The 121,896-nt window shown below is 37.4% G+C and overlaps 7 protein-coding genes across 10 annotated transcripts; 1 reads left to right on the forward strand and 6 right to left on the reverse strand.

Moving 5' to 3' along the window:
- Nucleotides 1-8,442: 8,442 nt before the first annotated feature.
- sost (sclerostin) lies at nucleotides 8,443-12,942 on the reverse strand. The gene is made up of 2 exons (XM_084134878.1): nucleotides 12,622-12,942; nucleotides 8,443-10,370 (listed from the first exon to the last, which is right to left on the reverse strand). The coding sequence occupies exons 1-2, from the start codon at nucleotides 12,860-12,862 to the stop codon at nucleotides 9,976-9,978; spliced, it is 636 nt and encodes a 211-aa protein (XP_083991004.1). The 5' UTR covers nucleotides 12,863-12,942; the 3' UTR covers nucleotides 8,443-9,975.
- An 8,379-nt stretch (nucleotides 12,943-21,321) lies between these two features.
- On the reverse strand, nucleotides 21,322-36,626 carry dusp3a (dual specificity phosphatase 3a). The gene is made up of 3 exons (XM_084134967.1): nucleotides 36,036-36,626; nucleotides 30,308-30,534; nucleotides 21,322-25,287 (listed from the first exon to the last, which is right to left on the reverse strand). The coding sequence occupies exons 1-3, from the start codon at nucleotides 36,200-36,202 to the stop codon at nucleotides 25,079-25,081; spliced, it is 603 nt and encodes a 200-aa protein (XP_083991093.1). The 5' UTR covers nucleotides 36,203-36,626; the 3' UTR covers nucleotides 21,322-25,078.
- A 22,560-nt stretch (nucleotides 36,627-59,186) lies between these two features.
- Nucleotides 59,187-61,580, reverse strand: arl4d (ADP-ribosylation factor-like 4D). The gene is made up of 2 exons (XM_084134369.1): nucleotides 61,382-61,580; nucleotides 59,187-60,665 (listed from the first exon to the last, which is right to left on the reverse strand). The coding sequence occupies exon 2, from the start codon at nucleotides 60,535-60,537 to the stop codon at nucleotides 59,935-59,937; it is 603 nt and encodes a 200-aa protein (XP_083990495.1). The 5' UTR covers nucleotides 60,538-60,665; nucleotides 61,382-61,580; the 3' UTR covers nucleotides 59,187-59,934.
- Nucleotides 61,581-62,995: 1,415 nt separating this feature from the next.
- On the reverse strand, nucleotides 62,996-67,762 carry tmem106a (transmembrane protein 106A). Its single transcript, XM_084134368.1, has 8 exons — nucleotides 67,582-67,762; nucleotides 66,450-66,621; nucleotides 66,310-66,373; nucleotides 66,051-66,204; nucleotides 65,808-65,948; nucleotides 65,642-65,685; nucleotides 65,418-65,471; nucleotides 62,996-64,000 (listed from the first exon to the last, which is right to left on the reverse strand). The coding sequence occupies exons 2-8, from the start codon at nucleotides 66,571-66,573 to the stop codon at nucleotides 63,886-63,888; spliced, it is 696 nt and encodes a 231-aa protein (XP_083990494.1). The 5' UTR covers nucleotides 66,574-66,621; nucleotides 67,582-67,762; the 3' UTR covers nucleotides 62,996-63,885.
- Nucleotides 67,763-68,628: 866 nt separating this feature from the next.
- nbr1a (NBR1 autophagy cargo receptor a) lies at nucleotides 68,629-82,069 on the reverse strand. 4 transcript variants are annotated; one of them, XM_084134504.1, is made up of 21 exons: nucleotides 81,831-82,050; nucleotides 81,378-81,440; nucleotides 81,193-81,211; nucleotides 81,062-81,084; nucleotides 79,777-79,959; nucleotides 76,832-76,909; nucleotides 76,489-76,703; nucleotides 75,694-75,813; nucleotides 75,318-75,569; nucleotides 74,910-75,069; nucleotides 74,571-74,819; nucleotides 74,342-74,464; nucleotides 74,181-74,256; nucleotides 73,953-74,039; nucleotides 73,033-73,209; nucleotides 72,816-72,941; nucleotides 72,195-72,660; nucleotides 71,990-72,072; nucleotides 71,155-71,221; nucleotides 70,601-70,703; nucleotides 68,629-69,505 (listed from the first exon to the last, which is right to left on the reverse strand). In XM_084134504.1, the coding sequence occupies exons 1-21, from the start codon at nucleotides 81,930-81,932 to the stop codon at nucleotides 69,326-69,328; spliced, it is 2,952 nt and encodes a 983-aa protein (XP_083990630.1). In that variant the 5' UTR covers nucleotides 81,933-82,050; the 3' UTR covers nucleotides 68,629-69,325. The 4 variants fall into 4 exon arrangements, with proteins under 4 accessions (XP_083990630.1, XP_083990629.1, XP_083990632.1 ...); XM_084134503.1 differs by having other exon boundaries at nucleotides 73,953-74,063; XM_084134506.1 differs by lacking the exon at nucleotides 81,193-81,211 and having other exon boundaries at nucleotides 81,363-81,440; nucleotides 81,831-82,069.
- Nucleotides 82,070-82,496: 427 nt separating this feature from the next.
- Nucleotides 82,497-85,943, forward strand: psme3 (proteasome activator subunit 3). The gene is made up of 11 exons (XM_084134672.1): nucleotides 82,497-82,655; nucleotides 83,262-83,294; nucleotides 83,379-83,441; nucleotides 83,544-83,648; nucleotides 83,994-84,039; nucleotides 84,123-84,241; nucleotides 84,321-84,389; nucleotides 84,618-84,685; nucleotides 84,769-84,823; nucleotides 84,915-85,001; nucleotides 85,144-85,943. The coding sequence occupies exons 1-11, from the start codon at nucleotides 82,614-82,616 to the stop codon at nucleotides 85,222-85,224; spliced, it is 768 nt and encodes a 255-aa protein (XP_083990798.1). The 5' UTR covers nucleotides 82,497-82,613; the 3' UTR covers nucleotides 85,225-85,943.
- A 159-nt stretch (nucleotides 85,944-86,102) lies between these two features.
- Nucleotides 86,103-117,103, reverse strand: skap1 (src kinase associated phosphoprotein 1). Its single transcript, XM_084134671.1, has 13 exons — nucleotides 116,822-117,103; nucleotides 115,983-116,088; nucleotides 115,281-115,306; nucleotides 114,949-115,065; nucleotides 101,573-101,653; nucleotides 101,408-101,491; nucleotides 101,187-101,311; nucleotides 100,999-101,062; nucleotides 99,607-99,855; nucleotides 97,057-97,101; nucleotides 96,858-96,964; nucleotides 88,231-88,324; nucleotides 86,103-87,747 (listed from the first exon to the last, which is right to left on the reverse strand). The coding sequence occupies exons 1-12, from the start codon at nucleotides 116,859-116,861 to the stop codon at nucleotides 88,232-88,234; spliced, it is 1,137 nt and encodes a 378-aa protein (XP_083990797.1). The 5' UTR covers nucleotides 116,862-117,103; the 3' UTR covers nucleotides 86,103-87,747; nucleotide 88,231.
- Nucleotides 117,104-121,896: the final 4,793 nt, after the last annotated feature.

The following is a 121,896-nucleotide window of genomic DNA, read 5'->3' on the forward strand; positions in this document are numbered from 1 at the left end:
CAGCTAGAAAAGTATTATTGTGCAATTATAATAATCTCTCTCCCTCCTTCTCCATCTGTCTCCATCTCTTACACGCTCTCTGTCAGAAATCTCAGATGGTCTTAGATTGATAATGTGCTTTGCATATGTTTGAAGAAAAAATATTGAAAACACATAGTTAGGATGCATGTGAGGAGGACATGATGATTTCCATCACATTTATTTTCCATCTGGCTTGATGCTTTGACAATTTTTCTTAAAGAAATATGTGGCTTATGTCTGTTTTATTAACTGGGGAAAAAAAAAAAAGTTTAGTTACCCTTAAGTTTAGTTTAGTGAAGAAAAATAGCAAATTCAACCAAATTCATAAAAATAATAGTACGTTTTCTGTCCAAGTCTTTCCGAATGACCATGGCTGATTGAGTGGAAAACCAACATACCAACTTGCATGTTTTTCCTACATGATTCTCTTCTAAACGTTTTTGTTTTTTATTGATGGATATGCATCTGCTAAAATCATCCCCTTGCAGGTCTCCTCCTTCTGAGATTAAAATGGGATATTTGCCCATCTTCATTCCATCTTCAAATACAAGCTCAATCGAGAGGAAAAACGAAAGTAAATTCAGAACTCAGGGGTCTTCCACATCTTTGAGATTCTTAATATCAGACAGAATCAAACTCTGGAGAGTCAAACTTTGGCCAAGTCAATGCATATTACATATTCATCAACGTTTTCTCTGCTGAATTATATATTCTCTATATTCTTACAGGGATTTGGATTTGGGTTTTTAAATCAAAGTTTACCTCTGTTTGGTATTTCAAGTGAGGGAGTTTGCATGGACATTCCCAGAGGCTGTATGTCATCTGATAAGGCTAGAAAGCTGAATTGATCACTGCATTCAAATCCCTGTAAGCTTCAGAGATCCAAAAGATAGCTGCTAACCCCCTCTTGGGCTATGCAGCAGGCCACACGGATAGGAAACAATTTTCACCGCATTTTTACTGATTGCTTTTTTTTCCCTTCTTCCTTTTTTAAAGGATTCAAAAGAGACTGATTAATCAGAGCACTCAAAATACCAAAAATCAAAACAGTTCCCATCTGTAACACAATCACATGTAACTCACACAATGACATGTTTTTCAAGAAACAGAAGACAAGGGTGTCAGGCACTTTGAAAAACCCTCGGATTGCGAGCTACGGACGGGGCCTACGCCAAAGAACTGTATAACTCAATATTTGCTTGCTGGTCTGTTAATAAATGTATGCTTTGCTACTGTTACGAAACGGCTCCGAGACTCGAAGGTGAAGATCCAAATGCAGTTTATTTACAGAGTAGTCGTACAGGCAGGGTCATCAACAGAGAACAGATCAAATGAGGAAACACAGAGAATATCCAAATAACAGGCAGAGGTCAGGGCAGGCAGCAATAATCAGAGTCCAATAAACAATCCGAGTCAGGCCAGGCAGAGAAACGATCAGGAAACGGTGAAACAGTCCAAGGTCAGCAAAACAAGAATCAAACACGGGCAAATAACGCTCAGAAATGTAGTAACAGTAAAACAAGACTTCGCAGTGAGGGTGAGAATGTGTGAGACATAAATAGTCCATAGAATGAGGATCAGGTGTGACTGTAATCAGGAACAGTGCAGGTGAATAATGCAGTGCAGGTGTATGAAGTAATCAGTCCAGGTAGATGCAGGATGGGAAATGTAGTCTGTGAGGAAGTGATCCTAGTCTATTGTGGAGCGCCCTCTGGTGGCTCTCGAGGGCACTCCAGCTGGTTATCGTTACAGCTACGTTATTTTGCCCGAGACTTTCTGGTAGAACTACAATAACCATCATGTTCACACAACGCCTCTGCACCTTACTCCCGATTTCTCTCAACATGGGGACAGGAGAGCTGCCAGTCAATAAATGGGAAAGCAAAGGAACTTGTGTTACTTATTTGAAGTAAAAGTAATGTGTTACTTTACTCATTACTTGAAAAAGTAATCTGATTACATAACTCTACTTGTTATGCCTGTGCCCTCATCAATTGTATTTGTGTGCTATATTAAAAATCATGTAGATGTAGATTTTGTTTTACCGGTCCCTAATCCCAGAAGCAGATGTTCAATATTTAACTATAAAAAGCGATTATAAAATATGAATTGTTAAATAAAGCATTTCAAAATGTATTGTGTACAAATTATTCATCTTTTTTTTTCTTTTTCTTTTTTTACATTATATGGCTTCATCATCGTTGTGGTGTCATTTACAACAAACTATTTTTTAGTCAATTATTATTATCTAATATTTTTTCAAATATTAGTGTACTAGTTTACCAGATAACAGTGAAGAAGATGCTTTAGAATATGATGAAACCCAAAGTAAATGTTATTTGTGGGCAGTATATTTTTATTGTATCGTTTCCAGTCAAGATTTGTCCAATTTTGCAGGAAGTGGTGTTTAGTGTTTAGGATACATAAAGTCCTATAGCTATGTGTTTAGCTGAAATTAGCATGTTTATCTACTGTTGGACAAATTAAATAAATAGTGAGAGGATGAAAAGTGTTTTAAGAGTGTTATAAGTCCAGAGGAAAAAAAACGAATTACAAAGGTGTTTAGCATAGTGAAAAAATTTTGCACACATTATTGAAAGAATTTAATACATTTATTGACCAGAATGTGCACCAAGAGAAGTAAATATCTGCTCTTTTAGTAAGAATAAATTGAATCATCTTGGCAACGATGAGGTGATATCTTAAAAGTAGTTCCCAGGTTTCTGCATTTCTTCTTAAGCTGTTTTGGGGATGTTGAAGTTGTGGCATTTTTACAGAGACACAGTGAAACCACCATTAGAGCTGTCAGCCCCTGTGTTGAGTGGTGAGGTAATGCTACAGAGACATATGAAAGCTCATGGCAAAAAAAGTAACGTTGTGTGCAAATCGAAACCGTTCTGTCATGATCAGAACCTGCTGTGGTGCACATCTGGGTGATGAGAGGTGGGCTTGGCCTGCATGGGTTTTCAATGGTTGGTACCATATTTTATATCCAACAGTGTGATTGCTCTTTGTCAGCAAATGGATAGACATTATACAGGCAATCATTTCCCCTACATTTTTCAAATCTAATGCATGCTTGGATGCAGGCAGCGTTTTTTTTTCTCAGCCGTTTTGATTTGAAGGCCCCCTACGGTCCAACACAATAGCGAATGCCCCCCCTTCCGTAGGTTAGATAAATAGTTCTGGTGTTTCTTCTGTAATGTTTGTTTTTTATTAACAGAAAATTGCTCTGTCATATTTTCCTGTCTTAGGCAGAAAGAATAAGACTGATTTCATTTGTTGTTGCTCAAGACATGCCGTTCCAGAATATGTCATACAAAGTTCCATACATAATGAAGACTATATGAGACTTTCCATAAACATCAGACTGTGCTTATGTTAACTGCCTAAGCTGTAGAATTATTATATGTAATCAGTTCAACTTTCTGTATATTGGTAGCCATGACATCATATGTTGATGTCATACGTGCGTATGGTGGCCTTTACCTGGCCTTTCTCCTTCCTCTCTAATGCAAGAGTGTTCAGCGCAGTACACTCACGCCATTTGGCATGTGTTTATTGGCAGAGCTGGGTTATGTTCAAGGTGTCTGTTTGACTTGGATGGATTGTAATCTTTTAAACAAACAAACTGCAATCCAGAGCCAAGGCTCGACACCCAGCTGGCAAGGCCTGTGGTTAGCACTGATATGAATGTTACCTCGCTTCCCACACAAACACATTGCGCAGAGTCTGTTTGCCTCAGCTTGGTGTGTTTCTACAAGAAACTTCCACTTTTTTTGCCACATTGGTGACAATTGAGGCACAAAATGTCAACCAGTGCATATTTGTTTTGAGTTAGGATTTGAAATGTTTATTAACTATCCAGTTTCTTTTCCCGCTGCATATCTTTGGCCTACATCGGATGCTGCCACTTGGTTGGGACGGTCAAGGCTCATCGAACGCTGCTGACCCGTGATGTTACCATCCACCCCTGGACACATCCGTTCTTCCCCCTTCACTCGAATTTCCCACTGAGCCATCCTTCATGGATCATTGATAGGTGGCCCTTTTCCACTCTTAGACCCAGGATCCGTTCTTTGAATCCAGTGAGCAGTGGACACTTAAAAGCCTTCTATTGGGAGGGGGGTGATGGAGGACATGCTGAGTGGCTCCAGTCTCTCTTTTCTGCCCTGACCCTGGCCTTTCCCTCAGACGACCCTCACCACCACCAGATCCCGTTCTCTTTCCTCTATAACACTTCCCATGTTCCCAGGTCTATGCCAAGTGCTGCTCTGCTTTGGATTTGTTTGAAGCTGTTAGTTCGAATGACCTGATAAAGGAGGGGCTGAACATCCATATCCAAATGTGTCCGTCATAACCCACATGTGTTTGACTTTGGAAATTAGTTTCTTGTCTGGAGTGCCTTGAATCAAGGGTTTAGGGGGACTGACTTTGCTTTGAGTTAAAGTAATCCCTAGTAATGCATCCAATAGCATGGATTGCATCCATGTCCTTTTATTTTGATATGCTTTATATTATGGCATTGTTTCCTGTCTTTTGTTTCCTTTTGCCATTTGTTTTATTGTTTCCAGGTGTGTTTTGTTAATTAATCTCATTATTGTGACTTATTAGGTCATGTTCTTGAGCATTTAACTTACCGTTTGTTTTATCTTTGTTTGGACTTTTCCTATACAGATGCACTACTGAAAGTGCATCAATTTTACATTAGTATAAAAAGAAATTGTATTTTTTATAGCGTTCAAAAGTTTGGGGTTAGTACGTGTTTTTATTTTATTTTTTATTTAGCAAGGATGCATTAAATTGAGCAAAAGTGGAAAAAAAATGTTGACTAAATTATGTTCTTTTAAACTTTCTATTCATCAAATAATCCTGAAGAATAAAAAAATGTATCAGGGTTTACACAAAAAAAGCAGCACAAACATTTTCAACATTAATGAGAAATGTTTATTGAGCACCAATTCAGCATATTAGAATTATTTCTGAAGGATCATGTGACACTGAAGACTGATGCTGAAAATTCAGCTTTGCCATCACAGGAATAAATTACATTTTTAAATATATTAAAACAGAAAGTTATTTTAATATTTCACAGTACTGTTTTTACTGTATTTTGATCAAATAAATACAGCCTTAGTGAGCATAATCTTAACTCAACTTTTGAACGGTAGTTTAATCTTAAATATTTCATTTTCATATCCAGTAATCTGAAATAGTTCATATTAATTATACATCATAACATTTCTTTTTGAGCATTTTGAAAAATGTAAAACACTTCACTTCTTTACTGTTTATTTTCAGATCTAAATTAGATTTTGAATCCCAGGTTTTCAATGTGGCCTCAAACTTTTGGGACACACTGTATGTTGTTGTTCCTTGTTTCTTGAATTTGGGCAAACTCTGTCCTGACAAACTCTGCTTCTTTTATATAATATTTTGCTCAGTAAATATACCCGCCCTAGGAAAAACTTGGACATTGATGATGACAGTTATTATGCAAGTCTAAAAGGAAACATAATATTCAAACAATTATTTGTGAGACTCTGGCCTTTACTTTTTTCTCTCTTTTTTTTTTTTTCTATTGAGCCAAAACTTACAACATAATCCCAGCTAACAGAGCAATCATCACAGAAAGATGATGTATTGCGGCTTTTGGCATAAAATGTAAATCAGCTGATCAGATGGAGGATTTTTTGGACTTATTTGGAAGAAGATTACTTCATTAATGACTAATGTAGCCAATCTATCTACTCATACTTTGTCAGCATGACAGAAGTGCTTGATTTAGGTACTCAAGCACTTCTTGAATTTCATGGGATAGAACACAGCAGCTCCATAACATTTCATTTGCAAAAGCAGTGTTTTTAATTTTGCATGCATGCAGTCTGACCAGGAAGAAGTGACATTCTGAAGCAGTTCAGTGAGATTTACTTAATCACCATCATGTGTTGCTAGTCCGCCATGTACCACTGAAGAGGTCCACCTGTGTGCTTTGAGACACTAGAAGGTAGACGTCATCTTAGGTTAAGCAATGACTTATTCAACAATGTATGTCTTTGATACATTATAGTCAAGTGGATAACAGGGTTAAATGACACTTAGAGTTTATAGCCTCCTCATTTTCCTAACCCTCATACTGTGCCCGCCTGATCCTTGGATCACATTCAACACAAATTGAAAACTCATTTAAAAACTTCTTGAACTCTGTTTTTTCTTCTTCTTCTGTAGTCCCAAAGTGCATTGTGATTTAAAATATATACTGTATATATATCTGCTAAATGTGCCCCTTTTCGATCACATATTTTCATATAAAAATAAATTTTATATAAAATCATATATTTTCATATACCATCAAAATATGAGAAAAATATTTTATATTTTTTTAATATGTTAAATATGAGGGATGAACTAAACACCAAACTTGGTGAAAGTAATTATCTGACAAAATGATTTGTGGAAAAAATCAAACTACAGCTACAGGTTTTATTTTACTATGGCAAAAAAAAAAAAAAAGCAAACAATGTCTACAACATAATCAGTTGCTAATATTTCATTGGTTCTCTCTTGCATGTGTTCATAATTTCTTTGTATTCGAGCCTGGCCAAAAATTATGTCTGTACTATTTAGCATGTTTCATTGTGTTGTCACACATAAAACAATGTTGACTTCAAGCACAACTACGCAATTTGCTTACAAATTTGTAATAATATTTGACATAAAAGGGCGAAGATGTCAATTTTCATAGGCCGGACATCACTTTTGGCCACTACTGTATATAAAACTTGGACATTGATGATTTATAGTTTGGGCGTCTAAAAGGAAACTAAAGATTGAAACAATTATTTGTGAGAATTTGACGTTTACTTTTTTTACTAAGCCAAAACTTACAACACAATCCCAGCTAACAGAGCAAACATCACAGAAAGATGATGTATTTTGGCTTTTGGCCAAAAAAAACATTTCTATAACATAAAATGTAAATCAGGTGATCAGATGGGGGATTATTTTTTTTTTTTTTTTTTTTGGCCTATATTTGGAAGATCATTGCCTTCATTAATGACTGATGTAGCCAATCTATCGACTTGTGCTTTGTCAGCATGAGTTTATTTAGGTACTTTGCAAACTCAAGCACTTCTTGAATTTCATGGGATAGTACACAACAGCTCCGTAACACTTCATTTGCAAAAGCAGTATATGTAACTATAGTATATATTAATATATTTTTAATTTTAGTTTTTTAAGATATCAAATAATGGCATAAACAGACAAGAAATATATATATATATATTTTTTTTAAATGCTTTCTTGAAATTGTCCCATAGCTAATGTTCTAATATCAAAACCGACAGGTTAAAATTGACCCATGGACAAAAGAAGGGTTTAGAATCAATGTTAAAACAACTTGTATTAGCATGCAGAAGTGTATGCGAGATATTGTCTGCTCTGGCTGACTGGTTTCTGGAGGAGTTAAGTGTCTGAGCAGTGCTGTGGCGTCTGAGATACTGTGGAGCAGGCACAAAAGTGTTAAACACACACTGAGGAGTGAGTCCCAGCTGACCTCTCTCACACACTCCTGCTTTCCCTGTGGCTGTGGAGGTCCGTGCCAGGTCCCTGCTGAGTAACGACTGCAAACAGGGGCCGTAACTAAGGTCAGATGCTTTGTCAGCATCAATTTATGTAGGAACTACTCATGTGACACATTCAAGCACTTGTTCTTGATTTTTTTGGAAATGCTTCGGCCTGCCAGCTACTTTTGAGCAAAAGCATGGCATGTCAAGCGGCCATGAATTTGGGACGATTGTATTTGAACTGCGGGAAAATATGTTCCCAATAGATGTGAACTAAATGAAAATCATTTTGTGATGTGTCCTCAGAGTTTGCTCATATACATCTTTTAGTCATTCTGTAAGATACATAAACGCTGTAAACATTCATAAAAATGAATATTTGTTGGTTTACAGCACAGAGACTCTATGTCGTTTTGTGTACTGAGCAGCCTGGACCCAGTTAGACTAATATAGAGAATTTCATCATGAGAGAGCATGCAGACAAGATTAGAAGGACTAAAACAAGTCGGCCAATACACATTTTCTTGTCAATCTATGGCTCAGACTGTGCAAGCTTAAACAAACAAATAGATGAATGGAGGCCTGTGGGTTGAGTTCACCATACCGGACAAAAAGAGCTGTTTCTGTTGTGACTGTATACCGTTCCTGTCTGACGAGGAGATTCTTTCCTTTTCTCGCCTTTTGTAACGTGTCTTAGACATTCCAAAGTGCTACAAAGCCTCTACTTCCTAATTGCGGAATATTGTTTACAGAGGGTTCATTGAGGGTTGGGTTTAGCGTGCGGGCACGGCCCAACAGGAGAAAGGATCTGTCAAAGCAGTCTGACAAGAATGATAACAAACACACTTCTTTTCACATATATACGTTGCTTAACTTTATTCATGTACTCTTTTTCGGTATGAAATTCACTATAATTACATATAGTACAATACTGGCTATTATTTTCTACAAAAAAGATTGCATAAATAATTTAAATGATGAAATTGAAAAAATAAATATGCAGTTCATTCTTTGTAACAGTCTTTTGGTCAAAGAGAGAGAGTGGATCCATTCATCGAGGAGGATAACGCTCAATGAGACCACACGTACAGTATATACAAGTTGCTATTCGTGGCAAGTCTGCTTACATTATAAAAATCCCTTCCAGTTGCTATTTTAAATACACAATTGAAAAATAAGCAAATATTATCAGCACTGAACAAAAAAAAAGAGCTGGGGATGTCATGAGCAGAAAATGTTGAACAATTGGCTTAATCTCTTTATCCTGTGTAAAATCAACATCCAGCCCACAATCTCAGAGTTTGGTTCACTTATTTGTCTCTTCTTTTTCCGGTCATACGAGGAGACGGGAAGGATGACACCTTTGTTGAAGACTTCAGTAATGGTAATGTAGGTAACCTGCTAGCAATTGCAGATAGCTGAATATCTCCAAATGGTTTCCATTGAAGGAGGGTGCAGAAAGGTTTTTTGCCCGCGAGGAATTTTTGCAGATTCTTGCGCACATGTGGGCCTCTTTTTCGGGTGTTCTAACAAACAGGAACTGACCATGTCTAGAGGAAATGGCTTTTTATGACTCAAATCCTAAACACAGGAATGGAACTATTTGGTAATTAGGACAAGTCACAGGAATATCGTTTGCGGTTCTTGACCTCCGGGGACTTGGACCGTGGAGGGCTGACACAACTTTTCGAACTCTCCATAACGCGGCTCTAACTGCCAGTTCCGATCAGTTTCTTGTGGAAATGTGAAGTTGCAGAAACTCACATGGTGCCTGGCTCGGCTCCCCAGCCCGTCAAGAGCACTCATGGGCTGGTAAAACTGACCAAGGTTAAGAATTCTGGGCCTCAGCGATCTGTCAGCAGCGGCGTGTCCTTTTGGGCCCGACACGGCTGGACGGTCAAATCATATGCTGCTCCGAGTCCCAAAAGAGGAGGACAAATCTGGTGCACAAACATTCACATGAGAGCTTGGTGGATTGGTTGAACGCTCAGTGTGTTTGCACCCTTGTTAGCTTACCCTTTCAATGAACTTCAAACTTGAAATGAACTGCTTGGGTAAGAATATGTGGAGTTATTCCTCCTCCCTCAAAAATATCATGAACTATCACATTCCCTGAACTAATCTCACATAATTGTATACGTCTTTTCACTCAAGCATCCATTAGTCCACTGGCATTCTATGATCAAACTGGGACTATTTAGGCTCATTCAAACAGTGAGACATCTGAAATACATTGGAAACTTCTTGGCGTGCCAATAAGTTTGTTAAATGCTAATGTGTGTATTCCTTCCCTTGGATTGGAGTTTCTGAAATATGTGTGCGCATGTATAAAGGTGAATTTGTATGTGTGCAAGAGAGAGTTTCTGTATCAGTTCAACTTTCCCCCTCAGTACGAATTGCTGTTGACTGAGGGCACTTTGCTACGGTGCTTCTTATTGCGCCGTGGCTTCTTAGAGGGCAACTCCTTGACATCCGATTGGTTGTGATGGCGAGTGAAGCGTTTGCACTTGCAAGACGTGACTACTCGGATTTTGTACGTCCGGTTTGGTCCGTTCGGACACTGGAGTTGTATCCGCTGAGTGCGGGAGTGAGCTGGGATGCAGCGATAATCGGAGGTGCTGCTTCTCCACCATTTCCCCCTGAGAATTGAGTTTGGCATGAGATGAGCTGGAAGGCATTGACCAGAACACACCAGTTCCTTCACAGGTTTGACACTGCGGCAGGATCCATCAGTAACGTAGCGGGTAGAACGCAGCTCCCTGCAGCTTAGTTCAGAGGCTCCTGGAAAAGAGAGCAGAACCAGAACAGATTAGTTAAATGTTTACAAAATGGTTTAGGGATGCATCTTAAATAAAACACAGCTACCAACGCTGGTATTTATTATAGCCTGTGCGACACACAGGGTTTTGGATTGTTCACAACTAGGATAAACAAATCAGATTTTATTTTTCATGTTTTGTTATATAAAGTAAATTTCCTAAAGTTGACTTTGTTGTGTTTTGACGAGTTTCCCAGAAAAATTTGCTTTGTGTCCATCTCGAGAGGAAACGCACGATCACATTTTTATATCGGCTCAATATGTTTTTGTTTTTGTATTTAATCTGGTTTGGATTTGGCCTCTAATTTTTAGTATGTGCTCTTGGTTGAGGCTGGAATTGATGAGAAACCCAATCAATTAGAAACCCACAGACACTAAGCAACATACGTTTACCAGATTGTTCTGATAAGTACAGAAAGGACCGAATACTTGTAAACTTCTGTCTGGGTAAGAGCTAACATTTTCACAGTAATCTTTGAATTTAATGTAATCTCCTCAAACAACATCGACAATGTCTTCATTTATGTTTCGCATTTTATGTGTCAGTTAAAAAGACGAAGCTGAGAGTGAAAAGATCTATTTCCTTCTTCAGCTCCCCTCCTGGAGAAGAACAAAGGATTTATGTGTGTGATGAGTTCAGGTTCTGCCTCCCCTGATTCTCAGAAAATCTGATCTGATGTTTTATGAGGAGCTGGAGGAGAGCCAGAGGAAGATGAACATATCTCAACATGACCCCACACTGACCACCAGAGAAAATACACACGTCACCTCTTCAAGATCAGCACATGAGAGTGTGATTTCTCTCTCCAGCCCATCCCACCCCCTGACTGGCAAGTGTAACATACATGCTTGGCTTGAAAACCGTTTCCTTCTGCTGAAATTCAACATCATTTTAGGACTGTTCACTGACATATCTAGTTATTTGGAATTATCTTGCATCTTCAGTTCACTTAACAAACTGCTCAATCTTTAATTATTTTTATAGCCTATTATTGTGATAATTTCATTAATCTGTGTAATCTGGAGGATTGCTTATTATTATTTTTGGAAGTAATCTGTGTATTTATTTAGCAATAAATTTAGACATTTTACTCAAACACAATGCTTTACTTTAGTCCAAAGTCTTGATTTGTGTTCTGGAAACAAGTTCTAAGGGTGAGTCCTCTTTAAAAGAACCAAACTAACTAAACCGATTGTGAAAACACCCATCTTTTTCTTTTTTCCTGCTAATTCTTGCATCCACATACACAAACACACATTGTACATTGTTAGAACTACTGTTGGTTTGAATTCACAGTAGTTTTACTTTTCACAGGTGGGAGTCATTCTCATGGCAATGCCCTGAAGAAATGACCCCTTAGAAAAACTTCTCACATTTTCAACTACCCTGAAACCATACTGTTGCAATTAGATGGTTATGGAAAGGCAGACCTTGTCTAATTATGTAAAATTGGGGATACAGCAACAACAAAAAAAGGGTTATTGAAGTTAGTGTATCACTTGGGCTGGTGAAAAGGTGGAGCGGCATGCATTCTTTCTGAATTTGAGCTTTTATTTAAAAGCGGCACATCTTAGAGCCAGGATATCCAGTTTTGTGGAAGTTTATAATGATTCTATTTGTAGCCTGTATACATTACACTATAAAATACAGGGTGAATTTTTAAAGTCATTAGTTTAACAAATTACTGGAGCAAATATCATTATAGATAGGCTTGTTTACTTAGTAACCTTTTCAGTTGCTGATGTCTAATCCGTTTTAGATAACAAAACCGTGTAGGTCTCAAGATCTATCTAGTGAAAATCTAATTATAATATTTGAGACTAATTTATTAATTTATTTAACTTGCAAACACTCGCCATCAGCAGCATATTCCTGTTAAAATGTTCAGATATATTTTACAATCTGTACTTGTCTAAAATATCTAATCACTAATGTGTTTTAGTGCTTGCTTAATTAAATAGCTTCAAATTCATTAAAGTCAAAATAACTAAGTAACATAATTTTATATCAGCATTAGGTTACATGGGGGGTTTATTAACTTTAAAGAAAACATTTTTTTTTTTTTTTAATTGTCTATTTGATTACGAAAGAGCTCAGAAAAAAAATCCATGTTAAGAATTGGAACATCCATACAGTATTGTGTTTATGTTGGTATTGATGTATTTTAATAGAGCTCAATACTGTTAATTAAAGATCTGTTTCTTGTTACTTACCATAAATGCGTGAGTTGGCTGATGATCTCCTTCCTCCGTTCTTAGCCCGGTTCATTGTGTTATTGTCAGAAAGTTGTATCTGCTCCTCGGGTTTATTCGTGTCCTCCGTGTATTCTGGTATAATTTCTGTAGCATCATTTTTTAAAGCCCTCCATCCGTGCGCAGCTGTGAAACATCCCTGTAGCAGCACCAGCAGCAACAGCCGCGCGCCGCAGTGCACGAGCGCTAGAGACACCTGCATACTGAAATAACGACACGTTCAGCGGGCAAACTCTGACCGGTTTTCTTCTCTTCGTGAGAGGCTTTCCTTTTTAAAGTACCACAGGTTTCGGTGGGGGGGAAAAAACAGATAATTTAGCGCTTACACGAAGTGGGAGGGATTTAGGCAAAGTAGCTCATTCAGAAACTGATAGGGAGGAAGGGGCACCCGCAGAAGTGTAAGGTCAACCTGAGAGGAAAGTCATATTTTTTTTTTGTTCTTTCTTTTTTCTTATCCAGAAATTAGACAGCGTGTTACTGCTCTATTTCATGTGTCGTGTGCTGTTGTCTTCACTTTGAAAGATCACAAAAAAATATAGGCCCTGCTACAATCAGAATTTTGGACAGACCTTTTTATTCTTTAAAATTTAGGCCTATTTGTGCTATTATATTATTTATAGCCTTCAATTATAGTTTTAGTATTATTATTATTATTGTTTTGTGTGCAAACTATACAATGGCCTGAACGAGTAATATACACTTTTCTTTAGAGGAATTTTCTGCTTTCAGCAGACACAGTCGGTTGATATAGGCTATTTCTCACACGTAACACGAATTATAATATAGCCTAGCATAGCCTACATGTTGTGACATTTAAACAGAATACTAAAGTTTTTTTGCGATACATTTATGATAATAAATTGGGGCTAGAGATGCAATAAAGTATCGCCGATCGCAATGGAAAACGTGTATTGTGTTTGTTATTTGGCGACCGGTGAATTGTATGTGCTATGATGACTACGTTTAATAATAACTGGAACTTTTGAAAACCTTACAGGCTATAGGCAAGGGCCACTTTTACTAACCCATCCCCCTCTTCCTTTGACTCTATTTTTGTGTGAATATTTTAGGGACACATGCATTATCAGTCTGGCAGTAGCCTATAAATTAAAGACTACTATGAATGAGCAGTTGGACACGCACAAGATACAGATGCTTTATGTCACATAACTGTCACATCAACGTTAAATGCATCGCTTTGTACAAACACTGCCCTCTTGAGGGAACCCAAACAAGCAAAAACCTTGAAAGGATATTATTTCTCTTTTATTGCATACATAGGAAAACATCCTGCTTCTCCTGTCTGTTGCATTATTTCTGCATGAAATTCTTAAGCTAAGCAAATGTCAGTGTGCATGAGACTGGTTGAGCAATAACTTCTAATGCTACACTGATACATTGTGTCCAGCCAGTCTTTTAAGCTTAGAAACCACTTTGGCAGGATAGATGGAATTCTTCTGCGATCTATTGTGACTCTTCTTCTTTTTGGCCTGTCATCATGAAGAAAAAGAAAGATCACAGTGTCCACCACAGGCCCAGTCTGATTGTAGCCTATACTCTTTCCCTGTCATTCGCTAGCTGTTTTTATACCTCTTTGGGTTTGTGCACAGAAAACACAGTCTCCATGCTTTATCAAGATAGCAGCTTGAGCATAAATAACACTTAGATGTGTTCCAGATTTACAAGGGCTGCCAGCAAAAGATATTTGTATAAAGAAGGAAAAAAGGGCAACACTATGTCAAAGCCACATAAACAAAGCATTTTACTCATCTGGACTGACAAGGCTAGACTCTCAATGCATGAAATGCAAACATACCAACTTGCAGCTGAGCATTAAAAGTTTTCAGATAATGGAACAGGGTCAAAGTTGAGCAGAAACGTTAATCTTGCGAAAACAAAAAGTGCTCTCGGGCCCTGCTAATACGTTTTTACCACCAGATTTATGGTTAAATCTTGTATAATAATAATTAATATTATTATTATTTGTTTTTAACAACATAAATATTGCTTCAGATTTTTATAATGGTGGCTCAAGTGTCACTTACATTTATTTACAAGATCTTACATGGGTCATAATAAAGTGTGAAAATTTTCTTTTGTATATGATAATCAGGGCAATTTTTCACACAAACTAGAGTCCAGCAAAAAGCTTAGGAGATACTCTGAGGGATGTAGTCATAACATTTCACAAAGTCTGATAAGAGGATACACATTAGCGTGTATGAATATACACTGAAAAAAATTTGGAGTAGGATTTACTTGAAAAAAGCTAGGCAACTTTTTTCACTCAGAAAATGCTAGTAAATTTACAAAGATTTGCCAAGTAAAAACCTAAACATATTCATCAGTAGCTTTAATTAGAAATCTTTAAGTTAAATTTACTTGGAATATGGAATTAAGTAAACTTTTACTTAACCTAGTTAAGTGAAAGTAACATAAGTCATTTTAACTTGGCTAGTAAAAGGTTGATTAATATCGATTTAGTTGAAATTTCCTTTGCATTACATTTCACTCAAACAATAATATTGAATTATACCAGTAATTTATAGTATGTGCTTTACTTAGATTATCTAAGTAATTTATACTACAGCATGTCAGATGTTAAGCATCATGTGAATGCAAAGACCTCAATACTTGGTAGATAATACACAATGACGGTAACATTTGATGGATCGTTTTTGTGTTTGAATGTGTCATTTTGAGCAGAAAATTTACTCGAAATGTCACAAAATGGCAAGTTACTAATCCTGACAACAAAAGCAATGATGAAACAGTGTAAATACAGCTGGAAACCAGTGAAAAATTAACCTCATTAATTATTCAAGGTCTAGTGCATGATGGGAACCCCAGTATCAGAAAAGCTGAGTAATTTTTACTTAATTTTATTGAGTTGATATTTACGCTTTCATTTCTACTCGCTTGAATTAAGTACTGATATGGAATTTACTTCGTTTTTTTAATTCTTGCCTGAACTAACTTTTTCATGTAAATTACATTGTTTTTTTTCAGTAGTATTTACTTCACCAAAAAATCATTTTTTACAGTGTAATATGTGGTAAATGGAGTCGTTTGCACAAAAACATTAGTGATTTCTACTTTCAAATGCGCAGATTACACCATTTCCAGCTGTCCTGGGAACTGATGTCTCATTTAGAAATACAGCCCTGACAAATAGTATTATAAATGAAGCATCTGCGCAATGTTACCGAAGAAAAACATTTATGGATCATATTTTATCCGTACAAGTACCGCTCCCCTGCAGCTTATGAACCTAGAATATTACAGTAATACCTCACATCTCAATCTGCCAAGTCATTTACATTTGTCATTAGTAGCACATTTGTCATGCTGGATATAATAGTCTGAAAATTTCACAGAAATAGAAGCACATTAGATAAGCCATGACTAGCTGAATCATACTAAAAGCACTTCCAAGACTAAATCATGTTTTAAAAGAGTTCATTTGAGTTTAAGAGCAGCGGAAACCTCAGCTGTGGTTTTACTGAGAGTCTCGGCAAACCTTGCTTACCGCTGGGTCCATGTGTTAACCACTCTTTAACCACTCTATGTACAACAGAGCTGCCACAAGTGCAACTGTAAACAATGATCACCTAGCCAATATTTATCCACTGATTCTTACAGGATATGCACACAGACTGGTAGTGTAGTTGCAGCTATAGCATGGTGAGAAAAATAACAAAATGCCAAGCCATTAAACTCATTCTGACGAGGTTATGAACAAATAGAGTTGTGGGAGAAATATATCGGCGGTGATTGTTATGAGAGAATATTATTGAGAAATATAGTGCGTCATTGTTCTCTGGTTCACTTTGTTACAATCCAGATTGCTAGTTTTCCAAAATTATTTATTTATTTAATCAAATCAGATCCAAGGTTACTGGAAGTGAGATTGTACAGAACAATGTCAGAACAACGTCATTTCAATTGTCTTGAAATTATCAAGCAAGTTGGCATTGTCATTTACACACTGTTACCGTGATTTTGCCAAGTAAGAAGAAAGTAAGATATTTTGTTGATCCTTGACCAACATTCCTGTCTCAAAATTCAGTCTTAACCATATCCCTAAACCTAACCCTACCTATGACTTATCCCTAAAATCAGAGGGAAATGATAGTTGAATAACAAAGCACCTAACCCTGGTTGAAAGTCTAAACTTGACATTAACTGTAAACTTATCCATCAAATCTGATTGGTTGATTGGAATGTTGTTCCAGGAAAATGTTGCACTTGGTGAAATCATGTTCACCTTGTGGGTCATTATGATGTTCAATCTTAATGTAATGAATAATTTTAGTGTGTATTAATACCTCAGCATTGTACTTGTTATGGAAAGGTCACTTGATTTCACCAGATGTAACATATTTTGTATGTTGTAATCTTTGACGGAAAACTCAAAATATGTGGATCAGTAACTATGTGGATTTTGCAACAGTTTGTAAGAGCCGAATGCCATTTTCATGAGACATGAATCATTCTTTCAGTGGCTGTTCATTTTTATGAGTGGAAGTGTCTCTGAATTTATTTGGAAACTGAAAGCGACTGTTGAAATCTAAAGCAGATTTTTAATTGCAGAAACACACAGTGATGATGTGCTCTTCTGATGGGGCGCCACCATTTCCCAGAATGCTCTGTAAAGGTGCGTTAATTAGCCATGAACGTATAAAAAGGCTCAGATGTTGAGCATGCAGGAATTTATTTGGGTTCTAAGAGAGGGAGGGGGAAAAGGAAGTTATTTCAAGAGCATGTTTCAAAAAGCTCCACAAGTTTACTTTTTTATGGGATCAATAAAACCAGATAACAAGCATGTGAAAATAATCTAGCTCTCTGGTATCTAATCCAATAAAGACTAATTAAAAACAGGACTAATAAACAGGGTCATGACACTGGCTGTCATGTGAAGATAGCTGATGATGGAGTAGCAGGAAAGATATTCCCACTGGCCACCCACACTGAAGAGACTGTGCTGAGAAAATAAACCTGCTTTGGGAAGGGACAGGTTTCAGACACCTCACAGTGTGGACTTTCCTTCCGTCTGTTTTTGTCAATGCTGTCGATTTGTCACGGACTGCCAAATACAACAGATGTGTACGTAAATCCTACTTTGTGCTGATGTATTCTTCGTTTGGGTTTCCTTTAAGTCAGAGGTCACTCTAAAAGGTCATTTTTACTGTCGCCATGCCAAGTAGCATGCCAATACAGCAAACAATTGTAGTGGTTCCCTGTTGCGTTTTTCATTTCCCAAACATCTTATGAATATTTTTGGTTGAAATAACTTTTTGAACTTCTGCCGCCCACATTGAGACTTCAATGTCTTCCAAATCTAGCTAATGGATTAATACTTGACCTTGCAAATAGGGTTCAAATGTGGAGCCTGTTCTTCATTAACTCATGTTTCTCTGTTGTGTCTTAGCTCTGTCTTTATTTATGCATAAATAACAGAGCTGAAGATCCCTTTTCATGTGGTTTTTGTGTGTTTGGCTAATCAGAGATGATTTCGGTTGATCTCCTAAAATAATGAAGTTGTGCTTTAGATGTGTCTAATTTGTTGTTCTACATGACTAGGAACAAGTGCCGTGTGTATATTTCACGCCTAAAATCAAACAATGGCTTTGGAAAAATAACAGCGCATCCAGCTTTCCTTCCCATTTGCTTCCAAATCAAACACTCCCGGCAGTATCTCACCAGCAATCTGACTTAGGAGCCACGCAGCCATATTCTGCTGTTTTTTACATGACAGTTCTTTAATAAATATCAGACGCACTTGGCAAGGCCCCGCAGGAACGCCACAACAGCAGAGTGCAGGAAGATGAAACGAGCAACACCACTGCGGGCACAAGTGCTTGGAAGAGGATCTGAAGCCCATCCATTCCAAGAATGTTCTCTCCCATATTTCCCAATAATTAGCGCTGCTCCACAGATGTTCCTTTTTTTTTCTCCAGTTTTCATTATGGGAGCATGCGGTGAAATGGAACAAAAAAGTTGAAAAGTGGAAACATCATATGATTTTCATTTAAGCCAGTCATTAAGGAAGACGACAAAGCAATAGGGGGATATCATTCACAAGAAGTGCCATTAATAATGAGATTTTTAAAAGATTAGTTCTTAGATTAGTTGTTACTTAAACTATGTTCTTCTGCCAAATTATCTATCTGGAATTCGGTCAAGCCCAACTGGTTACACAATCTGTCAGGCAATGTTTATAATAATATAAAACACAATTATACTTGTCTTGAAATAACAATTTCCCTTTCTTTCTTATTAATTTAACAAATTTACACAGACATATCATCCATGACCTAAAAGAATTAGTTAACCCAAAAATTCTAATTCTGTCAACTTTTATTCCTCATCATCTCAATTCTTGTATTTGTGTTTTGGAAATTATTAAGTTTATGTAAAGTAATTAAATTGAATTTAAATGTAAAAAAAATATTATATTTTATATATATATATATATATATATATATATATATATATATATATATAAGTGCTGCTTGAAAGATTGTGAACCCCATACAGAATCATATTCACAGGGATCATACAAAATGTTTTTTTTTTTTTTTGTACTGTCCTGAATAAGATATTTTACATAAAAGATAGTCCACAAGACAAAAAAAGCTGCATTTATAAAAATGACCCTGTTCAAAAGTTTATGTACCCTTAATTCTTAATACTATGTGTCATTATATGGATGATCCATGACTGTTTTCTTCTTCTTTTTTTTTCTTCTTTTTTTTTGATGGTTGTTATTGAGTCCCTTGTTTGTCCTGAGTAGTTAAACTGCCCTATGTTCTTCAGAAAAATCCTCCAGGTCCCGGAAATTCTTTTGCATATTTGAATATTCCAGCAGTGACTTTATGATTTTGAGATCCATATTTTCACACTGAGCAGCTTTTTTCACAACTTTAAAAAAAAGGTTCAAACATTCAACAATGCTCCAGAAGGAAACACGATGCATTAAGAGCACATTTTTCTTATGTTGTTTCAAAATATCTTTTCTTCATTTAGTACTGCCCATTGGAAGCAACAGAAGAGTTATTAAGTACAATTTACCTTGATCTTCAAATTCAAAAAGTTTTCACCCCCCAGCTCTTAATATATCGTCCGTGTCTGTTTTAGCTGCTGTGTTTGCCCTGACGTCTGAAGTGCTTTGTTTCTCCTTCGGGTCTGGCTCTGTGGTCCTGCATGGTTTGTGAGTGTGACAGTACAGGGTGGAGACCCTGGACAGAAGTCTCTAAGGACCCCACAGCTGGGCTCGGGTAATTGCAGTCTGCACAGGGTCATGGATAGAGATCGGCCCTAGTGTCAGACCAATTGATTTGAGCGTTTTCAATGATCCTTGCGGATACATGAAGTCTGAAGCTGGTCATCCCCAGCGCCAGGTGTGCTGAACAAATGCTAAAGGACCTCAAAGACCATTCGCTTCAAATCACAGGGAAATTGTCCTCTGTGATTCTGTGACAAAGTGTTATATGAGTATGTGGATATGAGTATGTTCTGTGTGTGTCAAAAGAAAGTATTTTTTTAGTGTGCGGGTCATGGTGCAAGGCGCACAGGGCCCCAGAGGAAGACAGATTTATGGAAGCATTTGTCTCCATCTGTTGGAGACAGACTATAAACTCTTACCATAAAGCATCTCTCAGATATGTGCATAAATAACGTACATACTGTACTTCCATAAATATTCACACATCCTGACCCAAAACCTTAACCCTGCTCTCATATTTTATAATGATCTCTTCAACAACATAAAACATGATGATATATGCATTAAATCTGGCTGTGAATATGAAGTCCTTCATTTGCTCAGTCTTTGTAGATTTGCTGAGGCGACTCAAATGTTGCATTAAAGTCTGTACGCAGCTGAATGTTACCCTACTTATCTCTGTTACCTAACAGGAGTAATTAGGGGCTGTTGTAAGTGCTTTTTCATGTGCCTCATTCTGTTGTAATCAAAGACCGCAGAGGCCCACAGACATGGACTGCTTGCAACACATAAGGAGAACTAATAGTGTATTGTCATGCAAACTACTCCTGCACATGAGAAATGAGTCTCTCTCATGCTTCTAGGAGGAAATGCAAAAATAATTTATGATTGCATTGAGCAATATGAGTAATACGAGACAATGAAATGTAATATTAAGTGTTTTTTTCTGGCTTTGGACTTTGGAGAGACAATACAAGAAATAAAGAAGGGTGAAAAAAATGTGATACATTTTGATATTACACTCTTTCACTGTCATATATCATATTTATATATTTATGTGTGTACACTTGTGGTTGATAAGATTTTTAAAAAATATTTTAACTTTTAAAGCTGTATTTTCCGCAGCCATTACTTCTACATATCATTTTAATATGCTGATTCTTTGATGAACAGAAAGCTCAAAAGAACAGCATTCATGTGAAATAGGAATCTTTTGTAGTGTAACCTTTGTAATATATATATTTATTTATTTATTACTGGCTTCAAACTATTGAAAAGTAGTGTATGTGATGTGTACAAATGGTTCATCATCCCAAAGTGTCATCCACAAAAATAGACAACTTAATATTTTTATATTAATTTGTAATTGTATGGGTTTAACAATGCATACTCACAGGTAGGAATTGCTATCTTAATAAATCAAAGACAAAAAATTGCACATTTTAATTTTAGACATTTATTTTGACATCATAAAACAAAAGAACATTTTTAAGAAAAATAACTGTGATTTAATCAAGTGCACTTCAACAAAGTGTCTATAGACACGTCTGTACACCTTGCTTTGTGAAGTGAAGACATGAATCAAAAAAATATATATAATCCATCTTCAGGATAAGGCTTTAAGGTGGGATGTTTAGACAGCCTGTGTCATGTGAATGCATTCAATTGACCTCCATTTCAAGCATCCTGTAAATCCTTTCCCGATTGAGTCAGATTAAAAACAAAACCAGAATTCTGTCATTTAGCCACTTCAAGCAACTCCCCAACTCAAAATGTTAAACATAATTTGAGAGTGTGAACATTTGTGCCAAACTCTTCTGCCAAATTTGCAGCTGCTGAGGTTTCCATGTCCTTTACAACAAACAAGTGGTCAATCATTTACAATATCACATTACAGCAACAACACAAAGCATACAGGAGTAAAAGACGGCACATGGACGATATAGAGTTACGTTTAGTCAGCGGCGTGCACACATGAATGCAACTATGTGCTTGTACGCGTGGACAAAACAAATTTCGACGCAAAAATACAGACAATACTTCGCACCGATGCCTACAAATGCACGTGCATCAAAAATGCATCACTTATGCATGTCGACGTGTTAATCTACTTAGACAGTTTGTGTTCAGTCTTAGGTAGTGTTCCTTCAGTGTTATAGAAATAAAATGTAAAAAATATATGACATAAAAAACAATCACATACTTAGAATGGGACATAAATACAAAATGACCAAGCAGCATTGTGATTCATTGTTATATACTATTGACATCATCAAGCCATATAGTGGTAAAACCATTTTCATTTAATCTTCCCTGTATAATTACACTGTTTACAATTTCTATACACTGTGTAACATACAATCGGATACATATGAGTAAAAGGCAATACATAGCAGGACAGTTTGTGCAAACCACACGGGTTATCAACAGCAGATGGCAGTGTTTCTCCTTCCACAGATCCATTTCAGAAAAGGGAGTGTTCTTCATCTGAAGCATTGAAGCCAACAGCGCCAGCAAACATATTTACGCTGAAATTTCCAAATATGCTTATTCAAAATGCGTCATTGTTGTTCTTTGAGGTTAAAAGTTGCTGCTAAAAACTCAGGCAGATTTTGTTTGCCATTGGCACAGACCATCCTCATTGGTTCACGTTTTTTTATGACGGCACACAGGGTTCCATAGCTACAGTTGGTTAGGTTGTATAAAGCCTAGGTCTCCAGATTATAATAAAGGAATGTTTATAGTTTGAATGCTTTCATACATATAGGTATTTGTCCATTTTAAATATTCTTAGACAAAAACCCAAGGATAAAATGACTATGGGTTAGATAAGTAGCTACAATAGTATGAATGCTGTGAGGTAGCCTGCAACAATGTTAGCTGTGAAAACAGACTTTAATCCTCTAGTCTAATGCAACAAAAATGTTTTTGTTTTTTTTGTTTTTTTTAAAGAAAATAATATAGCAAAACGCAACACTCTCCATCACAGTGAAAAGAAAAACAGGATAATATGGAAGCTTTTAGCAAACAATAATGTGAAGCAAAAAGTGTGTCTTATGGGTAAATGTGCAATGGCATTCATGGTGTTTTAAAGTGAAGTGAATGTTGACAACAATATATTAGATATTTCTATTGTTAATAGATACTGGTCATACACAAATATTATGGACAGGTCATATACATTCATATATGTCAACATCTAAATATGTATATACAAGTATAGGCTATATATCTGGAATATAGAAATATAAAAAAGAGGCATAAGTAGTGCTTTGTGTTATAATCTAGCCTACGATTTGTACTATTATTTCCCCTCAGTAATAAATATGCAGAGGCCCAGGGGCTATTAATACTGTTTTAGATTGATCAAATTTGACAAACGAAATTAGATTAATTCAAAACGCTACATGTTCGAAACTGGCGCATGCACTTATTCCAAATGAAGTGATGGTGGTTCACTTCAAAGGGGTCATATCATGAGAAATCTCATTTGGGGGGGGGGGGGGGGGGGGGGGGGGGGGGGGTTAACTTTAAGGAATCTAAACTTCCTCCCCAGTCCAAAAACACCCTTTACTAAAGCCAAGCCACAAAAATGTCTCATTCTGAAATGTTTAACATTTAAGATGCCAATACTTTAACATTTACACATCAACAAGGCTCAACCAGTCCCAGAAAAGCTATATGGACAAAGTATGATAGATCCTGTTATTTCTAAACGATAGAATAATCATAATAATGAAAAGAGAAATGTTCTGTGTTGTTGTTGCCTGCCTGTATTTCAGTCTGATCTGAAAACGGCACATTTCAATGTGGACCATTGAGTGAACCTGCTGCAAAGATGCTGTCGGTAACTCATCAATCTAACTAGTTTCATATGCAAAGAGGAAGTCTTAAAGGCACAGCAGAAAAAAACGGCCTGTTTAATTGGATTAACGTTATAAGTGTACCTCTGGGAAAATGATTAAATGATATAAATATGTATGATATGACCCCTTTAAAACCTGAAACAAGCCAGCAATGCAGCAAACCGAGTCAATTCCAGTGCTAAAGCGATGCTGTTTAAAAGACAAAGCTGGGCCCGAAGTAAACCTATCTAATTCAACAGCTACCTTTAAATATCTACGCTCCACATGCTTTGCACTCCTTCCTCTGATCTCTGAACTAGCAGTATAAAGGCGCACAAAGCCTCTGGGGTAACAAACCTTGTGTAAGGGCACATCATTAGGCAGTTGGCATGGCAGAGGCTCTCCACCTATCGGACGTGTCTCTCTGGTCAAGGCTGACTGTGATCTTGTGGTGGACAAAATGTGGCATGAGACTTGGCAGTGAGAGACAGTGATTCCAGAGTAAAGAGATCTAATGGGGCTGATTCATTATCACTGCTGCATAGAACCGGGTTGAACCTGTTTGTAGCGTCTGTTGATGCCGAGCTACAACATACGGTTGGCTTGTTGATTGTATGCTACCATTTGCGGAATGTTAATTTATCTCATGTTAAAAGAGTGAATGTGTTGTGTGCTGGTACACAACAGTTTTGTCCTCCTGTTTAGTCCTGATTTAAAATGCTGGAAAGCCATCAAAAATCTGGCCACAGTTCTGTAAATGAGTTAAAAGGTGTATTTCCGTGCTTTTTTATACCTAAATATCATATTCCTCCACGTACAAATAGGAATGGGTTAAACAATCGCAGTATTTCTGGCAAATAGGAGCCCATAGGATGATTGTGCTCTACTTTACAGATGATGTTTGGGCTAATCTGCTCCAAAAGTTGAATTTGTGAGATATACAAATAGTTGGCAATTGGAATGCTTTAGGTGTACCTGGTGAAACACAGACACTGATTATCATGGGAAATATGCAAAAGCAAAACAGTTGTGATGACATATAAAATGCTACCCTTGCTCCTTCTACAGCCTTAATTATTCAGTAAATTTCCCTTTACCAGCCAGCTGGAAGCAGGAGTAATTATTCAGGATACTGACAACACCTCAGGTGACCGTGTATGTGAGAGTGTGTGTGTGTGTGTGTGTGTGTGTGTGTGTTTGAATACACTTTGTATACCTCCATGCATATGCTCTGGATGTATGAATACATTCTGTTAATATACTTGGAAAGGAAATATTGTGCACACTAGTTTTTGACTGTGTGTGCCTGCATTTGTGAGTATATGTGGGGGTAGAGCACATTCTATCATTTGGTCTTCAACTTGCCCTCCTTCGCCAGCTTTTCGTTGAGTTGGCATAACTGGCACAGGAATCCATCATTCGGGCCGATCTCTCTCTTGTGTCTTACTGTAGCTGTGGCAACTCGTACATCCATATTGTGACGGAGCATGAGGTAAGCGATGACGATGGTGGGCGAACGGCTGTAGCCCTCCCGGCAGTGAACATACACCTTTCCTAGAAGAGAAATAATTTAAAAAACGATTTAAAAAGGCAGTGTTTGGAGCGCTACCCAAGATCTCATCCTTTGAGGATACAAATGTGGCCTCTACCGCAACATCTGTTTTATATACTACATTGCGAACCTTCTCAAGTCAAGTCAACCTTCAGACCAATTCCCATCCAAACATGCAAACACACAGGAACACATCCATTATTGACCTGCCCACTCTCCTGGAGGAATTCACCTTGCCAGCCATAGCTGTGCTTATTTGGCAGATACAGCAGAGGATCTGAAACCTGATGCCTCCTCCACCAGCAGCCCCACTTACTTATGCTCTCCCGTGAGTCTTTGTGCTGTTTATGTGTCAAGGAGATAGTCTTCATTGATTTCTAAATCTCTGCTCCCTGTAGATCAATGTAGAGCTACATATTTTCAAAATCGACTAGCCAGTTGGTAAATTTAAACTAAACATTAAGGATGTCCTGTTTACAGTAACTGTGCATAAGACACTTTCTTGGGTTGGTTGCACCAGCTGGTACAAATCTTCTTGCTCGGATGGACAGTATAAATAACATTTAATACCGACAGTATAAAATAATATTTAATGTCTTTAAGTCCATTCACAGCCAGCGATATTTCTCTAAATAAGTTGTGAAGTGTTTTTATTTTTTTCTTATTAACTGCTTTAAAATACATGCTGTTAACCAAACCACTGTCAAAGTGTAAGAATGAAGACAATATTATCTAACATAACCACAGTGAATAAGTATAAGGCAAATCAAGTTGTATGCGCATGCCTTAAAAGCATAAATCTGTATTCAGATTTCAGAATGAGCACTTTGACATTTGCAGAATATGTAGCTCACTCACAGTTGTAATAATCAGGGAAAATTCACGACATTTAATAAATAATCATTAATATGCTAAGGGAATTTGCATTGTAAAAATGTAGAGGTAGACTTACAGATATAAAAACGCTTGTTTGGTAATGTTTACTCGTTGAAATCAGATGTCATGAGAAATTCAGTTCTTTATCATTAGTAGTATATTTAAGATTGTAACCATGGCCTCTATACTTTTAATAGTAATGTTATTATAATATTGCGTTATTCCATTTAAGAAGTAACTAATTACTTTTTATGGAAAGTAATATGTTATGATACTTTTGCATTGGTTTTTCTCACCTGGGCTAGGCATGCTTGTTTGTTTTTTAATATTTTATTTTATGTTTTATTTGTATAGGGACAGATACAATAAACATAGATAAAAGTGTGACAACAGCAATCCAATGCGTGTATCATAGTGCTTGTACAATAGCTAAAGCTAATTTGCAACACTTGTCTCTAGAATAACGAAAAAAGTTATATTTTTGGCAAATGTAAAGGCACCATAAGTGAAATGAATTGGCCTCAGTCAGAAGGAAATACAAATTCATGCCTAAACAGTAGAGGGCGCAGCTCAAACCTTTCAGCTGTAGATTACCATTCTGGATTGCAGAAGAATAGGACACAGGAGAAGAAAGTACAACACTCTTAGGCCCTTTCCCAAATGGCACATTTCATATGCACTTTCGGTCTTGTGGACTTACAATGGCTGCCGCGTGTGCGTGTCCGTCAAGTCCGTGAGACCGCAGGGTGTCCCATTTGTCATTTTAGGTTTCAGAAGGGTGCTCGCGAACGCCCCCTTTGCGCCCTCGATGCACACTTTTGCCGAGCCCGAACTGTAGCGAGCTCCGCAGCAGACTTCTTCCCGACAGTCAAAGCGGCGTTACGTCACGAACGTGCGGACTCGTAGTAAGACCGCAAGTGTTTAGGGTGCCATTTGGGACAGAGCCTTACTTCAGCAAAAAAAAAAAAGTGATGTTTATCCAAAGTCATTTTTGCATAATATTGCCACATATGATTGAATTGGATCGTCAAAGGACAGCAGCAAAGACATTGGTTAATAAAGTTAGATTAAATACATAAAGTATATTTGTGTTAATAAGCATTTAATTATTGCAGGTTTGCATAATATTCTGAGTTTGCATTTCACTGTTTTTATTTCATTTAAAGAATACTGAATCTGTTTTTGTGCAAGTATCATATTTGCACAGTGCACACAACGCCTCTGCACCTCACCCCCGATTTCTCTCAACATGGGACGAGGAGAGCTGTCAATTAATAAATGGAAAACAAAGTGACTTGCTTAACTTATTTGAAAAAGTAACTCAAATTTTTCGTTCTAAATTTAAAAGTAATGCATTACTTTACTAGTTACTTGAAAAAAGTAACTGATTACGTAACTCACGTTACCCCCAATACTGACCATAGCAACGTGAATGGCTTCTCATCAATTTAACTAAAACATTTAACTATTTTAGTTTGACACACTATTCTACTGTCATTCTCATAAAATGCATTTTTGCATTTCATTCTGCTGCTTTGACGGACTATTGCGCTCACGTCTTTTCCTGCATCTCGCATAACACGGTTTTCTAAAAACACAGCCCCCAAGTTAAAAAAAGTTAAACTTTTAACAAACGTATTTCTAAAACTTGCATTTGTTACTCATTCCACTGCCCTGCATGTCACATTTTTAAACGCAAAAAAAAAAAACATCTAAACAATATTCTGAACTTTGGCCTCTCAATTCTAATCACTGAAACATAAAATTGCAAGTCTACTGCTCAAGATAATTAATAATTTTAGGCTCACCGTAGTGAATATGGGTAAGGCAAAAATAAATTTTTTTTTTTTTTTTTTTTTTAAGTACTAATGTAATGGAATCCTGCTAAATAAAATCCTCCGCGGTGCACCTTTAAAGCACCTACACTTAAAACAAGAATGGATCTAAGACTAGTCGACAAATCGGCCATCGTGACCCAACCCAATGCAGAGCATATTTTTAAAACAGATTCAGTGTGACTCAGAGGCAGCGGGAGCACTCAGACCTTTATCCCTCCCACAGCTCATTGTGATTCAGCCTGCAAATTCACCAGATGACATCAAGCCCACTGTAAGTATGGCTGTCGCAAATGTCACAGCTGAGCTCAGCCGGGCTGCGAAATGGCAGCATATATTCTAGAGGTTTTGTTTCAGCTTAAGCTCTCAGTGAAAAGATTAGTGTCCTCCCTCAACCCAGGCTTGGCGTCTGATTTACCGCTTACTGGGCTCCTGCTGCCAAGATGACTTGCAATTAAGATGCTTTATAATTGCTCCTCTGTGTTAGAGATGGCATAAAATCCATGCCATAAAAGATGGGTTTAAATGCACCAATTAAAATGACTGGTGTGAGATATCTACGGATAAAATTTGTGTATAGGGACTACCAGATCCACTTTGGGATACATTATCCATGGATATATATAACATTTCAATAAATTGAAATACTGTATTCTTTCCTTTCATTTTTTACATCCTGACAAAGCATTAAAAAAAGACAGTGATACATACAAGAATGCTGGCATAAGGGAAAAGCGTTGGTGTAAAAATAAGTAACTTGCCTTGTTAGAGAAAGGTCAAGTTATAAATGCCACAGCATAGTCATGCATGAAATTTTACTCCGCAAAGACATCGCTGGCTTAGTACTTCATGAATTATCAAGAATCTGTGTTATTTTAAAGGGATAGCTCGCCCAAAAATGAAAATTCTGTCATTAATTACTCACCCTCATGTCGTTCCGAACTAGGGCTGCACGATATTGAAGAAAAATGCGATATGCGATAACTCATTAAATAATGATGTTCGATATGCGATACAATAATGCTTAAAGTGTGTAAAATAAACAAATTATCTTTAAAATATATTTAAAATTATATGATCTACATATTTGTTTCACATTCTTTTTGTGACAAGAAAACATACCTACAACTTCTGAAAGTGAACAGCAGTGTTTTACTGTAGCATAAGAAGTGTTATTTTAACATCAGTGTAAACCACAGGGTTTAGGGTTTCAGGTTATCCTACATTAGGTTTATTTAACAACAGAAACTGAACAATCAAATGTAAAAATAAAACACTGCTTAGTTTTCACTGTATGAATTAAATATATACTGATTCTTATTAAAGCTACAAAAGTTATTCAGCCAAGAGCGGTGAGTGAATTTCTCTTTGTCTTTTGTTCATGACCCCAGTTATTGTAAGCCGTTGCGATATGCATATCGCGATATATACATTTGCGATATTTCGATAATTTCGATATATTGTGCAGCCCTATTCCGAACCCGTAAGACTTTCATTCATCTTTAGAACAAATGAAGATCTTTTTAATGAAATCTGAGAGATTTCTGTCCCTCCCTAGACAGCTACACAACTACCACTTTGACGCTTTAAAAAGTTCATAAAGAAATCGTAAAACTAATCGAATGAATTGAGGGGTTCAGTCCAAATTTTATGAAGAGACAATCGCTTTATAAAATAAACATTGAATTTAGGCTTTTATTCACATAAACGTTCATCAACTCACACATCAGTTGTGGGAAACGGAAGCTCAAGTATGTTCTCTTGACGAGCGAGAACCAATGAGGTTCATTCTTGTGTTTCACAGCATGTCTGTTTCGCAGAGGTTTGTTCTTGCGCGTCAAGCCGGTTCGGTTGAGCTGCTGTTTATGTTCGCTGATCAATGTTTATATGTTAATAAAAGCCTAAATTAAATATGTTAATCATATAAAGCGATTAAGTCACTTCAGAAAATTTAGACTAAACCACTCAATTCATATGGATTAGTTTTTACAATCTCTGTATGAACTTTTTGAAGCATCATAGTAGTTGCGTACCTGCCAATAGAGGGACAGAAAGCTCTCAGATTTCATTAAAAAGATCTCCATTTGTGTTCCGAAGATGAACGAAAGTCTTGCGGGTTTGGAACAACATGAGGGCGAGCAATTAATGACAGAATTTTCATTTTTGGTTGAACTAACCCTTTAAATTGACTGAACAAGATGTCTGTAATATCTTGGGATAGTCTTATTGGTGAATTGGAAATGCTTTCTTTATAATGAATTTATATAGGTCTAAAGAAGACAAAAAAAGAGAAGAGGGATGAGCAACCAACCTTTTCCATGTGCCATAGCCTTATCAATGAAGTCTGCCGCTTCCTCAAAGAAGGCACTGATGTTGAACTGCTCAGTGTCATTGGCCTGTATGCCGTGGTATGTGATCCCAGTTCCTGTGTAGAACTCTGCATTGGTGTTCACATGCATAAAAGAGTTTCCCTCTGCGACATTCAGTATGTGTGTCACACCCGCCCGCTGCAGACGCATCACATTCTGGGCCACAAACCTGGGGAGCAAAAGCAGAGCACGTGTGAGACTCACCTGGAACACACAAACCAATTTAGTAATGGTTTGTGGTAGTGTTGTAGTTGAGACCAGCTCTTTTGAGTCAAGACCAAGACCAGAAGTGAGTTGAGACCGAGTCAATGAAACCAAGAACATGAAATATGACCACATTGTTCATTTTCAATTAAGCCCTGTTCACACTGTCAGCAACCTACAGCAACAAATAGGTGTGGCCGTGTTCAGTAACACAACAAAGTTCATGAAGTTTATAAAAAGTAAGAACACGAAACAACAATCTTAAAGGTGCTCTAAGCGATGTCACACGTTTTTTAGGCCAAAACATTTTTTGTCACATACAGCAAACATCTCCTCACTATCCACTAGCTGCCAGTGCCCTGGACACACTGTAAAAAAACGCGGTCTCTGTAGACAGCCCAGGCTCCACAAACAAGAAATACAAACTGGCCCAGCCTGGACCACGAAACATAACAAACAGTGTTCTAGCCAATAACCGACAAGAATGATTTGGGGCTGGGGGTTGAGGGGTTAGTGCACGTGCACATGAAGGGGGGTGTGGGGAGTGGAGGAGAGAGAAGCATGAAGAGGGAAGTTAGCTAGAGGAGAGATGTCGTAGACAACGACTAACGTTAGAATTATATTCTCTTGAATTTTGATATGGCCGACACACGACCAAAGAGACGACGTTCCGATGAACAAATAGCAAAGAAGAGGGAAAAGGAGAAAGAACGTGCGAAGTCCCGAATTTACATCGGAAAAGCCTCCGACTCATTCATGACTGTTTCAGGAAGCACGGAAGGGAGGGGGAGGGGACGGGATGAGGAGGAGGGAGGGTCGAGCAAGCCTCCGTTTTGTTTGACAATACTTCAAAGGTCAACAAGAAGTGACGTCACCCAACATCGCTTAGAGCACCTTTAACGGTAGTGATGTTCATAAACATTACTAGGTCAACCAGGACTAGGAGAGCCAACTAATGACCAACAAGTCCAGCGACAGAGTGGCGAACGAGGCTCGAAAGTTGGCCATCACAGCAACATTAGTGACAGCACCCTTTGGTGATGTATTAATTGAGTTCAGAGATATGACAATGTTTTTTTTATAATTTTTTTTTTTTTTTTTTTTATGATGCAAATGAGCCATGCTCACAATTCAACATCCACCATTAGGAGTGAAGACACTGTTCATACAATTTGTCTCTGCCCAGTGACAAGTTATACAAATTCTTGGAAAACCATGTCATAGAAATTGTTGCCATTCATTTCTGGCAGCAAGAAAACTTTGTCTTTGACAAAAATAAAATAAAATAAAGACCCATTCCTGTTTATTATAAGATACATGCTCAATTTATGTCGCCTGCCTCCTTAAATGCTCAAGCTCTTTAAAGCAGGATGGATTCTGATTCATTATCAGCTAATAAAAATCATTTTGAATGTGATTCCAATTGTTGTGGTGTAAACTCTGCTATTATTTTAAATTGATAAAGATTTTTAAAACTATATCATTATAGTTATAGTCCTTTGTGTGAACAGGCCTTAAAGGGATAGTTCACCCAAAAATGAAAATTCTGTCATCATTTACTCACCCTCAAGTTGTTCCAAACCTGTATGAGTTTCTTTGTTCTGCTGAACACAAAGGAAGATATTTGGAAGAATGTTTGTAACCAAACAGATCTTGGTCCCCATTGACTACCATAGTATATTTTTTTCCTACTATGGAAGTCAATGGGGACCGAGATCTGTTTGATTAAAACATTCTTCCAAATATCTTCCTTTGTGAAGATACAGAACAAAGAAACTCATACAGGTTTGGAACAACTTGAGGGTGAGTAAATTATGACAGAATTTTCATTTTTGGGTGAACTATCCCTTTAACATCTTATCTTTACCAGCACTATCTCAATTGTAAGATCGCTGCCAGTGTAAACAGAGCATTATTCGCAAACATATTTCTAAAGGTAGGCCTAGATTAAAATTTAATGACATTTCTCGTGTTCTTTCCTTTCACTGCTGAATCATTAATTATTGATAAACTGCTACGTAACCCCTTATGTTATGTACATGTTTACGCATTAGCGATAAACAATGGCAATCTGCACGTTCTCAGTTTGTAGTTCCGACAAACCAAAGACCCTGCCAACCCCACCCCAAAGCCTCAACTACGGAACGGCCTGCTGTGTCTAGTTTGAGATTGATTGGAGTGAATTGTGGAGCCGCTTTTAGTTGGCAGAGATGTCGGCCGATGTCAGAGGGGCCCTGGAGACAGCAGTGTTCTAAACCAGAACAGACACACCAAGGAGATCTTGGCTGCCGCCCAGAGGCATACAAAGAGCCATAGGCGTCCAGCGTAGTGCCCAAAAATAGGACTTTAAGTCTACAGAGAGAGACAACGAGAGATGAGAAGAGAGCGGAGCAGAATGCTCTGCGATGTAGTTGCATTGTCTATTTTGCTTTAGCACCTGGAACTCTTTCATCTTTGTCTGCTAAAAATCCAGCCTCTTTATGTCTCTCTCGTCCACTCCTCAGCGCCATCCCTCCTTACAATGCAGAAGATGAATGACTGCACATATGGGTAATGGAGAATATATATAGTGTATATTACCTAATACAAGTAAAATACTTACCTAAAATTATATATGACACTGTATTTACACAGTATAAAATATATTTAAAAAAAGAAACCTAAATAAAGATAAAATTTGCAGCCCTTTTGGTTTATAAGTGGAGGATGTAGCGGCCCATCAGTCTCTGTTTCTGCCAGCAGCGGAGGCTCTTCAGTGGTGATGAAGTGATGGACTCTGTTGCGCCGCCCAACGCCCATAATTCAAACTCTCCCCTAACCAGTGAGTCTGTCTATATGGAGCCTTTGCAGATTGTGGTCATATTTCTCCCTGTGTTTGTATGTGTGTGTGTGTGTGTGTGTGTGTGTGTGTGTGTGTGTGTGTGTGTGTGTGTGTGTGTGTGTGTGTGTGTGTGTGTGTGTGTGTGTGTGTGTGTGTATGTGCGTGTGCATGAGAGAGAAAGAGAGAAAAACAGAGAGAGAAAGTGTTTGCTTTGCATCTTGTTCACCTGTCTGTCCTGCACTCTGTTCACTGCAGTCCCTTCACATGCATTATTAATGTAAGTCTTACAAAGAGTGGTGTGCAATGAAAAAAGTGGCCCATTGCCCCATACTGCACCTTTACATATGGTAAAAGGTTCAAATTGCTCTGAAGGTTACTTTTAACATGAACTGATAAAAAAAAAAATGTTAGTAGTGACAATGATGCACAAATGCTGAAAACATTATCAATAAGCAGCACAAGCAAACTTTTAGGATTTATATATAGCCTAATCATAATGACTTTATATTACAAAAGACAGTATCATTTAGGTCATATCCTACAGTCATAACACTAACTGAATAATAACCCCAAAGATTTGGCACACTCTTATATCTGCACTCAGTTGCACTCTTAGCTGCACTCAATCTGAACAAACAACAACAGTGCAGTACATGCTGTACGCAATGTGGACATTCAATCTTATCTAGATGGGTAATTATAGATGGGATCATCAAATTTCAAACATTATCGTTTTGTAATAATAGTCCTAATATACAACATTGTAAATCACTGTGCAATTTAATACGAGTGTAAATATACTTTTTGTGCATACCGTGCATATTGTGTAAAAAAAAAAAAAAGACAGCAGGATTTGTTGTGCATGGTGTACTTGTCTATAAAGTGTATTCTTTTAATTGCAGCATATGTGTGTTTTGTTTATATTGTAGACTATATCTATGTATGCGTATGTATGTATGTATGTATGTATGTATGTATGTATGTATCTATCTATCTATCTATCTATCTATCTATCTATCTATCTATCTATCTATCTATCTGTCATATACTCATATTAGAATTGAATATAAATAAATCTGGAAGCTACAGACAGGGCGGATACAGACATTAGCAGCTCAGTGAGAATGTTTTTTGTCAATATCTACAAATGACCATATGTAAATTCCTGTTGCTCGTAGGAGCACAGACTAAGCCAGGCACATCAGACTGTTGTTTTATGCTCAAATTGATTTGTTGTTACAAAGAGATAATGTGCTTGTTCTATAGTTATCCAGACAATGATGTTTATGGGAGCTTATTTATTAAACAAATAAGTGATACTGAGGAAATCACTCATAAAACATAAGAGTCTATGTCCAAGATGTGTGTTGTTTACAGTCTTGCAATGGCAATTAATGCATAAAACAATACTCCGACCATTCAAAATATCAGTTGCCATTACTAGCTCAGTTTCATTATAGAAATTATAGGAATTATACTCAATAATAAAACCTTTTTATTATTATTATTTGAAATCTGCTCAGAATATTTGAAAACCTAAGAGCATTCTGGAGGCAATACAAGGGGAGATAACACCAATCTGCCAATTAGGCACAATCATTCGCAAATGCTAATAATCACAAAATGGTCAAATGCTGGACAATTTTTTTCAATTTTTCAATTGTATTTTTTTTATTTTTTTTAGCAACGTTAGTCTCACGACCTTCATACAAATATTCAAACTCAATCCCCTTTAAAATAATCACGACCAATCAATGTAAAGATCCATTTGTAACCAATTAAGCTCAATTACTGAATGCATAACACCATATCATCATAAACAGGTACAAACATAATTGTGAATAATATCAAAGTTAAACTTTTTTTTTCCGCATGTCATGTGATCACTTTTTTTTTTTTTTAATTGCCAATTTTGATTTCATGGTAACTTTAACACCTGAAAATAAGTTAACTAACTCAATCACTACCTTTTGGGTTATCTTAAAACCAAAAATAGTGGAGACAGTGGACGTGTCACGGATTTTGAGTCCAAAATCCCAATTATACAAATTTTCATAAAAGTTTATTTTCTTTAGCACGTCGTGATTCAAAGTCATCTTTCGAGATCGATGCAGTTGAATCGGCAGGAAATTGAATCTGTGAGTCGAGAAAACGAATGACTTATTAAACCCCTCGTTTTCTCTTTGTGTGACAGAGGAAATATGCACTTAATATGCGTTAGTAATAATTTAATACAAAGAAACACGTGACTGATGTAAGACTGAAGCGATTTTGTAACCAGTGATCTCAGAGATAGCAAGATGTTACCGATAGAGGACAGTCGTGGAGAAAAGCAGCTTCCCTTGCAGACTGACTCAAACTGACTAGCTATGTAAACGTTATCAAAAATCTCCTGGCTTCGTGATTGTTCTCATAGGTGGAGAGGTGACACACTCCCATTCACTGGTTTGTTGTTTCGCACCTAGACAGTGTAAAAGATTCGGCTAGTACTGTCTGAGAGGTTTTATTTATTGATCCAGCTACAGATCAATTGCCAGTGCCACCTCACGAATCAACACATTTGACCAAGAGCTGAAAGCAGATACCTGTCAGTGTTTCCCTGCTATCAGAAGCAGACGAGTCTGCATGAGATCGTTTGAACTTACGCATTGCCGATGTAAATCCTGGGAAAGACCTCGTTGAAATGTTGTGCTGGGAGGCTATAAAAACCGCTGCCGTTGGACAGCAGCTTGTTGAGTTGTTGTACAGTCGCCACGGTGTCTGACACGGTGACTTCCAGTGGTACCTTCGCGGGGCTGAGATGCTTCTTCATGCTTCTGTCCTCCTCCAAAAGCAAAAAGAAAGAAAATTTAAAAAAAGAAATAAAGAAACAACAAGTGTCTAGTGATGAAGATGTGACAGCTTTCGAGAACCCAGCATTTTATTTCCCTCCCCTCTCGGTGTTATTTGCGAGCTTTCTGAACGCTTTCGCAGGCAGGCAGACAGACACACCCGGACTCGCCCACCGGCGGTCTGATGTGATGCTCCGGTGATGAGGTCGGTAACAGAACTGGCGGAAGATGGCGACAACGCCCCGATACACGAGTCAATGAGAGCGGCGTTAAAGGGGACTCTACTCGCTCGTCGAATCCATCCACATTTCAGTCAGTTTAGACAGCATTTTGCACATGCATGTCGCCTGTCGTGCGTAAAACAATGTCTTTAAAGCTCATTCTCTACACGTAATCCGTTTAGTGTCTCCCATTGATCTAGTAACACTGAGCATCGACCCCTCCCTTCATGTGAGGCTAGATTTGTGTGTTAATTGATGTTGTGACAGCCAGGCTTAGTAAAAGTAATTAAGATTATTTATTTATTTCTCTCTCTCTCCTTTATTAATCCAACAAGTGGCTTTTAACCCACATATTTTAACTCTGAAACTTAATGTCTGCTTTATTAGGTCACTATTGACAGACCCTGAAGACAATTAGGCTACACGAGCTCCAATAAGGATAATGTGTTTTTATCCGGACAAAATGTGTATTACAATAGAAAGAAAGTTAACTAAATATTGATGGAGTGACATAATCTGTGTATGAGCATAAAATGTGGGGATACAGGCCCACAGCCACTTGCATGGTTTCAAACAAATACATATGGCTCATGTTTTTTATTTGAATCATAGCCACCCTGAAACTGAGATCCAAAGTTCACAATATTAAGTAATTTTATATTGCCTTACAGTAAATTTTCACTCAGGATATAAGTGTATTTAATAGCGCACTAATTCTCTAGTCATAGGCATTTCATTTGAAGAAATGTAGGCCTAATTTCCATCTTCCATCCTCGAGTGTTGCTGTTTCTTTACATGAACCACTTCTGCCTTGTGCATGAGTATCATTAAAATAAATGATAATACATTGTTTCATGAAAGCATGTAAACAAAAATATCCTAAATTTGTAATTATCTATTAAACCACTAGAGGGAGTAATAGTACATTTATTGGATTTTGAACAAATCTGCACAGACAGCATTTTAAAAAAAAAACTCTGAAAAGCGAACTGGATTAAAGGTCAAGACACAACGACAGGGAAAGAAACTATATTTTCTCTACCTTCTTAGTCATGCATGTTTATTCTAACTTTAACTTCCTTCAGTCATGGTTTACTGGCTTAATGTTCAGGTAGAAAAACAGCTTTTTTCGAGAAGACTAATAAGACTGGAGCCCTTTACATTGTATTTTATGTTTCTCAAAAATATGTTTGTTTTTTTTTAAGTGTAAAATAATTTTATTTGGCCAAAACATTACCAAGTGCCCCTTTAACTGATTTTTTTCCCATTGAAAAAAAAAAAAAAAAACACCTGAATTTACTGAACAAAATACAGGTTTTAAGAGATTTTAATTTGAAGTACATAAGTGAAATACATAAATGAAGCGAGCAGTAGTGTCTTTATTCAAGCTGTCTTATGGAAAAAACTCAGCTTGACACAGAATCCAATATACGACATTGACAGAACAGCTGATCAATGAGACAAAAGTGTTTAGAGCTGGTCTTGTGTCCAATAACAGTTGACCTCTGCTGTGACCTTCTGTTCTATAGTTGCATAAATACAATCAGTCTGACTGGTTAGTCTGTGATTATATTTTGGAGCGGTAAGCTTAATGTTACTGCGAGGACACTTTTCAAGTCTAAATGTCATTGTCTGCATACTCATTGTGACTTTGCCCTGTAAATTACATGATATTACAATATTTGACATAGAAAGCCAGCCATTGTCTGTTGCCATAGCAATAAAATGAGGTGCCATGCAAGTCCATAGCAACGAGCCTATCAAAAAGATGCCTAAGATGCCAATTTATTTCACTTGTGTTTACATTTCCTACTGATAGAGTTCTTGTGTGGATTTCTCTTCGTAAAATATAGCCAAGGGCATGATTTGAATATTTTGGAAGTAATCTAGGGTTGGAGGAAGGACCGCATCAGTTCAATTGTCTTTTTATTGACAACTTGGGACTCTGTATGTCCATCCAATTATTCCTGGAAAAAACTAAACCACCTGAGACCCTGACAACACAACATAATACATGCATGATTTTTTTTTTTTTTAACATAATTATTTATATTGTTGTAATCACTTTTGATTATGTCGTGTAAAATAATCATATTTTCTACAGAAAATGTTGTAAATTTGTAATCTTTTAAAATAAACATTTACAAAAACATTTATAAATAGTATTTGTAAATACAATATATATATATATATATATATATATATATATATATATATATATATATATATATATATATATATATATATATATATGATTTACATTATAACTAGGCTATATAATTTCCAGCTTGTTGGTAATTTCCAATTTCCTTTTATAAGTAAACAAAATATTTTTCTTCAGAAAATTTAGCATATTAGTCCTTTTTTTTACTACTTAACGTTTAAAAATTATAAATATTATTTCTAACAAAAATAAAAAATGATTATATGTTTTACAGAGTTACTTTAAAGCTGTACAATTTTGAGCTTGTTGCAAATTTTAAATTTCCTTTTGTAGGCCTACATTTTGTCAACTTTTAAAAATATAAATATTAAATGTATAAATACTATTTCTTGCAAATATAATTATTTATAGCAAATATAAAATACATTTTTATTTTATATATATATATATATATATATATATATATGAGCTTCATACATTTGGGTTGCGTAGACCTGTATGTTTCTCAAAGAGACATAATGCACGTTACCCCAGGGAGCAACATACCCTCATACCAAATCAGCTTGTTTGTCTAGAGATCCATAGGGAATGTGACTACACCATTTGTATTCTGATTAGTTGGAGCAATAAAAATATATTGCATATATAAAACAGTCTGCTTTAAACGCTCAGTGTTAAGTTAAATGTCTCCTCCAAATGTATTTGGCCCTATGATTCTTAGACCTAAAGAGAAAATTCAAGTATTCAGGAGAAAATCTCACTGCTGTAGTCAATAGCATTTATCATCCAGTAGATGGCACTCAGCTCTAGATTTTTAATGGGCATTTTTTATTCGTAAGTGCACTTAACCACAGAGGATGTCACCAAAGCTGAGGACGAGCTCTAAGCATGTTATTATCATAGCAAATCATGTTTTGCTAAATACAACACAGCAGTCATTCTGATTGTGACCTTGGCAATGGCATTTTTACTTTCAGCGTTTGCTTTCATCATTGCTGTCAGATCCTTCTGGAAGAATATATTACTAATAATGACCTTCAAGAAAAATAGCCCCCCTGAGACAGCACTGCACTATATGGGACTCGTGCATAATCTAACCATCTGTTTGCCGAAGCACCTGGAGCAAAATGACAGCAAGGAACAGAGCCTGACTTTGCAAAGAGACACCGAGAGAGTTTCAGAGACTCTGATACTGACCTCCTTGACAATTGTCAGCTTGTTGTGGGTGGCTGTATAATGGGCGCATGAATCTAACACTTGAGAAATGAGGTCATGACACTCGTGTTTGTCACTGAGATGAGGTCATCTGGTCCACAGCCGTTTTGTTCAGTTGTCAGACCTGAGGATTATAATGTTTATTTTGAGACATGCATTTATTTTTCTGCATTCTGTTCTTCTTTGAAATAAACACCACACGTTTAATAATAGAAACGTTTAAGCCTTTACCCATTAAGGTTTGACCATGAGATCAAAAATCATCATGATTTTTTTTTTTAACCCTTATAGAAGATGTTGTGTGCCTAGTACATTTGTAATTTAAATCTGTGGTGATTTGCACTTTCTTTGAACCCCCTGCGTTCCCTCTCCTGCTTCACTGGTGCATAACTAAGCAGCGGGACGTTTTCTAACCTGAATAACAGGACAAAGCTCACAGAATCTCTGCACATCCTAAATGTCTCACACACTGGATAATTCATCATTTCATCATTTATTGTGATTTATGATTTCTTTAAATTTTAAGGCTTAGGCTTATTTAATATATCATCTGCACATCAAATAAATGCATGCTTTTATTCAGCATGGATGCATTAAATTGATCAAAAATGACAGTAAAGACATTTATAATGTTTTTTAAAAAAAGATTTCAAATTTTCTAATAAATGCTGTTCTTTTGAACTTTCTATTCATCAAATAAACCTGAAGAAAAAAAACATGTTTAAGGGTTTCCATAAAAATATTAAGCAACACAATGTTAGCAAATCAGCAGATTAGAATGATTTCTGAAGGATCATGTGCCACTGAAGACTGGAGTCATGATGCTGAGAATTCAGCTTTGCCATCACTGGAATAAATTACATTTTAAATTGTTAAATAGAAAACAGTTATTATCAGTCGTAATAATATTTCACAATATTGGTGTTTTCACTGTGTTTTTGATCAAATAAGTGCAGCCTTGTTGAGCATAAAAGACTTCTTGCAAAAACCTATCAAAAAAATCTTACCGACCCCAAAGTTTTTAACAGTAGTGTAAATTTTATATTGTTTGTGCTCTATTTTTTATCTACATTATTTCTAATTTTATATGTATTGTTGTTATTTTCTACTATGTTGCACGGTATAGTTAACATTGCACAAAATAAGTTAAATTATTAATGTTACTGTAGCTTATAGGGAGTTATTATTGCATTATTCACTACTCTGGGTACGCATGGTTTTTTGTGTGTGTGTTAAACAGCTCTCATAAGAGAATTAAACATGTTTAACTAAACTAAATACATTTTGACAACAGATACCAGATATACTGTTGCTCAAATAAACAAGTGTCTCCAAAGTTGTCAACACAATGCTGATATAACTTGATGCAGTGGTGTGTTTTTAAAGCTGAAATACGTTGTCAAGGGAGATCCCTCATTACAAGGAGCATAAATCGCTTCAGCTCTCGGTTTGTTTGCTGTAGAAATCCCCTCTTACCGCGTTTTTGAATGTTAAAGCTAAAAGACAACGGCACCACAAATCAAATCTTCATAAAGAAAAGTTTATCTAAAGCTCTTTGCACCTTTAATAACAGACGTCCTCTTATCAGGCTAGTACAGAAATCCATAGGCGTCTTTTGTGTGTTGTAGTTATTAGAGTTCTAACAAGCATGCCAGACCAAATTAGAACGAATACAATAGTGGTCTTGTTGAACTCAAATAGCTTAGTTTTTCTTTTAGAAACTGTAGCCTATTAGTGAAAACAAACTAACAAAACTGATTCTGTAGAAGTGTTGTGATGTCTCTCTTCCTCTCATCACCCGTGCCATGAAACAGTCCCCATCAGTACTCTACAGTTTTCCACATCATGAGTTCAGTATGTAACCGGCCCTGAACACACAAGCCCTGATGGCTGTTTCTCAGAGCTCTCTTATGTAAGTTGAAGGCTGCACTTGTTTTCATTCTCTGAAAGGGCTGTATCTTTGTTTGAATCCAAATTGATGACTGTTCTGTCACATGAGGATTCAGTCCTTGTAAGCACAGGGTTGAAATAAGGCTACAATTATCTTATGCGGGTTAAATGCTTGGAAACTTTAATTATAAATTTTTTGACACCAAATTGTATGTTTCAGAAAATATCTCGCTGCAGTTTAAGAGGAAAGATCTAGAGTGCAGATTCTGTTCCTTTAAATAAAAAGGTTCAAAAGAGCTACAATCTTCAGACTGCAACACCCTTCTGAAAGAACACAGGATGTCACACCAACAAGGCTAGACCGGTGTAATAGGCCTCTCGGAAAAAGGTTAGGCTTTATTAGGTTAGCTAAAGGGGCAAGACCATATTACCTTGGCCAAACATCTCCGAATGGCTTAGTGTGTCTCAGTGGAAAGATTACCAGGCTTTATTGGCCAGACACAACAATAAAATAAACAAATTTAAAAAAAAAATAACCCAAGCCCCTTGAACCTATTACTCTGGATTTATTTAAAAACTCATGGGAGTTCAGCACAAGTTCAGTTCTATCTAAAGCTTTTGCAAATGTAGTGTGTTATGTTGCCAAAGCCAAGTCCTGTGAAAATGCTACCCAAAATGGACCTAAAGTAATGTGGTGTTTCTCATAATTTCTTCCCTCTTTAAACAGTATGATGGGGTTGTGCAAAACCGCAGCTTGGCGTAAGTACTGTACACGTGACAGTCCATCTGCAGATGTTCATAACATTTAACTGATGCACTAAAAGCATTAAAGCACTAAAGCACTAACCTTCATTGTATTGACCAAAAAAAACAAAAAAACACAGAAGAAATAAAGTCATATAGGTTTGGAGTGACATGAGGGTGAGTAAATTATGACAGAAATTTATTTTCTTTCTTTTTTTGGTGAACTATCCCTTTAAATTTTAGGGTCAACATTTCATATTGATCTCCTTATTAAAATATTTTTGGGGAACAATAATGTCCTGAATAACAAACTATTTTGTAAAATACACATGAAGTGGAATATTTGTCATCACATTTACAATATCTAATTCATATGACATTACTGAAAATATTTCTATTATGACAATTCTGAAGAGTTTAGCATGGTAATGGATACTACAGTGTTAATGTATTTGGTCATGCTGATGCTGCACAAATAACATGAAATTACTGCAAATTATCTGCAAACTGTAACTGTTACAGCAAACACTGACCAACTATTTAAATGTTGAGCATCAAGCTCATTGGCTGCATAGGCTATACAACAGAAACCAATCAGGGGTGCGTTTCCCGAAAGCATCGTTAGCCAAATATGGTCGCAAGTTCTGTCGTTATCAGCATAGTTCAACGATTTGGTGTTCCCCGAAACCATCGTTCCAACGAACATTCGCAAACAGCATCGCAAACTTGTGTGGTTGGAACGACAGCTCTCGAGCTGTCATTAGAAGCATAGTTTCTAGTTTACATGAGATGTAGACTGAATAAATCCTTATCTTCAGCAAAATAAGCAAGCTGACATTCAGTACAACCCGTGTTATTTATTTAGAATAGGCCTACATACAAATGTAATTTACGTCTTTTAGTTTGTCAAGAGATTTAAAGCACCGTTTTTGAAGACTGCACATGTGCGAACGTGCTCTACTATGTAAGAATGAGCCAAATATTGAGTCTGGTAATAAAGCAAAATAACTGAGAAAAATTAGAAATGGTCTTCAGATGCCATGTCTGTAACTTATATGACAAAATCTAGCGTTAATTCGATCTCAAACAGATTAATTAAAATAAGTTATTAGTCCACCACGTGCGAGACGTCATAAACCAACGTGGTTGAACGATACTTTGCGACATACGGTTTCGGGAAACAGTCGTGACTAGCTAGTTGATTTCTCCAACGATGCATCGCACTATGGTAGTTAAGCAGCGAGCTATATAGTTGTACGGGAAACGCACCATAAGCCAACTATGTTCGCAAGTTCCGTCGTTATCAGCATAGTTCAACGAGTCAGGGGTGCGTTTCCCGAAAGCATCGTTCTAACGAACATTCGCAAACAGCATCGCAAAGTTGTGTAGTTGGAACGACAGCTCTCGACCTGTGGTCAGAAGTAGTTTCTATGACATGTGGACTTAATAAATCCTTATCTTGAGCAAAATAAGCAAGCTGACATTCTGTACAACCTGTGTATTTTATTTAGCATAGGCTACATACAATGTCATTTACGTATTTTAGTTTGTCAAGAGATTTACAGCACCGTTTTTAAAGAGTACGCATGTGCGAACGTGCTCTACTATGTAAGAACGAGCCTATGATTGAATCTGGAAATAAAGCAAAATAACTGAGAAAAATGAGAAATGGTCCTCAGATGTCATGTCTGTAATTTATAGCAAAGCATCTAGCGTTAATTCGATCTCAGATTCGAAAGAGAAGTTATTACTCCGCATGTGCGTGACGTCATAATAAACCAACGTGGTTGAACGATCACTTTGCGACAATACAGTTTCGGGAAACAGTCGTGACTAGCTAGTTGATTTCTTCAACGATGCGTCATACTATGGTAGTTAAGCAGCGAGTTACGTCGTTGTTCGGGAAACGCACCCCAGCTTGTGCCATGTAGTTAACAATGTAATTGTCAGCAGGTTGTGTTAAGGACCCATCAGCCTGTGCCATCTAGAGTTTCATGACTTGGTTTATAAAACATAAATTGTAAATTAAATTCCTAGTTTCAGTAATTTCCTTTCCATATCATTCCACAAAGTCCATCTGTGATTTTTTTACAAGGAACATCTGCTGGATATTGTCACTGCAGCCAACAGTGAAGCTTATAATCTATTGATTTTTACATTAGTCTCATGGAAGAGAGATCGACATGCATTATTCATTACTCTGAATCAGGATTATAACTAAAACCATTAAAAAACATTTACACTACTTGAAAAAAAAAACTTAAATTGAATTAGTTTTTTATTTTATTTTGCCAAAGCAACATTTCTCATTTTCATTTAGCTTGATGTACTAAAATAAATTAAAATTGAAATAAAAAGTAATACATTTACTAAACTTTACATAAATTTACTAAAACTTTAACTAAAATTAAATTGAATTAAATACAAAATAAAACCAAAGTATTAACTATAATGATACTAAAATGACTCTGCTCTGAATGTTGAAGGCCGTGTGAAATTCCACGTAAACAAAAGCAACGCTTATTATCTGCTTGTGTGCATGTGTGTTTGCGTGGCCTAGTGCATGCCATGCTCTAACCTTGAGTGTGCCAGGCCTTAGCGTGCCTGGAAGCTCAGATCTATCTTTAGCTATTGCTGGATTGTTTTTCTAGTGGCCTCCTCCTCCTCCTCTTCTACTATCCCTTCTTCTCACTGCTTGCTCCTTCTACTGCACACTGCAACTGTTACTGGGCAGATTGGTTGAAGTAGTTCTGAGAAGCACATGCCACATGTTTTTGTATGAGAATGAATGACTGTACACTCAGCTGGCCCTGATCTCAGGCAGAAGGGAAGCTGTCAGCTGGAAGCAGTGCACTGACGCCTCTCCAAGGCCTCCGCACATGCGTGCTCATGTGCTGACACGAGCTCCACATAAGTGAGATGCTTATTATGAGTGTTTCTGCATGTGCTGGAGAGGAGAGAGAGTTGATGTGTGTGTGCCATTCATCTTTAATTGTTGGTGGTTAGGGAGGAGTTTAACAAACAGGGGAAATGTCCTGCTTTAGCTTTCAGGTTATCTTTTAGTCTATCAATAAATCTATCTATCTATCTATCTATCTATCTATCTATCTATCTATCTATCTATCTATCTATCTATCTATCTATCTATCTATCTATCAGTCTAATCTTGTGAGTTGAACTTGAGCCACATTCTTATGCTACGGAGGATATACCTTTGCTAACTAGAAAATATGTTAGAACTAGTAATGATGACATTTCTGAGATGTTATTGGAGTACAAAAATTCAATATGATTGTGTAATATTGCTTTTATACTATGAATCTATAAAAAAAAGTCCATTCACATCAAGAGCGATAACTAAATAAGATAACTATATTAGTGTCCACACTAACGGCCGATAACGTTCTGTTTATTGTAAGGGCACGCTGCAGTAGTATGCTGCTTTAAATGCTCTAGTTCCTAAGAGCAGGATGGATTCTGATTGGCTGTCAATGTTTATATTGCTCATCAGCTGGAAAAATCGTTCTAAAAAAGTGAGTCTAACAATATTTTTGTTGTGTGCCATTATCATTATAGTTGTGGTGTGGACATAGGCCCTACTATTGTTTTAAATTTAGAATGATTTTTAGAATGATATATTTATCGTTATAGTTATTGTCCTTGTTTTGAACTCACATTTTAGACACAATATTGCCAGTTACTTTGTCTGTTTTGCTCAAGTCAAGGACTTATTAGTTCCAAACAAAGTCACAGCAAACACCGTAGTGGTGTTTTGTTCGTGAATTATTCAGCGTTTTTGAACTAATCGGTTGAGGGAATGAATTAATGATTTGTTAATAAACATATTGTTAAACTGGAATTGTTTGTAAATGAACCAGTGTTTTTGAACAAACTGAATCAGTGAATGACTTACTCAAAGAGACAGTCTGTGCATCCAAAATCACTTATACATTTAAAGCTGCAGTCCGTAGTTTTTCCTCTTTGTCGCCATCTCTGTTCGAAATCTGCAATTGCAGTTATTCACGGAATTATCAATGAATCCAATGTTTTGAGGAGAATGTGCATCTGTCAGTCACCGCGCCGGTGTGGATACTGTCATTCGGAACCACAGATTCTACTTTTTGGAAGTATGACCAACATAAGAATTTTCACCAGAAAATGTAATCTGAACAAGTAAGTAACATTCACTTTTGTTCTGATCAACTAAAGGAAAAAAAGCATTGCAGTAAATCACGCTTATTAAATCTAACGATCACTTATCATATCACGTCAAACCGTGCAAATTATACTTTGTTCTCAAATTGTTAATGTTAACAACATCAGCATTGCGTGACTCACTACATTTAATGCCCTTCCGATATTTATCCTTGTTTTCGCATGGTCCGGTTGTAGTCTCTTTTTTCTGTAGCCACTCCGAAGTCCGAAGTCTTTTGCATTTTACAACGGGTGAATCTCCAGTTGTCACTGGTGATTTTCGTTTGAACTGTCGTTCTGGATCCGCCATCAAACTGATAAGTTTAATTATTTCAAGTGCTGTGAGAAAAGGCCATAAATCATCATCCTTCATCCTCACACACAATATAGCCTACTAGCCAAGACGCCTTCTTTATGTGTACAGATGTGACGTAATGATGCAAAGACATGCTTGAATTTCCCGCGGAAATCCACCAGTACCACTGGAATTAAAAACATTACAAGCTTACCGTTTTGAATCGAGCTAAAGCAAGCAGATAGTTTTGAACACTGGCTGGTTATGTACTTCCTCAAAATTTTATTTTGGATAATTTTTAACCCCAAAAAGTTACGGACTGCAGCTTTAATTGAGAACTTACTTCATAACCGTTAAAAAAGTTTGTTCTATATAATGAGTAGAATTTATGAAATCTGGATGTACTACATCTGCCATGGTGTCTTTGTAAAGGGAGTTAAGGTGTCATTTCTGTTGCTACCCTGAAATTCACAAATCCTCTCCCGTGGCCTCATAGGATAGTAAAGTGTCCAATAGATAAGCACTTTGGAATCTCAGTCACCTGGCAACTTTTCATCTGTTTTATGAATACTAATTCATTTAATTTTTTGCTTTCTATTTAGAAGGGAAGTAGGCATATTCAGATGCACTAGTTCCCGAATGTAACTTGCAGAAAGAGTCACTGAAAAATCCCCACCACTAATACACAGACTGACAGTCGGTCTGAAATGCAACAAAGAAAGACAAGTGATACAAACAGTAAAAATATCGATGGATGGATGGATGGATGGATGGCATTAACTTGGTGAGATTTATAGTGGAAACTGGCATTTATGTTTGTAATATTTCTGATTATTCCACACCACACAGTACAACACCTCCTCTTCCTGTAGGCTAACTGGCCGCCCTCACATTACTTTTGGTTGCAACACCAGTCCAGAAGAACATTATTCATTGCAACTCAATGTATCTTTCTTCTTGAAGGGGCAATAGAGAATGTTATCTATTAGATAGGAGATTCACATTTTTAGGGAGTATCTCCTCCCTCTTGCACGTGATCGCTTAACCTTGCAATGGAGGATCAAGTGAGGACATAAAAACTTTGCTACCAAACTATGCGCTGGCATTGTTTCTAACACCAGTTAGCCTTACTCTGTACTCCACAGTGGGTTCCAGAGGACAGATCAGGGTCAGACTTCAGCTATTGAGACAGGTGGACAGTAGAGGTTACCCATCCACAGCAATGTCAATGTGTTAGGAGAGATCATATGCATGCTGTTAAATGTATGCACTGATTTGAATTTGCATGCAAATGAGAACATGTTAATGTATAGATCAGTTCCAACCTCTTAAGTGTACTTTCATCCAGTCGTTATACAGGTAAGTAAGTGCACATAGAGCTCATTATTTAGAAAGAAAAACACCATCTTTGACTCTTTAAATAATTCAGCATAAGAAAAATCTTTGCTGATCACTGAGAAAACAAGCTTTTGAGAGCTTTTGTGTGTGTGTGTGTGTGTGTGTGTGTGTGTGTGTGTGTGTGTGTGTGTGTGTGTGTGTGTGTGTGTGTGTGTGTGTGTGTGTGTGTGTGTGTGTGTAACCAACCCCCTTCATCACCACCCTTTTTTTCCTCTGCAATGCAGTAAAGTGTGTGAGTCTGCCTGGGGAGCAGAGCTGCAAGCTCCGGTGCTGCTGCTTTGTATCATCCATTTGCTCTCTCTTCTCGTCTCCTGTGCCATACAACTGTGCTATTTACATCCATAACTCTTCAAAGTCCCCATCATCCTTTACAGTCACCTCTTTGACAGCTCTGTTCCCCTTGACTGCTGCCTCGAAATTGCGAGCTGTCAAGCTCCTCTTCGTAGTCAGAATCACAGCGACTTTGTGTTTGACTGTCCATCTGTGCAGACCATCACACATAGATTCACTCTTTTGAAATCATATACATTGAAATGGATGGCATGTCCTGATTGTGCTTTGATAGTCTGAGTTTTTGTTTCTGTGATTACAGAGTTTTTTCAGGTTCTGTGCTGCACCAATTAGCTCAGGTGCTGCATACATTAATGCTGACCCACATATCGCAAAATGGGAATTGTGCGACGCGGGAGGCAGAGAGTACAGCGCTCAACACATTCCTAAAACAGTGTATCATAATGTTGCATATTACTTTTACGTCGTAATTGCATGATACTTAGGGGAAATATTATGGCCACATATAATGGAAATGCAATTCTAAATATACATACTATATTTAGTATACTTAGAATTGTCACCTAATGATTCACTAAAGAGCATTTCAGTGAAGAGTTTTGAAAATAACCATTATCTGTGTGTGTAAAGAATATTTTAATAATGTTAAAATCTTTTTTCCACTATAAGAAACTTGTACAATGGAAAGGTTCCAGTATGTTAAAAGTTCTTCATGAAACCACTGATGCCAATAAAGAACCTTTACTTTTAAGAGTGTATATTTACTTTGTCTTGTTTGGCAATCCTACACGTTTCAGTCAGAATAAGAACAAGACATCATTGGTGCCCAGTAAATCTACAAGCAATTGTTGTTTATAACTAACAATAATTGGTTCTGCTTTTACTGTGAATAAAGATGTGCTAAAATGCAGCTTATTTAAATTGAATGTTTAAAACTGGCCACTGAGCACAAATTAAACTTCTCATTTATATAGCAATAGTGAGTTTTCATGGTGGCTCAGTGGGTTTAATGAGACGGAAATGGAATGAGTGCAAACAAAAGACCAGAATCAAAGCTTTTGCTGTTTGAATTAGCAATTAACCACTCTAAAATACAGCAAAACCATTAGCTTATCCCGTTATTTGCGTCATTTACTCTATTCTCCTCATAGCCATAGTGCTATGGTAGATTAATTGTAGCTCTTGACCTCTGTTTTCACATGATTGAGAATAGTCTGGAATTGCTTAGCCACCCTCTCTTAAATAAGACCACAGAAATGTCAAATACAAGCCTTCATTCTTGTCTATTTTTAGAGTTCAAGATGACAATCATGGTGAAATTTGGTGAAGGGGCCATCTTTTCTGTATTGTTATATACTGTATTTATGAAGTTTCCATCTCTCACTTGTCTTCTGAAAATCTTTGAAGTTTAACGAGCATGCATCTGTGTGTCTTCATTGCCCGTGGTTAAACTTTAAACATTCTGATCCTCTCCAAACAAACCCTAGTGGTGTTTATGCGAATGCCGGTTACTAACTTGCATAAAGTGTTGTTTCCAAGAAGACGGGTGAGTTTGTCCCCAAACATATTAAGCAGTAACAGCCAGGAGTCTGACTGGTCCTCAGCTCTAACATGAGGCAATGGAAAAGTAATCTCTGGATGCATGCTTTTCATAAATCTTCCATAATTTTTAATGCCATTTAGCTATAATAATTCATGAATCATATGTGAACTGAGCATAATCATTGGGCATTTAAGGTTATCTTACAGCAATAAATGCACTAATTTTTGAAACCCATAAGAGTGGAATAGAATGTCCGTTCACCTTTCTGAACTCGAGCTGATGACCGCTCTGGAAGAATGGGTTCAGAAAATAGTCAACCAAGCGAGCACAAGCCAGAAAATAATTGTACGGGAAAGCTTGTGATGGACTTTGTAGCAACAGGGATAAACAAAAGCTTCTTTATGGAGGTGTCCATGTAGGGGCTGTGGAGTGAATACCAGATCTGCTTTGCATGGGTTCCCCTCAACAATCATGAGAGGAACCGTGCTTGAATCCCAGCCCTGGGCTCAAAGCTGATCCACACAGCTACCTGAACTCTCACCTGCAGCGCCTGCCAGATGCCAGCATGAAGACTATTTTCCTCTTAAATAGGGTAATTGTTTGCTAAAATAAAAGGTGTGAGTGCCGTGAAAAGTCCAGTTCTAGGAAAAAGGCCTGAATCATGTTTTTCTTTTAATGAAAGAAGAGTGTTGTGAACCTCAAATATATATATTTGCACAGAAGTCTTAGGAGGAAATATTTTTACATTGTCGTTTATTTACACATACTATCTCTGTTGTTGTAGCACCTGAAAGTATTCAAATCAAGTAACAAGATAAGCTGAATCCAAACATTGCATCATAATTTGATGAATAACTATGTGTTTTCACTGGCAAGAATTACCTTTAGAAGGGCCGCTTTAGACATATTTAGTGCCTGGTTAAACTGGTTTGTTGCTGATTAATGAATAAAATACTTTTAAATGAATAAAATTAATAATTACTTAATAATTTCTTTGTGCAGATAACAACGTTATCAAAACTATCCCTGTTCACATGGATCTGCGAAAACGACTGAAAATTCTGTATTATGCATGCCAGACCAGTTAGCGATGTCTTTTTGTAAAGAAACACTACATGCCTGCGCACATACGGGTGCTGCATCCGAAATCACATACTTCCCTACTATATAGTAGGCGAAAAACAGTATGTGACAAATTCACAGTAAAGAGTATGTAAAAAGTACCTGGATGACCTACTACTTCCGGTGAGGTGTGCATACGATGGACACTTTACTATCCCATGAGGCCGAGGGAGAGGACTTGTGAATGGCAGTGAAGTGATGCAACTGACGCTGATAGGTCACATGATAATGGCAACATAGCGAATGTAGTACGTCCAGATTACATTCATACTATACACATTCATACTATATAGAACATACTTTTTTAGCGTTCATTGAGTAGCCTAATTACTTATTCAAAATAACCAACTCAAGAGAGTGTGCGATTTCGGACGCAGCCATAGGCTACTCATTATTTTACAGAGCATTCACGCCAAACGAGCATGCCTATAGACTAAACATAATACACATGTGCGTAGTTTACACAGAGATGATAACAGTGTAATTTTCAAAAACTTGCACTTTGAAACCCGTTTTCAAAAGTTCGCATTTTCAGTTTAAATAAATGGCCAAAACGCATAAAAGGTTTTCTGTTTTCGGAACTATACGGTTATCCGGAACACACGATGGCCTACCCCTAACCCCGCCTCTAAACCTACCCGTCACTGGGGTTAAGACCAATCATACGATGGCCTACCCCTAACCCCGCCCCTAAACCTACCCGTCACTGGGGTTAAGACCAATCAGGGATGGCTATACGGACTAGACAGGACTAAAAAACACACGTGTGGTCCGGATAACCGTATAGTTCCGAAAACAGAAAACCTTTTATGCGTTTTGGCCATTTATTTAAACTGAAAATGCGAACTTTTGAAAACGGGTTTCAAAGTGCAAGTTTTTGAAAATTACACTGTTATCATCTCTGTGTAAACTACGCACATGTGTATTATGTTTAGTCTATAGGCATGCTCGTTTGGCGTGAATGCTCTGTAAAATAATGAGTAGAAAATGGTGTCGCAAATGGCACCTCAATTTAGCTCCCTGTTTGTATCTATGGTTCCTAATTATGTTCACCTGTTTCTCATTTAGTTCCCTTGTATACTTGTGTGTATACTCTCTCTTCTCTTCAGTGTTTGTCGGTTCTCATGTTTGATCAGAGTGGTTTGTGTAGTCCTTGTTTCCTGTGATTGTTCTCAGTGATTATTTTTAGAAATATTTACCTTGACTTTACTTCATGCATCTCTTGACAACAACCATATATGTGACAGGTCCCATTAGTTAACGCATTATTTTACATTAACTAATAGTGATGAGCAATACATTTGTTACAGTATTTGTCTTTGCTAGGGTTATTTTATAAATAAAATAATACTATTTATTGTTAGTTCATGTTAGTTAAGGTTCATTAAACTTTTTTTAAACTTAAAAACGTTTGATTTTGAACAATATAAAAAACTTTTGATTTTAATAATGTATTCATAAATGCTGAAATTAACAATAACTATGATTAATAAATGCATTTTTTTCATTTTAGTTCATTTTAACTAATGTAGTTAAAAATGGAACCTTACTGTAAAGTGTTACCAAAATCTTGATTTAAAATATTATTAAAATTAAGAATTTATAAATTAATAAATAAAACACCTTTTGTTTTTGTTTTTTGTATGTTCCACAAATTCATCCGCTTTATTCTTTTTGAGAGTTGGTCTAGCTTTTCATATAAACACATACTGATGAGATTTCTAGTTCTGAATCCGAGATGTTCACTGCAATGTATTTGAAGAGGACCTCTTTTGTGAGTCGTTTACTACATGAGCTCCCACACTCACGTGGGCTTCACTTCACACGTGCGTTCCTCTCTCTCACACCATGACCCCACTCACGATTCTCCATGGCTGGTTGAGCAATAATGGCACAACACTACTGTATCTAGCATACTGTACTGTTTGCCTGCAAGACAGGCTGCTTGGAATGCTGTACAACAAAGGAGTCAGCACCAGCGTGCATTCAGCAAGAGGCAGTGCAGGCGAGTGAGAGATCACCCACCCACACTAAAAACTACTTAACTATCAGAAAACAGTGGGTGGTGAGAGAAGAGCCCTGAGTGTGGGTAGGCAGGGTATTGATGGAGTGATATCAGAGATTTTGATCTGTTGAGAAGTAATAGTAAAACAGCATGAATTTTGCTGCATCTGCAAACATGCTTAAACCATAATGCAAAATATAACATTGAGAAGTGTTTTGTAAATCATTTGTGCGGTCAAATGTAAAAGTTTCGGTATTGTTGTGCTACTGAAAAGTAATGCGGGAAACTTACGTTTATGGTGCTTTGTTCACATTGGCAGAAGAATGGAACTGAACAGAATTCGGTTCCAGTACTTTTTTAATGGAACTTGTTTTAAATAAAATTCGGTTTTCTGTCATAACATTGATGGGGAAGATTTCCTTTATTTCCCATATTTCTTTTTTTTTTTTTTTTTATAAGCAGAGCTGGATTGCACTACATTTATTAGTACTCTGGGATGTTTAAAGGACTAAGCAATAATGAAGCTACCTGAAGCTTAGACATGCTGACACAGAAAATCCATGTTTTATGTGCTGTTGTCGTCAAAACTGAGTCTGGTACATTAACTTAATGAAAGTAGAAGAAAACTCATTGACCTTATCTTGCAGAGGGGACATGGGTTGTACTGTTTACTACAGAAATATGCTTATAAAACCTGCTCTGCTCTGCAAACCTTTCAGCATTTGTTTGTCCTCACTGTTAAGACATTCTTCTTTCTTTTAATTTCAGTGTGATTTCTGAATCCTAATTTTTCAAGATTCTAAAACTTTCTTTATTTCCAGGTTTAAATTCCCGGATTTCCAATGTACCGAAATAGAGAGGCAGATCAATTTTCAATCACTCTCAGCAACCACAACACTGTGATACATAAATCAGCTGTTGAGTTGGATCAGATGCTGCATTAATCCCAAGAGCTGTCAGGCCAGATGGGATACTGGGATAATCCTGGTACGGGATGACTAGACCTCAGAGAAAAGACTGGTGATAAACACATAAAAACTGTTTTTCCTGCTTGTGCACCACACTGGCATTACCAAACGCTTTTACAGTATTTAGGATTAGCATGTCCAGGATTTTAAAGTAATGCAGACACAAAGAGCATACACCAACACAATTCATTTTTAAAGGGATAGTTCACCCAAAAATGAATATTCTGTCATCATTTACTCACCCTCGAGTTGTTCCAAACCTGTATGAATTTATTTCTTCTGCTGAACATAAAAAAAGATATTTTGAAGAATGTCTGTAATCAAACAGTTGATACTTCCATAATTTTACCCCCATACTATGGAAGTCAATGGGGCCCATCAACTGTTTGGTTACCCATCAAAATATCTTCGTTTGTGTTCAGCAGAAGAAATTCGTACAGATTTGGAAAAACTTAAGGGTGAGTAAATGATGACTGAATTTTCATTTTTTGGTGAACTATCCCTTAAAAAGTTCAAAACATTTTTTTGTAGAATGATGCTTGCTGTGGGAATTATATCATACGCATCGAGTGTATGAAACCCATCCATATTTGTTGATGACAGGAGCAAATCTTAGTGATTATTTTAGATGTTAAGGTTTGTGTTACAACATTAATGCGGTGTGTTTTGAATGATCAGAGGCCCACTGTTGAATTAGCCTATGTGAAACCTTTGGAACAAGCATTTTGGTATTTATGTAAGGCAATAATTCCAGAGGGGCCTCCCGCCTAATGAATCACACTTACAAAACCATGTTGCATGTGTGAACCTAAGTAACATTTACTAGGTATTTTACAAAAAAAAAAAAAAAAATCTGAAACTTTAAGGCAAGACACTACAGGTGATAGTGTATATACCATAGTTGATAAATCAGTGCATTAAGACAATTGATTTATGTAACAAATTTTTTTTTTAAATGTTATGTTTAACTGTGCAAATAGGACATTAACTATTTAAAGATGCACTGATTTGCACAAATCTGAACGTTGGGTAAAATCAATTAAATTGTAAATCAGAAAGTATGGCCAGCAGTCAGAAAATAAAACAGTATTCACCATGGTTTTTTAGGAATGAAATGCTATATAAATCAGGCAAATTTTATATGAATAAACCCCTAAAATATATAGATATAGGAATAAAACCGGAAGGTTTGGAGTATGTAAGTGTTACTGAGGTGGAGATTTCTACCTCGATGCATGAGAAAAAAAAAAACACATTTTAAGAAAACAGCCTTTATATTGTAATTACAGATAAACTGTAATGAAATAACCATTTAAATGTGTATTCTGGATCCACTGACAAGGGCTGCATTTCCCAAAAGCATCGTAGGCCTACAGTAAGTAGATAGAACCATTGCCACCAATGGTCTCTGCGTTAAAAAACTGTCAAACAGAGCCTTGCCTTAATATAAAGCAGAGATAAATGGTGATCTCATTGAAAACCAATAAAACCCCAACCCATCTATAAAGTCCAGTATGTATCGTCTGTTTCAGGGTGTTTTCCTCAGTGTGAAGAGTGAAACTGCAGGGCAGTGCTCTCTCCAGCAAACCTTTTGAGTTGGGGTATAGATTTATGACCCACACTATCTTGCCCTGGGACTCTGTTCGGTTCCCGACAATCCCACTCCCCAGGACGCTTTCTCATCTCAGTCCCAGTGGCAGCTTTACGAGCCAGTGGAAAATAGTGCTGGCTAGAGAGACCGACCGCCTCCTGACAACAACGGTTAAATGATAAACACATTGCATCCCCCAGTGTGAGGGGCGGTCTTACAACTGCGCTGAATCTCTTCCAGACCCGTGAGGTGTCTTTCAAGACAACATTGGATTTAGCAATATGGCTTGCAAGATTTTTGAAGATCGTAAGCAGCCATAAACACTCTATATCCCTTTCTGCCCCCTCTGTCACCCCCACATGAAATACATAGCCAGCCACAAAGGCAATTAAAAGGTCCTGTGCAGCTCTAAGAGGTCACCCATGGTTACACGCTCACAGTTGCTGAGGTGACAAATAAGAACGTCTGGGTTGTTTGATTTGCCAGCTATTCCACAGAAGGGGCTCCCTGAGCACCTATACGCTCTTTTTTGTGTTGTGTGAAATTACAGCCGGATTGAGGCCAAAATCCCAGGATAGCAGCTTTTGATGTTATTATTCTCTAATCTAGCCCAGATCTAGCCAAAAAGAAAGCTCTTTCGCGGTTGCACATTTTGATGTATACTGTATAGTAACTGTTGTTTTGTGTGTACAAGCTATTTTCTATCCTAGATTAAAATACATGAGTATAAATCTTGACACTTTGACTGGAAATACTGTGGGGAACCATTCTATGATAGATGTGACATGATTTGAAACACGCACCTGCCATCTTGTGATTCCCCTTCTTAATCTTTTCAGAATCCCAGAGGTTTCCCCTGCCTTACTTGGGTCCATGTCAACACATGACGGATCATTTTACCAACATTCATATCCTTATTTTAGTAGACACAGTAGACATGGGATATGCTTAAACAGCGATTCACATTCCGTTGAATGCATTTTGAAAAGGGTTTCAAAGGGCAATTCGTTGAGATGTTTGGGATTTTTTAATTCAGATGCTGTCTAGTTATAATGGAATTTTTTTTTTAAATAGTCTCTTATGCTAACATTAATTTGATCAAAATACAGTAAAAAAACAGTAATTTTATAGAAAATTATTACAATTTAAAATGAACATTTTCTATTTTAATATATTTTAAAATGTAATTTATTACTGTGATGGCAATGCTGAATTTTTAGAAAACATGCTTTTTTGATGTAACATTTCTTTTCATTATCAAGGTTGGAAATAGTTGTCTTGCTTAATATTTTTGTATAGTTTTTGGTGAATATAACATTTAAAAGAACAGCATATAGATTTTTTTATTTTATCTTTTGATTGTTTTTTTTATATATTGTGATCAAATTAATGCATTCTTGCTAAATAAAAAGTATTAATTTCTTGTTAAAAAAATAAGAGTAACATCCAATGGTCGGGTAGCACTGTAAATAAAAGTGATAACTTTTGTGAAAAAATGTGACGTAAGTGTGTATGTTTGCAACAGACAATTTTGCTGATTTTATTACAGGTAAAATTCAAAAGTCATTTCAGTTTAGTAGGATTGTCCTCAGTAAACATAAGCCCCAGTTTAATAACGCTAACAGTGATTCAAGAAGCAGAAGAACATCAGATAAACATCTTTGTTTGTATATGCCACCTTTTTCTTCCTAAGATTAGGCCCTGGAAGCTTTGGTAATATTGGTAAAAATCATCTAGCAAAAAAGCGTCTGAAAAAAGAACTAACAAATGTAACAAAGAGCTATTTCAAACTACACATGGAACAGCCTTCGAGTTATCTGCAGTGCTGATAAAATTCCATCATGAAGGTCTGAAGCATGTTTACTCAAAAGTTAAATGTTGAGTGTAAAGTTGGAGGTTTAATACCCAGACAGCAACATAGTGTCGGCCCAGATCCAGATGTGGGCCGGATCTGGGCCGACACTATGTTGCTGTCTGGGTATTCAGGTGAGGCTGGAAGCATGAGCATGGAAATACTCCGCAGGGCTTGTTTAGTGGTGTACTAGTGCATTATCAATGACCGCTGGTCTCACCATGTGACATCATGCATGGCTGACCTGAGGGGACATGAACAATTTAGAATGGTCTGGAACAGCTCTTTGTTACATAACACTTTTCCCTTTTTTCAGATGCATTTGCTAGATGCTTTTTAAGGGCATCTTCTAAGACTAAAAATGCGTTTGTTTGTTTTTTACAAGATTCAAATCCACTTCATTGTACTAAAATATTTAGACAAACATTTGCATAAGTAAATCCGTCTTGTTGGAGAGGATTACTGTTTGTCTTCAACTTAAGAAGTTAACAGTGCCACTTCTTAATTAACCAGCTCAGCAGGATGACTGGCCTCATTCTTAAGATAACACTGAGAGAACAAGTTAGGTCAAATGCCACTGATACCAAGTCTGTCATGACATTTGTCTTCGTCTTCAGAGCTCCACCCGTGTGATACTCATGGTGTATCGACAGCCAGAGGTCATGGATCAGAATCCTTGACAAAGATTTTTTTATTTTGAGGTGGAGGCAGGGTGACCACAGAGATCAATAAAGTATTTAACATTTACGTTGGTGGTGTCCCTTTCAGCACAGCAGATGCTTATTGGATATTGACTGACGAATTTTAGTCTATTTTTGTCCATTGTTTGGAAAACTATTACTGAAATATAACACTAACTTTAAATAACACATATTGGTTTCCAGTCATGTAGTATAACACTTTTTTTTTTAATCCTAAACAAATTATTAAAATTGCAAGTTACATATCATCATGTCACAGGCCCAGAAGTCTTACTACGTTATCACATTTACTGATCTCTCAGCCCATCTTGTAAATCATCCCTGCTTCAGTCTCCTCACCATAAACTCAGAGCATCAATTAATCCAATCAGAGCAAAGCAGCTGCTTTACTGGGAACTCCATGGCAAAGTCAATAGATGTGTCTGTCGGTGCAATGGTGGGGGTCGGGACATCTAAAAACCATTTGCTCTCTTAAAACAATTCAATCCTCAAAATAAGAGTAGATTTAGGCTACATTAAAGGTGCTGCAGCATGAAACCTATTAGTCACTCTCCATTTTGTATGCCTTAGTCTCTACATATATCTTACTTTGGTTGTTTAATAAATAGTTTTTCTGTATATTGTGTCAGCAAATGTGATATAACGTTGCCCATTTCTAGGCTGTTTCCGAATTAGGCTATAACTCCGAGGTTATATCAAACAATGTTCTTTCAGCATCAATGCATTTCCTGTGGGACATCCTCCCCGAACACAGATGACATCATCATGAGCGCCTGCTCTATTAATACTTTAATAGGGGCAGTTTTCGGTTTCATCACAGTGAATTAAAACCTAGTATTTATCTATCAAATAAATAATACATGATTTAATAATAAATTATAATCAAAATTATCATTTATTTCAGCAAAGACTGCAGCCTCAGGAATAAAAGATATGGCTTCTGAGACTGTGTCAAAGCCATCTATAATTTATTAATTCTACAGCATTACAAAAACTATATACAGCATGTAAAAACAAACAGGTTTTCCAACTTAAATGTAGATCTGTGAATAGTGAATCTCAGTGATTCGCTTAGGACTTCAGTTTCACAACTAACATAGCGTGAACATGTATAGGGCCTTTTATTATATCGGCACTGGCAATCAACTTAACGTATGTGAAAAAAAGATGCCTGAAGTCTTGTGAAAAATAAATATATTGCCAAGCTATGATTCAGTCTCTTTCTTGCTTGAAAAAAAAAAAAGAAATAAAAAAGGCAAGGATGTAGGCTTAAATTCTGCTGATACTACAGCCTATCATTGCTATCACATATTCCTTCGTTACAAAGGGGAGCTGCACAGCAATTACTCGGCATGGAAGAAAGCAGTTCAATACTGTGTGACACATAAAGGTCAAATCTGTTTTCTCCTGGCCACTTGGGCATCTGGAGTATTTCCTTCATAAAGGGATTCCCAAAATCCTACGACAAGTCAGGGTTCACCGAGGAGCTTTGCAAGTTGAATAAGCCGTCCCATTCAGCTCATCTTTTTTTCTTGCTGTGCCTAACCGTTTTCTTTCGTTTGAGGATCATATCATACAGTTTCTCCAAACCGAGCTGCAACCCCTGGCCGTCGACCGCGCTGCACCCTTGCACGTGGTGTAGGGTGGAGGCACTCAGTTCGTGTACTGCCAAAACCTTCTCCACGTCAGAGACAGGCAGCGCAACTGGAAGGTCCTGTTTGTTAGCCAACACAAGCACTGGAACTCCTTGGTTCTCTGACGTACGTGTAATCTTATGCAACTCCACCTTAGCCTCCTCCATGCGCTCCGCCTCCGTGGAGTCCACCACAAATACCATGCCGTCTGTGCGCCGCGTGTAGGACTTCCACAAAGGTCGAAGCTTCTCCTGACCACCCACGTCCCACACCTGAAAGGTAATGGCACGGCCATTTCCGACAGGAACTTTAATCTTCTCAGTGTTAAATCCCTTGGTTGGGATAGTTTCAACAAATTCCTTCAGCTTCAGTCTGTAGAGAAGTGAGGTTTTGCCTGCAGAGTCCAAACCAATGACCACAACGTGGAAGGACTGGAAGTTAGGCAGGAACGGTGTGTTGGGGGCAATCTCTGTCAACTGGTTTCCCATGGCAACTTGGTTTTCTCACCCTCTTGTAAGGAGAAGCAGATTTGTCTAAGTGTTTGGCATTTGCACCTACTTCAAAGGTACTGCAGACAGACAGACCTGCTTGTAAGATCGGCGGCACCGTGTGGAACCTAATTAAAGGAGAAACAAAAGCTGATTATCATCACTGATATGGAAGTTATTTACAACTTCACCAGATTTGCCTTCAAGCAAACACAGTAAACCAGCTTCAAGGTTTTAGCAGCTACTAAATCAAATGTTCAAGTAATGAAAAAGTACTTGGTTCTATTCTATAAAAAATCTTTAAATTAAATTAGAAAAAGACGTTGGTTTTACATTCACAATAGCTCACTGTAAAACTCTTTAGTGTCAATTTAAAATCAACAACAACAAAAAGAACACAAATAAGTTAATTGTAGCGTTAAAGATCGAGCTAGAGGTTGCTCTCAATGCTTGCCACTTCTAATCCTCTTAAGTCTAAACAGAAATAGATTTCTAAAAATAAATAAAAAACATAGATATTATAATTTCCTGTAAACAGCTGTGATTTATTATTACATTCACGCACATAGTTTAAATGCAAATTATGGGTAGGCTATGTCAACGTAGTAATTACCACTACTGTAAAAGGTACGGAAGCTAGATCATTTAAAGTTTAAATTATAAAATCCTATTCGAAACAACTTTAAAAAGCATTACAAAGATTACAGACTACACGATTAAATCAAAAACATCTTTGTCGAGCAAATTCAGCAGATACTTGAGAACGAAAACCGCAGTAGAGAGAACGAAAACCTGGCTTCTAAAACGATGCGATTTCATCTTTGTCAACATTCGCACCACTTACCTAATAGATGTCTATCTTGAAACAGACAGCTTTTCCATTTCTCATTTTAAAAACATAGGCGAACAGTTCTCCAAATGACTCAAAACAATGCTCTTTTTCCAGAGTCTCTCTTCCCTCCGACAGTATCGACCTCAGAGATGAAAGTGGAGCTGAGCGCACAAGATCCAGAACAACAATCCCCGCAAGTGACGTCACGCGAACCCCTCATTCCTCTCGCGACTCCCTCTAGCGTTTGATTGTTCAACGCGAGTATCGAATGACAAGTCGAGTTTGCTTTAACAGCACCTCACTGTGGCGAGATCTTGTATCTTTTGGCTGTGCATGAGTGCGAATTATGAAGGGTTCTCCCTAAATTATTTTGAAGAAATGGTTATTCGATATAATCACAATGCGCTAAAATGTATACGCTAGCGAACAGCTGTCTTTATCAGAAAGTAGGCCTACAAAACTAAAAAATCATGTTTTTATAGACTTATATAGCACCTAAATATACATAAAAACTAGTTAGTGTTTTGTTTAAAATATTGTATAGCTAACTTCGCTATATGAAGACGTAAATTAACACTGCAAAAAGCTGTGATCTAAATGTTGTTTCAAGCAAAATGTCTAGAGTCTATAATAGACCTTTTCAGAAAACACTGCTAATTTTATTAGGGTTTTTAGCGTGTTTTTATTTTCTAAAAGTAATAATAAACAATTAAATTGACACAACGCGCTACAATCGAACTGTGTGGCGTCAGCACATTGTGAGCGATTGCTGAACGTTGCTAGGAAACCGCCAAGCTGTCCAAGGAGGACGTGGAGTTGTCCGCTGTGGATTTGGACATTATCTGCAGAACAGAACTTGGTAAATTTTGTCCACTGCTCTGCAAAAATGCTTTTCTTGCCTGTTTGTTACGAATTATTATTATTTAGTGTTGTTTGTCTTACACTAAGACATACTTTTGCATGTTTTTGCTTTGCCTACTGTAGACAGATGTAACGGTATCGGACTTGCGCAGGACTGCTAACGTTAAATGTTACGCCACAACTCTACAACGGAATTGACTAAGTTGTCACAGTACGAATTGTTGTTGTTGTTTTAACCTTATTGCGAACACTGCTAACTCAGCTTTGTCCTGAAGCCTACTTTCAACATTTATGAACAGCTAAGAAATCAGTTCAGTGTTTATTTCTTAATGAGTGTGTCATGACAAAGGAAACATCTCACTATGTGGGTTTGAATTTCATTAATCAGGAAATGGTCTCATGTTGCAGGCCCGCTTGTGGTGTAACATGTCAGCAATGCACTGGGAGGCCCGCCGCCGTCAGCAAGTGCTGGACCGCAGGTTATCTGCCTCAGTGAAGCAGGTTCCCATGTTAACAAAAGTATGTAATACTTTTATACACTTAGTATAACCTTTTTTATAAATAAGTTAAATATTACATCTAAATAATAGGATTTTATTTCTTTTTTTTTAAGGAAGACAAGCCAGGTAAAAACAAAGAGCATTCTGAGGCACATATGGCACCCTGTGAACCTGCAGAGTCCAGTGAGTCTCCAGGTAAAGCGGCTCATAATAACAGGTCAACAAACATCAGTACACTCAAGAATTCTCCATTGTTTGCATGCCATTCAGAACAAAGAGTCACCGCTTTAGAGGTGACTGAATTTTAATGATCAAAATACAAAATTAACAAAATACTATACATGGAATCTTCACTCAGTCCGTGTAAACATTTGTTTTCTTCAGAGGTTGACAAGCAATGCAGTTGCAAGTGTCATGCCAAGATGAAAAGATACACAGTGAGTACATTCCTGCATATTTCTTTAGAGAGATCACAAACTTGTTTAACCTGTTTCTGTAGCTGTAAGATTCAACAGATCCAGTGGTTGGACATTATCTATTTAAATGTTTACCTTTTTTGTCCAGCCCCTGTATATGCCATATGTGTATAATATCACAGCGATTATTTAAAGAACTTATAAGGTGAAACTGATCCAGAATAAAGCAGCATCTACATAAGATGTGCTTGATTTGCTCTAGTCCCTCCAGTATTCCCAGCAATGGTGAAGATGAAGACCAGACTACTGGACAGCACCAGCTCCACATATTATATGTATCTTACAAGAAACCAGACTTTATTTGTTCTTTCATAATCCTAATTAAAACAGAATTGGCTATTTAACAGTTCTGATTAGCTTTTTTGCAGAATTTGATCAAAAATTCAAAATATTTCTATTTAATGTGCAAAATCATGGTGTGCAAGTTTTAAAACGTGTTTATATAATGTAAACACTAACAAATCAGCAGGAAAGACAAGTGGTCTAAGTTAACAAAACACATTCATTAATTATTCCAGTGATATTTGCATTGCATCATACGTTACTGTCATCATAGTATAATCCTATTTAAATGGACTGTAGTAAATTATGGCATAAAATAGCAATCCCTTTTAAAGCAGCCAACTTCTGATTTCTATAACATCAATATTCATGGCCATTCATTGGCAATGGTTTAGTCTCAACGCACAGGTAAGTGATGAGGCATAGTGGAATTCACTCCACAGTCAATATACTCATAGGCATCTGTAGACACCTCCTCTGAATGGGACAGGTAGGAGACTTTGATATTCAATCTGTAGACAACACAAGTAATTTTACAGTAATTACTAAATATGAATTGAACTGAATTTATAAAACCAAACATTGGCACGTGACATTAAGATAAAGTTAAAGATAAAATGTACTTATTCAAGTTATCCTTGAGTATGTATGGTGTAAGAAATTTAATTTCTGCAAAAATATTAAGCAGCGCGACTCTTTTCAACATTGATGATAATAATAAATGTTACATGCACAAAATAAGCATTTAAAAATGATTTCTGAAGGATCATGTGACTGAAGACTGGAGTAATGGCTGCTAAAAATTCACCTTTGCCTTCATAGGAATAAATTATATAATATTTTACAATATAATAAAATAGAAATAATAATAATAATTTCACATTATTACAGTTTTGCTGTATTTATAATCAAATAAATGCAGCCTTGGTAAGCAGCTTGGACTTTGTTCAAAAACAAAAGCTGAACTTTTGAACGGTACTGTAAATATATTTTACTATAGATGTTTTTTTTTTATAGGTCATGCACTTTATAACTTATAAGATTTTAACATAGACCAAAGTCCATGAAGTTCACATGACTGACAGTCAGCAAAAAATTCATGGGTCACTGGTTGCATGACCAATTTTATTTTTATTTTACTTGGTTTAACTGCAGCAACCAGTTTTTGTGTTATGGCCTACAACAAATATACAGATGTTTGCATGGTTATGTTTATCTCAGTTCAGGACCGTCCAAACTCCTTGAAATAAATCTTGATCTCTATAGCACATTACAAGATACATAAATATAATAGTTTGTGCTTCAGATCTAAAAAAGCAGATATGGGGCCTTAGCAAAAAAAATTCAGGTTCCCATTTAGTCCCCCACTAAAGATAATCAACAAGTGACGGGAATTAAAATAAAACTGTCATTTCTTCCACCCCGTGAAGCTGAGCTATTGATGTCTGTGTCATGGCCCACAACAAATTTTTGTTATATAAAGATGGCCACGGTAGTTAAACATAGTAAAATAAAAATGATGTTTTGCCACCAATTCATGAGTCATGAGGGAGGTAATCACTCAAAAAAACAGTTAGGAAAATGATATGTTCAAGCAACTTCCATTGGACTACTTGAGATGGATTGACCCTCGTATAATAAATAGACTACTTGACTTAGTTATTGCCAGTGGTTGACTGCTGCTTGTCTTGAACATGATTTAACATTATGTGGACTGAAATACAAGTCTTTTGTTGTATTTATAGTGAAAGTGAATAGATTTTTGAATTTTATACATTTACAAGGTATACCAGACATAATAATTCTTCAATGCACACCTTCCAAATCCAAGCCTTCAAAACATCAACCAAAGATATCAACTATCATTCAATGATTCAGTCAAACAGTATGCTAATAGAAATGCATACTTGCTTAAAAATGAATACTTACTGCAAATGCAAGAATAAAGTGTGAATCTTAAAGGCACGGGACTTGCAGTAAGTACTGTAAAAGGAACGGACATTAGAGAATGTTTATAGATATATTTTTTGTATTTGAAAATTGTCATACACAGTCATAATAAACAATGTAATTTGCACAGAGATTATAGTGGGAAACAATACATAATTAAATACATTAGTTAGTGAAGTTTAGATACTGATTGAATTACTTACTTGAGGCCTGTGTCATCAATTACAATGTTGGCTATAACGTCAATCTGAAAGATGAAAGAAAGATGAATGAAATCCTGAAAGAATGATAATTTTCTTCCCAGGTTTCTGATGCCTTGTACAATGCATCTTGGATTTTACAATTTGCTTAAATAATAAAAGTTTTTACCGTTTTCTGTGATCGAGGAGGAAGTTTGGTGACATTGAGGAGCTTGGTATTGCCAACCACAGTCTCGAAAACCAATGCTTGCACACTAAGATTGTCAGCTGTGATGCTGACAAAGTTTTGGTTGGTAAGGTTCATTTTGTGCTGAAGAATGGATAATACGCACAGGATTACAAGTTTGGAAAAAAAAAATGCATTACAACAATTGAATCTTAGGGTGTCGTCTATATACGTCAGATCACCTACCGTGACCACTATTTTAACTTTATCTGGAGTGAAATAGACCATAGATGACTGTAGTTCCACATCTGACATATCCATACTCCGTGGGAAGAGGAAAAACAGGATCAGTGAGCAGATCAGGAGGCAAAGCCCCACTGCTATACACACATAGAGTTTCCTGTGGGACATTAAACCATGTTGCACATAGATGATAAGCACATTTTATTAATCCCTGAAAGAGAAAATAGCTGAACTATAGGCTTCTTGTCATAGTGAAACTGACGTGTGGTGAGGTTTCAGCCTTTGGTCGCTGCAAGGAATGACCGCCACAAGCTGGTTCTCCTGACCTGTCAAGAGTTTAAGAGCAAAAACTGCCTAAGAAACTTTATTTGTAACCAAATAATAAAATACACTGAAACTTGCCTCTCGGGATGCGTCCTGTGCCCTGGCAGGTAGGGCATGGATCTGACTGTCCTTCCCCATTTACACTGCCATAGTCCATCCATTTGGAAAACCTTCGTTTCTCTCCGTATTTATTCTGGGACATAATGCTGTATTTCCAGAAGATATCAGGTCAAAACTAAAGACCCCCACCCTAAACAATAAGACAGCTTCAGTAAGGTTTGTATGTTGGTATGTAGGTACACATCATTGATGAGGAAATCAATAAGCAAACTCAAAGTATTTTTTACATTACAGTAACAACCCAAACTGTCTCCAAAACCTCACTGTAAAACAGTAAAATATCACCAAATGATCAACAAAGCTCCACAACAATAAATGTGCAATGATGTCAAAGAGCATTATGGTTATGGAACAAAGTTCCATGATTTAAAGACCTTAAACGACACAGTTTACGTGACCTTTGAAGAAAACATATTTAGTTATGCATACTATATATGTGTATCTTTTTTTTTTTCATATACTTTAATATTTATGCAAGTCAACATTCTCTCAATTTTACATTTAGTCATTTTTTATCATTTAGTCATTTTTTTTCAATTTTCATTAACTTTGAATTAAAGTGCGTAAAGTGGCATGGAAGAGTGAAAAGCAATAGGCCTAGTTCACAACGCAAATTACGTTAGAGACAGTGATTGTTTAAGATGTTGGTGATCACTGACAACTTTCGAGTTTAGGAAAAAGAAACCAAATTAATGCCAACCGTTTCCAGCTGAAATGTTTTGTGGCGTAAATACAATGAAATGTGAAATGTATTTAGAGTTAGCTATCTTACAATGCAACTATCACATTTTGTAGCCATGGACTCCAAGTCCGAATGTGTCTATGTAAGTTAGGCAACTTTCATACTTTTCTGAACACAGCAGTAGTGTAAAGTTGACGGTATTTTAAGAAAAATAGAGTACATACACAGACAACCTCACAATGTCGTACCAGAGATGAGTGGCTGTTTTAAGTAACAAAAGACTGGTTGAATTTATATCAGTTTCCTTCCTTAACTAACATCATGATGACACAGATCTAGTCACGATGTCAAGACACATTACTAAATGCGTTTATTGTCAAATCATCACACAGCACTTTTCCCACCTACCGTGAATTCATCTGAGCATGGTTTGATATCGCGATTTAATCTTTCCCGCAGATTAATGTCATTCGTTGCGCGAGTTATTGAAGACACCACACGCCACTTTCCTTCAAGACTCGATTATGAACTTTAGAGTGCGCACTTACTTCCCTCTTTAGTCCTTCAAAGTTGTTTGGTGTCGCCATCTGGTGGTCATAATCGATACTGCGTGTTTAAAGACTGCGTATATTTGGGAATTATTATTATTTGTGAATTAGTGTCGAGACTTTTTTAGAGGTTAACAAAGAAAAAATATATAAATTTAAAATGTATTAAAAGAAAAGTGAATTAAAAAAAAAAAATGGTACGGATCTGAATACACTAGAGTTGATAATTGACTAATCCCAGATTAATCTCTCTATCGTGCCATGATGGAGAATATAAAAAAACACATCTATTTATATTAAACGGAAATGGGAAATATAATTTTATATTGTATTTTGCTTATATGTACCTGCTCACAGAGATGGAAAGAGTTTGCATGGAAAAATAGTGCGTTTTTTTTATTACCCCCTAAAAGTAAACTATTATCTACAACATAACTATATTGGATATGTGCATGTCGATGTTGACCATCTTCATGTATTCTGGAGTTGTCCAAAAATATTCCCTTTTTGGAACATGGTTTTGTTGGAGATCAAAAATATTTTCTGATATTTAATACCAAGAGATCGCACATTATATCTTGGAAACATTACACACACTGTGCTGAGAAGAGATGTATATCTTGTTAATATATTAAGTGTAGCAAAAAAGTTTATTTGTATTATCATTTGACAATTAATACTATCATTAAAAAGAAAAAGATACAAAACATAGAGACTGGGGAATCTGTACTCATTTCCTGCCTTGAAAGTAGAAGCTGACTAAAGCAATAACTATTTTAGAACATTCCATTGTTTCAGCAACTCAGATGTGTACATTCACCAAACATAGTTTTGCTGATTGGTGTGATTTGAACAATAGCGAGAAGATTCATGACTATACAATGCGAATAAAACTCAAACACAATGATAACTATAATGGAATGTTTTTTATTCACTGTGCTGGACACAAAAAGCCATGTTGATAAGCCTTCAGTTCATAGTAATACATTGCACATGAAAATGACAAAGATGATCAAAATTGGTGCCTAGCAAAAACTTTGACCAATCAATCACTGGTTGAGTTAAGCATGACTGAAAAACTCATTGCACATTCCTATATGTCAGGCAGCCCAACACCAGTGTGACATGAATTAGTGTGATTTAAAATAAGATATATAAATATAGAGGTCACTGTGACAAATAACTAAATCAACACAAGCTTTTCTTTTTATATCTTTCCTCTGAGAGGCAAAAGTGCTCAAACAAATGGAAACCCTCTGGGTAATTAGTCTTATCTAATCAAGCAGTACAAAAGATACCTGAAGCCTACCTAACAGCAGTCTATATGTGTTAGTAGGGCACACACACTGAATAAAGATAGCATTAAGACTTCTTTATAAACCTTATGTTGTTTCTCCATTCATAATGTCCTACAAACATGAAACTAAAATTTTACAATCAAGTAATTGCATCATTGCAGCTATGGTCAGTTCTAGTGATATAGTTCTCTTTTTCAAGAGTCCAAACTATTTCTCTAAGAAAAGAACATCAGAGGCATTTCATTACTGCAACACGATGAAATCATTTACAATTCCTATAATTCACTGAGGTTGCCACGGTGCTTCCTAGTGTCTTGAGATGTGCCATTCGCTGTCGGTCAACTGCACAAGCTCGTTGACCACGTCGAGCAAACTGTAGTGATGCTTCCTCAGCAACCTCTGATTGAGCGGCTGGTTACTGAAACCCATCTCCTGTAAAACAGCCATCATGGAGGCATCCTCGCAGGCGGGGTCAACAGCAGGCCGCTGAAAGAGAATCAATCCAGAGTTAGTATGTTAAAAGGTCACTCGCGTGCCAAGTCCTGAGTTCAGAGATAACAAAGAATGCAGAAAATCCACAATGAAGTAAACAATGCATGCCGCAACTTTCTAGAAATAGTGCACTAGTGTTCAAAAGTTTGGGGTTAGGAAGACTTGTTTTGTTTTTTTTAAAGAAATTAAGACTTTTATACAGCAAGGACGCATTAAATTAATCAAAAGTGACAAACTTATTTGTAATAAGGATGTACGATATATCGGCCGATATATGTTTTTCCTAATGTTATCGTTATCGACCAGATAAGAAAATTTGCCAGATATATTTAAACCGATAAATAATGGATTATTTCCTTCAGCTGAGACACTTCAGATGCACACTGTTCACCATGATGGTTTTTAATTACTTGAAATATGATTTAAATCACTTCGAAAAGGAAAATACAGTTAAATGCAACAGTTGCAGCGCAAGTGTGTCATATAGGCTACAGGAAGAGTGTATCCTTCTTATATGACTATAAGTTTGATTGTGCATTCACAACCTTTTGTTTTGTGCAATTGTAAGTTGTAATATGTTTATTTTGTGTAATATATATCTGATTTATCCCATATAGGATGCATTTGGTTAAGAATTAACACGCTAGTAAGGTGCAACTGTGATCATCTTTAGCTTGAGCGCCTGCAGCTCAAACAACAGTGCACAACATTAATAGGCTAACTACTGTATGATTGGTACTGTCATATACATAACATTTTAAGTAAGCTAGTAAGTAAGTAAAGTGATAAAGAGAAGACTATTGTATTCTCCATGTTAAAAAGAGAAGACTATTGTAATAAAACAATAGCGCGTTGTTACGGGAAGAGCGACTAGCACGTAAAAGTTTTGCAGGAGAATGCAAAAGCATTGACATCTTTTATTACATCACCACGTCCCTTTAGGGGCTCCGTATTGATGAGCATCAGAGCATAAGACATATTCCGACCCCAAACTTTTAAATGGTAGTGTAATAGAAAGAAAAGTCACAATATGGTGGCTGTTTATGTTCTGTTCTGGAGTGTCGTGCACTGATGAGGAAAAACGAACACCTGTGCCGGTGTGCTCTGGCCTGTAAAGAGTGCTTTATAAGCAGAGGCAGCCACAGAGAGTGCTCCCTTCACCAGCCCCTCTGTCAGACCACCGTGACGTGCCCTGCAGAAGAATAAAAACAGGAACAGAAGGTCGTGTCATAATAGTTCTGTGCCATCAAAACAAGAGGACTCCAGAGATTAACATTCATAAAACAACACTATGAGCAAAACAGTCAACAACAAAAAAGAAAGCCAACATGATTAACATGCTTAACACCTTTTTTAAATTCTTTTAAATAAGCAAACTATTTAGCATAGGCATGTTGTCAACCATACTGACAACAAAGAAAAAATGTGGTCGACCACAGGAAAACATTTGTCTGCAGACCTACTTCCTCTTCTGCTGCATTCAAACTTTCAGCTTTAAAAAAAGGTGGATTTAAAAAAGACATTGTGTAGATATTCAAAACCCGATCCTTCTCACTTTCCTGAAATAGATGTATACTAAAATAAATCATAATGTGATGCCTGTAATGCATGTAAGCAGAAATGACATCACTGTGTTGTTATACCTGAGTTCCTGGGAGCCGCAGGTCTCAAAGGCACTAACAGGGGCCTCTGAATGAGCTGATCTGTAACCTAGGGCAAATAAACAACATACAATTCTGAGACACTTTTTTTTTTAAGATGGCTCAAAGCTATAAACTAGTTTAACAACAACTACAGTCCAACTCTTGGACAGTGGGTTTGGTCTATTGAACCAAAGAAATGTATGCCTATAAAACAATCATATTAATTTATATTTAATAATTAAATAATTTTTACTTTGAATATATATGAAAAAATTGTATTTTGTTTTTCTTGGTGAATTCTTCACACCTCACACTTTTAACCTAAAATGCTTGACACTAATTTCAAAGTAATAATAATAGTAGTAGTAGTATGTTTATATTTATTGATTTATCTTTTATTTATTTATTTATTTGCGTGCGTGTGTGTGTGTGTGTGTGTGTGTGTGTGTGTGTGTGTGTGTGTGTGTACTTGTACAAATATCTTTGTTAGGACCAGTTTGAGTTTTAGACCATTGGAGTGAGGACAAAGAGAGTAAAGTGAGCACATTTTGGCCGGTCCTCACTTTCTGAGACCCCTTTAAAGGCCTGTTTGAGGGTCAAGACTTGGTTTTAGGGATAAGGTTATAATTAGGTTAAGGGTAGGTTTAGGGTAAGGGCTCGGGTTAGGCACTTAGTTGTGATGGGTAAGGTTAGGGTAAGCGGCTAGAGATTGCATTGTGTCAATGAATGTCCTCATAAAGATAGATGTACAAGAATGTGTGTGTGTGTGTATTCTTGTGCAGATCGTGGGATAAAATCTTGACTGCTACTGAGTCTAGCATACGAGAAAACTCACCACTTGACTCATCCTCAGATTGGCATGATGCGTTCTCTTTAGAGGCCCCTGGTCCTGACTCAAGATCATGAGATCTCACTGATCTGCAAAAGAATCATAAAGCGATTAAAACGAATGAAAGTCCATGCATAATAATACATTACATTCACTCTGCATTATTAATTAGTAAAAAAAGAATTAGCAGGTTCTCTGAATGTTCTTTAACCTGTGGGTTCGAAGAGATGGGGGTGGCGGGAGAGCTATGGATGGAGGTACCATCTCTGGAATCAGAGGGGGGGTGTCCAATATCTGAGAGGTGCACAGCATCCGATTTAGGGTGTTTTGAAGCGCTGGAACAGGGGTGGGCTCCTCGTTCTCTCCTTCAGCCATGCTCGGGATTTGCGGTGCTTCTGGCTCGTTGGCAAGAGGGACTGCAGGCTGGGACATTGCTGAGCTATACATTGATTCTCCCAGTGGCCTGGAAGTATCGAAGCAGTCAGGCAGGATGACAATGTAGTCCTCAGATGAGGCAGAAGACACCTGGCTGCTCACCTCATCCCACTCTCCTGCTTCTTCCTCTTTATCTTGATCATTTTCATGTCCCTTTTGTTCCACTTCCTCTTCATTCTCCTCCTGCACAGCTGGGTCGGTGTAGAGGTTTTCATTTGAACCAATCAATGCCTCTGAAAAGACTGCAGAAATAACCAAGTGTGAATTGAAAGAAGGAACAGTTCTAGCAGAAAAACACATTTCTTTGCACTGCCTTTACAGTGACTTCAGTGCTTTCAGTATGTCCGTTTAAGCAACAGCGACATAAAAAAACAAAACAAAGAGAGAACATGCACACCTGGCATGACCGATTCCGCTGTTATGACTGGCTTTGGCACAGGGGCTGGAGCCTCAGGCCTGATTGGCAAAGGTCTGTCATTCTTCACCTGTAATAATCTCTCCTGAAAGCGAGCAGGGTCATGAACTGCAAAATAATTAAAAGTAAAATTATCAAAATAATAGAGGCCCCGTAAAATATCTTTCTTTGAGCACTAAGACATCAGACAGAGACTCACCATCATGCCTCCTCAGGTTGGGCCGAGTCCTGCGTTGAGGCTTGCGTTCTGGTTCCTCCTCGAGAGTGAGAGAACGAATCACAGTCTCGCACACAAACTGGGTCCCACTGATGTCTTCATCTCCTTCCTCATTGGCTGGAATGTCCAGAGGCTCATTCTGTTTCTGAGGCAGCAACACTAACAGAGAACAGGCCACATCAGTACATACAAGTTCACTACCATCCTGTCTATGATCTAATCACACAGGCCATGATTCACAAAAGCCTTTAACAGTTCCAAACATCAGGGGGGAAAAATTGAGCTACTTCTTTTTTCTTTTTTTAGAAAGGTCAGAAAAAAGTCTAGTGTCATTTATTTGCAAAAGCCACTTTGTTTGATGAAATTCATACACTAACGTTCAAAAGTTTGGGGTCAGTAAGATTTGTTTTTAGGAAATTAATACTTTTATTCAGCAAGGATGCATTAAATTGATCGAAAGTGACTGTAAAGACATTTGTAATGCTACAAAAGATTTATATTTCAAATAAATGCTAAACTTTCAACTCGTCAAAGAATCCTGAAAAAAAAAATCCCATTTCCAAAAAATATTAAGAAGCACAATTATTTTCAACATTGGTAATAATAAGAAATGTTTCTTGAGCCATGACCTTTGCCATGAAAGGACCCGATTAGATTAGTTATTTTAAAAGGTAATATTATTTCACAATATTTTTTAAATAAATAGTCTTGCTGAGCATAAGAGACTTCTTTCAAAAACATTTGAAAAATCTTACAGACCCCAAGCATTTGAACGGTAGTGTACGTGAAATGCTGATTTGAGTATATAGGACCTATCCTGATATTAAGACAGAAATTATCTGTAGTGGTTGTTAAATGGAAGTACAAATCAGAAATTCAAATTCCACATCAGATGCTCTAACCTTGAGTTTTTTTCCTGCCTGAACGTCCAGCCTCGACTTTGTTTAGTCCCGTTCCGTGCTTTCCAAACAAGGATCCATGATGAAGTGCTGGATACACACAGGAGGTCATATCTGAGGAGATTACACAATTACTCCAAAAATGATGCCAGACTAATTATGCACAAGACATTGAAGAACAGATTCTTCCTGAGGATATATTACATAATTGTGACCAGAATGAGGCCTTACCAACGGGAGTGTTGGCTGGGACTTTCTCCAATTCTTGCACAATGTTTATATCCAGCAACTCAAAGGACAACAGATCCTGGACAACAACAAGAATTTGGACATTAGTCAGGTACACATCACTGAACAAACATAAGGTGGATACGTACATACAACGTACATACCTGTGCCGTCAGTAAGTCCACAGAGGGGATGTAGTATTCTCTTCTGGAGCTGGTAGACACTTCACAATCTCTGGTGCCTGACCAGAACATGCCATCTTTTCCCATCAGACAGAGATCGGTCTTCTACCAGGGGAAGATAAAGTATTTGATGACAATCTCAGGAACTACAGTGAATACCGTTGCAACATTACGGAAGGCAATTTTAGAACAGATACAATGGTTGACTCACCAGTGATTTGCTGCAGTGGGTGCTGAGTTTCTGCCCTGAGCTTGGCACCACTACAATGCTACACCACACTCTGGGCCCAAATTGCACTCCACAGTGTGCCAGGCGCCAGTGAGACGTATAGGTGCCCTCCAGCAGGGGCGCCACAAACGCCACACTCACCACACCAACCTGACCCGGCTGCAGAAAGGGCACTGCCACCTCTTTTTGCTCCCGTGATCCCAGGGTCAGGTTGCCCCACATAAACTTCAACTACAAAGACACAAACACACATGCAAACGTAGCTCACACATTTTTTTTTTTTTTGACCTATATAAACTTATATTGGGTTTTAAAAAGTACCTTGGTATCCGAAGTCCAGCTGATGTTGCCAGTGTTCCTCATCTTCCAGTACTTGATGAACTTGGTGCCTGGCTCCAGACAAGTGCCATCTGGTAGATTCTCATCCAGAAACAAGGCAGTCATTGTGGGCACCAAGGTGCAGCAGGAGACCTTGGGACCCCTGGTTTGAGTGCACAGAGGATCATCAGAACAGCTTTGTTTCAGCGTCTGTCTTTTTCTTGAAGCTCATATCAAAAAAAGTATAAAAAGGACGTAATACATAAAGGCAGCGGGTGCATTTTGAGGTAGTTCCATCCACTTGCCAGCGATAACTCAACTATAACAGACAATGTGATAATCTTGATAATGATTGTTCTGGGCTGGGTAGGGAGGTCACCCAGCCCTGACCCCTCTCAGTGTGGCCCTTACTCTGGACTGGAAGTTTGAGGGTCTGGGCACAGGGCCGGAGCTGGGGCTGGTCCTGGGCCTAGAGACGGAGCGTGAGCGGGGGCAAGGCCCGAGGTGGCGGTCCCATTGGAGGCTCCACTCCACAGCAACCCTCTCTTCTCCAGCCTCAGCTTCTTCTTGATCTCCTTCACCTCGGCCTTCAGCTGCCTCCGCTCAGCTTTCAGCCGCTGCCTCTCCGCCTTTCGCACCGTCCTGTCACCCCGTCTCAGAAACCTGAGAATGAGCCAAAATTAATCAAATTCAATTAGCAAGTATAATTATATCGCTTAACAACCATTCAGGTTAAGCAGAGGATGCACAACAAAACTCTGAGCACCAAGTGTTTATTTTGGCTTGCCTGGGTTCTGGAGTAACTCCACGTTCAGGGACAGACAAAGGAGTCCTTGTTCTCTTTAGGTTGTGGCTGGGATCGTGTTTATGACTACATGGCTCACATAAGATGCAAGATGGACACACGCTGCACATAAAAGGAGAGAAATTTTTTATATTGAGCATTACATTTGACATCTTGCTTGTGGGAAGACCTTACTAACCCTATCCGGACAGCCGGATCCCTGACAATATTCGAGAAACAGCTGAAAACTCATCTCTTCCATGAGCACTTAAAGTCGGCATTAAACAGAAGTTGTGATAGTCTTCAAGTGAAACGGCTTCTTAAACTAGAAAAAAATGTATAGTAGGATTTGATTTTGTACATCGGGAATTGACTGGATCATTGGATCGCTGTGGTTTGCTATTGCCATGACAGGTTGTCCCTCCCTCACGTCAGCAAACACATAATCCGATGTGCTTTAAATTAAAGAATTAAATTAAATACTGTAATATTCCATAAAAAAAATTTAATTGTCAGGTTTGATTTCAATGTGACTTTAACTGCATCCTGCTGAGAAAAAAAATTCTATACTTTCACTATTTCTTAACTCTTCTCTGTTCTAGCTTGTACCATTCTGATTTATGTTGTATTCTCATATTGGCAATTTAAGATGAATCTTTTGTTGTATTCCTCATTTGTAAGTCGCGTTTGATTAAAGCATCTGCTAAATGAATAAATAAGAAATACATCCTGTGATTTAGTTTCTCAAAGAGTGTGTAATAATAAATATTCTTGAAACAAGTTTTTGGACGGTCTCACCTGCACTGATATCCTCCCCCAGTGGCCGGTCCTTTGCAACTACTGCAATTTGGAGTTGAGCTAGAGGCCCTTAGCGTGGTGGAGCTCGTAGCTTTCTGAGTGCCGGAGGTGCTCGGCTCCTCTGCGGGAGGATCCAAGGCTCTGTGTGTGCAACACTGGCCTGAAAACTCACTGCACATCTTGTCCACCACCTCCCTTACCACTTGATCTTTGAACTGCAAACAGTAGATCACTTTTTGATAACTTAGAGAAAACTTTTGCAACATTTTGGATCAGAATCAACAAAAAGACCTATAAAAGACCAATTCAATTATCAGTTTGACATTTTTTTAAGATACAGTACCCGGTCCATGTAGGATTTGAACCACGTTGGGACCGCTTCCTCCTCAGTTTTCATCCCTTTGTTTTCTTTGGCCACAGCCTGTTTAAGGAAAACAATACAAACGGGTTTTCTCAGTCTGAAATTGTCTTTCTCTGCAACAAACCCAGTTCATTATTATTTACATCTTGTTAAAAGATATGCATAAACTAATAAACAGCTCACACTATAAAGATGCACATAGCACAGGTGTGAAACTGGAAAGTGAATATCTGAAATGTACATATGAAACGCCTCGGTTATCACTTCTCAGTTAACACTTCTCATTTAGTGCTTTCCTTGTGAATATTAACCCTTTGATGCATATGATTACACCAGTGTGATTACAACGTTCAATGTGTTGGGTGATCTACTGCTAAATTCCAATCTGCTTTCATGCTTTTTTTTTACACTCATGTCCTTAGAAGCAGCAATAATCAGTCATACAGCGCTAAGTAACAGCTTGATGCATTGCCATGGAAATAGGTATGCTTAGGGTCTCGTCTATGATAATATTGTGATTGTCGTTTTAACAATGTGGATCCACAAGTCCACAAGACCGAAAGTGCATATTAAGTGTGCCATTTGGTAAAGGGCCTTAGTAAGTTAGACTAGTCCGCTTACGCATTTAGAGTGCACACTTTCACTGTGTGATTTAGTTTATTAAAATTCATTTAGAATGCCCACAATATAAGGGGCAAAAATTCCTCTGTATGTCTTTTCTATTTATATAATTTAATATAGTTAATCAATATCATACAGAGTGCCGTTTTTTTTCTCCAAATATCAGCATAATTAGAGGTGGGCAATATATCGACTTTAGACGATAATATCCAAATTGTTGTCTGGACGATATGCAAAATTGGGATATCGAATATTTCATAATTTGTACAATCCGACCCCCCAAACATGAAAAGAGCTGAAAGAAGTTAAAGAGAAAACAAATAACGCACACTATAACCTTCTAAACAATTATATGTAGCGATTTTTAATACTGTAGGGCAGTACTATTCCCGGAAGCAACCTCCGAGTGGCCCAGCCCATGGTCCCGTGTCGTCAAAAACGCACATTCATACGTAAATTCGAAATAGTGCGCGCAGAAGCACATGCGCAAAACCGTTTTGTAAAATGATTATGAATATGTAAAATATTGCAATAAAACATTTTAATTGTTTATTAATTTCTGTGTCGGCTGCAAAGATGAAGTTGACGATAGGCTATTGACTCGCGATCTTCGCAGTAGGCTAGTGAACGCACCGGAGAAATGCACATTTATTAGGCTACATAGTTTTATTTTGTTTTGGATGGTTTTGTCTTTCTGTAAATATATTTCAAATTTTTTAGGCCTGTGAGGCGAGTAGGCTACGGTCCGGTTCATGATGATATAATCTCCAGTTCAAGCACCTTATGTTGTGCTAGCCTATATTTACTTTTTATGTATTAAATCCAGGAAATTGGTTAATGAAAAAAATATTCAAATTAAGATACAATTAATACAAAACGAAATTCGTTTTAAAGAAAGGCTTTGTGCTTTCTGTTTTGAGGTCTCTGTGAAAGTTTGAAAGTCTTTTAGTGCCGCTTTCAGAGCACTCGCGTCCATAATGGTGAACTGTCACGTAATATTGTTTTTTCCTCATAAATGCAAACACGAAAAATAAAAGACAAAAGACTTTTTTTAAAAGACAAACCATCAATTTTTGGAGAAAAAATGATGGATTTATAGCGTTTTGGGGAAAAAATGGATGGATTTATAGCGTTTTGTAAATAAATTTTTTTTTAGTTTGAATTTATCATCAACAATATTGTTGTTTGATTTAATAATCACTGTTGCAAGAGGTGCCTAGTTCCGTTTTTTTTATTTTTTTATTTTGTAAGTGGAAAAAATAGGGGCTACCTCAGATTCTGTTTAGTTAGCTCCTTTATTGTTTTTTTTTTCTATAGCCTATAATAATAGGTCAAATGCAGCAAGTCAAAAGACCAACTGGACCTTCTTTGCCAGTTTGCACACATTTCTTTGAAGGATGGCAAAAATATCGTCTGAATATCGATATCGAGATATTGGAAAAAAATATCAAGATATTCATTTTTGTCAATATCTCCCACCCCTAAGCATAATTACAAATATGATATTGATTTTATACAACATTTTAATAAACAAGTTAATATTAAGTGACTAACATTTTAGACACAAAATTGCCTGTTTTTGCTCTATTTCGCCAACGAAAATAGTTCCACTTTTTTGCAACTCTAAGCAACACACTGCAGTGTTTCGTTAATAAATTAACAAATTTTTTGAATGAATGATTCAATGACTCACTCATTAACAGGGACTTGCTGCCACCTATCGGCTGTTTTAATTTTACATTTAAAGTATCATTTCATTTTTTAAATAATTTCTATTATCAATATTCAACAGCAAATTATCGATAAAATCTCAGAAAGTATCTAATCCCATAAGTATATGATCTTTTGTCAAAATCACACACCCCTATGCAATACATTATATGCATCTATAATAAACTACCATGATGAAACAGAGGTCCAATGTATAAATATGTGGGGAGTTTATCATCATCAACCAAACCATAACCAGTTTTTTTAGATTTAAAAAAAGGCCTATAGGTAGGAAATTAGACTGTAATATTAAACATATTAAATTATCTGCATGCAGCACATATTTAATGTTTGTTACATATAAATAAATAAAGACTACTCCCAAAATCACCAGAATTGAAAGCTTTGGTGCTGTTTTTGCAACAACAACAAAAATGCTCTAGAAATGCCCCTGATAAGAAGGAATGAAAGTAGGCTTAAATTTCCAGTTGGCCCTTTTGATGGTACAGAAACAGATAATGCTCACATGGCTCAGGCAGAAATTGAGTTTGACACCCCTGGCATACAGAATGTTTAAAAGTTTGCAAACTGCTTACCGAGTCCCGCTCGGGGGTCACCTGGGTCTCCTTGTCTGCCATCTTGACCCTTGCTCGATACGGTGGAGCTGGTCTAGGGTCTATCTTTAGTTCCTTCATCTCTGCCTTCACCGCACCACCCTCTGCCTGACCCTTCATCTTATAGACATTCATGTGCAGCTGATTGGCTTGCTTAAATGAACTCTAAATAAAAAAAAAGCCTTGTTTAAAGCCTTGGATTTATATATATATATATATATAGACCCTTTCCAAAAAATTAGAATATCATGGAAAAGTTTATTTATTTCCATAATTCCATTCAAAACGTTAAACTTCCATGGATTATAGATTCAGGGCCCACAACTTAAACGATTTCAAGTATTTAGTTGTTTATTTGTACATAATTTGGGCTTCCAGCTCATAAAACCCACGAAAACAGGATTTCAAAAAATTAGAATATTACATGAAATCACACAGTAATTACACAGTGATACCATGGTCATTGAACCAGGTTTTGGTTCTTTTGGCAGTGTGGGCAGGTGCAAATCCTGCTGGAAAATTAAGGAAGCATGAAGTGCTCTGAAAATGTCCTGGTAGACGGCTGCGTTGACTCTGGATTTAATAAAGCACAGTGGACCAAAGTCCTCTTTTTCTGATGAGAGCAAATTTTGCATCTCATTTGGAAACCAAGGTCCCAGAGTCTGGAGGAAGAATGGAGAGGCACACAATCCAAGATGCTTGAAGTCCAGTGTGAAGTTTCCACAGTCTGTGTTGGTTTGGGGAGCCATGTCATCGGCTGGTGTTGGTCCACTGTGCTGTCCACTCAACGCAGCCGTCTACCAAGACATTTTCAGAGCACTTCATGCTTCCCTCAGCAGACAAGCTTTATGGAGATGCTGACTTCATTTTCCAGCAGGATTTGCACCTGCCCACACTTCCAAAAGAACCAAAACCTGGTTCAATGACCATGGTATCACTGTGTAATTACTGTGTGATTTCATGTAATATTCTAATTTTTTGAAATCCTGTTTTCGTGGGTTTTATGAGCTGGAAGCCCAAATTATGTACAAATAAACAACTAAATACTTGAAATCGTTTAAGTTGTGGGCCCTGAATCTATAATCTATGGAAGTTTAACGTTTTGAATGGAATTATGGAAATAAACTTTTCCATGATATTCTAATTTTTTGGAAAGGGTCTGTATATATATATATATATATAATTATGATGATGATGATGACAGTGGGCCTCAGTGGAGTAGACTGACTTGTGCATCACAGAAATTCAAAAATATTGATGTCCTTACCTTTAGAGCTTCTGTATATTCATCTGTGGTGTTGTCAAATGATAAAAACAATCATATTTATTATGACATCAATATTTCAACACTACAGATAACATATTTTGTGAAAACCATTGATTGAATTTATTACAAACCTTGACTGTTAATGCACACCTGTAAAAATAAGAGGATGTCAATAGAAGTACCATTGAAAATAGATTTATAACAATAAACAGTTTACTGATTGTTGTCATACTCATATGTTAAAAGGATAAGCATCAATGAAATCTATTAAATCAAAAATAAATGTAAAACTCGTTATTACACTGTGATTATTTACCTCCTCGTTGTCCTCATCAAAATATTTCACTTGAAAATGGCTCAAGCCGAATGTAGTTTTAATCTAGAGGTTATAAAAAGGCAATGTAAACAAACACCATCAAAAACTGCAGAGATTTGTAAGACATCCGAAGAGTTACAGGCAGATTAGAGTGAAAAACAATATCCTCCAACGTTACGCTTTATTTACAAGCCGTCATCTGATTTATGGCCGAACAGAAAGGTCAAAAGCAAATGACAGATATTGTTGCAATTTAGATCACTGGGGGCTGTATAAAAGACAGAACTGAGATATGAGTTATGATATATGTGCTATGATAGGATTACATATTTTTACTTAAGGTTAAACGCGGTTAAGGTTTGTTTATGTAGGCCTCAGCTACGGCCTTCCAGGACCAAGAAATGTAAACGTCCCCACATAAACGCCACCCAGCAAGGCTTAATGACTCCTTACCCAGGCCTCCACAGTCTCCCACTGTGCTTTGTTCGTGTCCAAGACTGGAAATTTCTTCACGTTGCCCCTAAAGTTCACTTTGACAGTGACGGGGAGGTTCATGACTGTGAGCCAGAATCAATTGATACGGATGATGCGGTGATATGATGCTCTAAAAATACCCGTTGTGGTGTCAACACTGTGAGTCTTGTCTTTTGCGTTCTTGTTTACATCGCTAGATTCGTACACGCCCCCAACATACGTCACAGGAAGTGTCTCAGATTTCCTTACGTCCTATTCCTAACTAAATATTTTTTATTATCATCTTTATCAAACTTATTTAAATAGCTCGTGAAAGTATTTTATTGGTTCTGTAAGTATTTAAAATTCTGATTCCAATAAATAATATTTATACAGATAAAAATATGACGCACGCATTCACATACGTATTTCGAAGTTGCCGCGAACATAGAGTGAATACATAGATACCATTATAGCAATAGTTGCTCTGCTGATTACAGCGATACGTCGACGCGATTACTATATTGTATTAACTTGTTTTTTCATGAATGCCAGATGATTATGCGTATTGCAGATTGTGTCAAATTAAAAATGAATGAAGATGAAATGTTTCCACACGACAGTGCTGATGTGATTTCTATGTACTTACATCTACGGTCTCGAAGCTTGTGCGTCATCTAGAAGCGCGCAAGTGCCTTGTGGCTGACAGCAGTTAGTAAGCCACACGGTTAGTTAATGCTTTTAGGACAATCCCTTACTTTTCCCATTTATTGAATTAATACGATGTCTTCGCTTCTTAAGGTGGACAATGAGATCAAGAAAAAGGTAAATTTCTCACCGCTTACGTTATTTAAATAAGGAGCACTCAGATGAACTGTTTGTAGTTAGCTTGCGGCTAGCCGGCTTGTGCGCGATTCACCTCGTGAGCGCGTTAGCTAACTTTTACACGCACATATGCTTGTAAAATCACTTGTGTTTTAAAAGAGAAAATTAATATTGTGGTAAAGTATTTGTGGATTATACATATCAAATCTTCAAGGGAAAGCCAGAGCTCCCACATGCTTGGGATGAATGTGTGTGAATGAAGCGTGTTTTTAGCACAGCAGCATGTTGCTGCGGGAGAAATGCATAACTGCTTCAACCCCGATTTTGACATTAAATCTTTGATTATGTTTGCAAGGGATTACGGTGAAGATCGCGAGTTAACAAGTCATGGGATAGTGGGAATCGGCTCGATTATATGGTAACGTTACATGTTTAGAACATTTAGCGTCCTACAATAGAAGGGCCACCCGTTGTTTTATTTATTTTTCTAAAAGCGAATGCCTTTTAAACACACGACATTATAAATTGTGACACCAAAACTCAAAATTGCCAGTCTTGTGATTAAAAAGTTGTATATGAATATTTCTTATCTTGCCTATTTGCCAGGTTGATGCTTTCAGGGAACGAATTACAGCAGAGGTAAGTTACTGCACTTACCGAAAGTTTATATATGAACATTTCTTTGACAATTGGGCTGCTTACGGTTTAATCGTTCAAATTTAGGCTGAAGACTTGGTTGCAAACTTTTTCCCAAAGAAATTGTTAGAACTGGACCAGTTTTTGAAGGTAAAGCATTTAATCATAGAATATGATGCATTCTTGACATTTACTTCTTCAGATGTTCTAAATAGCATTTTGATTGTCTTGTCTTTTTTCTTTATTTTTTAGGATCCCTCAATTAATATCCGTGAGCTGAAAGAAATTCATTCAGAGATCAATCTGACAGTGCCAGACCCAATTCTACTTGCAGACGTCCACGATGGGCTTGAGGGGGTAAACAGTCATTTTAAGTGTCTTCATTCATCAGTCAAAAAGTCTTGGGTAAAAAAAAAAAAAAAAAATAGGCTTCTGTTGCTTTGTGCAAAACATTATGGAAGATTGTTTCTGCCACGGAATAAAAAAACGTTTCATCTCTTAATTCTGACTTTTTTCCCCTCACAATTCTGAGAACAGTCAGTTTCCCCCCCTCAGAATTGATATATGAATGAATGCTGGGGGGGAGATAGAATTGTGAGAAAGTCACAATTACCTTTTTTATTTTTTATTCTGTGGTGGAAATAAGATTCCATACATGAAACAAAAAGATCAGCCAGTAACCCTGAAATATTTCTTCAATAGCAAAATGCTAAAAAGAGGAAACTCGAAGATGGCGCAGATGACAAAGGTGAGTTTTCCTGACTAAAGTAAGTTTGAAACGCGTCGATACAGACACTCCTCCCTACATTATTCTATGTTTTCTGTTTGTAGTTGGCGGGACCAAGGTCTTTGTCATGCCTGGTGGAATGATGAAAAGCAATGGCAAGTTGGTGGAACTGATCGAAAAAGTCAAGCCTGAACTCAGAACTCTCATAGAAAAGTGCAACACGGTATGTCCATGTAACCATAGTCTCAGACATACTCTCATTTAAAGTGTTCTGGGTAAATGTAATTTCTGTCGTTTTCTAGGTCAAGATGTGGGTTCAGTTGTTAATCCCAAGAATAGAAGACGGCAACAATTTTGGCGTCTCAATTCAGGTATTGTGCCACATCCTTCAGTTCTTTGTTTGCCTGTTAATTAAATGTCTTTCAACAGTAATTAGCAACATTTGTTATAGACTAGGAGAAGCAGTAATTTGTCACAGTTTATGGTAAATTTTGGTGTTTAAAAAGAAACATCAAGGAAGTTTTGGTCCTGTCAGGGAACGTCAAATGCAGAAATTGTCAAAACCTGGTTGTGATTCTGTTTACCTTCACTATCCACAGGAGGAGACGGTTGCTGAACTCAGAACAGTGGAAGCGGAAGCAGCTTCTTTCTTAGATCAGATATCAAGGTACGTCACTCTACGTCAGATGAAGATTTACGTTCAGGCTTTATTTTATTTTCTTCGTATTATTTAAATACTATCTTTTGTAGGTACTACATCACAAGGGCAAAGCTGGTTTCCAAAATGGCAAAATACCCTCATGTTGTAAGTCATATCTCCAGTACACATACATGGCATTTAGATCAGGGATACAGTAGTTATTTCACATGCGTAATATATATTTTGACTTTTATAGGAGGATTATCGTCGCACAGTGACGGAGATTGATGAGAAAGAATACATCAGCCTCAAGATCATAGTGTCAGAGCTGAGAAATCAATACGTAAGTATTGCTGTAACAACAAATATAGTTTTGCAAATTATTTTTGAAGATTACCTTTGTTTTGATGTGCGGAAAAAGTTTAGAATACTGCATGTATGTGCTGTCCTGGTAACTGATTTAATAAAGCAAAATTGTCTTGCAGGTAACATTACATGACATGATCCTGAAGAACATCGAGAAGATCAAGAGGCCGAGGAGCAGCAACACTGACGCTCTGTATTAAGATCACCCTCCCCTTTCGTTCTTGGCCCGTTGTTCCACCGTTTGGAGCTAGCTTTAGCCTTCAGATGGTTCTAGAGCAGTCCTGTCACCCATTATAACCAGGCCTAGAGTGGGACCGCTCAATCAGGCCTGATAGAACATGCCACTTAAGATAGAATTGTAAAATATGGTCACTATTTTAAACCCTTTAAATTGAGCCCTTTTTGATTTATCTTTTGTTTCTTAGCGGACAGTGTAAATGTATAAAGGCAGAGCCTGAACATGCGTCCTGAGGAAACTCTCAGATTTGGTTTTCTTTAATTAAAGAGACGTTTCAACAATGGGTTTCTTTTTTTTTTGCAAAGCCAAATTCCATGTAGCTCTGTTTTTAAGTTAATTTCACGTGTTTCTGAGCTTCCTTATGGGGTTACGTGAATATGGATCTACCCTTAATGGTCGGTTTCTCCGGTCGAGAAGCGGAGAAGCTCTTATTGATGCTGTATTTCATTTAAGCAGTTTACGTTGTTCATCTGAAATGTTCATGTAGGCTAAAATGGAAGCAAGGTGGTTCATCTGCAAGATTTTATTTGGAGTTTGAACTGACAGTTGTTATAACATGATGGAATATTATATTTTCATCTGAAATTACATCAAATTCTGGAAGCTTTTTAAGGTTCTTTTTGTCCAGTTTTAAGAGTGATAAATTACATTTTGCTGAATAAACTATTGTTTTACAATACATTCAAGACATAGACGTCATTAACTGTTCTTGTGTTGTGCTTTTGTCCTGAATATTTTTATTCTTTGTTCCATATTAAAGAACTTGCATTGTTCTAGAACTGCAGTCCATGTATGAATGCAAGTAGATTAAATTTTACACCACAAAAAAATAGGCAAGTCCAAAGTACAAAGGCTCTTTATTTCTCTTTTTATTAAAGCAAACTGTGGTATGACAAGTTATTTCCATGAAGTAATATCAGCTGAATTGGTTATTAGTACACACTATTAACTCAACAATTTCAAATATAAATGTATTTGAAAAGAAAACGCCTCACATATAGAATAACTCTTAACAAGTCGATGGCTTTTTTAAGATGCTGTTACAGCCTAAATTTTGCTTGAAAATAATTGTATTCAGTAATTTGTGCTGTTGAAAGACTTTACATTAGTCTTTACATAATAAATGAGAGAAACTGGAAAATAAGTTTCAAACTACAAATGTTTCTCGTACACAATTTGTGTAAATATGGCATATGCTTGAACAAATCAGAGAATTAGATTTAGATATGCCTTGACTTAGTGTACACTGATAATGTAATATATAAAAAGACTTGCACAAAAAAATGCAAGAAATTATTTGGATTTTCTTTTTTTAGTTTGCCATTTCTAGAAATTAACTAAAATCCAATTTTACTTAAAGGGATAGTTCACCCTAAAATGAAAATTAAGTAATAAATGACTAATTTTTCAGAATTATCATTAAACAATACATTAAATTTCATATATTATACCCCCCTGAACACTTGGAATATACGGCACGTGTCACATGGGATCATACTTTGATACTTTTGTGGCTTTTTAAAAAGTTTGATGCTGGTTGCTATTCACTGCCATTATATGAGTGATTCTATAATTGGAGACAAATGTAGCATTTCAAAAAAAAAAAAAATCAAAATTAGCCAAAAACTCCACTAGCTAGCATAAATGCTAAGAGCACATGGCACAAATGAAATCATGAATAAAATACTTTTAAACAACCCACTGTGTGATCAGTGATACATTCTGGTTTCCTTTTGATATTAAGGTAACAATTTTGACGGTTTACAAAATAACTCGGTGTAAGAACTTCTGATTAAAATATTTTCTCAGAGAAAGCACACATGCCTTTCAGTGCTTCATCAGTGAGGGAAAGTGGCATCATTTCCTGCATAGTTGTGGGAGATAATTCCACCAATTTAAAGGCAACTAACAGAATTGATGCAAGATTTATAAACACACATTTATTATAAGGTTATTTTTAAAATTGAATGTTGTAGAATTAGGAAAAATGACTATTTATGACTTTTATAAATAAAATAAATGAAATATTACAAAGAGAAAAGTAAAATAAAATATTTTGATTATACAATGATACATAATGGAAAAAAATACACTGACAAGAAATCATGAGACACTTTTTACAGAAAATGTATTGTTATGGCCTGTAACATTTTGTGACCCATGACAATGAGTAACAAATTATTAAAAATAATTTAAAATATAACCATTTGAAAAAAGCAGAAAAAAGAATGACTTTGGACACCAAATGAATTATAGAATCACCCATATGGACGAGCGCGAGCGGGACATTCTTTAAAAGTACTCCTTTTGTAGTCCATCAAAGAATGAAGGGCATACGGCATTACTAGGGTGAGTAATTTATGACTTCATTTTAATTTCAGGGTGAACTATCCGTTAGAATCTATTCGTTTACAATTTAGAAACAATGACATGTGAAAGTGTTATTATAACCCTGGAAATTCTGTGATCTTCACAAAAAGCAAACCTAGAAGAGAAAACATTAAAAATATATATTTAAAACCAGTTTGAACAATACACTCCGGCTGCATCTGAAATCGCATACTTCCCTACTATATAGTATGCGAAAAACAGTATGAGACAAAAGTAGTATGTCCGAATTCACAGTAATTTTTAGCAGTTGTTTAATCAAAATAAGTACCTACTCAAGAAAGTATGCGATTTCAGTCAAAGCCTCTGTATAATACTGCCATATTTCTTTGTAGTTGCAATAATTTCCAGCAGGTGTCAGCATGGAGGAATAAGATTTAATGCTGAAGCAATTATGAAAACTTTTTAAACTTTAAAACAGTGGTAGTTCACAGATAGGACAATGGCATTTGTAACTTTAACAATATGTTAATACACTTTACATTTATTTCTCACTCTCAGTTTAAGAGAGCTAGGGAGCTGTTCTTGTTTATGTCCTATGATAAGTGATCATGTAGAATGATTCTGTGACTATAAGTACCTCATAGAATATAAGCAGGATGCAAAAACTCCTTGGGGACTATTCCGATAGCACCGTCTATCTCTCCGACCCACCATCCATGGATGTTGTATTCCTAGTTTAGAAAGACAGAAATACAGATCATTTTGTGAGGATTTGGCCAATGATAGGACACCAAAGTAAAATAAGTGTCACAAGTTCACATAAGTGTCCTAGCAGAGTAACCTCAGGTGTAATTCATCACATTAGAAAGTGTAGTTATTGTTTTAGAATTCAAATACCGAACATAAAACATTCAGAAAGTAAGGAGTGCAAAAGAGTGGTGTAAAATCAGTATCCCGGTGTTTTTTGGGTGTAGGGATAGTTTAACTCATAAAAACGGATCAAACCAAGGCACTCGAGAATTTAAGTAAATATATAAAAAGTCTTTATTTAGTCATGGCTTAGGCAATTAAATCAGTTTACAATTTAAAAAAAAAAAAAATTGTATTACGGCTTTTTATATTGGTTTGATACGTTTTTATGAATAAAACATTCATATATTGTGTCCAAATATGGTCACTGTATATCCGTATTCAGTCTCGTCACAGAAAAATCTGCTGAACGAAGAGGTATTTACTCAGTTGCATGTCTCAGCGGGGCCTTTGAACTGCAAGTAAATAGATAGTATGAAAATGTTTTTAATACAACAAAATTACATGCACCTGCATACAGCCATTCAAATGCAAATATAAATGTTAATTTAAATCTTAAAACACCAATTTAGACATTTCTATGGTAATTAAAGAAATATGATGATTCTGTTGTTAAGTTAGGGGACTAGTGATTGGAGAAACAAGGATTTAACATTGGTGTGCTGGAACTGCATAATAGGGTATGCCATTTTATGTCTTGAGTGAAGAAGAAATCCCTAATTCTTATCGTGAAGCTAACATTCTCTAAATTCTCTCCTCTCCAAAATCAAATACCTATAAGAGCTATTCCAGGCCAGAGCTCTTCAGAGTAAGAGTGGAGAGAGCTCAAGATCTGGCCTTTAATGAATGAAGACAGACTCAGGTGGACAGGGGGTTATAAATGAAGAGATTAAAGAACGCAGAGATAGACTGATAGTGAAAGACTGAAGTGTTTTAAGAGCTTTAGTATTCTAGAAGCACACACTGTACATTTAGACATGATGAGCATGTCATCCATCCACTGCCTGCTGAGGAGAGTAGGAACTAATTACCTTCCTCTCTTTAAGCACACCCACAGTGCTCAGAGCCTAATGTAGTCCTCAGCCCATGCAGATGAGCCGCTTTAATGATGCTATACAGAATCAAATCCATCTGGACGGTGAGCTGAATGCCGCTGTGGCATCAACGCCTCGGTAACAGTACATCTGAGAACTTGAGCTCTTTGTTTGAGAAGCATACAGCTATGCAGATGGGGATTTTTGGAGGTGTAGATTGATGCTCTTATACAACAGTTCTCTAAACAAGAAGTTAATACTGAGTAACTTACATTTTAGACCTAATATTGCCAGAAGGGGTCATTCACAATCACACAGAGAGAGCATTTTAATGTGCAGCTTTTACATTGTCCATTGTCGATGCAAACATGACTAGATGGACATGTTTGACTGTTCCGTTCATGTCTCACCATTTTTCCTGTTCTAAAAACGTGACACTCAAGTAAACAGTTAAACTTTTAAAGAAGTCGTCGCTGGACCTTGTGTTTTTTTCCTTCTCCATTTTTTTTTATTCCACTGTCCTGCGTTTAACATTTTTCAACGCACAAGCGCAAAACCCCCATGGGTCATTCACCCTGAGCAACAGCATTGTTCCTGAATGAATCGTTGTTTGAATGAATCAATGAATCATTTTCGCTCAATCACACTGTGATCTCTCAAAACTGTGTCCTTATTGTTATTTAGATTATGAATGTTGTAATTATTTACTAGGATATAGTGAAAATGTATTTATTTTGAACAGATCAGTTGAGGAAACGAATCCCTCATAAAGAAACTCACTTGTTTCATTACAGAATGAATCAGTGTTTCAGAGCAAATCGATTGAGTTAATGATTCAATGACTCGTTTATATGGACCATTCATTAATAAATTTAATCTGATCGATTTTTTAAGACAGCTTAGATGAATCTTTTGCTACTTTTGATATCCCACAATATTGTGCGTTCCATTCCGTGACAGTTAAGCTAAAAAAAAGATGGCAACTGAAAGTTGCAGTTGGCGGTCTGTTTGTGTGCAAATGTATGTTTTTGACCAACATTTTCCACTTTTTATGTAATTTCTAGCAAGAAATTACTATTGTAGTAATTAAATTGCACGTCGCCACCTACTGGTGCAATGATGTAACCTACAGAAAGAGTCGAAAAATCCCCACCAGTATTGCACAGACTGACAGTGTTTCTGGAACACACACAGACAAACGTTAAAACAGTGAAAAGTCCCAGTCCCGTTCAACTGTATATCAGCAATCTTAGAATGGCAATCAAAGTCGAGGACCAGAAAAAACTGTTGTAAAATACTCCTCGAAATCACAGGTGCCCACGGCTAATGAAGCCATTTGAAACACGCTGCACCTCCTCCCGTCCAACACGCCTCCTCCGCCCCGCCTTCCTCCCCAACATGGTGTAACTGTGGGTTCAAACAGAGTACACACGCAGTACAAGAAAGAGAGTCAATACATTCCAGTGCAGTCCGTCCCATTTCGATGACTCGTGTCCTTTTCATTCCTGCCTCATTTTTCCTGCCTCCCAGTATTAGCAATCTGCTTTTCGGCAATGCATCTGTCAGCTAGAGGCATTTGGGAGACATCCAATCTGCGCCTGGCCGTATAGAGGTTGTTATAGAGATTTACCCGAAAGAACTGCATGGGACTGGGATAATGGGTGGCTTTTCGGGAAGCTTCTCTGTAACAGGACAGGGTCAGGTGCGTCTCGGTTTGGTCTAGGTCTGGTGGACAGCTGTTGTGAAAGTGAAGTGCGTCGTTGCGATGGCGCTGACCTCCGCATGACCTTCTCTGGAGGAAGGCGGAGTTGGCACAGGGAGCTATCAAGAGTGTGTGTTGCCATGACAACACCTGCAGTGTGCCACCGATATCATTTATTTTTCACTCAGGGGGGCGGCTGGCAATGGTATTCAGATGGGCCCATTGCTCTCCAGCGGCCAGGGGACAGATTGACAGCTAATGATGCCTTAAAAAGGAGTGGCTTAACCTGAACAATATCATGACAGGCTCAAAAGTGACTCCTGTCTATATTAACGCCAGAATACCAAGTTCCCTTTTTTTCCTCTCCATTCTATAAATTTCCATTCCAAGACGACACGCTTTGCATGCACGCCTCCTTCCTCAATCGTGTTTTAATCATTTCCCTTATTTGCAAACTCTCCCTCGGTGCCCACACGCATTCATTTTTTTCTGCTACGAGTAGAAACGCACACACACACACACACACACTGTGGAGGCAGGAGACATGGTAATAAGAATGAGACATGAGGCCTCTGCCCCTGGCCACCAGCTGACTGAGGTAGGCCTTGGGAGTGATGGAGCGCAGGAAGTCTCTCATTGCCCCGCAGCTGAACCCGGCGCTCGGGTGCTGCAACCCCCCTCCTCCACTTTTCCTCTCCTGCTTCTCTTTCCTTAACTCGCATCGTAAAACATCGGCTCCACACGCTCAGTGCTGCACAGGGACTCACTCATCCAGCCATCTTAAAAGACAAACACCAATACGTCACGTTGTTTGCTAGTCCTAAGCAGCAGACACGGCAGGTGGCGAACAGGTATTGATCTGCTGCTCGAGCAAAGACAGCCGTCGTTCAATCGATCTCAATCAGTGCATTTCATTTGCATGTCATTTTCATCTTAGCCAGCCATTAAGAACATGTAGTGTTAATATTTGTTTGGCGTAGTCAAATAAACCGGAGAAGAAACGCCACATGCCTTATTTAATCCCGAATCCTGGGCATTCGAAGGTGCGACATCAAGTAAAAACGTGGAAGACCCAATAATCTGCCGTTGTAAAAGTACACTTGGGGATTACTGATGGCACTTAAACTTAATAGGCATTTAAAGTGGATTGTGTATGCTGCTGAGAGCCTGTAATGATGGCTGTTTATGTGGCCTCCCATTTATAATAATTATGCAGAGTGTGAGGGGGGGCGGCTGCAGTGCAGTTCTGGACTATTGGCTTAGGCTGAATAATGACCTACTGTAGTTGACCGGGAGATGACCGTTGCCTTCTGCATGACCCCAGAACCCCAGACTCACCCCCTGTTGCCTCTGCTGGTAAATAGAAAGCTCAATATGTCTATACAGCACCTCTGCGCCTATATTGCCACAAAGAAAGCAGGCCTTTAGATGAGACTGTGAGAATGAGTTAGAAAGGAGTGTCCATTTCCACTGGATTTTCCTTTTCTTTTATGGCACCTTTTTCTTTTCTTTAGGCATTTTGTAGGAGACTGACCCCCTGGGCGGGAGGCCAACTGGAGCCGTCATCTGTCTGAAGTTTATTAGGATGTGTCCCACAAGGGATAACAGTCACAATCACCCCTTTTTGTCTGTGAGAACTGCACATTCATATGCAAATTCACATTTATGTCTACCTGTAAAAACCAGCACAGCGGAGATAAAGACACATAAAACATACATGCCTATCAGATTAAATAGTAGTCTAAAAGCTGTTGAATGTCTTAAAAGCAGAAAAACATAAAATGGAAATATAAATATAAAATAGATATTTATCAATATAAAATAATAAATAAAACATATAAAATATATATATAGTAAAATGAGCTGGAAACTATACATCCAGCCAGGTTTTCTACATAAACCATCATGTATTTGTTTAAAATAAAATAAAAACACTACATGGGCCACCTAGCTTGAAAAACCTTACAAATTTCAGCCAGAAGGAGGCAGTAGTGTCTACAGCCATACTGATGGAGAATCTGGTTGTTAACAGTGGGTTGGCCCCTGTCTAGACTGGCATCCAAGATTCCTGGTTTACAGCCCCTAATGGTGAGAGTGTAAAGCACATTCTGAAGAAAGACCAGGGCTAAATGAAAGAAAGGGATATCAGTGGGCTTGCGTGTTAAAAGGAGTCATGGAGAAGTCTGCCTCCATTTTTAGTGCAATAAATCTCATTCCAGGATTTTAAGGGGATTCCACTGGGAATACTGGCATGTGTTGGGTCTGACCTTTGGGAGTCATGTACTTTGAATCTAGGGGCATAAATTAAGAGTTAGGAATGCAAAAGGATGGCATGGTTGAAGAAGAAAAAAGAACGGTTTAGAAAAAGTCTCCATGGGCCCCTTCGACTATATGTAGGAAAAAACTGAACACAGCAAACCAACAAGAGCGCAAAGAGCGAGAGTTACAACAATAAGACAAATTAAAGTATATGTGTCACATGGTAGCAAACATGTAATGTGATTAGAGCAGGAAGAAAAACACCACCAAATATCCTGCTGTCCTGCTGCTATGATTCTTCAGCCTTGAGGATTGAGTAGGCTGTACAAAGCTGCAGATGGATGTTGGCGTTCGCCACTATTTCATGTTCAAGTGTTCTGACTGAGGAGCCATGCAGCATGAGAAAGGAGACAATGGAGGCATGGGGAGGCTGATCTGAAGGAAACGGGGAGCTGTTAGTGCAACTATCGGTGCTGCATACAAAATTAAATCTGGATTAATCACCAGAAGATTAAAACTGAACATTGGGTTTAGATGAATAACTAGGCAATGCAGTCCAGAACTTAAAGGTGTACTTCACCAAAAAGGAGATGGTTTCAAACCTGTATGGCTATATTTCTTTTGTGAAACACTAAAGATGAAAATAATATCTTGAAAATAATATCTTCATGTTCAGCCGGACGCATGAATATGCAAATTAGTCACCGCCTCCACCCAATCGCTCCAGCTCGGACTATCAGATCCATTCTGTGTAGTAAATGCTAACAATGGCAAGTTGAAATATGGGTTTAATTCAGCCATATATGTTTTGAACCAGAAACTGCGAATCATACAGGTTCGTCTACAAGTTGATGTGTCAGAATGGTAATGTGTTTTATGTATCGCTCACTAGCATGCCGGACACATACCGTTAATTGATATGATTAGCCTTTAGCTTGACTATGTTATCAAACAGCTAATAATGTGTTGCTTATGTTACACAAACCATGTTCCCACTCGCCATCTCAAAGTCAGACAGCTGCCTTCTAAAAGTCAGCATTCTTAGAAACGCTTTGAACAACTTAGAAAGTCAGTGGAGAAAAGCCCCACCCCGCACATTCAAGGGATTGGTTACATGTTTGTGATTGTAGGAAACGGGCAGTTTCAAACCATGTTTTTGAGACTGTTGGTAAACTGCAGTTTTAAGGAGAAAATACTGAATTTGCACATGGTTTGTCATATTAAAAACACCGCACAGACACATAAACAACATAAAAAACTAGATTTTCACCACAGGGGGTCTTTAAATTTCATTTCCATGCTTCCACCTGAGCACAAACAAAATACTCCACTAATAAGCCATTAACTATTTTGTGCTATCCAAAATGCTTCCACATATTATAGATACGTGTAGTGATTTGTGTAGATGAGCCGAATAGCTGTTTATTCACTGTAAGTGGTGGATCAATAAAGACTGATGAGAGAGCTTTTTTTAATCTGTACGCTCTGCTTACACCAGTGCTGTGACAGCGCTGTCGACCTCTTTGATTTGTGACTTCACAACGGTCAATCATAGCGCTGCCTCAAAAACCTGTTGGTTAGAGGAATTGATTTAGCACTTTCCACGTCTTTATCACCTTGTAATTACGCTTGGTGTTGACACAAATATACTTGGCCTCCCCTCCACACCTCTGTGCAGCAGAATTTATGCACTCAGGTTTTATGACCACTGCTTTTATGAGTGGGACCGCTAGAGTTAGGCTTGAGTTCTAGCCAACAGCCTATATTTCATTCAGTAAGGTCAACGTTCCAGGGAACACCCGTAAAACAAGAGCAGGAGCCCCACATTGTCTGAAACGATTCTGCGGACGCATCTGAAGAGGTCTAAGAGATTTGAGTGATACAAGTGCAGCCGTTTCGAAAATATTGCCATCAATAAAAGCTATTTCAATTACATGTCAGTCACAGAGGGATTAAAAGTAAGAGCTGATAAATCTACTTGTCTGAATATAATAACAGCTTGATGACAAAATCAGAGACATGCTCCAGCTATCTGAGATGGTTAGACTCATTGTTTATACAAATTAGAAATACGACATGAGATAAAAATAAAAAAAATGAACCGTGCACATCCTCACCACGATTTGATAGCCAACCATATCGGATGTTATATATTCTCACCGTTTTCTGAATAACAGAATCAAACCTGTTTTAGCTGCCCTGTTATTTAATCCTGATTATACGGTTCATATCTTTCATATCTGCCACATTTCATTAATGTTAATTAAATATCAAGAGTGTCGAACATGATGGTAGAATTCTTTAACTTAAAGGAATAGCTCACCTCATCATGTCATTCTAAACCTATATGACTTTCTTTTTTTCTTAAACCTATATGACATTCTTTTTTTCTATGGAAAACAAAAGAATGTATTTTGAAGAATGTTTCAACTGTTTTTGTCCATGTAATGAAAGTCAATACAGTTCAAAACAACATGGGATCCAATTGACTTTCACTGTATGGCCTGAAAAACACTAAACACATTTATAAATATCTTTTTTGCGTGTTTTAGAACAGCAATGACAGTGTTTCATTTTAGGTGAACTACCCCTTTAAGACATTGAGCTCAGTTAAAGGCAAAATTAAAACATATCGATTCTTTCAGTGGTGTATCTTTAAGAAACAGCTACACTATGCGTTCCTGCTAACACCCCATTTGTAAAACACAAAAATATATAGATTAAAGCGAATGTATCAAATAAAAGTGGTTTGCTTGGCTGATCACTCAATTTTCCAAGACTCAACTACAGCGATGAACCAACAGCCTATTATTGAGAATGTGCCTGTGTGGCCACAGTATTGCAGAGGTCTACAGACCACAGATGTACAGCTTTCTGTTATGTCAATATGACATGCTACAAAACAGGCTCAATTTGTTCCCTGCAAATCTCTTGGCTATCTGTACAGATAATCTTTAGAAATGCTACTGCTTTGTTAGAAAGCTGCATATGCTATTCATCTTTTTCATAATTTGTACAGAAAAATCAACAGAAATAAAAATCTGTAGAAATAAAGCCACAAATCCTGATGCATTATATTTTGTATAAGGTCTTGTTTGTAAAATGCTACAATAAGAATTTACTGACTAAGTGAAGACCATCCCAGCTTTGTCATTTAGAATAGAGTAAATGAATAGCTGCTAAGAGAAAGTCAGTGTGTATTGACCGATATGACTCATCTTATGGCCAGCTGCGTATTATTCATCATTAGTGAGGAGATGGATAGAGCGAGAAAGGGAAAAGAAAATCAAAAAACATGCAGAGCGCTTCAACCAACAAATCAGCCAAGGACGCAACCAACAGCGCTGAACTAAAAGTCTGACCTTGTGTGTGTGTGTGTGTGTGTGTGTGTGTGTGTGTGTGTGTGTGTGTGTGTGTGTGTGTGTGTGTGTGAGAGAGATGGAGGGAGCAAACACAGACCTTGCTGAGGATGTAGATGATATCTCCTCTCTGGAAGGCCAACTCATCGGGTCTGTCCGCTTCACAGTCCCACAAGCCTTGGTAATAATTTGCATAATCTGAAGACCCTTTATTTGAAAACACAGAGATTCATAAAAAAAAATCTACTTTTTAGTAAATTTACAGCATCCCTCCACCACTGCGTACACAAAGTACTCACCAGCTTTTTCACTTAACTCTTCAGCGTTGTCAGAAATTTCATCATCTGAAAAATACAGAGTCAAAGGTTATACAAATATAAAACAAGCGCCATTGCTGAGGTTTAAATGTAATACATATTTTGTCACCAGTCTATTCACTCTAAGTAAAAAGGTATAATAGCTGTCACTTGGGTGGTACCCTTTCAAGGGTACACCGTAGTACCTAAAAAGTGCAGATTAGTACTCCAAAGGGATACCAAAAGTGTATATTTTAGTACCTAAATGGTACATATTAGACCCTTTTTAAAGGGAACCGTCCCAATGACAGCTTAAAAAAAAAAAAAAAAAAAGAGCCTTGCAGCTAATACAGCTAATCTCATCTGTCAATTAATGCTATATATCTTCCTCGCAGATTTAAATTCTGGATCAACTTTGTGTACCTCTGAACTCTTTCATAAGTAAATTAAACAATATCTGTGGTGCTGGCAGTACAGTCAACTCCCGTTTGATTTATCGTTTGATTTATAGGGGAGGTGCCAGGCCGGGTTAGATGGCTAGTGTGTTTCAGGCAGACAGGCATTGATTCTGGGCGTGGCACCTCTAGGTCTATGAGGTGACAGTGATAGCCCAGCTTTCTGTCTCCCACATCCATCCTCACGCTGTCAGCCTGCCGATAAAACCACCGTCCAGCAACCCTATACTTCCCACAGCACGAGCTTGCCCTGAGCTTCCAGGAACAGCATGAGGAAAAAACCTGTAAAGCTAAAGTAGCCCTTTACCATATGCCTGTGTGCATATGGTAAAATGCATATAAAATATGTGTTGAAATCTGTTGTATAAGCCTTTATTTAAAAAGCAAGATTTTTGTCAAAGTGTAAACTGATGTTTGTGTTCTGAATCCCAAAAATTTCCAGTAAAAATAAAATTATCAGATTAATTTCCAGGATAGTGTTGAAACATTAATGAAGGTATATATACATATATGTATATATATATGTGTGTGTATATATATATTGATATGTGCGTGTATATATATATATATATATATATATATATACAAACAAACATACGTACGTACATATATATATATTTGTGGTGTAACTATACCCTCATGTCACGATTTGATACATATCACGATACTGAACTCACGATACGATATTATTGCGAAACTCCAAGACACATGGTAAAAGGTTAACAAAAAATGGACTGTTGATTAAAATGCCAAATTTGATATTACATTGTGGGTGTAAATGAATAGGCTTGGCCTTGTTGCTGGAAACCCAACGCACAGGACAATGGTGACATCTGACATGATTTTAAAGCTAGAATTGTTTTTGTTTGTTTTTACGAACATGCTTGCACTCTGTCACTGACTAGATATGTTTAAAATAATGTAGGCCACATTTTACTGGTAACATAAGACATTTGGCATTATCAGGACCCACAAATAATACCCCATTGTATTATTATACATTATATTCAACATTATATAGTAGTTTAATGTAGTACTGAAACTAATACACTAAAACTAAACAAAAAATAATAATTCGCACACAGACATTTTCATTTTGGGTGAATTATACACAATACATATTGTCACTATCCACACATTGCTGCATTTTTGAATTGCGATATATTGTGACACCCCTAATATATATAGTTCCATTAACGGTTCAACACTCCTAGAAATGTATCTGAAATTTTGTATATATATATACAAAAGGCTGCATTTATTTTAAAATACAGTAAAAACAGTCATATTGCACAATATAATTACTTTTTTCTATTTTAATATATTTTATTTAAAATATTATTTATTCCTGTGATTTTCAGCAGCCATTACTTAGTCTTTAGTGTCACATGATCCTTTAGAAATCATTAAAATATGCTGATTTAGTGCTCAAGAAACATTTCTTCTTCTTATTATCAATGCTAAAAACAGTTGTGCTGCTTAAATGCATCCTTTCTGAATAAATACATTTCTTTAAAAATCTAAATCGTACTGAACCCAACCTTTTGAACGGTATGATACACGATTAAATATAGCCTACATGATTTCTTTGATGAGATTAGTTAATATACGAGTACAGTTAATTCAGCACTTTTTAGACAATGTCATTATAGGACTGCTCAGCACTTTTCCAAACTGAAAATCTGAGAGGCACAAGAAGATGAGAGAGATGAATGAAGGACGGAAAAGTGAGAGAAGTGGTCACTCGATCCGCCATCTGTGGCCAGCTCAGCTGCCCAGCACACATGGCAAAGTAAGGTGAAAATGACAGCACTCCAGAGTGATGTATTTCTCCTCAGAGGTCTCATTAGGTCCTCCGAGGGTCCTGCTATCACTTTGGGTGACCAGACCTTGATGTATGTGCTCTTATTGATGGTGTTCAACTTTGTAGAGTTGATGGTTACAACCTTAGTTGCTTTGCTCCACTAAAAGCCCATCAAACACTGATATCAGGATTTTAAGCTAGTGATCAAGGTAATGATCATACGTAAGTTTATCTATCAGGATAATCCAATAACCTTGTTTTTGTTTAAAGGGCCAATTCATGTTTTTTCTATACCTGGAAGCTCTTCATAAATGTCCTCTTCCTCCTCTTCTTCTTCTTCCTGAGTCCCTGCTTGGTCCTTCCATTCCTCGCGGCTGCTTTGAGGGGTTTGTCCCAGACTCTGGGTTGTGGCCGGTATAGATGCTGGCCCAGGACGTGGTGGTGGTGGTGTGGTAGCTCGTTCAATGTCATCATATGTCTCTTCCTCTTCTTCCACCTCCTCTTCCTCATCATCATCAAAGGGGATGAAGTTAGAGCTCAGATCTTACAGAGAAGTCATAAAAGCAATCATTAACATCTAAATAATGAAAACGGCAGCAGACAAATCACCAATCTACATATAGTGGGGCCCCAAAAGTCTGTGACCACTAGTAGAAATGCTTCTTTTTAATGCTTTTCTATTACAAAATACACAGCATATTTTAATTTGATTGAAAAGTTGAACTTTACCAAAAAAAAGAATTTCAGATTTATTTAGGCTTGTTTTTTGTTTTTTTTCTTGGTTGGACACAATTTTGCTTTAATGACAGTGGCACTTGAGCTGCATTTACTCTACAAGTTATATATAAGAATATTAAACTTCACAAATTTGCTTTATCAGTGAGTGGTATACAAATAGAGCAGAAAATTAAATCATTTTAATTAGTTAAACTCCAAAATCATAAAATTTTAGTTTGTTTCCAGGTTTAAATTAAACTTTGAATGATCTTCAGCACTTTTGGACCCCTCTAAAGCTTTGGATAACTTATAAAAAAAAAAAAGATAAAATAATAATATTAATATCAGAAATCTACAATAACTGCAAAGAAATCAGAAAAAAAAAAAAAAAGCCAAATTTGACATTTATTACAGTTCTAATACTGAATGATGCTTGTGCCATTTGGCTGTATCCACATGTGCGAAGGGGGATGGGGAGGGAGAAAACTATCTCAGGAGTGTCTATTACTTCCCGCAAATCAGAGGGCCGCATTGAGCCCATTTTAGAGTGGCGAGGGTGCCTCAGATCTGTCTCAGATGGAGTGAGGGCCTGATTGCAGGTGACTGAGCTCTGTAACACAGGCTATCGTATCCTCACTGCCTAGATGCCAAGCAGGACCAGATCGATGCCCCTAAAGGATGACCGGGCAAATCCCAATCAATTTCCTGTAAAGAGCGCTGCGCTACGGGGAAGAGGAGGCAGCCTGAGGCACGTTGGACTCAGAAGCTCAGTGACGTGGGGCATGAGGAGGTCTAGAGTCTATCTTATTGGCTGAGCCAGATGGAAAGTTATTGGTATGCCTCTTTTTATAAATCTTCCCTTTTCACATTAAGATGATCACCGTTGTGCTTGTCTCAAGTCAGGTGCATTCAGCATAATATAAAATATGGTATATATTACAATAAAAATGTATTTCATATCTCACATACCCTTAAGAACGAAATTGATCTGGTCCACCCATTCCCTTGCCTCTCGGGGACTGCTGGCAGTGAACTGCAGAGAGAAACTATCATTGTTGATTTGAAGGCTATATTCTCATTCTTCATTGTAATGACAGCAAGATGTCTGAACACAGCTACAGTAATGAGCAATGTGACTGCGTTTGTGTGTGTTGAACCTGGTAAGAACGTCTTCCAGGAGCACTCATCTCGAAGCATGAATTCTTCTTGGAGTCCTTGCGTAAGCTGGGGACCAACTCTGCACTGTAGCCATTGATATAAAAGGAGCCTTTCTGCACCTTGTCTGAATTTAGAAGACAAAATCCAAAGTTTCTCAATATCTCTGTCTTTGATGTTTATGAAAAGACTTGTGTACCTCTTTCAACGGGACAGGACACACCTTTCTCACTCCCGAAGTAATAAAATATGGTGTTGTTCAGGACGCACCATCGCTTTTGCCATTCCATGCTGAAGAAACTGTGATCTGAAAAAAAAAAAAAAAAGATTAGAAATGCTTATGGACCTTATGTAACGTATGATGCACGTGTTTTTCTAAGATTCCTACCACGTCTTTTCTTCTCCAAGTAGCCTTGCTTTAGAATGTTACTCAGGTCCTGTACAGCCACCATAGGGATCTCTTCAAAAACTGTCAATCAGAAATCAAGATAAATAATGTTGTGAAAATGATGTTGTAATTTGACACATAAGTAGTAAGAAAATGAGTAAGTAAAGGCCCATTCACTCCAAGAACGATAACTATAAAGATAACTATAATGATAATATTTGCGTCCACACCAGAGGACAATATTATTCAGTTTATTCTAAGGACGTGCTGCAGTTTTGTCGTCTGCCTCTTTAAATGCTCGAGCTCTTTAAAGGAGGATGGATTCTGATTGGCTGTCAATGTTTTTAATCGTTCATCAGCTGGAAAAAAATCAATCTGAAAGTGATTCCAACGCTATTGTTTCTCTGTGCCGTTATCGTTATAGTTGTGGTGTAGACTCTGCTAGACTCCGTTATATTTATAGTTTTAACACATAACACATATTCAAGCCCATAGGCACACAAATATTTTATACTCTTATAAGCCTCTTGTGCTCACCAAGGCTTTATTTTGATAAAAATACAGTACAAATGTGATATTGTAAAATGTTATTACAATTTAAAATAACTGTTTTTAACAATTTAAATTATAATTTATTGCTGTGATGGCAGAACTCATACTAACATGCTAATGTGGTGCTCAAGCAGGTTTTTATTATAGAAGGAACAAAGAACTGCATTTATTAGAAATATGATTTATTGTATGATCATTTGTTAATCATTGTGTCCTTGATGAATAAAATAATTAATTAGTCTCTAAAAAATCAGACTAACCCCAAACAAATATTTGTGTTTGTATATACAGTATATGCACCCTTTAGCCTTTGCACCCCTAAATTTACATTTACCATTACCTATATGGTACAACCGATTCATTAGGCATGGAGGAGAAGGGGCCAAGTCATAAAAAATTGTCCCAGCACTGCTAATATGATGACAACTGCACTTAAATCTGCACCCACGCATCTATTTTTAGCATGTTTTCTAGGGCATATGAGAGTGGCAGCGCAGGCGAACGATTTGCTGCAAACAGAGAAACGAGACACAAATCCTCACCCTCGCGATCCAGCTTTCATCAGCTTCAAACCTCAAGGGAGCGTAGGCACAGGTGGGCCTCTGGGCACGCTACCAGACTTATTTAAAACTCATTTAGACAAGAGCAGATGCTTCCTTGCCTGCACGCTGATGTTGAAGTAATCTCTGTGGTATCTCTTCTCTTTGAGCTAAGGCTGCCATTCGATGCATAAAACAGGCAATGTTATGTAGTCAACTGTGCAGGGCTGTCTAGGACTTGTCATTGGAAAAAATGTTAAAAGAACAACGATGAGTGCAACTGGGATGTGAGCGGTGGATATAACAGCTTGGAGAATCTAATGCCCCTATAAATAAGACTCAGCTCATCAAACGCACCCAGTCTGTGTGACATCACCACTGAGCTCTGCAGCCTGCCATGTTATGTGTCCAGTTTATCAGACAGATGACCATCTCAGAGAGAAGCCCTTTGACCCTCACTCACATTCACCAACACACATGAACCTTCTCTGCACACACGGTCACATCTACGCCGTCATAAATACAACTGAACTACACACTGTTTGTCAAGGGTATGTTGATGTATCATCAAAAAAAACGAGGCCTCAGTCCAGCCACTTCTCTGTTAATTTTTCTCCCTGTGCGCTTTCGTCCTGACACCTTTTACTCCCCTCATCCATCCACATCCCCCTCTGTTCATTTATCTAAAAGGTCAAGCCCCGGTAATAGTTCAGAAGAAACAGAATAAACAGAAGAAATGTGAGAATGGCGTACAATTAACAGTCTCTCTAATCTTCACACACCTACTGACAACCTTCTTCCTCGGGCCTTGCTGTCTGACCCCATGGTGCGGTCAGAGACTTAAGCAACGGTAAAATGAATGACTGAACACAAATCCGCCATTCTTCACAACCTACGACCTGCCTTTCTGTGGAAACTAAACAGTGGGCGTGTGTCTGGCCAGTCACTATATTCGTGATTCTTCCACAGGGTAGCAGTGTAACCAAACATTTCACCTTCAGAAATAAATGGCATGTTTTTCCATTCTGAACTGTCTCCAAGGAAACCCAAGATTCTGATTGGACGAAGAGATTCAACTTCAGTCATTTCTTTCAAACCAATCAGAGCTTGATATTTTTAAAGCCACAGAGGACAAAAAGCTGCCAAAAAGGCAGGGAAAAATCAAGAGGCCGAACCATCTTATATTTCTGCCTGTTTCTTACATTTGGTCAGTTTCCTTTGATTCTACATGTTTTTATAAACCTGCACATCATAAACACAATCATTTACCTCTGTAGAACTATTAAAGCATCATAAAAAATGCACGTGGAACCAGTCTTGAGGATTTTCATTTCGGCTATAAATTGCATTTTTAATTATTCAGAGCAGTGAGGTTTCTTAACTCTCACCCCAGCATTCCCCCTCCTTAATTAGCATAAGGCCAATCATTTCCATTTAAATGTGCTGTGGATGTTTATGAATATTTCAGAGTGTTACATCACCATCGTTCTCAGAGGCTTTGTGCCTTTTACAACTTCATTCATTTTGTTTTCTCATGTTGTTCGGGGCCGACATCAATTATCATAAAGTATTCAGTGATTTGAAAAAACGGAGCATCAAATTGTATCAAAAAAAGAAAAACATAAATCAGAGTACTTATATATTTAGCTTTCGTTAAGCAGACGTCCAATTCCGAGCTTGATTTTTGTCAGTAACTCATCACAAGAGCCACACAAAAACGAAGAGATGTGGGGAGAGGAGAAAGGGAGCGAAGCAAAGCTAATGACTTTCCTCTAGGCGCTCTCGGCGGCTGCTAGACGCTTTGTGGTGATGCATGGCGCGGCCTCTGCAATGTGGCAGGCCGAGATTGGTGGAGTGAGGCATTGAGCGTGCCACGCAGAGGGACGTTCATCAGTGCCATGGCAGCAGGAGAGCGGGGACTGATGCCACGAGAAGAGCTCGGCGGGATACCGGCGAACCAAGAGCCTCCCCTCCACCTCCTTCTAAACATGGAGGTATAGGCACAGCTCCAGGTCACACCACTCCTATCACTCCACAGCACACTGCCTGCCATAACCAATGTGCGGCAGTGTTTGCTCCTCACGGACTCGTTCTGCAGAGAGCCCTTATGTAAAAATGACATCAAAAACGGATTTGACAGCCAGAGCAGCAGGTCTCAAATGAGTGGCAAACAAACAACCTCATAAACTATTTAATTAATTACCATTCGTCATAAGCTCATATCAGGTATTCATATTGGATAATAAAGCTGGGCTCTGTGCACATTCAACATCACCAACATGCAGAATATTGCACTCACAGGTGATGTTATGAGCACAGCAGGTGATCCAGCTATAAAAATCTGATTGATGTTGTAATGATCTGAGGAATTTAATGTAAAAAAAAAACATTAATAGCATCAGTTGAGTAGCTATGGATCAAAGATAGGGCACAGTCAATAGTGACAGGTGCAAAGGTTTGTCAAAAAACTAAATGTAGTTTAATTTACACATTTGTTTGTTTTCATTCTCTTTATAATGCCTGACTAGGGTCACATATAAGGATGTAACGATACCCTCATGTCACGATTCGATATACATCACACTGACACTGAACTCACAATACGATATTATTGCAATTCTCCAAGACATGTTATTAGGTTAACCAAAAATGTACTGTTGATTAAAATGCTAAATTTGGGATTACATTTGTGGTGGAAATGAAAAGGCGTGGTAACACCAGAATAAAAATATCCATGATTCTGAAGCTGAAAATACAGAATTATTTTAGACGAATATGCTTGCACTCTGTCACTGACTAGATATATTTAAAATAATGTAACTTTCACTGGTAACATTAGACATTTAGCATTATCAGGACCTACAAATATTTCCCCAATGCATTATTATACATTATATTCAACATTATATAGTAGTTTAATGTAGTACTGACACTAAAACTCTGTAAACTTTCATTTTTCTCTTTTGGGTGAACTACTCACAATACAGATTGTCACTATCCACGACACATATTGTTGCATTTTTGTATTGCGATATATTGTGACACAATATATATTGTTACACCCCTAGTCAGATAACAAAAATGTTGCTTTAAAAATGGTATATTTTACAAGACATGGTGGTGTGCATGTTTTTTCTCTTCTCGGTTTACGACATTGGCAATGATCAGAATGCACATTATTGATCAAATTATTAAATATCTTGGGAAGACTGAATGACTACATTGCCGATTTACCTTGACATTTCCGAATGCGACCATCGACACAATACAATGATTTACTGTAGATTCAGTGGACACAAAAGTCAAGACCACTAACATATTTACACTATTGATTAAATGAGTCCGTGAAGGATTACTAACCAATCGTGTGATCACATTTGCATACTGAAGCAATATTGCACTGCAAAATATACTGCACCAAATTCTACTCTGGCCGACACAGATAAGCCGATAATGATTATGAATATTAAAATTCGATACTATTTCGTCAAAATAAATTAAAAATTAAACATTAAAAAAAATTACTGGACACTACAAATTCAGTCAGCAAAATGTTATAATGTACAGTATGAAAATGGAATTTTGATATTTGCTAAAGATGACATTTAACGTTTTTTATTCAATTATTAGCATTTTTAATGATTAACTTTAAGTGAACGTAAGATGACGGCAAAGGAAAATGTAAAATTGTGAAAATGAGCATGCACTATTTAATATCTATAACATGTGCACACACACAATATTGATAAATGAAAATAAAATCTAATATCAACCAATTACTATGATGCAACAAAAAGACATGCCTATATACAGTATATAAACAGTGCACGAAATCTGCATCATATCGCTGCCCTATCCATGTCTTCTCAGTATTGTTCTGTTAGCATGGGACGCACGGGCCTGAGGCTGACCTCGGCGTGAACCTCAGAGATGAGGTGAAACAGAAGGCACGAGGGTCCCTGGGGGGCCGAGGAGAGAGGCAGGGGAGGAATGCTGATCAGGGAGAGATGGAGAGACCGGAATTACTGCGCTCTCCTGTACAGCACTTGATTAGAAAAAAGGAGAACTCTGAGCATCCTTAACCCCCCATACCGCACACCAATACGCAAACTGCACACAGAGAACAGCAAATTGACACATTTTTCCTCATTAAAGGCAAAGGCAGTGGCCTCTGTGCGATGCCTGCGCACAGCAAACATTAGGAGGGTGAGAAAAAATGAAGGAAAGGCATTAGGGATGGGGGGGGGGGGGGGGTGAAAGACTGAGAGAGAGAGATCCCTAGGTGAATGGCTCACTTGAGCATCACCTCTCTAAATTGTCCTTAACAAGAACTGATTCGATTTGAATGAAAAGGATCTGTTATTCACAACACGAGACCTGAAATCATGCAGCCCCTGAACAGTTTTGCAGTATTACTTATTATTTACAAGATTCCAGGATGGACCTTTAGCCGGCCTCTGTTTAACGGCGCAATTGTGGGCTTCACACATGATGTGGGAAACCATTTAACATGCTTTAGTGCCACAACATTGTTCCTTTACTGACGAGCCGCACCGTACAAGAGGAGAATTTATAGCCTGGCAATGAGCAGGGAAAGCAAAGGGGGTCCTCCGTTCAGAGACCAGAGCTCTATAAATTTTACCCCCATATATTATGACATCCATTCAAAAGTTTAACTGCAAATACTATAATCCTGAGATGGCAGAGAGGTGGACCGGGGTGCGACAGCCAGAGGAGATATGACTCGAAAGCAGTGTCATCATCACACACGGCCGAAAAGAAAAATGAGTTCGGCGAGATGTGGAAATATACTTAAACTAGTGGAGCTGAGGCATGAGAAAGCTTGGAATTCGGTACTGTCGGTTATAGCCAATTCACAAAGAAAAATGAACTTACTAAACATGAATATAGGATAAAAATGAGTGTGTGTTTATTTCAACAAGAATTATGAGCAGGTTCCTGTCTAAAATAAATGCTACAAAAAAAGAAAAAACCCTGAAAGGATATGAATTTATTTTACAAAATAAACTATATTTTTTAAATATACTGCTTATATAGAGTCTATAATTCAGGCAAGGATAATTATTTTTAAATATTGCACTGCTGCTGTTTCTGTTATAGCCGCTCAATATAATTTTGGTAAGACTCTGTCACAAGCAAATGTTGTGAATGTATGGAGAAATTGAGACATTCCTAAAAGAGAAGAAAAAAGGGGAAGACAGGGAGTGTTGTATTTCAGGATGAATTGTAAAAGCATCAGTTCAACCAATTAGAAATTAACTTTAATGCTGAATCATATAGCCTATGTCCACCATACTCCTGAGGTGACAGTCCAAGTTGTAAGTCTGTAAAAATATAAAGGATTTACAGGGCTGAAAAAATTGAGGTAAGGAAGTATAATTTCTTCTTTCTTACAATTGCATTGCATAATGTTAATGGATGCTAAATAACAGTACTGGTATCAACTAATGCAGTGGGTAATTTTGTTAAATTTTATAGGCTACATAACATCACACACAAAGGTTTTCATCTACATATTTTAATATATATATATATATATATATATAACCATGGCTGGCCAGACGGGTTACAATCTATTTCAACGGGACTCACAAAGGCTGCACAGAATGGCAGCTACACACACACTGCCTGTTTTGTTAGAATTGCTCTCCTGTTTTTTTTATGCATTTCTTTTATTTTCGTTTCCAATTTAATATGCTGTTTAGAATTTTTTTTTTGAATTTGTTTAGCCGAACAATAAAATACAATTTCACGGTTTCTTGTAGGCCTACTCGACGCTGAAACAAAATAAAGGCCTTTTACCATGTACTTCATGGTCTCCCAGTCAATATCGATTTATTAGATTTAAATCAAACGAGTTCAATAACATACTTCGCAGGTAAATATAAAATAGCATGACATCAAAGGTCTGTAATTTAGGAATAGGCCTAGGCTACTATTAGAACATTCAGAAGTTTGTACGTCTCTTGTCTGCGTGTTTGTTAGGTTTTCTTCGAACAGATTTGATGCAAGAACGATGAAATATGCCAGCAGACACGTGTCGACTGTCTGCAGACGGCAAATCATGATTCATGATATCGTGCATCGATCACATGAGGAATGCAGCACGGTCGTAAAGTTTGACGTGTTTGTTAACGCTCACATACATGTGTGTCACACAGGTATTTATGACCGTCTGATAAACTCCAGAAAGCTGCTATTGTGGGTCTGTTTTATTTAACTGAAAATGAGTAAGTGAAAAATAATTAAATTTCGCATTTCAGAGGGGGGAAAAAATATCAAATTCGACAGTATTAAGTGATAGCCCAAAAGTGTAATTTAGTTTATATAAGTCGTGTAAATATCATCAGAATTGCTTTAGATTTAGGAAATGGTAAAGACTAAAAAGCCCACCAGAGGGCGCGTGTTGAGGGAAAGTGAATGGTGTTTTCTGAGGACTGAACTTCGAGCCCACACAGACTGTATTAAAGTAGCCTAAATCAATAAAATATAGCAAACGTAGTATAAAACAATCTAACAGAACACGACAACGAAGAAAAATAATTCAATGACATCCTAATAAAAAAAATAACAGTAGGCTATTGTTAATTGTCTGTTTCCCACAAATGTTTATTGTGTGTTTAGGCCTAAAAAAAGGATATTCACGATTTTCACCCCCAACTTTTAACTAATCCCTATATGTGTTGGTTTCCCGTAAGCCTACAGCTTTCCATTCACATTTAAAACTTTGATATTTAATTGTTTATTTACTCATTTATTCCACAATAAACAGTCAGACAATTTTATTAATTTAAAATTATATATTTTTCTAATTACCAGAGGACTTCACAAAATACTATTTTACTTTGTAATTATTTTCAAAATGATTTGAATAAATATATAATGCGTAATTATTTGTATTGTTTATTGTAGGCTATAGAAAGTTTCATCCGTATAATCGCATTCCTTATTAACCTAGCCTATTATTCTGTTAAACAAACGTCGTTTTAAAATATTAAAGAAAAAAAAATGTTTTGTACTTTTCCACTTTTTTCTGTTTTAAATGATTTGGGATTCTCTTATTTTAGATTAAAAAATCCGTTTAGAATTCGTTTCGTTGGGTAGCCCCATATAGCCTATATATCAGAAGAAAAAAATAATAACCAAAACGAAAAAAATTAATTCGAAATGCTTTCTAAATAACTTTTTTAGTTATTCGCCTATGTCCATGTTGCCTTTGTGGACTAGCACGCGCATGCAGGCCCTCAGCGCGTGTCCCCTCAGTAAATAAATAGAAAGTTCAAAGGCTTAACTGTTTAAATGATAGAACTACAAGAGCCAACGGTAACACGTCTGTAATCTTAATCCAGCCATATATGAGCAATATCCTCTTTATAAAAATAAAACTTGTCCTTTATTTTAAATAATTTATTATATATACACAACAAAAATCTGGAAACAATTTTCCATCTTAAGCTACTCTATAAAATTTAGGAGAGCAGGATAATTTAACTTGAAGTGTTTGTATTGGCTCAAAATGCTTATAGACTGCAGCCAGGAATTGTCCTTACAAAAAAGATCACTTCACAGAAAATCCTCATCTTGTGATTACATCAAGAGGGTTTTTTTTTTTTAATGTTGTATGGGAATCTGTCATATCATGACCCTGCCAGTCATCATGAAAATGATTTGGTTCAGTGGTAACCGATGGCTGTGTTTTATCACACACACATCGCAGTGATGTACCTACATTACCAGGCCAGCCTAAACCTCCCAAACTTAAATATAGCCTCTCACTCGTGAAGATCCTTACTCAAATTCAGAACCGTGTGGGGAAAAGACTCTTTTATGATTATTACATGTTTCAACACTCAATAGAAAACATATGGTAAATTAGGCAATTAGCATAATATTTTCCATTTTTGGACAGATAAATGATACCTACAGGCTGACAAATCAGTGGGTAGAAAGACATTTCATGGAAAAACAGTTCTTCTGGTCAGTTTAAAGATGTGAAAACATTCCAAATGCTGCAGTAGAACAGAACCTCAGAGAGCCAGACGTGTCAAATGGATTATGTCGGTAAATATAAAGACGAAAAAAAAGTTCTTAATCAGCGAATGTTTATTTCTAGCATAAAAACGCTGCCCTTGTAAAACACAAACATTCTAAATATTAAAAATGCAACATGTAGCCTACATGGTTGCCAAGAGCAAATCTGCATTAAGATAAAACCAAAAAAAAGACACACAGAAGACATTTGAACAGCACTCCTTCCCTGTGGGTGTACAGCAAACACACCTACGCACGCTTTCATTTGTTTCCCAATGAAAGCATCAGGCCACCTGGGCCTTGCATCGAAACTTCATCAATCTCCAGAAATGGAATCCAGTGGAGAGAAAAATCAAATTCTCATTTGCAAGATGGGTAAGAGGAAAGAGAGAGAGAGAGAGAGAGAGAGAGAGAGAGAGAGAGAGAGAGAGAGAGAGAGAGGTACCTGGGAAGGCTAACCTCTAGTTGAACCCACAGCATTGAATCGTTTTGCCATTTGTCCGAGATACTGACAGGCTGCAAAGAAGATTAGACACTCAAGGTTGTGACTTCCTATTCTGCTTATTTCATACCTTGCAAATCATGAAAGACTTCCTCTCTTCACCTCTCTTTAACTTTTACTACACCTGGACATATTATATTGAGCACAGAAGCAATATTTTACTAACTAATAAAAGAAAATGCGTGATGAATATAGTGATGTATGCTCTGTTGACTCATCATTGCACAATGAATAGGGCGACTGACAATGATATGACATTAACAGTTGAAAATCTCTTCCGAATGATCAGTTTACAGGGCAGGAGCGTGTTTGGGTGAAACGGTGAAATTACAAATGAGCGAGAGACAGAGCGAGAGCAAATATGGGCTTTTTCAGCAGCATCGTAGCCTTCGGAGAGTGAAGTGAACTTTTGAACCCGTTCGGCAGAAGCAGCGAAGCACTGAGGATGCTCGCGTCTAATATGTGTCTATTTCAATTAATTAATGCAAAGGGAAACAGAGGGTGGGAAAAACGACAGCGCAGAGGAAAGATGGTGTCATCTTTGCCGAAGTCATTTAACGTGCCCTATGAAGCCTGCCAATGCCTCATTCTTTACGCTTTCGATAACCGCATTGGAATATTAATTGTGATTAGAGGAAAATTAATGGATGATTACTAGAATGGAAGGAGGCTTTTGGGGGGGAAAATGGGTTTGAAAAAGTTTTTGATAAACCTGTCCCAGCTAGGGAAACTTTATTTGAACTGTGCTGTGGCTATGGCAACTGAGGTCAATAATGTAGACTCAGTTGCCCTAGACAGAGTTCAGACAGGTCATGAAATGACCAGAACAAGACCCAGGGGTCAAAAGTTTACTGTAGGGAGGAAGAAACACTCAGAGTGTGAGGACTCACAGCAAACGTATGGAGTTAAGAGGCAACGTGGATAAGGACCAGCTGACAACGACACTGAGGTCATGTAAGGTGCTTATGATCACATGACTCACTCCACCTTTACGGGGCCACATGCCATTGCATTAGGAAAAATATAACAGGATCAGGCTGCAGGACAGAGCCCCGCTGAAATTCCTGACAGTAACCGCGATGATGACGAAGATGATTTGCATGTTAGGCTGGTCACTTTGGTTTGCGAGGGATCGCTTAATTGCCAGGCTAAAATGCCTTTTTCATTGATGCAAGCTCTTTTTGGACTCTCCAGAGATTCATTACAACAATCAATTCCCTAACCAACACAACCATTAATTAAGAGGCTTTAAGATCTTGAAAAAAATCAAATTTACATCTTGATGATCTAATTTGCGATAAGGAAACAACTCAACTCTGACTCCTCTGCCTCTCTCTGATTGGCTTCTCCAGCTTTGCCTGTAGAGCCGTGGTGGGGTAAGATAACAGGAACGAGAGGGGCTTTTGTTTCTGGACATAAATCAAGTCAGTGCACACAAAGAGCCCAGAGCATGTGCAGCCTTTGATAGGACGTGCATTGATATTAGCCTCTTAAACACACAAACTCCTGTCAGGCTGACAAACCATACACCTTTTTCTGCTGTATTTGTTATGACTGAAATGATTGGTGGAACTGACGTCTTGTATGCAATATAAAATTGCCTTTTTTATCATTTTTAGCGATAATCCCAGGCAAATATCTACGACTCGGGCCATTCAAAGAGATAAGAATGTTTTTTTATTCTACTACTTTTGCATTTCCTAAACTTGACCTGGCAAAACATCCACCCCGCTGTGAGGCTCCTCCTGCCCTGGGCTTCCCATCCTCGGCTGCAGGGCTGCTGTCATCCAGACGAGGCTGCAGGCACGGTGGGGTCAACCGTGCGGTCTGCGGGTGAAACTCAGTTCACATTACCATACAGACAGGGGCCCTGACAATAGAGCGCCCATCTGTTCCTGTCAGCTATAACAAATCTACTGTCAAACCTCCCTCTGGAGACAGGGAGGCAGAGCTGGCTAAATGAAATAAAACTGACTCCTCCCACCGACGAGTCAACCGCTGCCTCTCTTCCAGTCAGGTTAGAGCACAAGCAGACACAGTCAATTTCCCTTCCTCACACAGGCGAGCATGTGACATCACGGAGCGAGCAACAGTGCAGGAATTGAATGCCTGAACTATATTTACCCTCCGATTCAATAGGGCAAATTTGAAAATATCAGCATGCAAGAACACCAGCTCATTCATATCACATATGCATTTTGTTTTTCATTCACTCAAGCTAAGCACAAAAAAAATAAAAAAATCAGAAGGGCTCACAGCATGGAGCGTCTTTATTAAATCAAAGGCAAATGAGAAAACTAAATCTGAATTGCTGAAAAAGGTGCACATTTGAACCTTAATCTTCATGATTACATTCCTCTCTCTAATTTCATACACTCTCTCCCGCTCAAATTCCTAATGTCCTATCGCAGGGTTTGATGTGAGATTCCCAACTGGTGAACTAAACATGAACCCTGAACTGCACTTGCCCTTGCTGGTCATTATCTTTATTGAAAGAGCGACATGATGCGAATCTTCTTCGAGTTACTCCTCTTTGACTTATGTGCCTTTTCCGGCAAAGGAGCGAATCAAAGGAGCACATCCAGGTTTGACCCCCCTTTTGTTGCTAAATTACAAACAACATATAAAATAAATGGGATAGTGGAGTAGCTATTCATTTTTTCCAGGGTGGTGAGAAGTTTCGTGTCAGTGAACAAGAAGACGTATTCGAGATAAAAACAATAATTTATGGTTTTCACAATTGACAATTGTGCTGCCTGACATTTTTTTTTTTTTTTCAGTTCAATCTGGAAAACTGTTAAAAGAATAAAATATGTCTATGAAGTAAAATCCAGCAAAGAGAGAGAGAGAGAGAATCTGGATTGTCTTTAACTTTTAGCGTATTGCAGTAGCATCTCAGAGCAGGTCACTAGTGATCATTGATATTGAATTGAATGTCCCTTAATTCTTTCTTCTTTCTTTTTTTTTTAGCTTTTTCTGCAAAGCTGCAAGCTTTTGATGCCTCTGAGAAAATTGTCAGGTGTATGATGAGTGATAAAGAAGAGAAAATGGATTAAACGCCCCTCAGGTACAGTGTTGAGTTTCAAGACCAGCTGCTTAGAGGAGCCAGGGATGATCAGTCAAAGATTTGGCCCGAAGCAACAGCAAACTGCCCATATTGGTCAATAAAACAATCAGCAAACACAAAACAGATTTTGGTGGGCCATTTTCAATCTGCAGTACATCCTGTTTTTAAACTCTCTTTAAACGTCGCATTTCACTCCAGTTAACGTTTTTCAAATTCTAGTAGGCTATACACACAAGTAAATTTACTTTGTGTCAGAAGCACAAGAAAGCTAACATTTAGACACCATTGTTAAAAGCAGGCAAACATGCCACAGTTTAACCCCAAGAACCCAGCATGCCTCAGCAGCAGCACACATGCCCAAACATCCGCCACGCCTGCCACTAGAGGGAGCTCTTCATACCTTTTCTATGGAGGTAAAAGACCACCCTCCCATTCCCCTTCCACACACTCCTCAATGCCAGCAGCAGAGCTGTGGGAATCCACTAGAGGGTGATCTGTTACCAAACACCTCCACTGGGGTATTTCATCATTAGCAGTGAAACCCCCACAACAAGAAAAGTGCTAAAGATGCTTTAGACATTTTTCCTGTCTTGACTTATCACAGCTTACATGCATTAGACATACGAGTAAACACACTCATATGCACAGAGTGGCTTGAACTCACGCTCACTGGCACCTTCCTCCTGGTAGTCAGAGGCCACTGACATATCATCTGAGGGGGCAGAGCGTCCCAGACTGGAGCTGCGGTTGTCATCTGAACTATCCTCAAGATTGGATTCAACTAGGAGAAAAAAATAAAAGAGCTTCACATAAGTAGAAACTTTGTTGAGTGAGTTCGACAGATAACATAAAATGAAAATGCTGTGGGAGGAGAATCTAATCATTTTTGTCGAACCGACTCGTTTTCTAAAGAACCCATTGTTCCGGGAAAGACTGAATCTGAACGGAAATCTTGGTGAGCAATTAATTAGAATTATGAAGCAGCTGTTCACTTACGTCTGTGGGGAAATTCTTGTGGGTGTCTGAAAAGAGAAGATTTAGAAATGCTTTTAGAGAAGTACGTTTTATAAAGGATAAAATAACCTTCTAAACAAATGGACTTTGCAATGCTCAAAGTTTTTACTAAAATGGATCACTGTATAATGCTTCTAATCAAGTGCATGTAATGTTTGCATTGTTCCACTATCTTTCTTAGTCTAGATAAACATTTCAGCTCTACAATGAAAGCTGTACTACAAATTCAAAAAAGAATTGAAGAGGCGTTTGATTGATGACAGGTTGAGTATCAGTATAAACATGCATCTGTAAAAAAAACCTGTGCACTGCAGCATTTGCAAACGATGCATTGACAACAAAGCATTCATGTGCTGAAGAAAAAAAAAAAGTCTAAGTATGCTTGTTCTCCTTGCAAACACTTTGTTTCAGCACAGCAAACCACAAAACCACTCCAGCGCTGTAATTGTACTCCTTGCGTCTAAAAAGACAACAATAGAAAAACTGAGCAATTTGCTTCCTGTCTGTTTAACTGTTGTGTTTCATTTGTAGCTCGACTGGGAGAACAGATTCTCATGCGGCCAATAATTTGCTTCTATAAATTTACTTTTTGCGGTCTTCATTGTGCAATACAAACAAAGGGGAGTAAGTATGTGTCAGCTCTAATACCTGCACATGAATAAAACATACTTTGACACCCCTCACCTCTTCTGGATGACATGAAAATTTCGTAGAAGAATTTCCCTGGACTCTAGAGCAACATCACTGAGATTCTCATCCTGGAGTATTTCAAAAACAAACAGCTCACAGTCTGAAAGAGAGAGAGAGAAAAAATCTCAGTAAACTACTCATGCTATGTTAAAGTCTGTTTACAAGACACTAACACAAGTAAAAAACAACGACACAATGAAAAAAAAACTTTATGTTGAATTTCAACATGTGGAAAAAGAAAAATGTGACCTTTATGTCATGTGATATTGCTATTCAATATGTTCTGAAAGATGCAAATCACAAAAGGATTGTTCTATTCATGCAAATGTCATAGATGCCAGATTGTGTAAATGACAATAGTCATCCTGTCTGCGTGTCAGAAGGACGATAACAATCTCATGATGGCATCATTCATGAAGTACCATCTTGTACAAAATGTTTTCCTCTAGAGTAAACACAGCAAAGCAGAATAATTACAAGAGTAAATAAAACTAATGAAATCATAAAACTGAAATCATAAGTCTGTAGGTTTAATAACACAAACCACAACTTCTATAATTATGACCTGTTTACAATGAATTTGAAAACTAACTTTTAAGATGTAGCCTAAACATGTGCTTTAAGCCCTGTGATTTCTTTGTGAATTCTCATTAAATCCACGTTTAGTATATAAGAAGCATTTCTTTAAAGTCAAAAGTTGACATTCATCAAATGCTCTAATTTAGCTTAATAAAAACACGCAGATAAAATAATACAACAAACAAATAAGTAGCCTACTTGTGGGGTAAAAGTCTGATTTGAACACATTAACATTGAAACAATGCCTAGCCTACCTCTTAATAGTTGTCTGATGTCATCAAGCACCGTCCCCATCTCTTACTCTCTGAGTGAGATTCCAAACAGAAATAAAAGCTAATAAAATATGCTAATGTCAACGACTGAAGGTCCGAAAAATTCTGAGTGAATTTGTTGGTCACTTGTCATCCCACATAATGAGTTAGCAGTGTAAAATAAAATAAAATATCGAGAGAGATATCACCCCACACGAACCAGCTCGTGGAGAAAAGGTGTAGAGGAAGTGCAAAGCACATTGTTGTGAAAATGAAACAACGCCTAAAGAGATGTAGACGAATTACTTGTCTCCTAGGCTACTGTCTCAAATGAAAGTCAAACTAATTTCAAAATATTACAAGTGGAATTTGCCTTTTCCACCATATATATATTTTTAGACCATCCACCCAGTTAAAAATAAAATTGAGTAGGCTACACCGTTTTGAATTTGTTGTCAAACTTTGAGTGTTTTTATTCGTTTACTACGAATTGACAGAAACGGGCCCCGCTCAAAACCACTGCACCTCTTTTTTGATCTCATTGATTTCCCCAACCTCTATCTCATATCATGACCATCGATCGTGACTAGGCTATACCATCAGCGGTCAAATGTGTAAGTAGTGGCCATGTTTTTTCTCCACATTGAAAGACTCGAAATGTTTAGGTTACTAGGCCTCTGGTCTGTTTGTTTGTTTAAATGAAGTTTCCATATCGTTATATAGATCGAGTCAGGTGCGTATATTATTATTTTATGCAATGTTTACGGCTCCACACTGTTTATAAAAGGTCGAGGCCATCTTAAAGCAAAACTACCTCATGGAGACCGGAAGTTTAAATATTTGTGTGTTAAAGTAGTTTATAAATCTATTACTCACCCTGAATTGCATAAATTAGTGTCAAAGCTGGATAGAAAACATGTAGCCTACATTTTAAATTTACCATTAATTTATTGTGATAATCAGATGTATATTTATTAATTCTTGTTGTTTTTAATGTTAGCCTATTACTCGTTAATTGTTTATACTTGTTAGAAATAATTAGCCTACTAAGCCATCTGCCATCATTACCTCATGCCCTTTTATGTTAACGTTTTTAATTCAAAAATGTAAAAGATAATAATAATTAATTGCTAAATAAAATAAAAAAAATCATTATTTAAAACCAAATAAAATTAGACATTTTCCACATATGTTTTATGCAGAGACAGGACAAGACGTGGTGAACATGAAGCTGTAGCTCTTTTTTATTCGTCGTTAAACTAATGACACTTCCTGTTCTGGCCTACGCTCAGTGGAATTACTTCTGTTCATGCTGTGTAGTCTATCTGAGCCATTTGCATCATATCACAAAAGCTTTTGCTTGCCTCTCACAATTGTTTGCAACAGTTTGATGCTGAGCTGGCACCTAATGCAATGCATCACATTGGGGCGGCACAATCTCTTCTGTTATTACATTAATAACAGAATTTAATCAGAGCAAGGAAAATTTATTTTGATTATGTTTAGGCTACTACATATATTTATTGACCAACATAATCTGTGTAAGAAGAAATGTTAAAAGAAGTAAAGAAGGTGAAAAAAAAAAAAAAATCCCCCAAAAAAAAAATCATATCCAAATGTTTTAGACAAAATATTTTTGAGTAACATATTAACAACTTATGTGCAATTTATTATTTGCACAGTTACACAGGGCTACTGGGCAATGAAGTGCTTAAAGCGAGGCTCAAATTGCAGGAAAGACAATGACACTCCATACAATTGTACTTGTACCAGTATCTTTTAACACTTTGGCATTTCATAACCATTTAAATGTTTTATTAGAGCTTATGTTGTTTTGCCTTTAGTCCAGTACAATGAATATCTTGGAGCTCCAATATAAACAGGTTTTTATTAATTAATCTCCATTTTAATTGGAGAAGTTATGTGATCCATTTTACAAATCTGTTCCCTCCCAACGATGAAAAACTAGTCAGGTATGATGTATTTTTAGTGGTGTTTCAATGTTTTAGTTGCGACATAAAAGGGTATTTGGTTTCATTTTTAGTTCTGCCTTTTTTTCTTTTTTTTGTCTCAATATGATAATTTCAGAGATTTTCATATGCAATAATCAAAAAAATATTACATGTTCGATCTAATTTAATCAAAATCATTATTGCACATGATGATTTTATGGTTAATTTTTTCAGTGCATATTGACAAAGTGGTGTTTAGGAAAGTACTGGTGTTTCTTTTCAAGTGAACCTTTTACCCCAGGAACCTTTATACATTGTGCATTAACCACCTTGCAGACAAATGTAAAAGCCTACTAGGTTTTTAGATTTTCTGAAGAAAATGTAAATGATGATTGCCTATGCAAAAGTCCTGGCCACAATGGTAGGGTGTTGTGGGTTGTTTCCAGAGCGTTGCTGTGTGGTTGCTGTGGCATTGCTTGAAGGTCACCTGTTTAAAAGAGCCCACTCGCATGATTTTCTAGTCCCACTATGGCTTGAGATCATCCTTCAGTAAAGTCTATGAGGTGAAAATATTAATTTTCCTATATTGGTTGTTGCTAATATTGGTTTACCTCAACACAGTTGTTCACTACTGTATTGCATCGCAGAAATATTGTGGAAGATTTAATTCAAGCTAAATATCAGAGCTCATATTCATCATTTTATGATATTTGCCTGTTTATTGGGTGTAAGGCGTTGTGCACAGGTACAGGCTGGAGGCAGATCATGAAAGAAAAACATCTGAATGGAGAAGGGGGAGCAGAATTCCAAGGAGAGGACATGACCGAATGACCCCTTCGTCACTGTCCCTGCAGCTATATGGCCCCTTGTGAAGGTAGATAGAGGAATGAGCGTGGCCCTCCACTCCAGCATGAGCACTGCCTCCTGCCTGCTGGGCACAGCCATATGAAAGGATCTTGCCTTTGTAATCCGCCCGGGATTACACCTCCCAACAATGCATAGCTGAAAGAGCGACAAAGACCCAGTATCAAACACAGGCCTGGGCTGATGAGAGGAACCTGCTATGATCTCCTACCACCAACACTGACATCAGCGCCTCTCATCTCCCCAAGAGAGCTCTTTTAGCATTCGCCTACTCCTTTCTTCTGTACCCTTATCTGGGAACACAGGCTTTTTTATCTCTGCATTCCTTTTCATTTGCGTTTCACTTGGGGGAGGGGCAGAACTCTGTCATCTGAGAGCCCCCAACCGCCCCGACCTGACAGAAATCACACTCCAACATGGTCACACACCCCTCGAGAGACCCAGGGGTCAATATGAAGGCACTGGAACAGTTTCAGAGTTTGTCGTATATTCCATCATGAGATTCAATTACTATCAACCGGTTTATAATGCGTTTCTTGTTAAATGGTATGAAAACATTTTTGCCCGTTCAAAGCCTTGGGCTCATCTCTGTCGCTGGTTTGACCCTTTGAACTCAGTTTCAGCTCATTGCCGCTAATTAACCTCCCCACACATGCACGAGACACTTCAGGCACTTGCAGGCATCACTTAGAAGATGTTTGTGTGGGTGTTTAAGGACCTGTGAGGTAAATATTTTCAAAGAAGATGGGGTAAAGTGTGATAATTTGTGAAAAGGATTTTCCCAGGTATCAGTTTATGTCAACGCCCACATATCAATCATGGTGAGCTTAGAGGAACGTTTTTCACTACAGGTCTGTATCAGAATGAATTCAGTTCTCTGTTTTCTCATACATAAATGGCTAAATTGTTTAGGACCATTTGAAAGTTTACTGTTGAAATGAATAGCTTAATTTTTTAGATAAAGTCTCAGAAAAAAGAAAAACATCTAGGCCTGGTTTCACAGGCGGAGATTAAGCCAACATTAGGTCTTAGTTCAATTAGGACATTTAAGTAGCTGTTATAAACATGCCTTAGAAAAAAACATGTGCATCTTGAGACAAAACAATGGCAGTGACATATTTTAAGATATTTTAAACCAGCTCAAATTTTAGTCTGGGACTAAGCCTTGTCTGGGAAACCAGGGGCTAATGTGCATTATGCTTAAAGGCATAGTTCATCCAAGAAATAAATAATAATAATTTTCATGTCATTCCAAACCTGTATGAATTTATTTTTTTCTATGAAACATAAAAACAAATTCCACACAGTGGACATCAGTTCAATGATGTTTTGGACCCCATTGACTTTCATTGTATAGACAAAAACTGTTAAAACATTATACAAAATATTTTCTTTTATAAAGTCATACAGGTATGGAACAGCATGAAGATGAGTGAATGATGACAGTATTTTTTGGGTGAACTATCCCTTTAAAAATCATCTGTCTATATTTCCATCATGCTTGTATTTATGTCATTTTTCCTGTTAAATACAAAGGTTTCTATGAGATTGAATTGTGGAAAGGGAACGTATTAATCCTAAAATAAAATCATGTTAATTGTATCACTAATATCTGATACTACTTTGGTTTTTTAGCTTCTATGTGTAGTGCTGTAGCTCATATTCTGCTGGTTGGAATACAAAGCCTTTGGGATTCAGAAGGGGGTGGTTGGTTGTATCAGTATCCACTAATATTCAACCTTCACCGCCTTCTAAGAGAGACCAGGGAGGCAGTCCATGAGATCAACGATCTGTCACTGATAAAATGAACTGTCAGCTTTCATTTGTCTCCCTCTGGCGCGCACTACTTTACTCTCTAAATCATATGAGTGACAGAGCACCGGTTACACTTTGCCAAGCTCTATGATCCCTACAAACAAAACCACATGCAGGAAATTTGTCAATTAAATTATGACAAAAACGCCATAGTGTTGGTTTTGAGAGTAACTGGCAACTTTCCAAATCGCCCTTTCTAAGCAGGTACAATAACTTCACTTCTCTCGACCTCATAATCTAATCAGTTTTATACTATAAAAAATCTTGCGAGTTTGTTTTTACACTGCCTAAACCAATATCTGTTGGTTGCTCACTGGCAAGAACCCAGCCTGTGTGCTACAGGGTCTTGGAAGCTTGTCCCTCTCAGTTACTCAGCTAATAAGGCGGTGGACTGATTAAATCGCCTCGTGAAGACATGGATACGATTGAGCGAGAGGGGGATGGTCA

Source organism: Abramis brama (genome assembly GCF_963993115.1).
Source record: "Abramis brama genome assembly, chromosome: 14".
Taxonomy (NCBI): Eukaryota; Metazoa; Chordata; class Actinopteri; order Cypriniformes; family Leuciscidae; genus Abramis; species Abramis brama.

Bases quoted from the DNA above. Each gene is read 5' to 3' on its own strand.
- tmem106a (XM_084134368.1), bottom strand. From the start codon at position 66,573: ATGTCCCAGAATAAATACGGAGAGAAACGAAGGTTTTCCAAATGGATG. The intron at 66,205-66,309 runs GTCAGTTTCACT...AATGTCCCACAG, and splicing joins AGGCTGAAACCTCACCACAC to GAAACTCTATGTGTGTATAG. The intron at 65,472-65,641 runs GTAAGTAATTCA...TTCCTTTTACAG, and splicing joins ATTGATGACACAGGCCTCAA to TACTTACTGCAAGTCCCGTG.
- nbr1a (XM_084134503.1), bottom strand. From the start codon at position 81,932: ATGAACCTCCCCGTCACTGTCAAAGTGAACTTTAGGGGCAACGTGAAG. The intron at 73,210-73,952 runs GTTAGAGCATCT...GTTCTCTGTTAG, and splicing joins AGGCAGGAAAAAAACTCAAG to TGTTGCTGCCTCAGAAACAG. The intron at 72,661-72,815 runs GTGTGCATGTTC...TTATTTCTGCAG, and splicing joins AGCGGAATCGGTCATGCCAG to TCTTTTCAGAGGCATTGATT.
- dusp3a (XM_084134967.1), bottom strand. From the start codon at position 36,202: ATGAAGAAGCATCTCAGCCCCGCGAAGGTACCACTGGAAGTCACCGTG. The intron at 30,535-36,035 runs GTAAGTTCAAAC...TTTGCTCCCCAG, and splicing joins AGGATTTACATCGGCAATGC to GTTTGTGGCCCAGAATGTGA. The intron at 25,288-30,307 runs GTTGGTTGCTCA...TTTCTCTTCTAG, and splicing joins GGCTATGGCACATGGAAAAG to GAAAGGTGTATGTTCACTGC.
- sost (XM_084134878.1), bottom strand. From the start codon at position 12,862: ATGCAGGTGTCTCTAGCGCTCGTGCACTGCGGCGCGCGGCTGTTGCTG. The intron at 10,371-12,621 runs GTAAGTAACAAG...TCTCTTTTCCAG, and splicing joins AGCCAACTCACGCATTTATG to GAGCCTCTGAACTAAGCTGC.
- arl4d (XM_084134369.1), bottom strand. From the start codon at position 60,537: ATGGGAAACCAGTTGACAGAGATTGCCCCCAACACACCGTTCCTGCCT.
- psme3 (XM_084134672.1), top strand. From the start codon at position 82,614: ATGTCTTCGCTTCTTAAGGTGGACAATGAGATCAAGAAAAAG. The intron at 83,295-83,378 runs GTAAGTTACTGC...GTTCAAATTTAG, and splicing joins GGGAACGAATTACAGCAGAG to GCTGAAGACTTGGTTGCAAA. The intron at 84,686-84,768 runs GTACGTCACTCT...TATCTTTTGTAG, and splicing joins TTCTTAGATCAGATATCAAG to GTACTACATCACAAGGGCAA.
- skap1 (XM_084134671.1), bottom strand. From the start codon at position 116,861: ATGGGGACGGTGCTTGATGACATCAGACAACTATTAAGAG. The intron at 115,307-115,982 runs GTGAGGGGTGTC...TTCTCTTTTCAG, and splicing joins TTTCATGTCATCCAGAAGAG to ACACCCACAAGAATTTCCCC. The intron at 97,102-99,606 runs GTATAGAAAAAA...TGTATTTTTCAG, and splicing joins CATTTATGAAGAGCTTCCAG to ATGATGAAATTTCTGACAAC.